This window comes from Bactrocera oleae, chromosome 6 (genome assembly GCF_042242935.1).
Source record: "Bactrocera oleae isolate idBacOlea1 chromosome 6, idBacOlea1, whole genome shotgun sequence".
Taxonomy (NCBI): domain Eukaryota; kingdom Metazoa; phylum Arthropoda; class Insecta; order Diptera; family Tephritidae; genus Bactrocera; species Bactrocera oleae.
In genome coordinates this window covers 48,320,144-48,442,039 of record NC_091540.1, presented here as the reverse complement: position 1 = coordinate 48,442,039, position 121,896 = coordinate 48,320,144, and the positions used below count along the sequence as shown (strand labels likewise).

The 121,896-nt window shown below is 33.9% G+C and overlaps 1 protein-coding gene across 2 annotated transcripts; it reads right to left on the bottom strand.

The window, feature by feature from the left end:
• Positions 1-1,243: 1,243 nt before the first annotated feature.
• Positions 1,244-104,485, bottom strand: LOC106623625 (Glutamate receptor IB). 2 transcript variants are annotated; one of them, XM_036362452.2, is made up of 16 exons: positions 104,296-104,485; positions 91,894-92,930; positions 81,049-81,201; positions 80,396-80,523; positions 75,308-75,437; positions 45,401-45,654; positions 44,582-44,746; positions 41,187-41,555; positions 38,576-38,918; positions 37,190-37,284; positions 36,657-36,824; positions 23,684-23,780; positions 20,512-20,972; positions 12,698-12,942; positions 9,793-10,168; positions 1,244-5,127 (listed from the first exon to the last, which is right to left on the bottom strand). In XM_036362452.2, exons 2-16 carry the CDS (start codon positions 92,009-92,011, stop codon positions 5,029-5,031), a joined length of 3,201 nt encoding a protein of 1,066 aa, XP_036218345.1. In that variant the 5' UTR covers positions 92,012-92,930; positions 104,296-104,485; the 3' UTR covers positions 1,244-5,028. The 2 variants fall into 2 exon arrangements, with proteins under 2 accessions (XP_036218345.1, XP_036218354.1); XM_036362461.2 differs by having other exon boundaries at positions 1,244-5,103.
• Between the last annotated feature and the right edge of the window lie 17,411 nt (positions 104,486-121,896).

Below are 121,896 nucleotides of genomic sequence, written 5' to 3'. Positions count from 1 at the left end.
TAAAAGGCAATGACTTGCTAAGCGCCACGGCTAATCCGCCTAAAAATATTCGACAAAAAAGTATTGATTTGCAGAGTATAAGTTCAGAAAGGCCATACGACTTGGAACGCCAGCAAACAACAACATGTGATAAACGCTTCGCTAAAATGAGGAGAACAATTTCCTTCTTGTTAAATACCCATTTTAAAGCCTTCGAAGCTTCACACTATTGAACCGGTATCGAAATGATGGAGGACCATTACACTTTGCTTTTTAATACAAATATAAATAAAAGAACATATTAAACTCATAATGCGGCTCAAAAATTGTATCTCTGACTTGCCTCATAAGGAGGCATAGTGAACATTAGTTAAAGGAGTTCAATAATGTTCAGTGAAGCTATTATGCAATATTTTTATGAAAGTTGATAATTGAACTATAGACAGTGGTCTTTATTTAGTTATCAAAAACTCGGCTAAACTTAGTGAATTTCGTTGAAATGGTTGATGTGAAATAAGCATATTCTATTTAATCTTCTTACTAAGTTATTTTGTTAAATTTTAGACTCTTTTCGTCACATTTTAATTTCGTCAATTTCAATTTTAAAATTACGACTCCCAACTCTTAGTTTTAACTATCAGGTTTTTTATATTTTACACTTTGAAGAATATATCTGATCCTGAACGGGTGTTTGACTCCAAATTTATACTATTTTTAATAAAACAACTTGAAGAATTTTCTGACTTAATTTAAAGGCTATCTTTTCACTCATGCTTATTATTGAAATTATATTAAAAGCTTTGGGCTTGAGCTTTTAGAAGTCTGTGGAATCATGAAATGTGATGTGGTGGACGGTGAATGAGTATAATCCGCTCCAGAATATTCTAAATATATATTTTTCACATTAATTATTTCACCACACTAAAATTTTAAATCGATATTTCGTACAGTTTTTGAGTTACAGCCTTCTAAAGTGTAGCCGCTCAGAACTGATTGCTCCACCAAGTTATCTTTAATCGGATTTTTCGGAAACAAATTATCTGATTACTATCGTATGTTCTGTATATCGTTCTAAATACAATGACTTTCCAGTTTTTAGATTTGATTAAGCGGGCCAACAAAGAACAAAATTTTGGATTACATTTTTTTGTTTTTTTAAACGCCGCCATGTAGTCAATTTTTAATTCTACAGACAATATATTTTAGGATAGGGCTTTTTTAGGTTTCCTCTATGTATAAATATACAATTAAACATTTAAAATATTAATACAATAGTGTTTGATTATCCCAAATATCGCCTTGCCTTTAATATGGCTTCATAAGTACTCAGTACTCTTTGGGCCTGATCTAGTGGCATGTCATTACGGAAAATGGTTTTAAATCCCAATATAATATGTTGACAATTGCTCTTAAAGAGCCCAGAGCTTAAGCCAATAAAGAGTTACTGGGCAATTGTTTAAACAAAACTAATAAAGACCTAACAAGCTGTAACAAACGAAAGGCGAAACGTAACCAAAGACTTCAGTAAAGTTTCGATTATTCGCCCCTAAAAAGCCAAACAATTTTTTATTTAAATTCGTATGATTCTATATGTAAACTTTAACTTGTGTAAATATTTTTGAAATTAAATAGCAAATGTAAATTTTATAACGACTAATTTTTTCATGCACATACTTACCTATAAGCTGTCATTATCGAATGCTACCAGGCCACAATATACCAGGAATATTATTCATAATGAAATAACTAATTGCGGAGGTCATTTGCCGTTTTTCCAGGCATTGCAAATAAATCAGTTATATCGATCAATGGGCTTTTAAACGCATCATATACGCTTTCAGTCGAAATAAATATTTTATGCTAATTGCATAAATCAAGGTAAATTACTTACAAAAAGTGCGTATAAAATCATTAAAATTAAATAATACACTTGTGTAATAATAAATTCACAAAAAACTATTTATGACATGGTGTGTGATTGCATAATAAAGAGTGAGCAGCTGTCACTAAAAGTTATCATGCGGTCGACAAGCCTAGGAAATGCATGTGTTTGTTAATATATTTTCTTTCATATACCTATGTATATATATGTGTTTGTGTGTATGTATGCAAATATGTATTGTATATGCATTTGTTTAAGTTTCACTTTTTCATTGCTTTAGCAAGGATTTTGCATTTACATATATATCTATTTATTAATACTTATACTACGAATTTTTATATTAATTTATTTGCTTAATTTTGTTTTCATATAATAATTAAAAATGTTTAGTGATCAGTCATTTCAATGCAATTAATTGCAGTTTTCATTTAACCTAAGTTTATGCGTATGTAAATATGTATGCCAACATATTCGTATTGTTTGTGAGTAGTTTTTGTATTTCACTTTTGTTGAGTTAACTTATTTCTTTATGAACATGCTCATGCAAATTGGATGTATATGTATACGTATGCACACACATATGAATGTACTGTTGTCCTTTGTGTACTATATGCTTGTGCGTTTGTTTGCGTGTGTGTGTTCTGCAGTAGCATATAAGTATTTAATTATTGTGGTCAAGAATTCACAAGGAAACACACATACTCATGCAAGCACTTTTACGCTCACGCACATCATTTCAACTATGCAAATACGTATATGTATGAGTTTCTACATAAATGCAGCTGTGTTGCTAGTTAAAATGTTGCCACTTTTTTTGGCGTACAATTAGTTACATTCAGGTTTCTTTACAGCTATATGTCGCTTTCCGTTTGTGATACACACATACAAACATACATCTATATATATTATATCTATTTTTTTTTATGAATGCGTGCTTTTAGCATTTAATTTATTGTTGTCGTAGTTGCCTTTAGCTTCCTTTACAGCGTTTTTTGTTGTATTTCTTGTTATTCTTTAACTTAAGAGCCAATGCTCTGCTTAAATTTAAATTACTCTACAAGATTTAATTATACCGTTATTTGACTTTTTGTAGCCTTTAATAATTTACCTCTTTGTTTACTTTGTTTATCAATGTTTGATTTTACTTTCAGATTTGATTTAATAGATTATATCTACTGATACTACCAAGCCTAAGATAATTTACTTCTAAATTACTGCATGTGTACGCAGGTATGTATTTGTATGTTTGTATGTACATAAAATATTTTATTGAGTTTACTTAGTTCAATTAGGCTGTGTAGAATTTCTATATGTGTTAGTGAAACAATTTGCATTTACGCATGCCGCAAGCTTTTGTAGTCACTGCTATTTGTAGAGGCTTTAGGCTGCAGTGACTTTCTAACATTTCAAATGTTTACAAATGCTTATAATTGTTGAAAATGGTCTCATATACATATTAGCAATTTAAATTAAATGGTTTTCTACTTTCAGTCAAAAGCAAGGAAAACTTGGTTGTCATCACACTTGCTCTGGGAACCAAAGCAATAAGTGTGCAATGAAAGAATTAAAGTTAAATTAATTTAAAAAATTTTCAATAAGACGCTTTTCTTATTTTCTGTTTGATTTGAAATTCAACATCTACCGTCCAAAACATCAAAGATTTGGTGTTTGAAAAGCGACGGATTGAAAATCAGGACTCAGCCCAATTTGAAGAATGTTTGGTGTCTCAAACGCGCCAAGTCTTTATTGGTGCCAAAAGTGCCCAAAAGCAACATGTCATACTGCATTAGTTTGTCGCGACTTTTTTGCCAAAAACTCGACTCACATCACAGAGAAAATTTTGAACGCCAACATGTACATATGTACATGATTTCGGTCGCATGATGCCAGGAAAGATGAAATGTCTTTTCCCGATGTTTTATGTGTTTTTTGCTTAAACTGCAATTTAGCAAAGTAATATTCAAAACATAAATTTTTTATAAACGGTTTAAGAGCCTAAACGTGCGCTATATCAGCTCGAACATACCTACCCGACGCCATTTCGAGAATGATTATTTCATGATAGCAAATGCCCATAACAAAACATTGCCAAGTTCAATGGCATCACATGCGAGCCATATGTTATTATTAACACACGTGATACATGTGGAAAGTAGGCGGAGAGAGACGCTGGAGCTCCTCTGCCTCTGTCCGGTCTTAACTAAAACCCGGCTTAGTCATTTAGGAGCTTCGCAAGTCAAGGGGCTGGATGAAGTATCAGCATTAGTTATAAAGTCTCTATTAAACTTATGGGTCTATGTATGGCGTTAAAGCCAGCCAGGAGGAAAAAGTTCTTCTATTATAAAAATACTCTTAGTATCCAATAGGTAAGTAATCGGCGGTGGCATGTTCCGTGGCGCACGAGCCCTGAATTATTGATTGGTATATTATATGTTGTCCAGTTATTTTCATGATTCTAAATTCTATATTTAGAAAAATTTTTTACCACTCGGTATTTAAAATAAGCGTCAAATTGGGGCATATTAGGTAAAAATCGGGTAGGCGAAAAAAGAAAAAACGGGTAGAAATAAGATATTAATTGAAAAAGTAGTTATTTGTCCAAATTTATAATACAAGTAAAATTTTTTATTTGCACTGCCTTATTGTTTCACTTTCGGGTATTCTGCATGTAACTGCATGTTTGCAAAGAGTTTTTTATTACTTGACTAATTTCAAACTAAAAATGTGTTGTGTGTATGATTTTGTTTATGTTTTTACTTATATAATAACACATTTATTATTTATTTTCACTCTTAGTAATATTTATATACGCTCCTGGTTTATTTTGTTTAGTTGTTATTTTTGATACTTTCACACGCTTAATTCCACTTTTTTGAATGTTGTTTCAGTATATATATATATTTTTTTTTTGTTTTTCTCTTTGTTATCTGTATTTAAGTTAGTATATATGTATGTATATATATTTATATATATATTTATTTGGCGTAGGGATGATTTACATCGGGATTTCGCATGAGCGTACTATTCTGGCTGCCCGGCATTGTTGTTGCGTTTTGATCATGATTGCTCAACATCTTCTCCGTTTCCTGCCGGCTGTTGGCCATTATGCGGCGTATTGTTGGTGCGCAGGGTGTACGTCAAAGGCGCGATTCCTGCGCATGTTCATGTCAAACCTGACTGTGCGCATTCATGTGCATTGTTTCGGCCTCAGATGCGGCACTTAATTGTCCGGCTGGATAATACTGCAAAGAGGCACAATTGAGGTACTGTTTGAACATTAATAATAGTTGTGACCACAACAAAGTTCAATATAAGTTTATGAATTTGTATAGAAATAGGTATGTGTGAAAGTGTAGTATGATATAGTGCGCAGGATTTTATCTTTTTATCCATAGTAGTTTAAATTTGGCTTTGACTTAAAATTTAATAAACTTGTCGAAATTAATTCATCGTGTAAGACACTATGTGAATACGGAAGCAGTTTAAGAAATTTATTTAATTGAAAAATGTGCACCTCTATTTAAAGCAGATTGATATATATATCGTTTTGTACCAAAGTAAATACACAAAAACCTTCCTTCCAAACCAAATTTATATAGTTGTGATGCCGTGGCATATTGTCGAATCACCTTCGACCTGTCAAAAATTTGTTGATACGGCAAATATCGATTACAGCCAATTCACCTGGTTCTAAGAAGGTATTGGTACCGAGCTGCATCTACCTTAATCTAACGAAAGCTGGACAGTGGAGCAGATCACCTTCCTCAATGCAGCTTTAATGATTTTCTGCATCCAAAAACTTTAGCTTCAAAGCATGTGTACCAATAGGACAGTGTACATTTAGAAGGACAAGTAATTCAAGTTAATGGAGCACTATCAACAGAAAACTTTCCTTCAACCTTCCCCTCCTCTTCAACTCATCCGTGGAAAAGCGACTTCGCCCTTTCTTCCCTTGAGTGTACGTAAGAAAAAAACACATGTCAGAGGTTTTTCTTTTTCAAATATTTGGAAATGCGAATATGGATTATCGAACGAGTTGTTTCGATATCACATCAAAGTATTCGATTACTGGAACACACATATTTGTATTCAAATCGAATCACTTCGTATTTATGTGAAAATAAGTGCAGAACATATGTAGCTGAATATTTATTTCGTTTAATTGGACATTTTTTTAACCATATACGAGCACATTGCCTATTGATGGGTTGTCATATCAACATATATAGTAAATAGTTATAATAATTTTAACCAAGATCTACAATATTTTAGTGCTTTTCAAGCTTTGTAAAATAATTTATTACTATTAAGTTCAGTCGCTGATACATTTCATGCATAGGAATATATTACTATCTCGACGAGCATGGAAATTAATTTAAATCTCGCTAAGTAATTCCTTTCAATTCGTTTTAAATTATTTTCAATTTATTTTTGTGTCAATTTATGAATTCTTGCTCAAATTTTAAACAGTACAGCCTTAAAATGTAAACCATGGGGTTGTCGGCGTTTCTAATCTAATAAGATCAGTAGCCATACGCAATACAAAATTCTTCTACAATACAATACTAGGGTCTAGTAGACCGATAACTAAACACCGGTTGCATTATGTAATCGGAATGAATTTTTTGTCGGAGGTAGATTTAATTCCTTTGAGCTTCATGAGATTCTTGTTATTACTCTAAGGCATATATTTATTTATAGCTAAAGTACATATAAATATATTTAAGTTTAAAAAATAATCAATATAAAAATTCATATTGCGCTAGCAAGTATACTTTTGATCCCTACAAACAGATATGTATATCTCTTCTCTAAAACCTATTCTTAACTCAAACAAGTGCAAATATCATATGACGCTCAGAGCCGTTTGACGTTTGCTAATTCTTTTTAATGGTTAGCTTAAACAAAAATTTCCAAACTAATAAAATTGAGCACTAACAAATGGGTACAAATGCATGCATAACATAGGCTGCCACTACAAATTCGACTAAGTAAAATGGTTTACTCCTCGGCGTCCTAGATTTTACATGAGTAATCAGGAAGCAATCAACACCAACCCAGCTACCAAATGCTGTTACTTGCATCAAACATATTATGACAAGCCACTAAATACATACATCATTACAAAATACCTGCTGTTCTAACATTTAATTACAACTCAAACATGCACCGAAAATTGCTAGCTAGCTGGCTTGTTGTATACGAAAATTGTATGCACAGCGCTGCATTACCACCACAAGCACACGTACACTGACTCATGTATAGAAAATGAGGTAGATGCGGTGTGATGGTGTAGACGTCACTGGCGTGCAGTTAACATAAGAGAAACTGATACATCAGACCAAACAAATATGTATGCGGAGGCATATGAGTGCATACACTAACACATATGCTAAATGTATACAGTACTCGCTGACTGCCAGTCTAACTAAGTAGTAGCTATGTTATCTAACCTCCTCGCCTTACTTAAGCAGACATTATTTGCTGTTGCTGTTGCATTGGTGTAAATTCATATTAATTTCAGAAACATAAAACAGTTTGCTTTATAAGAGACCTTGCCCAACACACCCGTTCAGCAGAGAATATGTGCAGAATTTTAAGCCAAGCAGTAGCGTAGTGGTAACTGCTGAACAGCGTTGCGGTTGCAAACACACATACGTATGTAGACGTGTGCGTTGTACTCGTTGTAGACCAGTGTGGTCACTCAGCGACAGATATGCCCGTGTCAGTCATTAGTTGAACGTTTCGTCCGACACAGCTGACGACGACGGCGACCTGATCGCTGTTACGCGCCTGCAAGGCTTGTATTAATGAACGCGATGATTATTCAGCCATGCGGAGTACGAAAGCAAACAAGTGCACGGGTTACAAGTGCAAATACATATTCACAGCGCACACAAGCATGCAACGAGTTGGCTACGTTGCAGCGGTGCCTTCGGGCCAACTTTTACTGTAGGCTGGCAAATAGATATGCACACACATAGACATATTTGCACAGAGTAATGTGTACGTTGTGCATGGCTTAGGCTTAACTCATTCTCGCCGAGCATTCTCTGTATCGTCAAAGACGTATTGCATAAGTATATGTGTGTGAGCTTAAATAGCTAGTCCACGGCTGTTGGTTGCTGATTTGTTTCTATTTGTCTGTTGCTCAGCTGCCTGTCAGCCGTTTCGTACGGACGTACGGATGTACAATGCTAGACGGTCAGGCACCCAAGCAGCAGCAGGCAAGCGAGCAGTCGAGCACATTTTGCCAACAGCCAAATGAACGCTCAGTGGATTCCATGCTCGTATCTCCCTTATGGCGACTGATTAAATGCCCACTGCATTGTTCGTCTCTATATGTGGGGGGTAGGGGGGCGGGGTCTGTGTGTGTGTGCTATGCTTTTGTATATTTATGCATATTAAGCTCAGCAGTTGCGTTTAGTTGAACGCACAAATAACGTTAACGCGTTCGCCAGTGGAAAATGTGTAGATATTATGCTTTGAATAGTATGCAGATGCGTGTGTAAATTGTACGTAGGTCCATGTACTTTGTTAACTGCCTGGTTATTATAGTCATAACGCAGCGAAAGCCTGATATGTTGCATAGTTCCACTAGTTTTATCTGTCCATATTCGATAGCTGCTACAGCAATTGTAACGGGCCGGATGCACTATTTGGATTGCTTTATATCCGCCTTAACAGTGGCTCTTATGGATTTTGTGTAAAACAATGATATGTAGAAGCATAACAGTTTTATACAAATGTGCACACGTCTACTAATGTAGAGATTTCAAAGCATCTATATTCTATGCTCTAAAATCGAGCTCGTTATAAAATTTTCATGGAACTAGAGCCAAAACCAGAGCCAAATGCAATGAAAAAAGGAAGAAACGTTGACTTCGACTGCAGGGAAGCGGTAATCCCCTTCATAGTTTCAAGTTTTCATACAAGAACTTGATCGGTCAGTTATATAGGTTGGATTTGAAAAAGTTTTCCATACAAAAACTTGAATTTGGTTCGGTCAGTTTTTATTTCAGCTATATGCTATGGTTGCCCGATCTGAACAATTTCTTTGTAGATTGTTTTGTTACCTAAGATATCTTGGAAAATAATAAAAGTTTTCCACACAAGGACCTCATTTTAATTCTTCAATTTGTACGGCAGCTATATACTATAGCTGTTCGATTTAAAAAATTTATTTGGAGATTGTGGCATTGCTTTGGATAATAATTCGTGCCAATTTTCAAGGCTTTATTTTGTTTGCTCAGTTTGTATGGCAGCTTTATAGATATATATATATATATCTGATATGATATATCAGTATGCGATATCGGCGGTTTCGACAAATGTGCAGCTTCTTCGAGTAAAAAGGATGAGTACAAATTTTCAGATTGATATCTCAAAAACTAAAGGTCATATATACAGGGTATTATGATGACTATCCACACTATTCCCTAAACATGGCGCTATGTATTACATATTTTCGTAAATATAGCACGTTTCGCAATAAAGTAACTGCAGCAAGCCGCGCACTAGCTGAAGACTAATAAAGCACCAGGCTCGGATGGAGTTCTCACAGAAATACTGAAAATAAATTTTATTTAACATGTAATACTACTAGACATGTATAGTCACCAATATTGGCAATTTAGTAGCCAGTCACTCTATAAGTATAAAAGATTTAATAAGATAAAAAGGTATTCGTCACATAATATTTTCTACATTTCATACTTTTATTTTTTGTGAATTATTTTTTTAAGAACTAACGATATGCAAGCAGGTGACTATGTTTTCAATTTCTTTCGGCTCGATTTTAAAATATTTTTAATTCCTTTTAATTTTTAAATTCATACAATACATTGACATAAAATATATTGGTATTCAGATTAAATGTTCATGTGTGTGTAAATTTTAATGGCGACCAATACAATACATTTTTAACTTACCCCAACACGACCATTATCATATTCTCTGCTCGCTTGAATAGTCAATTTCGCTTTAGAATGCATGGCATCTGTTAGAGAATTCCTTTGATGTGAGCCACCACCGGACGCTGAACTCAGCATGGAGCCGTTCGCTTTTTGTGCGGACGCTTTACTGCGAAAGCAAAACTCAATGATAGCCACAAAGACAGCCACCAAGAGGCCACCAATCAATATATAAAATATACCAGCCACATTACTCAATGACAATTCACTGCGTGATGTCTCCTGATTGTCCTTGTTGAGGTTGCATTCAGTTTTGTCATACCACCATTTATTGCGCAATTTGATCAATTCACCATTCTCCTTCAGCGATAGCACAGCCAAATTAATCGGATCTCTGTGTGGCGACGGCCAAATTAGTTCATGTGTATATGAGGAGTATTGGAGCAAATAAATTGGTGCGGAATACATTTATATGCCGAAAGTTGCCCAATAGATATTTAAATAGTTCGGTTTGGTTTCGGATTTATGGGGTTAGTGGGTCATGTGGTTTGCAAAAGTTTGTCGTTGCATGAGATTAGTCGGATCAAAAGCATTGGAGGATTGGTAGTTTAGTTGGTTGTTTTTATGTTTGTGTGTTTAGTCGTTTTTAATGTATGTCCGTTAAGTTGTGAAGTTTTTTATTTTGCCAAACAGCATGTGGTATTTTAATGTTGTTGTTGTTGATGGTTGCATGTCCATATTATTCCATTTGGTGGCATGAAATGAAAAAAGGTAGAAAATAGCACAATGAATAACTAGAATAACCAAACAGACAACAATTAATTGTATTGAAAACGAGCAGGAGTCGGTGAAAAAAAGCCTTGTACGAAAGGATAAGAGATTTCATTGAAAGTTCGGAAGGTTAAAAGTAGGTCTGAGTATAGCTATAACGTGTATAGGGTATATACATATGTATCTACAGAAGTATTTTACATTATGTAGTTTCAATCAAGCATATCCTCTATGTCTACACATTACATACTCGTACATATATACCAAATTATGGAATACATATGCATACAAAAGTATGTTAAAGGAGAAATTTTTAATAAAGAAATTCCACTGGCATACATTATACAACATTTTGCTTGCCTGCACAGCTGACTGCTTTGGTTCCTGTTGCTGTTGGCAGCAGTCAGCCTTTGATGTTGCTACCAGCCATTCAGCGAAGAATGCATAGAGCTGTGGCAAGACAAGACGCGTTCGTTAGCTGTGCACTGGCGTGTGCATACGTGCGTTGCTATGTTGGTGTAATTTCGTACACGTAGTAGGCATATAAGTTGTATGAAAAATGATGTAAAGTTATTTCGCAAAATTTCGGAAGTACAGCAAAAAAATTAATCTCACTTTTGCCTTAAAAAAAAATAGTTCAGTAGTTCTCAGATTCGAGGGATATTGAAGTAAATTGTATGACAACTCATTTCTTTATATAGTATATGCCATATGTAGGTACATGCATATACACGTACATACATAGCTCATTTATGTACATATTCTCTTATTTGGCTGAAAATTACCGGGCCTCACACCTAGATGGCTTGAATGAAGAGGTTATTACTAAAACTGAGGCCTATTTTGAGGAAAAAGACAAATCGTACTACAAAAGTGGTATTAAAATGTTAGGGCCATGTGTTATTGTTGTCATCAAAATAACTCACACTTATTTGCTCGCTCACAACATTTAATACGTAATCCTTTGTTAAGTGATTCAAGAAAAGACATTAAATTGCTGATATTTCAGAAAGAGCAACAGCTACAAATGCTTGCTTCGATTTAGAATTATCTGCATGATATCTCTATGAGCCTAGATTCGAATCTCATGAGAATGATTTAGAACCGGACCGAATTTTTTGTCAAGACGAAAATCGCTCGGAAAAATCTATCACTGGTACTAGGGAAGCTGTTTTTTCTCCATGTATGTTGTATGTATTTTTATTCAATTGCATGTTACATAATGAATGTTGCAGATAAATTATAACGAGGTGCAAATAATTTAACAATTTTATACTCTCGCAACATAATGTTACATGTTATTATAGTTTTGTTGAATCGAGTTAGATATGGAGTTATGTATATAACAAGTAAGGAAGAGCTAGGTTCGGGTGTAACCGAATATTTCATACTCTTATAACTTGCCAGGATCAAAGTCGGATATATACCTTCGAAATTTTAGATACCGAATATATTTATCCCAGTTCCTATTGCGACCTTTTTGTTGAAAATGCCGGTCAAATTGTAAAATATATTTTTGAAACTCAGAAACAGTATTTTCCTGATAATAGTATGCCTCTCTCTCCAAATTTGGTAGAATGGGATCAATACTTTCTTTAGTTCTCATATACCTAATAGAAAGATTTTCAGACTTCCAGTTAAATTTATACCGCTTATATCGTTCAATACATGTTTTATATTAATGAAACTCGGAGAGAATTTCTTTCCAATAACAGTGTGTCTTTGTGCTTAAAATAATTATTTTGTGTGAAAATTAGTCCTAGCATCCATATACCTATGAAAAGAATTTTAAATTTCCGGTTGATTTTATATCGCACGAATCAATCAATGTGTAAAGTATCTTAATGAATGAAATGAAAATATGACACTGGGTATACCATAGTTTAATGCCGAAAATGTGTGAAATCAGTTCACGAATTACGCCAACTCCCATATGCTACCTATAATGATTTTCGACTTTCGTAATGCGTATACTTAAAACCATCTCTATTAGCTAATCTCTTAGCTTTCAGGTTTTACAATATTTTATCAAAGATGCTATTGAGGTATGCTCAGGTTGCTCGCTGGTATGCGCATTTCGACAATGCTTTTTCAACTTACCTCTTACTTATATAATCGAAATTTATATAAATATGCAATCTCGCATACTCACCTCAAAGGCGATCCAATCGGTGTTGCTATGCCAAATCCTTTCGTATCCAGATTACGTCCGACTTTCATTGTATCACAGGGTTCTCTGGCATTTACGTACTCATTCTTTGGCGATTCCATCAGCAGGGCGTATTTGCCTTTTGATGTGCGCACCCGACGTATGCCTTCATCGTATGTGCCCACAAAGACATGCTTCCGCGAATTCATATACTCCCACATCTTATTATGTAAGCCGATTTGGGATCGCTGAAATACACAAACAAAACAGCACAACAAATGATTTACATACATAATAAATTTGTATGTGCATATATCTATAGTGATTCATTATAAATACATTATTTGCAAAAACATTCTTGTGTATGTGTGCACAATAATTTAAATATTTAAGAAAGCACAAACACCGCGAATGCGCTCCTATTAAGCTTACACAACGAAGTGCCCGCACTCCCACGCCATGAATATGCACGAGTGTGTGTGTTTCTCCCACATACAATGCATCACCGGTATGCCAACATTTACACATACATAGGTGGACATGTAGCAGCGGGTTGCTGAAAATTGTTTTCGCGACGCCATTGCTTTGCCTAAAAGAGCTGCCGGGATAAAGAATTTCAGAGTGAATCTTAAAAACTTCCGGTTGGCCAAATAGCGAGCGCCCAATGAGAGGCTGCAAATATTAATAAAAAGCTAAAAGAATTTGTAGAATTTTATTAAATCGCTTAATAATTGTGTGCGTCAGCCGGTAAAATTTCCCGCTACCTTTATGGGTACGTTAGATACGTATGTACGAGTACGTGCATATATTAGTGGCGACGTTCGAGTGAGGCAGCAAATTCAATTAAATTAATAAATTTTTCCCTGCCATGAAATATACGAAATCTTTCCAAATAGTTTCCATTGCCTAGATCCAAAGTCATTTGCGTCTATGTATGTGGTTTTACTATAAGTCAATGTTCAAAGAGAGCATTCGTGGGGAATTTAAAGTGCAATATTTAATACCTATAATTTGAAAAATTTTCCACTATACCCTTTGTAAATATTTATTAGAATATCAAAATTTTGTAGACAACTAAATTGAAAATTATGTGACTTATTTTTGAAATGTTTTTAAGATTCGAAGTCACAAAAAAAGTTATTACTCAAATTCGACACAGGAAATCGTAGTAGGTATATGAAATTGAGGATAACCTTTAAAAAATATACATTTCTCACAAGCTGCTAACGCCATATTAATAAAACTTAGTGACAACGTTCATTTATGTAATTTTTTTTATGATTTATTTATAAAATGTAAAAACTAAAATCAGAACATACTCATGCCCACGCAGCATTTGACAAAAGTACCAAAAGTGTAAAAATATATGCTATATAATATAGTGAGATTATGGAGATTTACTCCACTAAAATTCAACAAAATTTTGTACTAAGGTTACCATATATTTACAACTCAGTATGAATATGGGCAAAATTGGATTACAACTACGTCACCTTCTTCTCCTATAACACTTTTTAAAATTTAATGAGATTCTTTTGATTTACAAATATAAACCTAGGAACAAATATGGTTAACGGAACTTTAACAAGTAAATATGACACTCACAGGCTAAAAATTCTCGAAATCCGAGCATAACTTTTCAAGCCTAAAACGCTAACTCCGGCTACACCGAAGCTATAATACACAGGTGAGTTTCTCATAGCATATATACGAGTCTGTATAACTACATTTTACCGGTCAATGCCATCTTGTTTTTGATCGGTCAGTTTGAAATGCAGTTATATTCTATAGGGGTCCGAGATTCTAGCGTTGCCTTAAAGAGCTATGCCAATATTGTGTGAAGTTATCTTGTCAAATAAAAAAAGTTTCCATACTTAGACATTATTTTGATCACTTTGGGGTAAGGCAGAAATTACAGAATAGTTTGCAAAATAAGCAGGCGCTATGCCCAAACAAATATTGGTTACTTTATTCTTTTTTATTTATTTTTTTATATTTTATATGAGTTAAAAGTTTCCAATAAATGAAGTGAATGGTGTGTTCTGGTCTTTTTTAAGAGATAAGTGTCGATTAGATTTTAATGGCATCGGATCAGTTAAAATTCGATAGTTTAATCCAATATTAAATTTAATACTAAGCTGGATTAAAGCGATTAAAGCAAGTAAATTTATACTTTACGACTTATTTCAGTTGAACTTCAACAATTCTGCTGCGCTTCCTTCACACATTACTACCAGCATATGTTGCGAATGAAATGGTGAATTGAATTTGACATTTTCGCTGGAGTGATTTAGTCGGCATGTTGCCCATACTACGTGCAAATGGTATGTATATGTCGTATACGAATGCACATTGTATTGATGCTTTTGCACTCCCTTATTGCCAGAAAAGGAATATAATTCTATGTAACGTCATTGCTCTGACGAGTTGCAGCAAAAAGCTGTTGACTGCTGAATGACGTGCTGTGCAATTATTTTTGACAGTCTACTACTGCTACTGTAACCAAGAGCATCACTGCAATTGCAAAAATTTTTTATCTGCGTTGATAACCGCATACACTGCCATAAGTAGTAATCTTCTTTTGTATTGGCTCGTATATGGTAAGTCTGCTTAAAGCTTAGTTGAGACGAAGTCTTTAAGAGGATAGTCGAAGAACGCGATGATGCACAGCAAGTTTAATTTTTTTCATTATAGCAGAATATCTTGAATAAGGTTTATATATTGAGTTTGCCACGAACTTTGTAACACCCTGAAGGAAACATTATAGATTCTATAAAGTATATATATGTATAATTGATCAGGATGACGAGCTGAGTCGATCTAGCCTTGTCCGTCTATCTGTCTATCCATACGTCAGTCTGTATATACTCGAGCCTCTCTCCCAGTTTTGGAAATGTTGTTTTGATGTGTGGCACACGTCTTTTTCTCCCCAAAAAGCTGCTTATTTGTCAGATTCGCTAATATCCAATATCACAATCCAGTTCTTGTATCGAAAACTTTTTTATTTGACAAAGTATCTTCACGAATTATAGCTTCCGTTCGACAAAAGGAGTATAATAAAATATTTGAACCCTAGTGGTTCGAAGAATGATTCATAAAAAAAAGTTTTGCTTCACTTGAAAAGTTATTTCAACTTCGCATACTTTGTTCTGATCTGCAAATTCTAAGAATTCAATATACCCCCATGTTGCTTTGTGATTTCGTTCAAATATTGCACAATCGAATCTCTCATCGAATTGTTAAGAACCACTTCTGCCATTCATTAATTTTTACCTACATATATATATATTTGTATCAATACTTCGATGCCCCAATATCTGCAACTAAACTTCCATCCCACATTCAAAAATTACCGATATGAGTACACTTCTTCTATAAATGGATCCTACCCGCGTGGGCCGTTCGAATTCACTCACCACTGCCTGTCTATCGAACTGGGCTTGTCTGGCATTGTCACTTGTACTGACAGCGTGGCGCAGCTCACTTTCGGCGAGTTTTATATTCTATATTTTTTGTTCGCACCGATATTGATTTCAGGCAATTACACCCCATGACAGCGTAAATCAATCAAAGAAAAATTTTATTACAGGATTTTCCAAAGTGAATAGCTGCAAGATTGACTGGGCTGAAAATGTTTGACAACTTGAGCAGATATTTGAATTTTTATTCATTAAAAACTCAGTTACCATGAAAATACAAGCCACCTCATCGCATGTAACATACATACAGGGCGTAATGTTGTCATGTGCAAGCAGATTCGAAAGAAAAACATGACCCACGTGGCGAAATCACATCACAAATTGCTCAAATATGTCGAAATATCAAAGCCAAGTGTAGCAAAAACCGGTCGAATGTGTACAAATATCTATCAAATTAAATTTTACAAGCACTGCATGTGTACATACATATATATTTGTGCTCATACTGGTATGCATATATATGCGTATATCGTGAAATGTCCATTAATGGACGTGTGAGTATGTATTCAGGGCTTGCATAAGCTCTTAATGCATTTCAGTGCGCATTTGTAGGAAAAGCATGAGATAAACTTACATAAATAATAAGTATATGTTTATGTACGTATTTAGAGTTTTAAAGGTTGAAGTTTCGGAAAATAATTGAATGAATTTAAAGGTTATTCGAGCTCGGCTTCAATCAACAGTCAATTACATTAAACATTAAAAGTTTAATTTTCAATAATACTCGTGTAAATACATATAAATACTTGGTTGTGAGGAGTCTTTATTTCCATTGAATGTTGAAAGTTTACCCAACTAACATATCTGCCGAATTAATGCTTTTAGCACTAGATTTAGTGATTTTCAAAAATTAAAACGCTAAAGATAGGGCTCAGAACCAAGTACACGTTTAGTGCCTTTTTATACTCTTACAATATGTTGCTAAAGAGTATAATAGTTTTGTTCACATAATGATATATTAATAAATGCGCCACAAGCATGAAATTTCACAACCGTAATAGTAAGGAAGGGTTTTATAGTAGCAGTCGTAAAAATTTCACAATGGACGTGGCATCGCCCACCTTTAGCTGAAATCCTATAGCTACCTCAGGAACTAGTTGACCGATTTCAGCCAAATTCGGTGAGTAAGATTAACTAAATAGGCATTGTCAAAATGGTCGAGATCGGATGACAACCACGCCTACTTTCCTTATAACAAACTTTTAAATTCCATCTGATTCTATCACTTTACAGTATACAAATCAAATATCAATGAAGTTATCAGAATAAAACTTTGCACAATTAGTGTCCTGAAGGTATGTCATCTTACGTTCAAAAATTGTCAAAATCGAAATATAACTTGTGTCAAAAAGAGCTGAACAATTTTCTTAGTCCCCATATACCTAAAATAAATATTTTCGAGCAACCGCTTTAGTTATACCGCATCTATCGGCCAATATGTAAGAAATATTAATGAAGTTCAGAAATAATCTCTTTTTCTTGCCTTACATGGACGAAATCATGGTGGTACTTTCCTTAATATAAAGTTTCGTCAACACCTGAAGGTTTTCCCAGGCTTTGATCCTTGCAAGTTGAGAGAGTATGAAATGTTCAGTGGCAACCGAATTTAGCTCTTCCCTACTTATTGTCCAACTGTCTATTTTGATAAAATAGAGACCATCTACATTGAAATCCTGTTAACCCAATAGAAAGTTGATATGCTGCTTTTGGCGGAAAAGATTATTACAGATTCTGATACTTTGGCGAGTTTTGATCTTGGATGGGGAATTATTCATTTGAATGGCATTATACGGAATCTGTTTTATAATTCTGGATTCAGATTAAGACGTGTAAAGACTCAGTTGTTTTAAATTATAGTGTCTATTATTGAATAATATTAGTCTCTTGTTTTCACCAAATTCTAACGCAGAGATTAAATGAGTGTTCAATTTTGAAATGTTAAAGTTGTTGAAATAAATCAGTAAGAAGTGTTTAACAAAAGGTTCAGCCAATAAAGATTGATATAGGTTGTGATTTCTATATGATTTGCACATTATATATACGTTTTTATGCTACGTTTATCATGAAGTTTAGAATACGCAAAAGAAAACGTCGGAGACTCTCTAATATAAGTAAATGTAAATGATCAGTGTGACGAGCTGAGTCGATTTAGCAATGTCAGTCGGAATGTCCGTCTATCTGCATAGTACAATATATTATATATAGCGAACTAGTCCCGCAGTTTTCCAGATATCGATGTGAAATTTTGCACAAGTCCTTTTTCCAGCAGAATAATATATATATTTTTAAAAAAGTTTGGCACGCCATATTTAGTGCAATTTGGAATTTAAGAGTTGGCTGCTATGGTAATGAAGAGTAATTAAAAATACTATTAGCCAAATACTTTTATTAGTGAAATTTAAGTGTTGCAACCAAAATTTGTGGTGTATCTTTTCATGATCTAAAAAAAACAGCTCTCATTCAATAAAGTTTTTTTTATTGCACAACGAAAATTGTTCGTAGAACCTCCATCTAAAATTGTTTATTTTAATATATAATAATATGTGATTTTGGCTAGAGCTATACATATAAAGGGCAAATTAAACTAATTCTACTACTAATCACATAGTTAATATTTAATTTCGTTCTGTATGCTCCAATAGTCAGGCATACAAACATACATATGTCTAAAACTACAAAGATGGAGACCGAAGGCTTTCTATTCTGAGCTGACTAATCTTATCGCTGATATAATCTTATATTCTTATGACAAAATGCACAAACAATTTTTTGTCTCTCACTAAAGGTAAATTACAGAGGCTTAATTTTAGGCTCAACACTACTCGAAGGAAGCTACCACAGTTGCTATGGCGGGTAAATGACTAGCAGATAAATCTTAAATCTATAAGATAAGTATATTGTGATATGCATATGTATACAATAACACAACTATGCTGGAGTAACTTGGGTCTCGAGAATCTCCCTTACATCTGTCTGAAAACAGTTAACCAAACTGCAAAGGTTTACATATGTATCAGACAATATGACTTGAACCAACTACCTCTTCGGAGGAGATTTTATATATTTTTAAACGTATCAATTCGAGTATATGACCAGTAGGAAATATGGTAAGAAAAAACGGCATGCCTTCACCTGCAAGGAGATACCGTTGCTTCCAATAGGTTAGGCGATAGCTCGGGAGCAGCAGACGGAATTGGTAGGATTGTAAGATCTAGAATCAAGCTTTTATTTTACTAGCGCAGTTTGTCGAAACTATTTCAAGCTGGCTTCTTTCCATAAAGAAGGTGTGCAGATTTGTCACAAAATAACTATTACAAGGAGCGTAACTCATACTTACTGATAGTTAAATTCAGAAATAATACTGGAGTGCACAGAAAAGCCTAAAAAGGCGGTGGCCACCATATTTCATTTTTGCAGAGGTTTTTCATCTTATTTCAGAAATGTACCGAAAAGAGGAAAAATTCGGAGGACTTAGTAATTTGGATTTTTTGTAGCGATGTACGCTGGCCTGTGCAGATTGAGATGTTACATGCACAAAACGAACACTTGGTTGATGAAAAATTATTGATTCTGCGACCATGTGTTGGAAGCACCGGAACATTTATTGCTTGAGTGCGCTCTGATTGCAAGGAGCGTTGCTAGGCTGCCTTATTGCATTGGATTTAAAAGAAGAAAAGTGAGTGAAAGAAGAGTTTGAGCATATGTTCTACGAATACTAATTTCTCAACGCTACCGTTGCTAATTGAGTATCAAATCAATTTTCTCCTTTGATTTTACGGTACCTGAAAAGTATTTTCTTTTCTCATTAGTTCTTGTTTATATTCAAACTGATTGTAATAAAATCTCAAGAATTCAGTTTTCTCTTATACACTCTTGCATTGTGAAATATCTTTCTGATATATTTTTATTGGATCCTAAGTCACTTAAGTTGTAATGTCTACATCACAACCTTCAACTAATTCTCTCGGATGTTAAATAGTGACAGTGAAAAGTTGTTGTTGTCAAAAATTTCAAAAATATATAAACCGATCTAGTATTTATTCGTGCAAATCTGTTTAATATGCGTTAATTATTACTATAACTCACTTATTTATATAAATTTAATAAACAAATACTAGAAAACGCTAATATTATCCAAAATACTTTTCATACAATTTCAAGATATATCGATTTTGGGATTTTCGAATCTTGCGAGTAAAAGAAATGTCGAGTTTCTCAACAACGTCATCAGAGTACACATGAACCTTGACATCTACAACTGTTGCCTACATGCAGATGGCATGCATAACATGCGTAGGCAAATTTGGTATGTCTAACCATGCATTGCATTGTACTTACCCGGAAAAAGTCCCAGGTGGAGCCATGTAAGAGTGTACCATACTGCACTTCCGTTTGCATAGCTAAGTCTTCGGGTGAATTGATTGGTGTCACCATCCGCTCGACGGTGAGAAATGCTGCCAAATTGGCTGTATACGATGAAATTAGAATGAGCGTGAAAAACCACCAAGCGGCGCCAACTATGCGACCGGAGATGGAACGCGGTGATATGTCGCAGCCCTGTTGCATAAAAGCGGCCAAGGCAAACCAAAATGAATTCAAAATGCTAAACTCGTTGACCGCTACATTGCCGGATGAGCCGAGGCCAACGCTTCCGGCCACACCACCAGTACTGACTACACCAATATTTGCCGGGCTGGCCGTGGCACTGGTCGCACCCGTCATTGGACCGGGCACAGGTACACCGCCAATGATGCCAGGTGGCTGTTGATTAGCCATTTGATCGTGATGTGCATGCGAATCTGCCGGAAAAGAGAAAACCTAAAGTATGACAAGATGTGGGCAAGTAATAATAGAGAATGATGGAATGATAAAGCAACTTTGTATGTAGTTATGCGCCATACAGATACCATATATCAAAGGAGTCACAAATGTGTGAATGCATGTATATATGTGTTTGTATGTGTTTTTGAGTCTGCCTGTGTGTTTGGGGCATGCCGGCATTATCAGTAGATTGTAGATATTTGCATACAACTTGAAAATGACAGGCGTTCATTCACATTGTTTATTATACTACGTGTGTGTGTGTGTGCCTGTTTTGGTCATTGTGTCTGCTTCATTGATTATACTCGTACATATGTGTGTCTGTAGATATGTATGCGAAAGTTGTGCAAGTGCTAACGAAAAGGCCGTCTACAACTATTAAATTGGACGCCTGTGAATGCCGCATATCGCACTTTGAATGCCGCATAAAGTCAGGCGCTGCCAGGCACATGGCACATACCAAGTCTACTCGGAAGCCTACGTGCGCTGAATGCCACATGTGCCAAGGAATGTTGGCTGCCACACATTCACTTCGCTTTTATATCTGCTGGAATTTTCACCATTTATTTCATATCATCATTCTTTATCTGCTATTCTTTTTTGGGTGCTCTCACATGATGTTTTCCTCTTTTTTGGCTGCTATGCCGCTCTGGGGCATGCTGGTATTCTGCTTTTAGTTTTTATCTACTAAGCCCCAAACACATAACAAATATTTACATGCCTCCGTTTCACAGGCTCACAGTCCTGTTGGGAATGTGTCGGCTTGCAAGTTTCGTTACTGTTGAGCTTCATGTGTGTATTTTTGCGTCAAACTTTCGAAGCTTGAGCTACTTTGATCGTTTGAAACAACAATTTTGCTTTAGGCTTATCAGTTTCTGAAGAGCAAATAGATTTAAGACTAAAGAACCTCCGAGCAGAAATAAACTCGAATGATTGACATTAATATTCTACAACAAATCAAGTGAGAAGATAAGTTCACTCAATTTTGACTATCTTTAAATCAGACACTCTTTGGATTCAGTTTTGCGAGAAATTTACAGCCAATTAAAATAATATGAGCAAGAAATTAATGCAGAACAAAGGCTGGTTGGTTTATATTTTTCTTTCCCAATAAGTTAAAGAACATTAGCCGAGTTTAAAAGACTACGCCAAGCATGTATTTCTTCACTTAACACATTACCTCAAAGAAATACTTGACTTTTTTATAGAAAACTTTAATCTCAAAATTAAGAGATTACTAAATTTTTTTTCTCGCGAAAAGTAAAAGGTGAGGCCGTAACATACAAGTAAATGCTCACACATTAGAGAACATATGTGGTAAGCGCAAGCGTTGTCGTTTGTTTGATAGGTATAATTTCTTCGATTTCCTACTCTCCAACGTCTGGTGAATAGAAGACCGCAGTTTTTAACATAATCCGGACAACAGTGGAGCTCATAACTAAACTGTGTATTGATATCGAAGCTTTTTTGCTCATTCCATGCCTTCTTAACTCTTTAACGGGAAACTCATCAACAAACTAAAGATTGCAAGAAACTTGTCTATAGAAATGAAACGAAACATAACTATCGAGAAGTAATTTAATATTAATAATTTTTTAAATATGCCGACCATAAACAGTGAGCTTTCCTAGAGGACCTATTTGTACATATGTACACATATTATTTGTGACGGATGCGGCTGTTGAGTGAATGCAGAGGCTGTCGCCTTGCTGCTACACCAAATACACATATGAATATGTGCAGCTATGTGTCGAATTCCGTTATTCCGAAATTCCGTTAGCAGCATAGTTATTTTGGTTGGCTATTTTTATATGTTTGACGTTGAAATTCGTCTCTACACATATGAACACACAGACTTTCACATGAATATGCACAAGCTTTTAGCAATTAAATTAAGGCGCAGCCGTCGTCTAATAGATGTGCAGTTGTGCTGCTGTAGCTTTCGGTCCCACAGTAACATGGAACTATTATGGAAGTTAGGCAACTCGTTGATATTTGCATGACGAGAGGTTTGTACACATACACATATACATATATATGTTATACATGTGTTGGTAATGTTACAATTTCAATGACTCCTTGACTGTCCGCCACCCAACGTGGCATGTCACTGTAATTTGTGACTTTGATGTGGAGCAAGATTAGAACGAGTGAATTAAATGAACGCATCCTAATTGAAAGGATTTGTGATTTGTGGCCAGGATTGCTACTAAATTGCCAATCGAATTGACAGCACATATATAACATATATGTATGTGTGTGAACATGCTGCTAGGAGCACTTTGAGTGCTCTGGTGCGGTAAAATCAAAGGACAGCTTGAAAGAGGAATTGATTGGCAAACGGTAAAAGTGGGTGTATTAAATGAATTTTGGGAAATTTAAGTGAAGTATTAAGCTTATTATAGGGAATATTAAAATTTTAGGATTTTAATTAATTTAGTGTTCGGTAAAAGAGTATTTACATTTACAGTTTTTCGACTGTTTGAGTTCAGAAAAGTGTTTAGCAAAGCTTAAAAAAAAAAATCAGAAAATCAGAAAATTTCTTCAAATGTTATTTTTAAGTTTTCCTTCTGATTTTGTATGCGTGTTTTTTATATATTTTGTTTCTGTCTTCAATATGGTTTTCGCGTCTATTGTACACTATTTAAATTTTTGACAAGTCCGTTTACGAATATTATGCACCACTTACCTGCCTGATACTGCACAATGCGCCACTCGTACGGTGAGAAGCGGGAAACAAAGAACAGTACGATGCTTACTCCAATGTAGCTGAAAATGACACTCATCTGTTGAAACACATGGCAGAAAAGAGACAGGAAGCAGCGACGAGGAAACAGGTAATAGCGTGAAAAGAGAAAAAATGCAGTTTTCGTTGCTAAAGTCTTATATTTTATGCAAATAATATTTCAGAAAGCGGCTTTCAAGAATATAAGTATACAAGTAAAAAGCTACAATACTCAAAAATAGTTTTCCAGTTCTTGTAATGGTGGCTGAGTGCTAAGCGGCTGTGTAAATAGTGGCAAACAAAAAACTGAAAATTTAAAAAAAAAAATTACATAAGTACTACTGTGATCAAGAGGTAAGGTGATTTTGTTTATAATATGTAAATTCCTTATTTATTCTTCTTAATCAATTTCGTCTCTTTTAAATTAGTCCTCGAACGATAAAAATGCGTCTCCGAATTGGTTTGCTGAATAGCCAGACATCACACGAGCCAAGTCAGGCGAATACGTTGGTTACAGAACGATATGAGTCCAATTTTAGGCAAACAAGTCGCGAAAAATCAATGTGGTGGTGCATTATTGTGGTTTTGAGACCAATCTAGACTTGTCGCGTTTGAGACAAAAAAATTGTTTCAAAATGGTTTGTGCTGAGCCAAATGGTCCAAAACTATCAAGTAGGTCTCTAATTGTCAATCGAAGATCTTATTTTTTACGTAGGCCTCTTTTGGACGTAGGCCTCGTCGGCAGAGGTTGATGGTCGTTTAGAGTATGGTTCGTCGTTAACGCAATCGCGGCCCGCTTTGAACTCGTTGCACCACTTAGGTATAAACGTCTTAATTTAATTACCAAAAGCCTTCCGCTATATTTTCAACATGTCCGCACAAAATATTTGTTTCGCAAACAAAATTTGATGCAAGCACCTTCCTCAACAAAATCAACTATTGTATAAATCGAAAAATTCACTTTTGGTTGTTTCTAGAAACACATTTAACTCGTAGATAATACAATAGACCTTTTGACAAACAGAAGCTTCTGATGCCCGAGAGTTTTACATCAAAATTCCACCTTACTTTTTGTATTTACGATTTACGCTAGTCATTTACAAAATGTTTAGAAGAAGTTGTATATCTTTAAAGCCTTAAGGGAAATATGCTAATAATATTTGAAGTTAAATCCTATAAAACTTCTTTGTAATTGAAATCCAAATATAAATAGTACATATGTATATGAATTTAATTTCATGAGTCCCTTTTACAAACTATATTTTTTCTTCATTTGAACTTGAATTGAATATTTTAAATATTCATCCTTTTCATTTAGTCTTATTACACCGAATATATTTAAATAAATAATTTATTATTTATTATTATAATCATGTATTCCATAATTTCTAAAGTAACCTATTGTACACAGGGTCAATTGAGAACAGACCTGTGTTTGCGAAGAAATTTAGAAGAGTATCAATTGCTTACATATATGTATGTACCTTTCTTCAATATGATTTCTATTTTGTATGTATTATCAACTAATATGGCTTTTGTTTTGGTTTACCAAACAATTTACAGTCCAATAATATATAAATATAACATATACAAGTATGTATATATCGTGTGGGATGACTTTACCTCGCATACGGAGATCGACGGCAATCGTAAGTATTCGATTTCGATCAATGAAAACAAAAACCGACATCGAAACTTATGGAAACTAAACATATTTAAGTTTTCAGAAGGTATTTCTGAGCACAATCAGCATATATAGTCAGATGAATACGCTAATTCGATCTTTTAGTCACCTAAAGAACCTTCTGCCAATGCTAGAAATATTGTATTTCATATAGCAAAATAATGGTAGAGTTAATGCTCTCCAAGTGAATGGTTTTATAATATTATAACTACAGTAAACCTCAATAAAATTATTGAATAAAAAAATCGCAGCTACAGCTAGCATTGGCAGTATTATGAGAGCTACACGTTTTAAGAGTTTCGTGCTAGAAAAATTATCCATTCTTAGCTGATTCACAAAATTCCTTCATGCGAAATGACCACCAAACGAATAGTGAAGGAGATCGAAAAGCGCTAGCCGAGAAGACTAAGCGCACCATTGACCAAAAGAACAAATAATTTATGATAATGAGCAGTTTTTGGACTTATTCACTCGTTACAAGGCCATAATTTCTCGTCAATATCTGACAATGGAAAAAAACATCTCCTAATCAATTCACTATAAAATTTATCGACGGCTATTCGAATGGATGTGAGACGATGAGCCGTATCCGAAACGAAGGATTATTCAATCAATTGCTGCCTATATTTAGAGATGTGCATGTTATAATATATATTTTCCTCAAAGGAAACCAGTTTTATTTTACAATTGTGGTATAATTTTAAAGCAGTTTTTATTGAGGAATTTCCAATTTAAAGAATATATATTAAGATATTGCATACGCTGGAAATTTATATGACCTGGGTTTCGACCGATTCCTAATTCTTCATATTTTTTTGATATGGCTTCCAGCGAATTGTCTCTGCCCAAATAGACAATCTGCGACAATTATATCTTAAAGTTGTATTACTCCTTTTTAGGGGCATTTCTAGTTCGACATTATTAAATATTTATTTAATCTCATGCGAGCTTAGACGGGCGCTAAAAAAGAGGACCTCACTCTCCTCTAGAGGATATTGTACTTAACATAATCTGGTCAGGGTACAAATACCTTATTTAAAAAATTCACACTCGATTTGCCCCTTTATAAATATATTCCCAGCAACAATATTGAATACAAAAATTAAATTTTCAGAAAACTATAATTTTCTTTACAACGATCTTCCTGATATTAAGAACGAAAACCTGCAGCTTTCAAACAAATACTCCCACTTCATTACTGTGTAAGCAGTTCCACTGACAATTTGTTACAGAATAAAATATTTAATTTAGCTTTCGGTTTAATTCTGTTCCACTGCGCTTGCTTCCTTTGCTCGAGGCTGAGGCCTAATTTGATTTGTGACGAACAACCTAAATTCCTTTTCTTAACTGATTACGTATTTCACTTTCACTCTCTCTTAACTTGTTAGCTTTGCTGTCATTTGATTTTCGTTATTATTAAAGCGACACACTTTTTATTAGCTTCACAACTTTTGGCATCTGCGAAACTTTGGAAATGAACAGAGCCACACGGCGGCAAGTGTGTGCAAGCTTGCCTGCCTGTAAATTCTTGTATGCAAACTAACGCGAGTGTTTATATGTATGTTCTACTTTTAGGTATATATGCATTTGCATGACTCTGCATGGGCGCACTTGTTTGTGTAAGGATTTTAATTTAATGCAAAGCTTTTCACACATTAATACATACATGCAAAGGAATACTGTGTGCGCATGAGTTTGTATTCATTCCTTGTTTAAATAAGCGTGGAGGATTAAGGGGGTTGGACTTTGGTTGTAAAAATCTTACAAAAAAATAAATAACATTTAGTATATGCAAAAAATTGTGAGTTTAATGTAATAACTTAATTTAAAATGTAACAAAAATTCTAGGTAAAACTTAAGAAAAAAATTGATTTTCAACTTTAAATGGAATGATTTAAGAAATGTGTACACACTGTTCCAGTGAAAAAATAATACAATAATTAATAATAATATGACAATAAAAGCGATAAGAATTAAAAGCATAAATTATTGACGAAAATCCCCAAAAATGACTACAATTTTTAGCAGCAAGCCCTAGCCTTTCCTCTTGTATCAACTATAAAAACATAATAACATTACTCCTTTATAAAAATTAATTAATATTTTTGTAATAAATAACCATATTAATATTTTAATATAATAATTAAATAAATAATAATTTATTTGAACATTTTTTTATATTTTATTGTGAAATCTCATGGTCATACCCCTGGTTTGAACGTTATAAGTATGTAGGTATGTGCTGTATGTATAGCGTTTAAAACCGTAGCACAGTGGGAGAAGTGGCCAATTCGGCGGCACTTTAAAAACTTCGAAAAAAATAACAAGATGTAATATTATTTATAAAATTAATTATTATTAATAAATACTCTGTCAATTAATTTCGATATTTTTCTTATTTTTCTGAAATGTTTTTCTATATTTTTTGATACAAACAAATCATATGAACAATATAAGAAAGTAACTAACATTTGTTACTTTTACTAATTCTTCGTTCCAGCAAACAAATGTTACAGTTTCAGGAACACTAAAGCATTATCGGCAAGTAGAGTGGCTACCGCTAGCCCTTTGTTGTACGAGTACGTGCAACAGTGTGGTCAACAACATCTTACAAAATGACTTCATTTGAGCATTCAGTTACGCGTCTGTCATTAGGTTAACACTCGCTTTTACTTTCAACCTAAACAACGAAGCACGGATAAATATCTCCATCTGCAAAGGGAGCCTAAGATTTCTAAACATCTGAATATTTTCTCGTTTTTGAAGCTATTGCAGATTCTGAGATCAACATTGAAACAACTTGCGAAGCATTCCTTTTTCCAGCCTTGTAAAGACTTACGTGTACTGCTACCATTAACTCTTCGTACGGGGTTTTCACAATGACAGATGACATTCTTTTTCTTAGAGTCTTAGTTGCACACTCTGAAAATATTTGTGTTTAAGTTGACCAATGGCTGCTTCAGGGAAAATTAGATCTCCGTCTAACCATTTCTTATTTCGCTCTTCAAACCATGTCATAATCCTGCGACTTGTTTTACACATGTCCACCAATTTACTAAAAAATTTTTGATTGCTTTTGAATTTGTCGGCATTGCTCTTCGTTAAATTTTGAGAGTTCAATCACATTTGAAAACACATGATTTTCAAGTGCCAAAACTGCGTTTAAGCACTAAAACGTATAAGCATAGATCACAAACAAATTTTTTAAATGTAATACGTGCCTAATAATTTCAATTAAACCACTAAGCCAAATAAAAAATTATAAAAATAAATTTGTTTTTTGTGAACAAACTTTGTACTGTAAAAGAGCGCGGAAATAATTAGTGCACTTGCTGAAACATATATATGTATGTATGCAAGATAAGTTTGAAAGCTCGCAGGTGGGCGAATATTGAGGGCAAAACATAAAAAAAACAGAAAAATAGTCCATTGATTTGTTAGTTATCAAACACACAAAGCAATTTCGCGAGATTTGAAAATTTATGCCATTTCTTCCACTGTGCGTAGGTACGTATGTGTACTAGCATGTGAGAACAGAGTTGGGATATTTACATTGCTGCATTAATGTGCGTGTAATCTGCCAACAGTATTTTGGTGGCTTTTAATTTTGCCTAGTCTGACAGGCAAACTTTTCACCTTTTACGAGGTCATGAGTGAGCAACAACCACACGTCAGCATTTGTACAAGCAATAACGTAAAATACGTGAAATAACAAAAACAAAGTAGCAAAAATTTTCTATAATCTCAGTTTGGCAACTGCGATTAGCCTGAAAGCGTGTAATCTGTCGTTGCGCATTTTTAGGCGTTGAGCCTGTGTCTTTGTGTAGAAAATCCCATGAGTTGTGATTGCGACGTGCAACATGCTTAACAACAAAAAAAAAATGCATAGCTACATCTATGAATATATATGTATTCATTTGTGTATTTTTATAAGTGTGCTGTTGTGTCAATACTCTGCTGGTTACAATTATCAACAGTCGAGCACGAAAGTATGTATACATTCCCCATTTGTAGTCATACTTAGCTACTTTAAACATTTAAATTTGCACTTGGAAATGAGACTTAATTTGCGTTATTGCGCTAAAATGTTCTAGTTTACTGCACACACACAAGTGCACGTAATCAAATTATTTTATTTTGTTTTACTTTTTTTCAGTTGCAAATAAAATGTGTTCCAATATTAGTGTGCGCGTTTACTATGCGCACATATGGCAGCCGCGAGTGTGTTTCTAATTCGCCTGCTATCAAGCTAACAATTTAATTTTACTAATGCAATTCGAAATACTTTGGCCTCATTTTTTAACTCATGCACACATTTAAGCCAACACTCACATATCGCCACGTGCAATGGCATACATATGAGTTAAATTATAAAGTGGAGTTAGCGAAAAATGGTAAAATTTTATATGCTTGCATATATCTACAAACTGCTAAACAGACATATATACATACATATATAGATATGTAAATATACTGCTATATTGGCGCGACGTGCGAATTGCTCATGCCTAGGATGAAAAAGTTTGCTATGCTCCTAAAAGCATGCCATGTGTGTGTGTTCATTCGTTTTTGGTTATGGCTATCTGGATTACTACTTCTCGTATGAGTAATTTGGTGTGTTTGCAATTGTAATGAAAATTTATGGCAGCAAGTTCTTTATGCCACACATTTCAAATGGCACTTAAAATTTTAATACCTTCATGTGTTCGTACATAGAGTTTATTAAGGTTTTAGCACTCCAATTCATATGGTTTCTCTTTTCTTTTATATGTTTGCCAATTTCATTTCTTTATTTCTTTTATTTAATTGATGCTTCACAGAAGCAAATTTGTTCTACTTTAGTTTTCAATTTCTTCAACTAATAAAGTGCTTTCACTTGAGAATTGTTAAAATTGATATTTATATGTGAGAACTTAACTACAAGTAAAACCATAATGGGTATCGGTTAGACTTAGATTGGTTTTATAACTTAAATTTTAATACGTTTCACATATACAAGCTTCCAGTAATTTAATTTGTGCAGCAAGTAAAATGCGTCCTCAGGTTTTATGGCCTCTGAGTTCAACTTTGGATAAAAACATCATAAAATGGAATGAAATAATGTATAGTAGTTTTCACTCCATAGAAGGTCTTACCAAAACATAATAGAACATAATTAAACTCAGCTATGAAGCAGAGATTAAAAAAGAATTTTTATTCAACAAGACCAGGTTATAAATATCACATGAACTAATAGGAAACTATCTTAAAAGTGGAAAAAGAAAAGTAAAACACTTTAAAGAAGCATTTTCACATTATAAAGTCTTTAGAACGAAACTAATACCAGAAAGATAAATCTTAAATGTAGTTAACTGTATAATATCGTAGCAGTAACTCATAAAACTTCAAATATTTCAGATTGAAATTTTGAGAGAAATGGCAAATATTACTCACTGATAAATTATATCTACTCTCTCATCTACAATAGATATCTATCTTTTCATGGCCTCTCTACATGACAGATCTCAAAAAGGAGGTTTTAATAATGCTTACTGTAAATTGATACTTTTCTCACTTTTTCTGATATTTCAAAAAGATAAATGTATAAATCGTACGCTTTAAGGAAACATTTTCGAAACTATATAAATCGCATGCTTTAAGGAAATATCTTCGATACAAACAGAAATTTATCGAATGGGTCTAAAGTAAATAAAATGCTTCTGAACCTTCAAAACATTAGAGTACTTAATGTTGTTGTTTTTAGTATCAAAATAAATTACACAAATTTAGTCATTCCGTTAAAGAGACCAAAAATTAAAAAGCCCAAATTATAGGGATCATTAAATTCTATTAAAAAATTGCTATTTACCACATTAGTTAGAACGACTTTTGAATACAGTAGAATTGAATCTAAATATTAGACCTGATAGAAATGCAATTGATTGTTTGTCCATTAGGAAACCTACGTTGAAGTTCACCTTAAAGCATTACAAAATTTTATAACATTTGTACTATTACATTCACTCAGCATATCAAATCACCACTGTCTTCCTATCTTGCATAATTTTAAATTTCACTAATTTTCTATATCTTTTCGCTTTTCAACATTAAGAAAATCTGTTCTCTCAATAACTGTCTTTTATGAGTTTTGAGCGCACCAAATTATTTACTTTGTAACCATCTAATAAAGTGAGTTTTGTAATACAACTTTTCAGATATCCACACACAACAGATTCTTGTTTATTTTTAACCTAACTGGTGCAAAATAAATCTATATACTGTACATTATGTGCCTCTTGTCCTTCTTGCGAATGGGTCTCACCCAACCTGATCTTGACAACCTTTAAGCCCAATTATAATTTAAGAGTTTTTCATCAAAATTATTTCGTTGCCGTAGAGAAAAGTCTATATAGCTTCTTATCATCTTATCAGACTTTGTCTTATCGTATTACATCTTAAGTCATCTTATCTTAATAGATCTGATCTAAACTTCACATATTTTATATAACCTTATCTTATTTTAACTTATCGCAATTTATCTTAACTCAAATTATCTTAGACAAGTTAAAATTAACATACGATAACTTATTTTGTCTTTACTTACGTTATAATATTTTTAACCTCGTTTTACCTTATCGACATTGTAAAAGTGGAGTACAGTTACTACGGAAAGTCCTATTGACTTTGACAATTGTAAGCATTTTCGATTAAGTGTTATACTGAGTCTATCTTTTTCCTTGGGGCTTATATTTCAGCTTCTGCTTGTCCATTGTTAAATAATGTAAATGAGAAGCCTTGCATTTTGGGCCAAATGCCTGCTGTTAACTTAAGTCTAATGGAATTTGTTCTTAAAATATTAATATTCGTGTTTCATGCCTTTTTTGCTCTCAAACACTGTGCAGCTTTGCTGCGAAACTCCTCGACTATGCAAAGCTGCAACTCATTAGTATGCAGAAGTGGCCACGCAACAGCGCAATGTTGAAGTCGAGGACAGCCTGCTGCTGGGACATTTTAATTTCGTACAAAATTACTTAGCGCACTTACTAAGAAATGCAAGAAATGCAATAAAAAAATTTACGAACACTATTTGAGTTTGCAGACAGATTTGGCAAATCTTTACAGCAATTTGCCCACTCACTGGAGTGCAAACGAAGTTTTTGCGCTCAACAAAGAAATCCTTTCTCACTGCTGCAATGCAAAGCTGAAGCTTTTCAAACAGTTTTCTTCGAGCGTATTTGCTTAGTCTAATGTCACTATTTTGAGGGGTTCAAAAAAGTTTGATGAACTCAGTTGGAAGCAACAAAAACAACACACAAAAACCAAAAAAAAAAAAACACACAAAAAAACTAAACTACTAGATTGCATAAGTAGCAAAGGAAATAAACTGAGACGCAGTTGGCGTTGAAGTCGAGAGTACAAATACGGGCATAGCATTGAATAGAAGTCGGACAGGAAGAGTGTGGGCGAAGTCAAATTGCAAGAGTTTCAATGCCTCCTTGTAGTTTATGACAGTTAATGGCTTACCGGTGGGGCTGGCTGGTTGAACGAACGCTTTGCCATATTTAGCATATAACTTCAATTTTCTAACAACAAAACTTTTCGCGCTGCTTTACTGCATTAAACTTTATAAGCTTTCTACATTTTGGCCAAATAGAAAACTTGCCAAATAACCGAAATGAGGGAACGAACAAACCATAAGCATCGATGCCGTGGTTATTTTCCTTCCTGTTGTTTTTGTTGTTGTTATTGCAGCTGCGATTGCTACTGTTTCCATGTGCTCTTGCCGTTGTTTAATGTTGATGGGGTGGAAAACTTTAAAATTCACAAAATGCAAAGTTTAACCATACAAGTGTTTGCATATACAAACATACACAGGCCACATACAACAACATGCCAACGACAATGGCCAAAATACCGAAAAAGGAAATCAAATCATGTAGAAGTAAGTTTTTTCAAAGTTTTCTCATTTACATGCAGCGCAATTTATGGTACATTAATTTTTTACAAAAATGTTGGAGAAATTCTCCGCAAAACTTGTTTGTGATTTGGGCCAACGGAAATTGAAACAATAACAACAAGTTCATGCATGTGCTCGCAAAGGTCCCGCAGCAAACAATTGGCTTCAGCGGGTGTAACAACTGTGGCTGACTACAGACGTTGGCTGCTGTAAAGAAGAATCATTCCGTGCAGCGACAAAATGAATTGCGAGAGTAAGCGTTTATTACGAGCGAAAAAATGCATAGCGTGATTTAGAAAGCTTGGCACATTGTTCTTGCTTATTATGATATATGCAAATCTGTTAAATATTAAAGATTTATTTATGGATTTTATACTATTGTTAAAATATGCGTGGAACAGATGAAGAAAAAATGATTATCAGAATCTCAAATACAGTCGCTCACGGAAGTGTGCACTACTGCGTATCATATACACATGTCAAAGCTTTTACGCATTCAATATTTGAATGAATTTATTTCAGGACGTTAACGACCAAAACATCTGGCAGGCAAAGTTAAGCTCAGGATACTCTTAAATTGCAAACAACACTTAACACCCTACTAAGCCGCTGACCTACATCTTATGGAAAATCTTTAGTGTTTCCATGAGAATAAAGTTCAATAGCATTATATTTCATTAAAAGCTGACATAAAAGAAGTTTTTCTACGATAATAGATAAAAATAACATAACAATTCTGTTGAAAATTTATAGAAATTCATGTTAAAATTCTTGGAAGGTATTAACGGGTCTTATATCTCTACTAAATAAATGCAAAATATGTTTCTTAATATTTATTTTTTATTATTTACTTCTGCATTTTACTATTATGAACCACTGTATGTAGAAATTAATAAATAATGTGTTGCTCACTTTGTGTGATTCGCCAAATAAATTGAACATTGTGCTGAAAAGGTGTTTTTGTGGATCATTATATTAATATGAAGAAAACCTCCACTGAAAGTCATGGAATCGCAAATATGCTCTAGCTAAAAGAATGTGCACAAAAGTGGTTTACACAATTTAAAAGTGGTGGTTTTAGTTCGAAAGAGGAAGTACGTCCTGGGCGGCCAAAAAAGTTTAACGATGACAAACTGAAAGCATTAATCAATTAAGATTATTGTCAAACATTGTCATAACGTAATTGTAATAACGTTTAAAAGCAACCGGATACGCACATAAAATACAAGAAAAATTGTAGCCATATAAATTGAAGTTAAGTGAAGATGAAACACGATTTTACTTGTCAGTATTGCATTCGGTTAAAAACCATTTGGAAAACGGCGGTCGGAAAATATTGCCTCACTCGTCTTGAAGCTCAGACCTTGCCTTCTGTTGCATTTGGAAAAAAAATGCACGAAAATATCTATAGACCTGTTATATTCTTATTATTATATATATAAATGTATGCTCCTGCTTATGATTCTTATTTTGTTTTGACAGCTTAAAACTGCCCTTCGTTAATTGGAAAAGATGCAAGTATCCATATTAATAAGTCTATTTACTTTTCTTAAGTTTATTTTCAGTTAAGTGACAAATAAAACAAGTAAAAACGTTAGCATCAGTTGCACCGAAGCTATAATATCCTTCACAAATACAAAGGCTCCGTACAAGAACTTGATTCCGATGGTTTAATTTGTATTGCAGCTATATGCTATAGTGGTCCGATATCGGCCGTTCCGACAAATGAGCAACTTTTTGGCTCATATACATGTTCAGGGTATAACCAGCTTCTTGGGACATAAACATTGTGAATTGCCCAACTATTTTGAAATTGTGGTGGAATATTGTTTGTAAACTATTTTGTTTTTTATTATGCTTAAAATTTGTTGCCACGACAGTCGGGTCTACATAGCCGGAACGGACCCAAATTTTTATCCGGCCAAGGACTGTCAACTCGGCAGAATTCTTCCGCTGCAACAACAACATTAACATTTTAACGTTTACGCAAATTTTTGATGTAGTGCTACAGCATTTCGGCTATAGTGCACTGAATGTTGTTTTCGGGCTCCTCGACCGTTGATGGTTGATTGGTGTAAGTATTTGATTTAACATACTCGTTGATGGAATATGCTTTTTGTAGGTGTAAAAATAAACACGAATATATCAGTTTCACTAAAGAGAAAAGAGGACGCCTGTTGGAGCTCATTGTTAGTTCATAAAAATAAAGAACTGCGCGGGTAAATTTTAGTATAGAATCCTCCAAATTCGGGGTTAAAATAGGTATGTACGGACAGAGGAGGCTCTTCAGATGAAGAAAATATATACATTTAGTTTTCGATTTTTATTGACTTTTACACTTATATTTTTTATTTTATAGCCGCTAACACTTCATTAATTTGTTTCTACACATTTATTTAATATTAAATGGTGCAAAGATAACTTTAATTCAATATTTAACTTTTGTTTAATTCTTTTGATTTACACAAAAACAAAAGGGTTGCATTCCTATTTGTTGGAGTGTTTGTCAGTGTTACCTTATCTACATATTTTACAAATGAACCCATAGAAATAAAAAAAAACAGATGATACCCCAATGCAGGAAATAAGTAACACATTATTAGTTTTTCGCGTGGAATTCATGTCCGCATTGGCAGCCTTCGACCGCGCTTCAATGAAATAATCCTGGTTGGTCCAACACCGGGATTTAGAAAGAGGAGGATTTGAAGGAGTTTTGAATTTTATACTGACGGTATGTATAATCCTTCTTTGTTATATATTTTCATTCGTTTGCAAAATATGGTAACGGCAATTTTTTGTTTGCATGCAACCATTTTGTTATTATATGAATAAATGGACTTGAACCAAAGTTAAATATTATATTAAAGTTAGTTTTGCACTATTTAACACAAAACAAATGTGCAGAAACCAACTAGTGAAGTATTAGTGGATATAAAAGTTAAAAATATAAGTGCAAGATTCAATATAAATCAAGGGAACACGCACTTTAATTAGTTGAATTTTTAAAATTTAAACGCAAATATCTCAAAAACTTTAAGTCAGCGGCAACTAAATGTATATTATATATTTTCTTAATCTACAGAACCTTTCTTTTTATATACCTACATACCCATTTTAATCCCAAATTTGGGGAAAGTTATTCTAAATCTCAGCTAAATGCGCTATTGTCAATATACTTGTATATTAAGCTTTACTATAACTAAATTTTATTTTTAGACTACCTGGAAATGAATATTCCAAATCATTATAAGTTTTCGGCAATAATGCAACCCTACCAGTTATAGTTGCAAAATTAAGACCAACACTCATGTACTCACCCAAATTTCCTGGGATAATGGATCCATGAAACTGAATACACCAGGCGTTTGCTTCACCGGTTTCTTAATCATTATTGAAATGCCCAACGACATGAATGGCTTGCTGAAATCGATGACGCGCTCCCGTTCGGCGGTAATGGTCATGGCAGCGATTGCAATATCCGCTTCCTGTGTGGCCAAATATACGCAATAAAATGCCACGCCAATGGTAGGCACATCAATGGAGCCGTTTTATTTCGTTTGGGTGTTTTTTGTTTGCGGTCGTAGGCGCGTCGCGAAATTCGGTATGCAATAAAATCGTCCAACGATGGCAAAAGATAATCGTTACCGAGATATAAAGGCACCAGTCGACGTTTAAAAAGCGTTGTGCGATGGGCGACAGCAGCATACGTGAACGAAGATTGGAAAGAGAAAGAGAAATATAAAGAAAATATTTTCAATGCGTTGCGGAACAAAAGTGTTCATGCAATTGGAATAAATTCGTGTGCAACCAATATGACAGCGAACACGAGCGCACACGCTTGTTTACTTACCCGCCGTACCAGTTCACCGACCATGCCATCCCAGCCGCCGCGGACTGTGGGATTCTCTGAACCGTACGTACCATCCTTGACCAGTCGTAATTCATCTGCATATACGGGGTAATGTCGAATCGGCGGTAAATGATGACAAGCAAGAAGAGAGAAAGAATAACACAAGCAGAAATATGAAAACTCGAATAGCAAAATAGACGAAATATTTATTACAGCATTAGGATATAATTAAAAAAATACTTATAATAACAAAATCAAGACCCCGTAGTTTAATATTGCCATTACTCAAAGCATTCTTTACTTATCTGTAATGGCAAAGAGGAAATATATAGTACATGATTACATCTTCTAATGGAGTTACTTTTGTATCCATATTTGTACCACAGGTTTTTGGTAATTGAAAAGTGGCTAACATATAAGCGTCTGGATATAAAAGCTTTATGTAATGAAGGTTAATAAACTTTTGAAATTCTGAAGGATTATATAATTTCAAAATTGTTTTCGTTGTCAAGCGCGATCACATCGCATTACGTCAGACGTTCTCAGAAGCAGAATGGCAGTAAATATAGTGGCTGCCGAAAAGCGGCTGCATATACTTGTATACTAATATATAATATAATTATAATATTTTTTTTTTTTATAACTAATAGTGCACCAAAGAAAATTCTGACTCTACTATTATGATTTCAGGAACATCTGTTCTTTTGAAAGTGCTTAAAAGGGTGGACTAAAATGTGGAGAATGACCGAATGTATTATACAACCGTAATCTCCTGTTCTTGACAGATAAAATATATTGATTTATTGTGTTGTACATACTCGTAAATCGGCTATTTCGATTTTTGATTAACCACAACTTATCGACTGACTTCGTTGTGTTCCCCAACAACAAGAAAAATATGCTTGGTCATTGATTTTTATGCTAGAAGCAGAGGCCTATGCTAAACCAATTCGTTTATGTATCTGTGTTATAAGGTATGATATAGTATACAAGTATATTGAAGATAGACGCTCTTCTGGCAGCAAGTGTATTCTTTAGAAAATTTTACTTATTAAAATCTTTAACCGCCAACAATTTCAGAGCTGAATTTGCTTTTGAATAGCCCTCATTTTTTCCGACAATTATATTTTCCTAAAGCTGGCTTTCGAATGCCATAAAGTGAATGTAGTTAAGCTTTTATAGAATGAAATGAACATGGAACTTATCGTCAGCACAATGGAAATATTTATGTTTCTTAACTTGAACGCAATACTCCTGGTAAGTGAGTCAATAAAATTTTGATTGCAAATCTATTATAAAGCACACAATCACGTGTGTGGGTGTACACATAAATCACTGCAAACGTATGCACTTTTCATGCATCGCCAAATACACTTGAATACTCACAATTGATGCCCAACTTCTTGGCCAATAAATCAGCTAAGTCCTTGCAGTAACCCTCAAAGCGGTCATTGCCATCCAATTGCTCACCAATGCCGGGGCGCTTCAACATCATGTACGGCTCCTCGAGCAATGTGGTAACGATGTATGTGCGATTCTTTTCGATTTCTACATGTGGCCGTAGACGCACATACTTGGCTGAGAGCGGTTGAAGGCCAGCATCATCACTCCATTCAGCCACTTTCACCATGGCGCTGTTGACAGTCATTTCGACAACGTGCAGCGTGTAGTTCACCCTCCGACCGTCGTCGTTAAATTTAATGTCGCCTGTGAGACCTTCGATTTCCACCTGTCGATGAATGAGTGTGCAGTAGCGCAACACATAAAACCGAGAAGAAAAAGAAGAAGAAGAAGAAGGTATGAGGGAAGGCAAATAATGAGTTTTCAACTAGAACAAAGTGAGAATAGCTATGGCTGGTTGTGTGACCTGTGCACGTAGTTCGTTGTCTGTGTGGGTGGCAGGTGAGTGCTGCTCACATAGACTCATGTACATACTTACATATGTCTATACTATGTATATATATGCCACAGTGGCACGGTATGCCAGCATCTTTGTTGATAACGGTTTAATGATGCGGAGTGTAATGGTTGATTTAAATTGCGCAGCTGTAGAAAATTTAATTGCATCGACGACGTGACGTATACGTAATTTTATATGTGAAAGTTTCGTGTTGTAAGCGCTTGTTATGTAATACATGACGACGTGTGCCCACGAAAATGTGATATCCAATTAAATGTTGTTTTTGTTGCCAATTACTCGCAGCTTATTCATTACACCATGACTTGACGGTGAGCTTCCTTCAACAAGTGCGGCCGTTGCACACATACATACTTACTTGCCACATACCTATGCACATATGCTTGAATTTTATTGGTTTTATACGGTGTTTTTTGCTGAAATCCAATAAATGCATGAGTGTGCGCTGAGCAAACGATTTTCCACTGATGTGCTACTCATTTTGGCTCATTATTCAGGTATACATCAGCGCAGTAATAAACAATTGCGATAAGTAATTCATTTCTACCAAGTAGATAGGCAATTTTTAAGAGACAATAATAATGAGTTAAACGAACCGCACCTAATTGAGGGCATATATGTATGTTGCAGTGTACATTTATATTACAAATTGAAACTCAAAGACTACGTGTCTCGTTGGTGATAAGTTAACGAATGCAAGAAATGCTCTCGTCATATTTAACACTGAGTTCACCTTTTTTAAATTTATTATCCAATCAACTGAATGGCAATAAAGTAGCAAAATGGTCGAAATTCTTCTTTGCGATTTAAAAAGCTGCAGAATTATGTACTTAAAATTGATCAAAATGACGAAAATTAATTATCGGGTGGCTTTCTATTAGCCAGTCTGTTTGGTCCAGATTATATTGAAAGCATTCCTACAATAACGAAATATGGTTGATACCCAAAACATTGCTACAATATCTGAATAAATTGTTCAGATTAGACCATGATATTATATAGCAGCCTACAGACTGATCGATCAAAATCAAGTTCTTGCATGGAAATTTTTCTATGCGTTAAGGGTATTCTAGCTTCGATGCAATCGAAATTAACTTTTTTCTTGTTTTACGTTAAATTTAAAGCAATGAAGAATGTATCAAGATACGTCACATGTTTGCTGAGTATAGCCGATTGAAATGACTGTAACGCTGTTATTTTGTTATACTCTCACATCATGTTGCTACAGAGTATAATAGTTTTGTTCTCCTAACGGTTGTTTGTATCATCTAAAACCAAATGAGTTAGCTAATATTCACTAAATTCAAATTTTTTAGCACCTCCATCGACAGTGTGAAAATGGGTGAAATCGGATGACAACCCGCCCACTCCCCATATAACGTTACTGTTAAAAACAATTAAAGCGCGAGTTTATAGGAACCGCGTTAAAAATTGGACAGTAGGCGTGGCACCGCCCACTTTTAGTTTGTATTCAGTTAACCGTAAAAAAAATGTTATCCGTCATCTTAAAAATCTAAAAATATGATTTAACGAGCCACTTTAATTAGCAGTTCTAATATAGAAATGCGTTTGGTCTCTTTACCGTCTTAAAAATATGCTCATCACAGCGACTAATGAATTTCGGATGTACACCTCAGTAGTCTGCTACTCAGTTCATGAATTTTTACCCCAGTATTTCATCACATATGGACCCTCATTCATTATTTTACAATGTGACCTTTCCCACTGTTTGTGTATGTAGGTATAATTCCACTTTCAGTGAAAGTCCCACGTCGCCATTATTTTCAATTCACTAAGTTCGTAAACATTTCTATCCAGCACTCATCCACTCCACCACTGACTGCATTAGGTTTCCAACCACGAATACATCGAAACCCACAAAGGTCTTACAGTTTTTAAACTGTTAGGTGACCCTTTGCCACCGCTGCTCTAAATAAATATTAACTGACTTCACTTGTACCTTTGTTTGTTGCCCATCGGTGTTGGCTTCTAGTATGTGCACATATCTGCTAACCCCTCCCCACCCACAAATGGTGCCACAGCAACGCCATAACATAGGTTGCTTTTCCACTCGCTTACCTTTCTCAAATAGCGCGAAATTTTATCACCATGTTCCCATGGGTTCACCCAACCTTTCGACGTGTTGCAGTCGAGTGCCCGAGGCGTGTTCCCGCCGCCACCACCATTGCCACCACCGCTACCAATGCCAGTGCCACCGCCTCCACCTCCGCTACCACCGCTGCCACCGATTCCACTGCCAATGCCGCCAACGCTGCCGCCAGCTGCCATACCCATTGTACCGTTAATGGATGTGGATGCCGCTGCCATTAGTGTTTGTTGACCTCGTCGCTGAATGTTGTTGCGGAATTGATCGGGTTTCTTGCGCAGTATTTTGTTGAAGGCTTCGACCAACACGAAAACAGCATCGTACATGAGGGCTGCCTGTGCCTGTGGGAGGTGAAAGAATGATTGGGTAAATAAAGGTAAGTGCACAGAATATTTGTTGTTTTTGTATTTGTTGGTTTCATTGTTGTTGTTGTTTTTATACCGATTGGTTGATGTACCGGAAACGGAAGAATTTGTTAACTTATAATGAGCGCATTGCTTCACGCTTTTGTTTTGTCGGACAACAAGGGTGTAAATACATAAGTATGCCGGAAAGTTAGAACATGGGTACTTACGGATACTTAGGTGTATGCACTTATAAATGCATATGTATGTGATTTATTTGCCATTATTGGTCAGCTTGTAGTGGTGATAAATCAAATGATTTGCTTCTAAGTAATTTCTTGTGTAAGCTATATATATTTATTTTAACATGTATTCAAGTGCAAGCAGAATAAATATTTATTTGCCTCTTGTAGTACTATTTACACTGACTTTACTTGTGTTCTAGTTAGTATGAGTGCGCTGAATAAATACCTTTATTACGTATCTATAATAGCGCGAGTATAGTTGCCGATGGACAACAGTATGCCCAAACTAACATTACGAGTACAAGTAGATATCGACTACCTAACACAGGCAAATGAGTTGGCAGCCGCCACTTCGTTTATATAATATTATCGATTGCTATTAACCTTTGTTATATTAAGATATATAGAAATGTCAAAATCAGACAATCCGAAAAAAAATATTGTTATAGTATTTCGTGCAGGTATTTTGGCAACTATAATTCAGTAGCCCTCCGCAATAGGGGGTATAGTTTGAGATTTGCATTGTTGGTATAGATTAGTTCAGTACGCTTAAAAATATTCACTCGATCGAAACGTCTTGAACAAAATTTAATATTATTCCCTCAATAATGTTGTACGCATATAAAAGTCTAAAGCCATTAGAGAACATATAATATTAGTTGAGTATAAAAATTTATTTGAGTAACTGGATATAAACGAATAATATTGTAAAGGACTGTGTTAGAGAAAATTTAGATTTCGTAATGTACCTTCTTACATGAGCGAAAATCCTCGACAGGTATATTTTTCAAACTAAATAATAGCAAGTTGTACCAGGCTGAATCGATAATTTTATTTTTAATTCGATACATTTCTTTTCTAATGTTCTTGAAATCTAATTGGCTTTGAAACTCAAAAATGTAATGTGTGCTGGATTCCCAAGCAAAATACAGAATATTTAAAGTTATCAATCAGTCAATAATTTAAAATTAAAATGCTTACAAACCATGAAACCTCGAATTGCCACATAATTTTAAATAATGGTTTTCAGAAAAATTGCACCAAATATTTGAGTTTAAATTAAATTGTATGGAGTTATCTATATGTAAAATATAACAAAGCGTGCTCACACAGTTCAATTGGAAATACGAAAACTCCGATTTATTTTTAAAATCCCCATTTTATTGAATTGTTTTCCGCACACGCTTTTATTATTATTATGGCTTGTGGAGTGAGATTAATATGCAGATCCAATGCGACTTAAATATTGTTAGGTATGTTATCAAAATATCCTGTTATGCTGTAAGCGAAAAAGGAGGGAATGGCAGCCGAAACACGTACGAAAACGTTAACACTTCTCATAATTTTTTATATTGTTGTAATTTTTATTGTGCTTTTGTTGTGCTTCTTGTTTACAACTTACACCCTTTTTAGCATTTGACGTTAAGAGCACATGCACAATTCGGTTAGTGTGTGGGTGGGGGTAGGCCTTGCTATCAGTGTGTCATATCGGCATTATCGCCACATTTACTCTGCCAAAACGTACAAATAACAAAATAATAATAAGAGTACAACGTTGACAGGAATAAACAAAGCACACAAAAAATGTTGAGAGCAAATATAAACAAGAAAGTACAAGTTGAACATACATACAACACACTCTCTGTTTTGTTCCGTATATATGTTTGTGGACATGCGCCTAGAAAACATAGCGAACGGTAAATGTGAATGGTTTGGTTGGCTGCGCTGACTGTGTCATGTGATATGCGTTATGAATCTAAACAAGTAATGTTGTCAAAAAGTTGTGTATTTACGGGCGTTTCGTATTTACATACAAGTATAAGTATTGTACATATGTATGTATATGAAGTTTCCCTGTAGTGATTAAAACGTACCAGGAAGTGGGTGAGTAAAAGGCTCATAATAATGTTGGCACATCTGTATTTCTTCAATAAATATACAAAGAACTCGAAAAATTAAATAGCTTATGAGAATATCACTGTACAACGTGACTGTTTTGTACTGGGGCCATTTATTTATTAGAACTTATACAGAAGTCTTATAAAATCTAATAAATAATTGGCTCATTTGGGGTTAAGTCAGTGTGGAATTTGAAAAAAATCGAAATTTATTTTGATTTAAACTACATTTAATGGTAAAATAACATTAATTTAGAAGAATAAAGACAGAAAATGATATTCCCAGCTTTACTGTTGGAGCGTTTTGTTGAGTCATGCAAGACTTTCCGATCAAGCGGCGATGGTGCTGGGAGATTATCGACCATATCTGCTTGAAATATTAATTGCAGCTCTGCGCACCGGAAATTCAATTCCCTTTCATTACTACCAAAATAAATTGTTAGTGGTAATACCTATTTTAGCGTACTAAACAGGTCAAACCCCTGAAAAACACTAAATACTTGAATGGAAAAACCTAATTGGCCGACCAGTTGGGTCTGCGTTTGATAGTACTTTTGAACTAGTTATCAATTATTTGATTTCACTGACAGGTTGTTATAATCATATTTCCGTAAAGTATGCATACATGACTCAAAGCTTGCTTACAAACTTATTAATATATATATATATGTGTTTACATACTTATGTATTTGTGTACATAAGTTAACAAACAACTACTAGATGAAACGCTTGTGGTTAAACGAGTCAATAGCATTGTTTTGCATGCTTCTACACTTGTCAGCATATAAAAGTTTGTGTAAGAGTAGCTTTATGCCGCACTTCTATATAGATTTTGATATAGATATTTACATTATGTACTTGTTTGTATTATATTACGTACCGAAATTGATTCCCTGCCGGCGCCAATCGATGTAGCCGGATCCAAGCGCTTCCAACTGTCAAAGAAATCACGTACGAATCGACGATTAGTGTCAACAATACGAAATCCGGTTATATTGATGGCACCAAATTCGATGATTTCGCTCTCCCAACGATCGTCCATTACCTGAAACGGATCAAATCAATGCCGGTATATGAATGGGCAATGCAAAAAGTCTCTGAAACAAAAACGTACGATAAGCCAAACCCAAAAGCAACTAAAAAAAAAAAGTCTACAAATCGGATAAATGTTCGCCACAAGTATTTCCCGAATCAGCATGACTTTTGGCATTGCACTAAGTGAAAATTGGCACGTAGCCTCAGATTCAATGGCAACACGTACAACATGGATAATTGGTTATTAATGTGGTTTCAAACATTGAAACCGCCGAACAAACCGAAAAAGCCACATAAATCGCTTTGCGGGTGCCCGCACAAATAAAACTGTGCCATAAAAACAGACAAAACTATATACTTGTATGTACGTCGTGTATAGCACCGATATATGAGCAAAAGCCAAAACGTGCTTACGGTGTGTACATTTTGTGTTAGTCACCATATTTGTTTACATTCACCTTTGCTCATTTGTGGCTTGGCAGTCATGCAAACGATTTATTTACTTGGCTTTTATGCAGGAGCGTGCTACCGCAGCTATATGTATTTGTGGGAGTGTGTGTACAAAGATATTAGTACACAAATGAACATACAAAACAATAATATAGTTTTTTTTACATGTAATGTACAATGTAGGTGTGTATATGTATGAAAAAGTTGCTCTTACCAAACCGCTTAGCAAATAGTGATATGTCCTTCTTCCGAGCGATATATCGCGCACATGTTGAATGAGTATCTGTTTGGCCATTTCCGTTGGGCAATCCAGCACAATGTATTTGTTATTGAAACGTCCCAAATCCTCGAGCGTATGCAGGAAGTCAATGGCCATTGTTACATTTGCAATACGCTTAACCATTTCCACTTGAAATGACTCGTTGCCGGGTTTGAGCCCTTGGTAAATCTGTTGCAATCGCAAGAGTCCTGCAAGAGAAGAGATTATGGATAAGGTAAAATTGTACGTACTAGGCTTATGGTATGTGGTCATAATGATATTGTCGCTAGGGTCAGGGTTGCTAAATATCAGTGCTAATAAATATTAGTGACAGCAAGATGCCTTCAAGTCATTATTGTTAACTGAGCTAAATTTTTTGAAGGATTTGAAAATAGATCATCACGAAATTTTTAATACTGATTGATTATATGTCTTCTTTGATATATTTTTGTAATTGTTTTGTCCAAAGTTCGAGTCAATATGGAATTTGCGATATAAACGGTAACATTTTAGAAAAAAAAAAAGATTTTAGAGAGAGACTCTCAACTGACCTCGTATTTAAGACCATCACTGGGTTCTATAAATATTTTGTTGTAAAAATAATGTCTAATTTGCTTGTTAACATATTTCAATAGTATTTGAAAAAAGAAAAATGGGAAAAAATTAAGTATTTTTTTGATTTATTACTCACTTCAATTGAACGGAACATCATAACAATTGTAAGAAATTCGTAGTAGGTTGAAAAACATTTTAAACAAAAGCTAAATTAACAAAGCTGAAAGGAAAAATAATTTACGGAAGATCTGATGTCGGGTAGAAGGAGGAAAAAGGTATTGTTGAATTTTTAAGATTTAGAAACGTTTATTAGATTACACATTTTATTTTAAATTTTGAATCCGGTATATGGGCTTAAAATTTCAGCGTATTTGGGATTACAAAAAAAAAAAAAAAAAAATTCAAATGTCAACTCAATTATTTTTTTAATTCATTATTTACAACTGTAATGGTGAAACTGTAGCTCACTAAATAATTTTAAAGAAAACAGCTGATCTTGACATCACTCTTCTTTATAATAACAGTTACAAGTGCATGTGAAAGACAAAACCGCTCAGACAGCACATAGAGATCATTAGGCTGCCGACACCTGCATTAGTACACAAGGTTACATTCTATCAGAACTTCAGATTTATTGCTCGTTTTTTCGGCCAGCTTTTCTGTTCAAAAAAGCTCTTTCGAGAGATGCTGGAGAACAAATAAAGTATCGCTCCACTTAATTACGTAGATAGAGTCCTTACCTCCTTACCAGTGCTAACGTATAGAAGACATGTATGAGAGAAATCTCTTGTGTATGAAACAATGCTAAAGGATGGAAAATTTGCAATCCGATTTCCTACAGTAGTAATTATTTGAATATATTTCTAGCTATAATATTTTTATCTGAAAAGCATTTACAGCCGTTCAAATGTAAATACATAAATACCAAGTAATAACAAAAGCTCTTTATGGAACTTTAAGTATTATCCTCCCGCCATTAAACATGCCATTCACTCCCATAAATATATGCATCATCGATTTTCTTGAAGCCCGACAGCACTAAAGTCGTGGTAAGAGTAAAGAAATAAATAAATAAAATAAAAGAAAAAGCAATAAAAATTCAAAGCCAAAAATCATACCATCAATCGCATATTTATCACAAATCTCGCCCTTGCACATCATATTTTGTCGAATCATCTTTTTCACATATTTCCAACGCCATTAAATTTGACGCACAAGGTCAATAACTAGCAAATAGAAAATGTGATATATATGTATACTTGCACAGCCAGCAAATATAACGAATCATCAGTTATCATACTCTAGTAGAAGATTTCATAAAATGGGATTTGCGAAATATAAAGTAATAAAATAAAGTGAAATGAAATAAAATAAAATAAGCATTTGTGCATATGAATCTGCTGTGCACACCATAGCGTATACGTAACCAGCTGAAGCTGATGAGGAAATTAATAACACACTTTTATGTGTTCACCATACACACGCATCGATCTGCTCAGCATAAAAATTACAATTTTACTTGCGTGTTGTGGTGATACAGAGCCGGGGGTGTGGCCAGGTGTTCCATTAAATCTCTTTTGATTCCCAGTCAAGTGCTCGTTGACGCGTATGCTGAAGCATACATAGGTACTCGTATATATGTATGTATGTACAATTATCGGGAATCAGTTCAAAGGCAAAAGTCAAGGCAAAACAAATGAGCAGGTGGGAGGCATAAAAATTTGTTTAGAGGAGAGTAACAAGCACGTGTCTGGCGCCTAGCTGTTTGAAAATTGTTGCATGTAAGTCTGATAGCTTAATCGATAAGAGTTTACCCGCCGCAAACCATGCGAGAGAGACAAAATAAAACTTAAAGACTAGTAAGTCTTTCGTGTATGCTATAGTAGTCATCCAGAAAAAGTTTATAGGAAATTTGTATGTGGAGTTGATATTAAAGTTCACTTCTTATACGCTTTTTATCGTCAATTTTATACAGAAATAAATCTGTTTATTGCAGATATATATAGAATTAAATTTAAAATTTAAAATGAAAAAATAATATTAAAAATTTGTATAAATACTTTTCACAAAAATATCTTACATTTCTGGCAAAAAATTTCTCACCACAGCAAACCGATAAAAAATAATACATGAAATAAAAGCATAAAATCCATCCAAAACGACACAAAAACCGATTTGTATCGATTGGTTAAGTGCGGCAGCTAAGGGTGAGCTTGTTTGACTCCGATTTGTTAGTTTGCTTGTGATCGTGTGACGCTTGAATCGTTTCGCTTTCGAATGCGAAATATCATACGCACACAACTGCATACAAATGTGTGTCTGTATGACAGTTTCTGTTTGTATTTGTCAATGCGTATAAATACGAAAAGCCTTTTGGGACTTAACCATAAATTGTGGCTTAGATTGAAATGGAAATTGGAGTAAAAATAACAAAAAAATGTGTCATCAAAAAACCGGAGGCAATATAACGCTAACATGTATGATAGTTGTAACAGTGACGCAAAACATATTCATGCTTTCGTATATTTAAGTTATATGCTTTTGTAGCATATCTGGTATACGCATGTGTGAGCATTGTCGTAATATAAAAACCGGCATACAACTTTGACGCACTCGACGTCACTAACATAGCCAAATAGTCAGCCAACACATGTACAATTCAACTTATACATATTTGGAATTCTACTTATATGTATATGTATATCGTAGCGTATTTCTATCATTTCGTTGAACAAATCTGTGCAGTCGATTGTTAATACGTAACGTTATTGTATTGGTATCACAAGAAATTCGATGATGAATTTGCATTTTGTAAGCCTTCAACTGTCACTCAATTTGGCTGGCCTTTCGGGCATGAAATGGCAAAAAGTATGTACATATAATCAATCGTTGAAGTCTACAATGCCAATTTTAGCATGTACAATACAACTTGTATAATTTGTTAGTTAACTATTGAGAGAGAGTTTCTTAATAGTTTTTGCCAACTACATGATTTTTTGTTTTATTTTTTTATCTAGAAGCCTTTGCAACATATATAAGTATATATAGCTAAAGTATCCACAGCACACATATACATATGCGTTCTTGCTGCCGAGAAGACTTTGGTCTAAGCTACAACTCGCACGAACCAATATAATCCCATTTATACTGTTGCCAAAAATAGAGCAAGTGCAATGATATACTGATATAACATCAGTTGAAATATTTAGTAATAGATATATTATAAAAGATGCGATAACTAAACATTAACTAAATTAAATCTCAAATTTAAGTTTTAATAAAGAGAAATCAGATAAAGTCTTTGACTATTCAAAACACTTTTTTTTTAATCAAAAAATTAGAAGAAGTTTTATGGACTCGGTAGGGAAATCGAGACAGCTGTCTTAAAAAATTTACCTCTAACTAATCTGAGACAAATTTCAGTTTATTCAATTAAATCTGCAAATTGAAGCATAGAACATGGAACATTATTTATTTTATTTCACGGACTTATGCATACCAGTATAACAGAAACAAATAATTATTTAGTCTTCTCCAGGCTTTACACTATTTTTGAAATGTTACGACTTAGGGCTTATATATTTTCTTATCTAATTTTTGATCCTTTCATGTGAAATTTATTTTCATTCCAGAATAACATATTTCTCTTGTATAGCACTCCAATTAAAGTGAACTTTTATACTTTTACTAAAAATTTATCGCAATTGGGATTTTCGAAGGTTTGCGAGCAGGCGCTGGTAGTTATGGCACTTATAGCAATATTTATACAGGGTGTATTAAATTTTCTACGAAGTTATGTATACATAAATTATTATCGTGTTGTTCTCAGTCTATTTAACCATGCTCATCTATTCATCGGCTCATCTGTTTATATCGATTCAAAATTGCACGAGTTCTTTTCACCTCAGGAAGTTACTCATTTATCGGAATCATCTATATCAGACCACTATAGCATATAGCTGCTAAAAAATGTGATCGATCGAAATTAAGTTTATGTATGGACAACGTTTGTATATGCCAAAATATCTTCACAAAGTTTTACACAGATTATTGCCTAAAGCAGCGCGACGATCTCCTAACATATTGTTCACATCGGAACACTATAGTATATAACTGCCATACAAACTTATATAACAAAATCAAGATAAAGATGCATTTTATGTTATAGCAAATGTACTTCTGAAGAGCATAATAGCTTCGGTGCAGCAACTGTTAATGTTTTTTCTTGTTTTATCTGCCAGTAATAGCTTTTGGTTACAATATAACGAAATTTTGGTAGAAAAAAGATATAATAAAATATTTTCAAAAAAATTATATATACGTTGCGTCATTATTTAACAATGATATTCGTTGAAGCAGTTCCTATGCAGGTAAAATAAATATGAACATTGCACGTCTGATATATTTTTCAGTAATTTTCTTGAACATTGCTACAAGTGAAACCATTTATCAAGTTTGTCGTAACTCTGGGCTACTCACCAAAGATTCTCCACATGCAAATTTGTGTACATTTATAATTAATATACCTATATTACACTAACATTAGGGCGAGTCACTTTACGGCTGACCTCCCTTGTCTTCTTTTAATAAGTAAACTGGGAATAAGTGATAAAAATTTGTCACAATTTGAACGTATTTATTATTTATTCTTTTGATGAATGCAATTTCTTTAAGTTTTACTGAATAAATATAACCTATGTTCATTGGTTCGTCTGCTGATAATAGCTTAAAAAATCACCAAAAATCGCTCTAAAAAATGTGGGTTGGGAAAAAAGTTTCGAAAGCCCTAAAACGGTTTAAGCTTACCGCGTTTGTAGCGCTGATCTGATCTGTAAGTTCTAACACACCACCTACCAGAGAAACTTGATATTGAGCTTCAAGCAAACTTTATCCAATTAACTCCCACTCTTCGCTTATAATTAATAATATTCATAACCATCAAAAGTTTCTCGTTAACCTATTAAAAAATCTATCCACACAGCTATAAAATCTTAATTGACTTTTTGTTACGCTCCCTGTAATTCGTAAGTACGAGAAATTTAAGCGCGCATTCAAGGCGCTGTCTGGCATATTGTCCTTGTGCACAACATTTTAAAAATTTTTAGTGTCAAGATGTTCGACTATAAGTATGCATTCGATAGTTCCATTGTAATTGACTTCTGTAAAAAGTCGTTTTTTCTTTTGTTTGTTTGCATCTGTTTTATCTTCATAAAAGCATTGCTTTTATATTCTTGTTGCTCGACTTTTATTTTAATCTTTCCTTCCTTGGTCGCTGGTAAATTGTAAATGGAAAATTTTTGCTGCCCGAACAATTCGTTTTCATTCTGCTCTTTTCTGCTTCTGTCTTTTCGATCAACCAAAGCAGCGATTTATTCGATTTATTCAATGTAGCTACGATTATGTGGTTGCTGGATCCCCAGCAACCGCTATGGCACTCATTTCAAACCCATTTTGCGATTTGTGCTTCAGCGGCTGCAGTAACAATAGCAATAATATCAACTGTTATACAGCCGTGCAGACGTACCTAAAGCAGCAATTTATACTCTAACACACATACGCGTGTAAACAAACACATATGGATCTCATTCTTTCCGTTGCTAGTCCCAAAACACTTAAAAGCTGCTATCTCTGACTGCTACCAATAGCCAGTGCAATTCTATTTCTTAACCCAGCGTCCTGGTTGCGGTTGTCTTCATCCCCTATCCTCTGTCGTCGAAACTTACTATCCCATGTTTTGTTGAATTTTTTCCCATTACTCTATTTGGTTTAGTTGTGCTATTGTTGCTTACTCAATATACAACAACAACCATTATTGTTGTGCTTTTATTTCCTATTTGATTGTACAACGTCTGTGAGTCTGTTGTTTGTCTATGCCTGTTTCTGCTCAGTTGCTATGTACTGCTTATGGCGACCTCCTCTCTTTAGATCTGTTGTTTTTGTTGGCTTCGTACTTGTGTTTTGTTGTTTTTTGAGTGTTGATGGTTATAGTGTTGAGGCTGCAACTGTTGTCAATGTTGTTATTCATGTTGATGCGTTTTGTGGCACTCCCAGTGCTGGTCGTGTTGCTTCAATTATTCTGTTCCTCATGCCACAATTTCTCCTATTCGATTTAGTATTGCCTCAAGTGCTGCAACTCGCCGCTTTTGTTGTTACTCTATGATGTGCTTGATGAGATTTATGTTGACTGTACAGATTTGTTTTCCCCATTGCACTTCGCTGTTCCAGTCAACTTTATTCGATCTATTGCTGCTGCTGTGCCATAATCTTTCTGTGTTATGTACTTTTATTCATTGATTTCTCTATTTTTATGTTTACCATGATACTAAAAGCCAGAGCTTTTAAGACTGTGGGCATTACTATGGGACAGCATAGTATATTTCAAAATTTAAAATCTCTGACACATATTTGTACTTACTGATTAATATAATATTAACACCCGTACATAATAACTTTAAAATTATATTATAATATTTCACGGCGATGTTGAACTTAAGGCCGCATTCAAAACGAATTAAGGTCAGATTTCATGTTCAAAAAATAAAGAAATCTAAATATTTTCTCATTACAAAAATGTAAGGCTAGTAATCACCTGAAGTTTTTAACTTATTTATTTGGAGAAACTAACACTAAAATTAAAATCCATACTAATATATTTTTGAGATCGCAAAGCTTGGAAACAGTTGTATTTAAATTTTTCAAGTTAAAAGTTGGGCTTCTCTTTGTCTGAGTTGATACAAATATAACATGTTTGTTGAGTATAGACTCCAACGGCTTTGAAATTGATACCAGAACTTCTTTTGCTAACAGAATCACTTCTAAAATTGACTGCATGGCCGTTATTGACATATATAGAAATGTAGCATTCTGCTGAGGGACAGGCAGCGTTCTATTAAAAGAGCGGAAAGAGCGAACAAGCTGAAAATTTTAACATGCTGGTTTTAACAATTACTATTAATGAAGTATAAAGATTGAAAAAACATTCCTAATGATATGTTTCTTAAAATTTTTGCTGTCGGTTTCTTAGTAAGCCAAATTTTAGATAATTTTTCACTACCGATACTTTTTAAGGAAGATACACATATCATAGTACCTTAGCCTCCTTTATAAGTGCTGAGATCAGTGTTTACTTCATTTGTGGAAGCACTTATACATATGTATGTATAATACACACATGACACAGAATAAACTATGAGTATGTTCTAACTACTCTTGCAAAACACCGAAACTGTTTTCACCAAATCAGAATCATATGGCATACGGGTCCTTCCCACCATAATGTTATTATTACAGTCTCTTATGTAAACAAACACTACTAAATAGTCGGAATAAAAGGCACACATGCCTGTTAGTATGTATGAAGTCTGTATGTACCAATTGCGACTCCATCAACCGGATGATGTAAGTATTTACGTATATTGACCCAATTAAGTGGCATGACTGTATATAAACTAAAGCTCCCATATGCATGCAAGTGTAAAGTTGTATGAGTGCGTGCGCAAAACGAGACGAAAATTCAGGCTTATCGTATTCAATTAAAACGGACAAACGACAAATGACAGTATGGAATTTCAACACTCACACTATATTTGCCACAACATACATGACGGCAATAAATGACATAATAACTAGTGATTAGTACTTCCAACCAGAAGTGGAATTAATGCACAAGCAGCTACCTTTTGAAGCCTATTATGTTAACAAATAGCAAGGCCTTGCTTTGTTTACCTTGAATTAAATTTAATATAATGCCAATAGCAAAGTTAAGTCTTAAAAAGACGGAAAATAAAATGTTCAAAAATTTGTATTTGGAATTTAAATTCATTAAATTTAGTTAAAACCCATTACTATGGATTTTAATTAAGTTTTAGTGTGAACATTTTAATTCTTGTTTCAATTTCTGGTTTAATTTAATTTATTATGATTTAAGACTTTGACTCGACTGACGTTGAAAGAAAATATTTTAAACGCAAACAGTGCGTGAAAACTGTAGGATAATTTATTCTGTAAATTGCCGGAAAACAAATGCCGATCTTTCATTGATTACGATATTTCGATAATCTCTTGATGGTAAAGTGATTTCGTTTATCGATTAAAATTTTCCTGTTCAAAAAAGTGTAAATATATAAAAGTAAACTTTGGTCTTCGTAGTTTCGTATTTTGAAGCAAAAAACCAACTTACTAAAAAAATGTTATCGAAAAGTTTGGAGATCGTAATGAAGGGTTTATTGCTATGAAAGGTATACGGCAACTATATTAAATAATAAAATCAAAATGTGGCATAAAAAATTGCATTCCTCTTAAAGAATGCGTAATTTTCAGCCTGCCATTTATACGTTTGAATTTTCTATTTAATTACCAAATTAAATTAACTTTGATTTCTGTTGCGGTGGCGGATATTAATAGAAAATGTGAAATGGTGAATAAATAAAGCTCAACTACCTTATTTGACTTTCATTTGACTCCCTCTCCAGTTTCTAGCTGTTATTTTTGTTTAATTTGCTGTTGAATTTATTGTGGATTATTTTCATTCTACAAACTTTGATATTACTCCTACTTTCAAATTGAACAGCAGTCAAAGTCGGTTATTGAATGAGGCAAACCGGTTGGGATGAGAGTTTGAGAGCTGTGTAAACTTATACTTTGTATTGTGTATATATGTAATTGTGGTAGGCCAAAATTACTTAGGCTATAGCCATCATCTGTGTATATAAGTATAAATGTGTTTGCTGTTTTATTTTATCGTGAAATGATTGACAATGTCAAAGTAGGAATACATAACTATTTGCCTGCAACAAATAAAACGAAAAAGCAAAGTAATGCTTCAGCATTGGAGAATATTTCATGTAAAAAGCGACACAACCCTTACAACAAATATCGGTTGGTAAACAAAGGAAAGTAGTTCATGAAAAGTAATCATAACTTTTGTTAACGATTTTTTCTTATTTGCAATACTTTTATTACTGTCTGCTTTGACTATGGTGTTCTGTTCTATGTGTTTGTATTGCATCTGATTGGATGTTTTTATGTTTATAAATATATTATATATAGCTATGAAGAATATTTGTGTTTTAATACTTTAATTTAAGAATAATAAGGAAATTTGTTTTTACGTTTGAAAAAAACGAAAAAATATTGTCCGGAGCAAAATTTGGAGAATGCGCTAGATTCACCAGCAATAATGTGGAGGTTTGAGCCAATGCGTTTTCTTGGTGGAAGAACCCTCTTTTCCTCGCCATAGCGGAAGGTTTGCCTATAAAATTTATTGTTTCGGATTTTCTTTGGACTCTATGTGTATGTACCAATGCATCAAAGTTTTATCGTCGGTGACGAAATGATACAAAACTCCTTCGGATTCCTCGTAAATAGCGTTACACATTGTTGTGAACTTGTCGCACGGTTTCTCATGTTATCCGAAATGAACAAACATGGCAGCCATAACGCAGACAATTTTCTCATGCCAAATATTTCATACCGTATATAAAAGGCGAGGTTTTTTTGAAATGCATCTGATATATCGCACGCACTAAATTGTCAATGGTAGCCATTTTCGAGACACCTGCACGCGGCTCATGAAGCCTCGACGTACGACCATGTTGAAACTAGTTAAACCAACTTTTAACAGTCGTTATCATAGTAAAATAGTCAGCATATTATCTTTTAAGGCCAATTACATTTTAATGTTGCTAAAAACTCACACTTCCGCGGGGTTTAAGGGGCGCTGTTCAAAAAGGACAAATGTTTACAAGCAATTATTGTATAGAGTTGTAATATTATTTAGCAAAAAGTGAGAGAAAGTAAAATTGCTTGTTATTAACGATTAAGATATTTTTAAGGGAGCTCTTTTGTACCAGTAACATTACAACATTGTCAAACGCTAAAATTTTAGCTACGAATAGCCTTAGACCCTAACTTTTTGATTGCAAGCTATATACTTAAAGCATTTAAAAAATTATAGTAGACGCCTCAAATATTAAAAGCGAAATTCCACCTCCTACCTCAAAATCAGTAGGTATTTAATTTTTTGTTTGGAAATATCACCACGGAAGTGAACACAAATTTATTGCGCTAAATGTATTGTAAATGATGGTGTGAAAAATAATTTCCGGCATTGATACTCAGCTACACAAGCGACTACAACGAGGGTAAAAAAGAAAACAATAAGCAGTGTAAACAATGCAACCGACAAACGTGGCGGCAACTACCATAAAGGACATAAATAACCGTACAACAAAAGGAGCCACCAACTACGCGGTTGAAAACACGCGGCTGTAAAATCATTGGCGCCAAAAACGCCCAAATAGCAGCACATGTATGGGTATTCGGGTATACACTATATATATACATTAAATATGCATTTCTGGTATGTAAAGGCTGAAAGCTAACTGGGTGGGTGGACAGAATACTGGAGACGCTACTGACATACATTCGCTTATAGACAATACAAAAGAAACGCTCTTTTGTAGGTGAAATCGTGTAGATATCACACACGCGTACACGCCAAGGGGTGCCAATAAAATATATATATAAGATATTGCCAGACATAACGCACGTGATAACAATACAATCAACAGCCGATAAAAAATTGCAGACGCTTTTTTAGTATTCAATAAAAAATCGAAAAAAACTTACGTGAACACAGAGGAGGGGAGGGGTAACGACAAAACTTCGTGAAATACCTATACTGCATGTATGCAAATATAAATATACGAATGTATGTGTTGCTGATATATGCTAACAGGAAAGTAGTCAATTGGGGCCATTGTGACGCGGGCACGAACGGAAAGAGTGTCATCATCATTGCCACCGTCGTCGTGGTGCAAATCATTTTTAAATGAGCTTTCACGCGCACAGATAATTGTGCATAAATGCTTTCCGTTGCGGTGTCGCTCTTATACGCGCACAAACACACAAATTCATATGCATATTTACACACATATACATGTGGTATGTGTGTGTGCGTGCATATGCCTGGCTGAGTGCCTTTAACGGCACGACGTGAGTGAGCAACAACATTTTTATAATGTGAAAAATTATTGCTTTATCACACTTAGCTCTTTCTCTGCCTTTCCCCCCAACTATATTTTTATCGCTATGCTCGGGTGTTGTTAAATCGGCGGTGTTGCTGTTAAGCATGTGCAGCAGTGTGTAGTTTATTGGTTGAAAGTTGGTCGTGCCGCTGCGTGTATTGTTGTTGCTTGCTTTCAATAGCTTTCAGACTTAAATTTGCCGTTGAGCATGTGTGCGTGTTTATGGAAGCGGAGCGAAAGCTTACGGTGCTTTTAACAACACTTCATGCGTTTCATTTATAAACGAAGCTAATATTGCATTATTATGCTCTGTTAGTTCAGCGCTTCTTTTGCACTTTTCGCATTTTCCAGTTAAGAATTTCCAAGATTTCTTTCTTCTTGTTAACTTTTGGTAAAAAGAATTAATACATATTTAATACGCATAAGTGCTTTAAATGCGTTTCCACTTATGGCAGATTGTTTAGTTGGGAGTCACTTAAGAAGTTTAGATTTTATTTTTTGATTTATTCACTCATTTGCTTTCAAGGCGGTTAAAATATGAAAAGTATAGAAATATATTTAAATATAAAAAACAAAACTAAGCCTGTTAACCAGGTTGAAAGGGGAATTCAAAAGAATTGCTGCTAGAATGGGGAATAAGGCCTTATTCAATAATAGTATTAGGATTAATAATTTGAATTTTGCTCAGTAGATTTCGACGTTTATTGAAGCTATGAAATATTTCAATTGATCCGTGCTTTATTTAAATAAATTTAACTCCATATAGAATAATTTAATTTATCTATGAATATTTATTTCAGCTATTTGAACAATTTTATTTAATTATAAGCAGAACACTTCAATGGAACAAACCTGAACTGTTTGCCGGCCATAAATATAAATTTCAAAATTTCTAAAACTCACTTTAATATAATCATTATTATTATGAATTAGTTATCGCGACCTCCTTTCGCTTACGTCGGGCCTTATCTAGAACTCGGCTTAGATATCTAGGATTTTCGATGTTAAAAGGTCTGGATGAAGTATCATAACTAGATATCAAGTCTCTATTAAGCTTCGCAACTTCGTAAACTTCTTCTTGTATTAATAATAAACCTCCATCTGGAAATACAAAGAACTTGTAGGTCTATGTATGGCGTGACAGCCAGCCAGTGTAACCTAACCTAACCTACCTACTTGTATAATAAAAATTTCTCACTTTTAGGCACTTAAAAATTTGTTTTGAGTACTAACCAACACCCATGAACATTTTTCTAGTGATGGTCAAAAATTACAAATTCCCAGACGCGTTTACGCCAGGCCGCGGTGGACCAGCGTGCTTAACACCGCTTCAAAAAACAGCTGATAACTTTCGTAATTTAAGAGATTTCAACTTGAGAGTGTATTCTTGTAGCATGTATTTATCTGAATCCGGGACATGTATTTATACCCGCCTTAAACTATAGTATATCCAACTTTATACGCGCAGTTAATTTTGGTAATTGGTAGAGCAGGTCATACAGCAGAGTATGGGTTGGCAGTGTCAAGTCCGTTGTCCAATTTGAAAATCGATTTCTATAAAATCCTTTTTATACTCTCGCAACCTGTTGCTACAGAGTATAATAGTTTTGTTCACCTAACGGTTGTTTGTATCACCTAAAACTAATCGAGTTAGATATAGGGTTATGTATATATAAATGATCAGGATGAAGAGATGAGTTGAAATCTGGGTGACTGTCTGTCCGTCTGTCCGTGCAAGCTCTAACTTGAGTAAAAGTTGAGATATCTTTATGAAACTTGGTAGACATGTTTATTGGTACCGGGAGACGGTTAGTATTGCAGATAGGCGTAATCGGACCACTGCCAAGCCCACAAAACTCCATTAATCAAAAACAAATAAATTTCTATAACTAAACTACGCAATAAGATACAAGACTGTTATTTGGTACACAGGATTATATTAAGGAGGGGCATCTGCAGTTAATAGGTTTAATGTGCATATCTTCTAAACCGCTAATGGTACAATAACAAAATTCACTGGAAGCAAACCTCTATTGATGGTGTGAAAATAGTTGAAATCGGGTGGCAACTCCGCCCACTCCCCATATAACGGTACTGTTAGAAACTACTAAAAGCGCGATAAATCAAGCACTAAATACGCCAGAGACATTAAATTTTATCCTAGGGTGGTATGGGATGACTTTTTAGGAACCGCGTTCAAAATTACTTGATTTCAACAAAATTCTGTGCATAACGTTCTTTTTATATTTCTATGTCATAGTGCGAAAATGGTCGAAATCGGACTACAACCACACCTATTTCCCACATAACACCATTTTCAATTCCATCTGATTCTTTCACTTTCCACTATGCATATCAAGCAACATTGGCTTTATCAGAGTAAAACTTTGCGTGAATAATACGTTTAAGGTATGCCACCTTGTGACCAAAAATTGTCTAAATAAAACCAAAACTGTTCTAGCCCCTAAGTACTAAATATGTGGACCCCAGTGCCTATAGTTGACCTTCTACCGAAAATATCAGTCAATCCACAAAGAAATCTCAAACGAGTATACCGTTTGACTTTGCGAGAGTATAAAATGTTCGGTTACATCCAAACTTAGCCCTTTCTTACTTGTTTATATTATCTTTAGCTCAAAATTTAGTGTGTCTGACGCTTTCGTTTATTGACTTATCGCATTTTTAGTAGTTTTCAATTTAACCGTTATATGGGGTTATAATCTGATTTTAATAATTTTTACAATTTCGAAAGAAATGCTAAGCATATTTGTTCTGAGCTAATTTGGTTGATTTAGCTTAAGTGGTTTGGGAGTACAAAATTAAACCTATTAATTACAGTGGTAACATATTCTTCCACCATTAGTAATATAGTCTGCCGAGCTGTTGCAATTAGACTTTGCATTCTTGCTTGGTTAAAATACTTTCAAAGAACTCATAATTTACGTATCAGTAGTACATTAGTGACGTCATAGCTACCTTCGCTGGGCTTAGTAGCTCTCGATTTAATGTAAGGGACCTTTAATATTCAACCAAAATATCAACTTTGGTAAAATACATACAGTCTGCCATCGACTGGCTTTTAAACTATTACCAAATAAGCTTGTTAAGTAAGAGAAGAAAAATTAAATATTGACGAGCAAAAAGTCGCCTTTTAAATTTTTTGGCTTTTTGGGTTATTACCCTGTAGAAGCTGCCCAAGATATTTAAAAATAACAGAAAATTTAAGCGAAGCCAATAATTTTAAATTTCCTAAATTGCCCTCCAACATCCAGCTGTTTTATTTACTATTATTGTCATACGAATGTATAACTTTATAATGAAAATGGCCACTGCAACTTTATAAATCATCTTAGGAATTATTTTCTATCTCTACGCCATTTGCTTTGGCAGACAAACTTGCAACATCATAAATATAGGAAACCAACACCATATATTTTGTATACAATTTCATAAATAGAAAATTCAAGCTATCTGCTATTTATGGCATTTCAGCACACAACGAAACCGACATGCAACCCCAGTCGAGCGGTCTCGAAACGGTTGCGGATGTGCGTGCAAAGTAATAACAAATACACTCAAGCGAAGATACATTAAGCGAATGCATGCTATCACACCCTATATTAAGATGTCAAAATATTTTATACATATAACTGAGACTATCAGTAAGTTTTACTTCCGGAGTTACTGCAACAATTAAGTATTTAGTATAGCGCATGCTATGGGTAACTGTACCAAATGCAACTAGTTCATATAATAAACTTTTTAATAGTTCTAGTCTTCTTAGCGAACTAATGCCTTATTTTCGAAAATTGCAATATGGAAAGTGCTTATTCAATTGTTATCGATTCAATTGAGTTGTTCGGTGTCATAGGTGAGATTTCTAAAAGATTAGCTATATTAATAATAATTATATAAGTAATGATATTTTAATACCTGGAACACTTAAATATATACCTTAATCATCTTGAAATGATATGTATGTGACAGAAACACAACATATGAAGTTAAATTTAATATATTGAGTTGATGTGAAAAACGTCAACCAGCGGATCGGTATTTATTATGTTAGGGATATGAGGCTTAGACCAAGGTCCATTCATATTCCAAGCTAAACTATTAATATTATTTTATTATTTTTAAGAAAACTTGTCCATTCTATTTCATTAAAGTATCACTTACTTTAACCAACCTAAACAGTTTAAAATCAATTGGAACGCGGAAATCACTTTACAGAGTATATTAGATCTGGGCTTGTTGCAGTGACCATGAACATTGCTCAATTATACTCGAGAACATATTTTCAAGCAATTATATAAACAAATCATATAACTCACACACTGACCCACATATGTGGCGGGAAAATCATTATGTGTGGTGACTATAATATAATTCAGATATTTTCGGCATTGAACTATAGAATATGCAGTATTATAATTTCACTTAATTTAGCTAAGATATTTTATATATTGACCGATATAGCTGGTATAAGGCAATCGGAAGTTTGAAAATCTTATATTAGGTATATGGGAGATGGAGCAATATTTAGACGATTTTATTTATTAGTAATGCCAACTAAATATTATTGAGAGAAAAACATGCTCTCTATTTCATTAAGCTACCTCACATACCATCACTAATATTATATAATAGGAGTAAAGTCAACCGGATGCTGGAACATGCTGATATTAGTTATATGGGGCTAGAACAAGTTTTCAACCTATTACATGCCTCTAAAGAGTAAACTAGAAGTTCGAAAATCTTTGTATTAGATATTTGGGGGCTGAGGGAAGTATTGACCCAATGCAACTAATTTTTGACACAAAGGTATATTATTAAAGAATAGACATTTTACTTGAATTTTAATAATTTGTACGGACGGACAGATATATATATATATATATATATATTTATATAAATATTTAACTCTATATCTATCTCGTATAGTTTTAGGTAATACAAGCAACCGTTAGGTGAACAAAACTATTATACTTTGTAGCAAAAGATTTGAATTATATTAAAGTTCTTCATATAAAGCTGTAAGACAACAAAAAATAGTATTTCTCCATTAAAGAAAGAAGCGAAAGACAGTTCTGCATTCATTACATGCTACTGGAATCATTTGTTCGATTCGCTACACATATGCATATTAATTTTCCGACTAAGTGGATTAATTTAGAAACAATCGAAATGTAACTAACCAAAAAAATCAATTATTTATCCTTTATACTGATTAAAATTCCAATTGCATGCAGCAACGTGGATTCATATATATTTTTTTCAATATTTTAAGATAATAACAATAATAGTTTTTATTAAAATAAGTAAGGTCGTTATTGCACCAATATTTTGTTCATAGGCACCAATACACTTTCAAATACCCTATTTAGACCAGTTGATAAACAATTTGTAGTTTCGTGAGTTCAACTACTTGTGAAAATGGAAATACGAACCAAGCTGGGTGCAGTAAACCGCACAAGGTTGCTTTTATATAAACTGAGTAGTGTAAAACGGAAATTTAATACTCTCTTCTGCTGAAGCTGAAATGTCGTAAATTTCGAAAAATAAAATGGGAACACTTCACAGTATCCAGAAATGAAGGTTAGGGCGCAAGCAAAAATACTTATGTGGCATAAGCCGAGTGCTAACGCCAACAAGGAGTGAGTAAGGCGGCGATAATAGTGCTACTTGTAAAGAAGAAATAAAAAGGCCATAAAATATCGCACATAAAACTGTAATGTGAGAGCACTAGCATCACGCAAGCCCACACACACACACATATATATATAACGTATATACACACATATACATGCATGCGGGAAAGGTACTTTTGCATGTTTTTTATATATTATCCAAAACAACATTAAACATGCACCAACGAGCGGCAATGAGAAGTTTCATGTTAATGCCAGTGTAAGGAGCAGCAGACGCGACTGCACGTTGTATTGTACTTATACATATGTGTGCTTGCCGTAGCTTTTGCATTGCAACTACGGGCTGTAAAGGTGTATGTATGTGTGTAAGCGTTGCGGCTGCTATGTTTTGCCAGATATTTCAACGCTTTTGCCGTGGCATTTGCGCTTGTTGCTGCACTCAGTGGGCGTGAAGCAGTTTGCGAGACGTTGAAATTGGTGAAAGTGTTCAAACTTCATGCTCCGTTGCCATCAACATTAAACACAAACATATACACACACTTACATGTGCATTTAAATACAAGTATTCCCGTTAAAAATACGGTATATAACGAAACAGCAACTATGTATGCGAATTGTAAAATCTTTCCGTTTGCCAAATGGCTCAAGCTCAACACTGTTATATATGAACATATTTATGGGTTTGTGTAAATACTTCCGGTCGGGCGCACAACTAGTTCGGTGCTGCCAACATTGAAAACTGCAAAGCTGCGTTGAGCTCACAGCTGATTCCGGCACGGTAGGAGTTACTAAACGTGCCGCTTCACACTAAAATTGTCACACTATATTATAATGCAAATTGATATGAAATTACAAGTGCACTTAGAGGCATTCAAGCGTGAAGATGCCTCGCTGTTTTCGAATGTGAATCGAATGTACTGAGTCTGTTGGTGGGGTACATAATTGTAGCTAATAAAAAATAATATAAAACTGGTTGAATTATACAGTAGTTAAAGTTGCCAAGTAATTAATTGTACAACTTCCAATGCTTGAAGATCAGAACATATTTTTAAAGCCAAAAGTAATGAAGGAAAATGACCAGTTCCAGCGACATTCGGGTCTATGTAGCCAAAATAGATTTATATTCGACCAAGGTCTGACAATTCAGCGATATCCGTTTACTCAGAATTATTTAGGTAATGCTTGTTTGGTACAGCTCGTGGTATAAGTTGATCTGTGTGTGATATTTTTGCGTTAAATTAAGGTTTTATATTGCATGGTTAGAGTGACAAAAAATTTATCAAAAATCACGAAAATCATTCGCCATCGACAGAAGCAGGTAGTAATGGCGCAAAGTTCGAACTATAAGATACATGCTTTAGAAGCTCTTAACTAAGGTCCCGGAGCTTGTGGCGAGTCACTATCAATGCGTATGACCAGACGTTGGCTTGATGGTGCACAATTCCTCTTCTATTGACCAAAACAAGCCGGTTTCGGGCAATTGCTTCCTTCAGACGGTCCAACTGTTGCCAATACAGATCCGAGTTAAAGCCTTAGCAGTAGGAGAGCTGCTTTTCGATAGATTATTGACTCTCAATCCCACTAAAAACAAAGAAAAATCTTTCTGTCCTTCAACCCTGGTTGGATCACCGTTTGCGCTTTCTTACCGTGTTTCGACCGTGACCATTTTTTGTTAACGTTGTCGTAAGCCACCCAGTTTTCATCACCAGTTACCTTGCGCTTCAGAAATGGTTCTACTTTGTTGTGGATTAGCAGCGATTCGTAGATGGAAATTCAGTTCATGAGGCATTTTGAGTTAACTCGTGTGGCGCCCATACATCGAGCTTCTGGCTATATCCATACCTATTTAAATAGTTCTAAGCCTTTTGTTGTGCAATATTTAGTCAAGGAAAGATGAGACTAGTTGGCTTTTGCAGACAATAACAAAATGGATAAATTTTTGAAAGCCTAGCTAAATCATATTGCTACCAAAAGATCCGAAAAAAGTAATTTTTAGGAATTTAGAAAAAATGGCCTTCTTCATCCATACAATGGCCTTCGTACAATATATTTCGGCCAAAAAAAAAAAAAAAATCAAAAGCGTTATGTTTTTAAAAAACTGGTTAGTCATTGTATGCCCCAAAATGATGATCGTATCTTTGTGTCCGCAAATTTTTTCTAACTCAAGCAAATTTAAAAATGTATTTAGAAAAACGCGTTTCAAGATAAAGTATTGGAGGTGACTGAACTGCGCAGCTACAATTTTAGATGCTGTAACTCAAAAACTATTTACGATATCGATTTAAATTTTTAATATTTTATTTCTAAAGGTACAGTCGTTGGAAATATGAAAATACTTTTACTTTTACACGAGGTGTGCCAGTTGAAGTCAGACATTTCAGCTGTCATGGTTAGGTTACAGAATAGGACCATATGCCGTGCGATCAAAAAAAAAAATAAAAAATAAGTCCTAGAATTTATTGTTATATAAGAATATATTTGCAAATATCTATGAGTATACCTATGATAAATTAAATTACAATTTCGCTAAGCTACCTCTCCATATACAATATTTAACGAAAATATGATGTCGTAAGCAGACGTCATTCGCATTTGGCACACGCAGAACCCACATGTAGGTACGCTAACACCAACGTGATGCTTCATATTTGTTTGGCTGCGGTAGAGCACAGCGATATGTAGCATGTAGGTTTATTGTTTTCATGATACTCAGGAAACAGTATAAAACTTTCACGCTTGACAGTTGACACATACAGTAAGCCAACCAGCAAACTATACAACTAAGCAGTCAACCAGTCAGCTGGCTAGCAAGCAGAAGCAAGTGAGCACATGAAAAACAGAATTCTAAAAGAAATGAGGTTGGTATTTCCGCTTGCATTCATTCGAAGAAAGAATGACTGCGCATTGTAGTGGTAGTGAATGCAGGTTGAATTGCATGGCGGCGCTCACAAAAAACACACCTACCTACTAAAACAAAAACATACTAATATATACTTTTGTATATATGCATATATACACATTCGCATAAGTAAAGGACAATTGTACCAGCATGCAAATAAGTCACATGCAGTTGCGAGCAGTCATCGAGCTAGAGCCGCGGGTGGAAATAGACAAATAGTCGGACGTGAACGGTTGAGCGCATAGTTGGCATAAAATGCCCGCATCGTAGCTGCAGAGATATTCTTTGTAGAATTCTTTGCTGTTTTTTCTCTCTTCTCTTTTTTGAGGTGTGCAAAGTGTTTGATTGTGGGAAATGTGTGTGTGTCTGTTTATTTACGAGTGTTTACATACATACATGCATGCATACTTGAGCAGATGTGCATTTTATAAGAGTTGAAGTAATTACTTCTAAAAATTACATATTAATTTTTTCATTAGCTTGATAGCAGTTGTAGTTGAGCATTACTGCGTTTATTTTGAAAAAATATTGATAGAAAATAGAAAATGGGTACAAAACTATTTTTATACTCTTGCAAAATGTTGCTCCAAATTATAGGAAATTGCCTTATATTTTTATATGGTATATAAATGATCAGGATGACGGGACGAGTTGAAATACGGGTGGTTGTATGTCCGTCCGTGAAGGCTGTAACTTGGGTATAACTCAAAATATCTTGATGGAACCTTGTACACGATTACATTGGGGAGGGGCATCTATGGCTCACAAAATTTTGAAAAAATGGTTTAAAGTATATAAATTTATACAGAAGAAATCTTTTTGATTATAAATCCGCCCAATATAACGGATTTGTTAAAAACTTTTAAAAAGGCAATACAATTTACATCCGGAGTGGCACAAGGGGATTTTATAGGAGCTGATATCAAAATTTGACTATAAATAGTGAAATCACATATCTCCGAAACTACTTGATCAATTTAGGTAAATAACATTACTCTGACGATCCTATGTTACAATGTGAAAATTGGTGAAATCGAACTACAACTACGCCTACTTCCATATAACACAACTTTAAATTCCACATGATTCTTACACTTTCCAGTATATAAATCAAGCACCAAAGACTGTATGGGGACAAAACTTTGCACAAATAGTGCCTTTGATACCATCGCAAGTCTAAACATTGTCACATATGTCAGCCAATGAACTAGTTATTTTAACGGAATTAAGGGAGCATTATTTTCTAAAAACGTTGTATCTTTGTGCCTAACACGAATAAAACTTGCCTTATCTCCCAAAACATTGATATTCAAGATTGTGAAACGTCCAGCTGACTTGACTCGATATATATGTTTATAAAATGGCTTGAAAATAAGTTCTCAAGTATATCTGAGCAATGTCAAAAACTAATGAAATCAGCCATTCCATTTCATTGTCCCAATATATCCTATATAAATATTTCCGACTTTCCACCTAACTTTTAGGTTAGTCAAAATGCGTAATATTTTAATGAAATTAAGTATACACGTTTTCACAGAAGTAAAAAAAATTATATTTATGGTTTGGCGCTCAATATAAATGTATTAGTCATGGTCTAAACCTTATATCCCCAATTTAATGAATTCCGATCCTCTGGTTAACGTTTTTATCTCATTTGGAAATGAATATAGTTTTATTTTCGCTGACGGGGTGTGAAATATTGTAATAAACCTTACGGAGACTATGACCTTCAAAATAGGTTGATATGATATCAAGTTTGATTGTAATCTATTCACGATTTCGTCGAAGATGAAGTTGCACCCTTTGTAACACGCTACCCTTTGTAATACCAAGTTTTGGCAGCACCTGGAGATATATAGACGGCTTTGATCGTTGCAATTTATTTATTTTTCAGCTGTTTAATTATCGGTCCAGTCTTCATTTTTAGGTTGGCATTACCAATGACACTTCTACTGAAAATAGTTGAAGTTCGTTATACCAAAAAAAAGTTCGATTGTTGGATAATAAATAATAAAATGTTGGTAATTAATAATAATCGTGGTCATTAATAACACTGGCTGACTATATGTTTAATATACTTCAGAATCAGATACGGGGCAGAAATAAGTTAAAAACGAGTTTATTCAATACCATGTACATATATATGTTAAATAATTTGTTATGCTCTGTATATTACAAATTATTCGTATGTTATGTATGTATGTTTACAGTATTAACAATATTTTCAGAAACATCTATTGGATTGTTCAAATCTATACAAATAACCAATAAAAATACGCATATCAGAAAAATATTTAATACTCTTTTCACCTGTGTAAATTGAGATAATATGGTAAAAGGTTGGTACTACAAATCATTCAACCGGAAAAAACAAGTTCTTCAACCAACTGAGGTACAAAACGCAAATTTGGTTCGGAGGGTAACAGAAAAGAGGACCTCACTTTATAATCGGTTTAATATAGTATGTATAAATATATATATATCTCGTAAATGATTTAAGTTTTTCTATCCAAACTTGATGAGCATATTTTGTTTTCCGCCATTTATTAGTGCATTTTGTTAAAATGCCCACACCCTTTCGAAAAATATTCATGATTTAGAGTACTTGTCGGATTTATGATAAATTTGATTCTTTACAATATGGTTCAAAATGGAATTGGTTGTATTTAATCAAGAAGGACGTCAACTTTTTCTATAACATCATCATCAGATTATGTTTCTTTGCAATACAAAGACATACATGTCAATGAAAATTGTTTCGATATCTTGATAGAAATGTGGCATGTGACATACTCTCAGGATCAAATTTGATTCGAAGTGGTCCATATAAATTACTTGCGGAAACCAAATTAAAAAAAAAAAAACTATGTAGACTGGTAAACATTTTTTTTTACGTTCGAGTGAAGCTTGATCTCCAAGTGTCAGTTTTTGATGTTTGTTTGCATCGCCAAAAGTTTGTCTGACAAATGGATTCACGGCAGGAGTGGCGGACTCTTTTTTTGGTGCCGTGGTAGAGTACGTGCAACTCGAACAAATTTCCATTTTTTTATTAAAATTTTACTCTGTATTTTTCTGTGAATTCTTTAATTATTTATAAATACAACCTATAAATTTTACTACAAAATGGCTTTTAAAATAGCAACTATCAAGCTAAACCGTGAATACTTCAGCTTAGTGCAAAAGTGGATAGGTGATGTCAGAATACCAAAAATTTTTCAAAAACAACGGTATGTACAGATCAGCGTATAATATAAATAAATAACTATATTTTCTGATCAGTAAATACAAATTTTCTCCATTATCCCTCCAGCAATCAACTTCTACTAAGACTATATTCATACTAAATAAAGTTTTCTAACTTAATAACCGTGACATAAATTATTTAAATGTACATAATTTTTACTCAATTTGCTTTAATTCAATACTCTCGTATTTAAATCTATAGTCATAGATATTTGCAAATTTTGTGCTAGTGTTTGTGGTCGTGATTGTAGGCGTAAACCACAAACCCACAAATGTATTGTATGACACTTATTCGAGCATTAAATGTATGCAAACCGATGAACTCGCACACATAACATACCTATATACGCGCATTTATGTAGGTGTGCACACACCCGCAGCGCTTGAATGTGTCATGTGCTCGAGTGTAATAAAAAGTAACAGCACAACTTTCCTGACATGAACTTCTCCACTATTAAACTGTATATTGTACTGCAAGCTATAACATTTCACATTTCCGATATGCTAGAACAGCGAAAAACAAAAAGAAAAAAAAGTGAAGAGAAGAAAATAATAATAATAACACGTATATGCAGAATGGTAATAGTGGTAACTACAATTTTCTACATTACAAGCACTTTGTTGTCGGACATGGAGTATGGTAAGTGAGTAAATATGTATGTGTCTGTGTTTGTGTAGGTAAATATATTTTCGATAAAGTAGTTATACACATATAGTATTGTACATAATAGTTATACATTTATATATATATATATATATATATATGCGAGTATATATATATTCGAAAGATACTTACATATATATTCATTGTTGGCATAGTTTTACGTTTATATGTGTATATATATGTATGTTTACTTATACTAGAGTTCTATGCAGATATGTATATGTGTGCGTATAAAAATTTGCTTGCTCGCATCTGCAACAATTCTACAAACCCGAAATTTAGCCTATAAATTATGCTGCAAATTTTATTGGCATGAAAAGTTGCTAGCGAGGATAAAGCTTCAACCTACTAGTTGCCAAATATGCACCATATACCATATGTACCTTATATATGTAACAATATTGTGTATACATATATGCTGATGATGTATGTGAACTATGTACGTGTTGGTGCAAAACACTGCAAGCTATGCTGTTTTGTCTTTGCTACAAATAATGGTTGTCTGTGATTCTCAAATGCCTTCGCATCCTGGCAGTTACAAACATACGCACATACATATGCTCAGATATAATATATGCAGATGTATAAATTCGCATGCATATTTGAGCATTTACATACATATATGAACAATTAATATACATATAAGTTTGTGTCAGCAGGCAGATAGTTGAGATCTTACTACACAAAAGTACGAAATTTGACTTAACCTCTACATGTAAATGTGTTTGTGTATTCTAATAAACAATTATATCTTAGTTTTAGTTTTGGCTTGCATACAACAGTGTACATCGTAATTGGAGTAGCAGTCTGCTATATCTGATGTGTTTCTGTTAATTTCAAACTTGCAACATGCAATTTTTGTGAAATATCTGTGATATGAGTATGAGTGTTTACTCGCTGCAGGCATAGAAAAATCATTTTATTTTCGTTTGCAATTTGTGTTTGTTATTTGCACACATATGTAAATATTATTTTTCATTTTAAAATAATTCGTTCTTTAAATAAGATTTTTTTTTTGTTATTAAAATATGGAAGCAATAGCATTTGGGAGAAATTTGGAAACTTGACTAAACTGCCTAAAAGTTAGACATATGCTTTATTGGCTTAAAGAAAATTTTATCGTCTTTAAAATTGTATTCAGTTGGGAAAATAGTTTAAAAAAAGTTCTTTGTTCAATCCGCTGTAGTGTCGAGGTAGTGGAGGACAGTCAGCTTGGGCGCTTAAAATTGTACTTGACTTTCTTTCAAACTGTTGCTTTTTCGTTTTAAATCAGGGGAATAGTATTCGCAGCTTATCGCACTTAACTTATAGCTTCATAGTTACATTATATATTTTTAAAAACACTTTGTTGATCATATTTTCGGTAAAAATTTCAACCTATTTTTTACAAGTCCACCAACTTGAGAAGAAAAGCCAAACACAACCATTCTTTGATAGTAAGTTGTATATTAATAAAAGAAAATTTAAATTATATACATTTACATGTTTAATTAAGCATAAGAGAAGGAAATTCGATTTCGTTTTCCTTACTCCAGAATTCATCGTAAAAATTAAGACTCTTTTGTACTCTAGACTGTTCTAACCTCAACAAGTTCTTTTCGCTTTTTCCGCTATATCAGTACATGAAAAGAGAGTTCGATAACGAGCTTTTAAAACTTTTATTAAATATTAATTGGAACATCAAAAGGTTTTAAAACATGCTTGAAGTTAGAGTAAATGGAAGGGAGACTAAGGAAACTCATATTCAGCACCTGCTGAATCGAGATTGTAGTGTAGAAAGTCTGTATTTATTCGATAAACAATGGGAAAAGTAGATTTAAGAGATTTTAATAACAAGAGAACGGTAGGTATGCGTTAACAACTTCAAAATATACCATAATAAAAGTAAAAATAAATATCAGCTATTAGCAGCAACAAAGGGAAACCGACTTGTATGGCATTTTGACAACTCAACCAACTTCCATTTGAAATAATATTACAAACAAGTATACACACAGTTAGGTTATAAGAACAACTGACGACTACAAAATTAATTGCAATTTATTTCTGATGTTATGTATAACAACCATATTTATTTTATGTACATACATGTATCCATAAATGTGTACTTATGTGATGTTCTTCTGAAACAAACAGCAATTTCATTGATTGCTTTTGCCACCGTTATCAGGAGAACGACCACCCCGTAGGCAATTTGGGTTGCGGTCAAAATTTTGCTTCCCAAAATTTCTAACAGCACACCCTCAAATGGTGGAAATATTACACGCCTATATAATATTATATTCCAACTTCGATATATGCACAGAATATACAAGGTTATATACAAGAATATATATACCTACATATCTTGCGCACAATCTCTTACTCGGTTTTCCTCTTCAGTGCTCCAATGGCTGCGGGCATGTATGACAAATGTTTTCACAGTGAATTTTTTCTTACTTGGCAAATTTGTTAGTTTTCTTAATAAAAATATATTTGTTAAAATAATCAAACTTTTATTTACATAAAATGTAAGTCAAATAAGAATATGGAATATTTAATTTTGTTCTTGAAATGTTGCGGAATTTTGGAAAGTCAATTTATAGTGGTTATTTAAATTAAATATGACAGATTTAATAAATTTTTAATTTAATCAAAAGAATTCTGCATCAATCCTTTGAATTCATTAATAGTGGTAATTAATATTGTATTTATTTAGCTTTATTTATGAGAAAGCAATCGGAGAAAAAATAACAGTGGTTAGAAAGAAAAGTTCGAGTTTTGAGAATGTAAAGGGAATAAAATAATGACATGAAACATAAATTGTTGCTTTGACTTTTACAACTAAGCATTTGATATTTCTGGATATAAAGTTTCAAACACTAGTTTGGTATATGTATATGTATGTATTTGCTTTTGTTAAGGGGTTATATACAGTAAGAAGGCCGAATGAAAGTGAATTTTCCAGAAGTTTTTCGGAGAAAACTTTAAAATGTATTGATCTAAAAAGTTAAACACATATTATGGTATCTTTAAACTTTATTTTAATGCTAAGTTTAAATTATCCTAATACAAACATAGTTGTTAGATTATGCATGAACTAAAAATTACACTTTCAAACTCGTAATAAATGACAATAGAGGTATATAGTTTATCACTGGTTAAGAACCAAACAAGGATAAGCTGCGCTGACTCTAGAAATAAATTGAAGCTTCCGATTCTAAGACTCTAACTATGTACTGTTGATCATCGGTAAATTTCCCAGAATTTTGGTAGCACTTATCTGTTAGTAAACACAACTTAAAAGGCGATACTAGAGTCAGTTTCAAGAACTCTGTTATTTGGATAATCCAAAGTATATGGTATGTATTTTTGAGCTGTACCAGGTCTGTTAAATAATTAAGGTGAACTTTAATTTTTCTCAAACGATATTTTTTTCTTCATCAAATTTTATTTTGAGACAAGTGTGCCTACATAACAAAATAAAAATCGATAATCGAAAGTACGCAGCCGGTGGAATTTGAAAATTCACCTTATGTTTGAACAGACCTCGTATACACCAAACTAAAACCAATGCCTAAATGTATCGCCTTCTTACAGTAAAATGTTTATTGATAAGAAATTCACAAAAAGCTTAGGAATTATAACTTCACTTATTAAAATATTTTATCAAAAAATAACTATTTTAAGTTGCATTCTGATACTACTACCCATACGATGGGGTATTGTATTGACTTTTATAATATTTTGTGCATTGCATTTAAATTTTTAACTTCTGCTTTGGTTATACCTATATCTAGCATTGAAAACAAAGTAAGATATTTCCTCTCTTTAATGTGACCATTGCAAACAGCAATCCATGTTTTATTTATCGATTCTAAAGAATACACTTTTATATAAAAATGAACAAAAAGTGCTAGTAGAAGTTTAGAGTAATCATCTGCATATGAATTTTCGGTGCAAATGGCCAAATGTAAACTTTTACTCAACAATGCCCGAACAAGTCGGTTAAGTTTTGTTTAAAATAAGATACAAAATAAACCCACAACAATGGCATAGAACGTATGATTTCATATCTATTAGTGACAATTATTATCCCTATTACGGGTTTCAAATCGAATCAGTTGAATTGAAGGATTGTGTAATTCAACTTTAGATCAATCAACGTTTTTTTGGTATTACGAACTGTAATTATTTTCAGTTGAAACTTCATAGGTTTTACCAACCTAAAAAGTGCAGATTGTGCCGATAATTAAACAGCTAAAAATATTGGTGCCAAAACAGATTTGCTGCGTATAAGAGGAAACCTTCGTTATCACTCAAAAAGTTTGGATCCTCCTTACTCCAAGCAAGCCAACGTTTTATTGACAATTGAATGGGTTTTAAAATTGTTGCATATTCATTATATATTTTCCTTTAAATAATGAATCAATTTGTTTTCTACTAAATGAGATTAAGGAACCTTACTACACAGTTTCCGTTTTCTTGCTGACGGTAGTTACCAAATTGCAGATTCAATAATTTTAACTTTAGGCAGGCGCAGACTACGATGTCTGCTGTTGCTAAATAGGTTTTAAATATGATGAACACCGAAGAGAGCACAGCGTCTAAAAATTTAATTTTACTCGAGAAGTATATTCTTAATATATTGTAATGACTATTTTTGTTCGAAGCACACGGTCCTTATTGTTATTTTTACTGTTTCCAAATTGTAGCTTGCCTCGTTTACTTTCGTTTTTTCTCCTAAGGCTCAACAATTTTTTCAACTTTCTATGTATGTAAGTATTTGTACAAAATAATTGATTAAAATAGTTTAAAACTATATATCAAATACTTTATTTAGCCGTTATACATTTTCTGTTAGTATTTATCTAACATAAACACAGTAATGTCCAACTACAACTGCTACCAAGCAGTTAAAGTGTTTTGATATTCAACGCCACTGGCGCAGAGTTGAAAACTCTAATACCATAAAAAAGTTGAAATTTGACAACACTTCAACCCAAACTTTTTTTGACGGATTGCGCTGATATCGATAATAATTAATTTTAAAACTTCAAAACAAAACAAAATGCAGTTGCCTGAAAGACCGCAATAGAAGCTTTTATTTCGAAACCTGGTCCTTATGTTTACTTCTTAATGAACGAAATTTTTGTTATTTGTATTCTCACAACAGAAACAGAAAATTATGAAATAAAAAGCTGATCAAAGATCTGACTTTGCAAAGCATAGAAAAGATTCAGTACTGGCACCTAAATTATTTCAAAAATTGATTCAATGTACTTGATGTTACATAAGATTAAATTCATAGCTGAGTTTACAGAATTGTGATATGTAGGACTATGCGTATAAGTAACATTTTCTTAACAAAGTTCACGAACGTGACTCAACAGATTTGCATCATTTTAGTTGTAAGCAATAAAAGTACATACAATAAATTGTCTAAAGCACACACTTCTACTCATACAGTAAAAGCATTTTATTTATCGAACTGTGTATATGTGTGTAGAACATTTATGTCACCACAGCGCTGCATTATGAAGCTTGATGATGGTTTAATGTTTACTCAACAATAAAGGTTCATTTACATTAATACATAAATTTAGCGATGCATAAGCAAATTTATGTTCGCTGTAACAGCAGACTTGACAAATTACTGTCTATCATAAATATACAGTTCACGCATTTGGTATGAACAAACTGAGTGAACAATGTCAGTGGGTTAACGGCTTGTGAAAAATTATTTCGTACTTGCGACTATGTAACTGTTAATATACGTATCAACAATTTATGTACATTTTTTATATTTTACGTAATTTTTTTATTAAAGCATTTCGTACTTACCATCATGTGAGTCGTAGAGATAAATTATTTTACGCCATCCATAAAACTGTATTGTATCGATAATCGCCTGATGATAATCCGGGCGCATACTTATGGCATAGTCCAGGAAACCGGATGAGGGCGTCAGCACCTAGCAGCCGCGTGCAAGCGTATCCGAAATGACGGCACAGTAAAATTAGGTATGGAAAAAAAGAAACAAAAGTAAATTGTAGTGTGAATTGAAATCGTGACGGTGGCGGGTGGCGAGTGTGCGCAAAAACGGCAATTGGCGGCGCATAAAAGTTGTGGCAGCAGAGTGAGTAAGTGCCGTAGCCGGAGGTGGGAGTCATCAAAGAGTATATCTGCCTCCGTGAAACTACAGCGCGATTACGCACACACACTTATAAAATGTAATTTTTTGCGGATATTGTATACACATTTATTTATCTTGTTTCATGTAAAAAAAAATATATTTTTTTTATGTTTCAGTTGCCTCATTGCTTTGCTTTTGTTGAATGATTTATGGTGATTGTAATAACAGCGGCTTAGGGCCAACTTCTACACTGCAGTGTGTTTGTGCTGTAGTGACGAAATTTCATGGTTCGAAATGTGATGAGCACTGTGCTGCTAAGAAATATGAAAGATTAAGGAATTAGCTAATGCAAATGTCAGTTGTCTTTCAGCGTGACGAATTTCTCTGAATAAGATTTCGTCAACAGAAATTTCTCTTATAAACAAAGCTGTATTTGTGAAGATATGCAGATCTCCCATCACAAATTCGAAAGCATTCTATTAAATCTGTGTATGTAGTGGAGTATACAGTAGACTGTTAGTAAATATTTATGTAATTTCTATAAGCATAGTAACTGCCCACAGCTGTTCCAAAGACCCGTCATGCCATAGCCCACAGGGCCGACAGACCACTATTACTTTAGCAGTTTAAGCAGCCGTTGGTGTTGATGTTGTTGTACTCATATAACTGAGGTTTTCGACACGACGGAATATTATATGCTCTTTAAACATGTTACTGGTTCGTTAGGTTACGGGATTTTCAGTATGGGTGTTTTGGGGTGTTGTCTTTATGCTTGTATGAAACGAAATAAAAGCTGAATTTATTATGATTTGTATGCTGCGTACAGTTTTGGACATTTATAACTTTATTAAGCATTTCATAAATTTTCGGAAACGGTTTACTGTTATCGCAGGCCTTTGTCCACAGTTTTTTGTCGCTTCCAACATAGTTGCAGGCGCTTTGTGTGCTGTTCTTTTTCAATACAGATAGCGTACGCTCCATCAAATCGCGACATCTTTATTGTTTTAGTTAAAATCTGCTTTATTACCACTGAGGCGTATGATTAACATTTAATAAAAATATGATTAAATAAAATTTATGTGCACAACATAAATTTAATGTAATAAAGATTTTTCGCTTTGATCGAAGAAAAATTGTAAAATATAGCGAATTTTCTCTTTGTTGGTGTCCATCTTTGACGAGCGCTCACAACGTACTGAGTCAATCAATCGAAAAACTGTCAAAGATAAACTTTTAGCGCGAATAAACACGTTTTCAGCGCCGTATAGTATGACATGACAGTAACGCCATCTCTTAGATAAAAACCGAACGAACTTTTTACTGGATAATATATGGTATAACTAGAAGTGCGAATATATTTGTATATATTTGGTACATATATGGAGCTAGGGGAAGTAGTGCACCAATTCAACCCATTTTTGCCACAAGGGTATACTATTATCAATTAAAGATTATCCCTGTCATCTAAGTACGGAGATATGTGATTTCACCTAAACGTGGGCGGTGCGTCCGATTTGAACCCCGGCTCCTATAAAACCCTCATGTATCATCTTGCGGATAAAATTTAACGTTCATGACCCTTTTAGTTGTGATTAATCGCACTTTTAGTAAATAGTTTTTAGCGAACTCGGTTTATTATTCGGTTTTATTCATTTTCACACTGTCTGCAAGAGTTCTTAAACAAAGTTGTCCTTCGTTGTTGCTATAAGAATTGCGCAATCATTAAACAAATTTTGTGAATGCTAGGAAGAGTACCAGGGAATTATTTTTTTAAGACTGTCTTCACTACAAATGTTTCAACTATAATTTTTCATACATCTCAACGCAAAATGGTGCCAAATCGCTGAACTGAAGCGCTCTGTGCGTTTGCTGGAACAATTTTGATTTTATACTGAGCAGAATCGACAGCTGTTCCTTAAAAAAAGTATACACCTCTGAGATAATGAATATATGAAGAAAGATATCGATACTAAGTAGTTAGATGCCTTAATTTAAATAATTATAAAAGCCTTTGTTTCTACTCGCATTATAAATTTTTCAGGCATGTCTAAAATTAAATTTTAAAAATGTTTAGTCTTCGGACAAAGAGGGCCCAACATAGATATTGAAGAAGCTATCGATACACATTTTGAACTGAGACACTCTATACATTTCTTTATTAATCTGGGTGTCAACAAAACTGACTATCTGAAGCTGCGCTTAATGTAATAATGACTTAAGAGTTCAAGTTATGAACGAAAATCGAAAAAAATTTTCTCTGAGTGGAACATTAGTTAAACATCTGCTCTTTTTATCTCGCCTTAAATACAATATATTTAACAATGTTCTTCTAGTTATAAAAGGGTCATGAACGTTAAATTTTATCCGCAAGATGATACATGAGGGTTTTATAGGAGCCGGGGTTCAAATCGGACGCACCGCCCACGTTTAGGTGAAATCACATATCTCCGTACTTAGATGACAGGGATAATCTTTAATTGATAATAGTATACCCTTGTGGCAAAAATGGGTTGAATTGGTGCACTACTTCCCCTAGCTCCATATATGTACCAAATATATACAAATATATTCGCACTTCTAGTTATACCATATATTATCCAGTAAAAAGTTCGTTCGGTTTTTATCTAAGAGATGGCGTTACTGTCATGTCATACTATACGGCGCTGAAAACGTGTTTATTCGCGCTAAAAGTTTATCTTTGACAGTTTTTCGATTGATTGACTCAGTACGTTGTGAGCGCTCGTCAAAGATGGACACCAACAAAGAGAAAATTCGCTATATTTTACAATTTTTCTTCGATCAAAGCGAAAAAGCAGCCAAAGCGGCTGAAAACATTAATTTAGTTTATGGGCCCGATACTGTAAATGAACGTGTAGCACAAAAGTGATTTGCTAGGTTCCGTTCCGGTAATTTCGGTGTCAAAGATGAACCACGCTTCGGGAGGCCTGTCGTCGAAAATTGCGATAAAATCATGGAAATAGTGGAAACAGACCGTCACGTGAGCACTTATTTAATTGCTGAGGAACTAAAGATAAGCCAGAAAACCGTTTGGAACCATTTGCATAACCTTTGATTCAAAAAGGTGCTCGATGTTTGGGTGCCACAGAAACTAACGCAAAAAAACATAATGGACCGAATTTCCTTCTGCGAATCGCCGCTGAATCACAACAAAATCGACCTTTTCCTGAAGATGATTGTGACTAGCGATGAAAAATGGGTCACTTATGACAACATCGAGCGCAAACGGTCGTGGTTAAAGCTCGGGGAAGCAGCCCAGACGGTGGCCAAGACCGGAAGGTTTTGCTGTGTGTTTGGTGGGATTGGCAAGGAATCATCTACTACGAGCTGCTTCCTTATGGCCAAACGCTCAATTCGGCCCTCTACTGCCAACAACTGGACCGCTTGCAGGCAGCACTCATCCAGAAGAGGCCATCTTTTATCAACAGAGGCCGAATTGTGTTCCATCAGGACAACGCCAGGTCACACACGTCTTTGGTGGCTCGCCAGAAGCTCCTGGAGCTCGGATGGGAGGTTCTACTGCACCCACCTTATAGTCCGGACCGGGCACCAAGTGATTACCATCTTTTCCTGTCCATGGCGAGCGCGCTTAGTGGTGAGAAGTTAACCTCAAGAGAGGCCTGTGAAAATTGGCTCTCCGAGTTTTTTGTCAATAGGGACGCAGCCTTCCACGAGAGGGGTATAATGAAGTTGGCATCTCGTTGGCAACAAGTTTACGAACAAAACGGCGCATATTTGACTTAAATCGGACAAATGTATACAAAGTTATCATCTTTTGAAAAATCAATAAAAACCCGAACGAACCTTTTACTTTTCCTAATATATACATTTTGTACGGTTTCCGATGTTTCCTTCTGGTTGTTAGAAATTTTGTAACAAACTAAAGGTACCCTGCTCATGGTATAATAAAACGGTAAAAACCATGTAAAGTAATAAAAGCATACTTTATTTTATTGTTTTTTGTTATTTTTGCGTATTTAATTTTTTTTGTTCCATATGCTTCTAAACGTATCTCAATTAAATGCATTGTAGTGTGAAAATAGTGTGCTTTGTATTTATTTTAAATTGTTTAGAGGGACATTGATATGAATGTGCTTTTGTTGAGTTAAAACGAGTGAGAAACTGATTTTAAATCTAAATCGTAAAAGCCTTTGTTATAGTGGCACTTGTTATTTCAACGCCATGAGTGGAAAATTCGGGTTTGCAGAATATACATATATATATGGCTGAATATATAACGGTTCATATATAAATATATATTCGTATTTCTGCTACTAGTTTTTGTTGCACTCAACCACTCGAGCAACTGCACACTTAACACATTTCGGTAGAGACAATATGCCGCAAAAAATCCGCTTCGCATATAAAGTTGCAACAAATACAAAACCCTCAACACAAAGCCACGCGAAAAGTGAAAAACGACAGAAAAAACAATGGCAGCAAGTCAAGTGCGTTGGTAAAAATGGCACAACGGCAGCTGCAGTGCTTGACTATCGATATTTTCATGAAAATACCACGTTTATTATTTATCTGTGTGCACACACATATATGTATGTGAGTGTGCAAATGTGTTAGTGTTTGTTTAAGTGTTAAAAAAGTTAGTTTGCACAGTGCTGTCACACTTTTTTGCCATTTCAAATATTCGCGTTGCCACATACTTTTTTGCTTTGCATATTTGCATTGTTTATGTGTTTTTATGTATTTTTATAGTTAAATTTTTTTTTTGTAAATTTTTTGTTGATTTTATGTAATATAACTAGTGTGGAATTCCGGCTTACTTTCTCTGGAAACCATGGCGTCACGAAAGGCATTTGAAACGTATTGCTGTACGAGTGCAATGTATCAAATGAATCCGGTGATACAGCGCCCAACATGGAATAAACGCCACGCGAAAATTGATTGCATACTGTGAGGCGCAAACGCGTGCATAGGAAAAAGTGTTGATGCGAATGTTGAGTCACGATATGTTGCAGCATTAAATATGAGAATAGAAGAGAAACAAAAGCAAATAATTAAAAATTGTTTATGTATTGTAACTGAAATGTGTGTAAATGTATGCGTGTATGACTGTGAATTTTGTTGAGGATGTTGCGTAAATTTATGTGAATGGGGGATTTTGCTGTTTAAATCGGGAAAATGTGCATAATTAATCAGCAGCATGGTGACAGCAACAGCAACAGCAACAGCAGCAGCAGCAGTAGCAAGAGCAGTAGTAGCAGCATCAATAGCATTGACAGCCGCAGCGCGCTTGCGGCAATCAACGAGCGTATGACACACATTCGCACGCGCGTGCGCTTGCCACATCCACAGTTGCCGCACAAGGCCACCATGCTGCAGTCACGTGTTCTGCTCAAATACGTATTAAACATTGATAAGTGTGTTTTTGTGCATGCATATGAATATGTAGGGTATACTTTTCGCTTCGACGTACTTAAGCGTGACAATTTAAATGCATCCGCCGTATTGATGACATCCACGTATGCCTGCAGCTCGAAACGGCGTGACGATACGTTGAGATTGTGATTGAGCATTGCGTATTTAAACGCAGATTGCACCTCATCGGTGCCCTGCTCAAATATGGCGCCTGAAAAAGAGAGAAAAATAAAGTTGAATATTTTGCTATAAATATATCCTAAATTTTAAAGGTATTATGTATGGATAATTAAAAATTATGACTTTATTTCGATTCTTGAATTAAAAATGGTTACTTTATGATACATGTATGACCCATATGCTAGTATGGATCGTTTTAAGCTGTTCCAGGTTGGTTTATGATTAGGCAAGTACGTAAATTCACTCAAAGAATGGAATTTTCATAGAAAGGGATAAACTAAATTGTCAAAATAAATAAGTACAAGCCGCAGTAACACTAGAAAACATCGTGAAATTTCGATAAACTTTGTTGGGTGACCGTTAGATCAAATTTTGTGCCATGTGTTATGAACATTGATTAACAAGACATCGATTCAAGGGACAATCTGAAACGGTGTTACTCTCAAATTCTAAAATTTCATATTATTTTAGGATATTGGACTTTGCCGAAAATAATAAGTACGAAAACAATACAGTTACAAAGCTTTCGAAAGTATATACATTCATAAATGCATTGCTTATTTGTCGAAATTGAATGTAACCTTCCTTCCTTATTACATAAGCACTCTGAGCTATACTAATTTTACTTAATTTTAATACACATTAATATTACCAGATATCGACATTAGAAAATATGATGTTTTAAAAAAACTAATATCTCCAGCACACATTTTACATTAGCAGTAAAAAATAGGGGCATACACTGCGTATAATGAACAAAATAAATCTCCACATGCAAAAAACTTTTCACATTTTAAATAACAAGTGGAAGTATAAGTTCATGCTATAACTCAGTTCTTTTTTATGTACATAAATCATAATTCAAATTTTCACCACATCTGAATATTTGACTCCAAAGTTTTTAACATGCCCATTGTTGCAAATGGAAGAAATTAAATTAACACTTATGCCGCTCGTTAAAATGAAATATGACAGGGCATTACGGTTTGTGACTGTAACTAAAAATAGCAATATGTATATACTTATTTACAAGTATGTAAAATGGGGAGATAAAATCCTTGTATATTTTAGTCTGTGAAGTCCATCCGATTTTGCAAAAGGCTCTTTAAGAGAAAAATTAAAACTAAAACAAGTAAGGAAGGGCTAAGTTCGGATGTAGCCGAACATTTTATATTCTCGCAAAGTCAAATGGTATACTCGTTTGAGATTTCTTTGTGGATTTTTGTGGATTGGCTGATATTTTCGGTAGAAGGTCAACTATAGGCAGTGGCGTCCACATATTTAGTACTTAGGGGCTTGAACAGTTTTGCTTCGATTTAGACAATTTTCGTCACAAGGTGGCATACTTTAAACGTATTATTCACGCTAAGTTTTACCCCGATATAATCATTGTTGCTTGATATGCATAGTGGAAAGTGAAAGAATCAGATGGAATTGAAAATGGTGTTATATGGGAAATCGGTGTGGTTGTAGTCCGATTTCGACCATTTTCGCACTATGATATAGAAATATAAAAGAACGTTATGCACCGAATTTTGTTGAAATCGGTTAAGCAAATCCCAAGTAATTTTGAACGCGGTTCCTAAAAAGTCATCCCATACCATCCCAGAGATAAAATTGAATGTCTCTGGCGTGTTTAGTGCTTGATTTATCGCGCTTTTAGTAGTTTTTAACAGAACCGTTATATATGGAGTGGGCAGAGTTGCCACCCGATTTCAACTATTTTCACACCGTCAATGGAAGTGCTAAAAACATTTGTTTCCAGTGAATTTTGTTAGTATAGCATTAGCGGTTTAGGAGATATGTACATTAAACCTATTAGGGGCGGGACCACGGCCACTTTTTATTTTAACTGCAGATGCCCCTCCCTAACTATATATTATAATATACCAAATAACAGTCTTGTATCTTATTGCGGAGCTTAGTTATGGCAATTTATTTGTTTTTGATTAATGGCGTTTTCTGGGCGTGGCAGTGGTCCGATTACGCCCATCTGCAACACCAACCGTCTCATGGTACCAAGAAACATGTCTACTAAGTTTCATAAAGATATCTCAATTTTTACTCAAGTTACAGCTTGCACGGACGGACAGACAGTCACCTGGATTTCAACTCGGCTCTTCATCCTGATCATTTATATATATATAACCCTATATATATATATATATACAAACAACCGTTAGGTGAACAAACCTATTATACTCTGTAGCAAGAGGTTGCGAGAGTATAAAAATGTTTCTGTTCATTACCTCACAATATATATAGCGTTTCAAGAAGTATTTTATCCCTAAACACTTCTTACTTCATTACGTTTGGGAGTAGATCAGGCACTTATCAGCCATGACTTATTATCACCAAAAACTTAATATAGTGTTGTTTTTTCTGTTCCAACATGCTATCCGTGGATTATATTTTTTTAACATGCTCATCTTTTGGGGGGATGTTAAGAAAAAATCAGGAATCAGAGAAGGACCTGCGCAAGTTCAGATCGATATCTCAGAATCTGAGGGACTAGTTTGCGAATATACAGATAGACGGATATGACCAAATCGACTCAGCTCGTGGGTGTTACAAACTTCGTGTCAAACTAAATATACTCTCTTCAATGTATAAATATGGAGTTGTGTCAAGATTGCAATTTGAGTAATGGAATAATTTTTGATGGCATGAACCAATATATTATATTAAATAATAATATTAAACATTGTATCTTTGTCATATAAATAATGGCTATTTTATTTCGTTAAAGTCAAGATATCAGATTAACTTACTCATCTTCATAAGTCTACTTATATCTAAAAGCAGCTTTAAAAATATAAAGCTTTGTAATGCCAGCGCGTGTGTATAATGCCGCATTTTGTGGTAGTTTAAAGAATTTATGTATCATAAAAAATAGGTAATTTAATGACAACAGCAGCCAAGCTGAATTTTAACAAATGCACACTCCATAAATCCGTATCGCGCACAAGCAAACGCACACAAGTGCATTCGGGCAAACCGCTGGTGCACAGCAGTGGCATGACAGTGGCAACGCCTGTTGTGGCTGGAAAAGAGTTTGTGACAGCAAAAGCAGCGAAGTGAGCGAAACAGCAAAACAGCAAAACAATTTAGTGAAATCTTCCTGCCGCGTTTGCAGTCAGTTGGTGGCTGTGAATGGCAGCTTCCGCAAGCAATGGTGGCAGCATTTGTCGGCCGATAACAAAACTTGCGCAACAACACAAACAAACATTTCACATAAAAACAAAGAAATATGTGCTATTTGTATTAAATGCAGGAAAAAATAAATAAAACTGAGAAAGGCAAAGAATAACACAAACAAAACAATATCCACCGTAATGAGTTGAAAGTAAATATGAAAACATTTTCCAGGAACGATTTGAGCCCGCACATACATACATATGTACCTATGCTGTCGCATGTAATCACGCACGAATACGTACGATCGTGTATCAACATTGCGCTGACTGCTCTTGTTTACAATTTACAGTTAAACGGTAGTGGAAGCAACTTCTTGTACCTATTGGCTAAAAAAATATCTTATAAGTATAGCGCTTGCTGGAAAACTAAGAGCATTAGCTCATAAATGCCACCACAATTTATTATGTTAACTTTAAAGAAAGTAAAATAGTAGGTAATATCTCGCTCTCTTTCCACTACGGATATTTGCAACAAAGTGCTCCAAATATTTTCTAACTTTAACATTTTTATTCTACTTAAGTGTATTTAAAATCATGTCAAGAGCATTTCTTTAGACATATGGAAAAATTATATGCATATAAGTTAACGTTATGGCCAAGAATTTAGCTTTACTCTAAAAATGATACGGGCAAGTGGCCCGGCTCGAATAAATTTCAACCGAGAGGCTCAATTTTCGACCACTTTTCGCGGCAATCGAGGTCGTGTGTCCATAATAACGTGCCGAATATTCTCTTCTAAAACATCAATCCTCTTCTGAAGTCCACGACCCAGGCCTATGATGCGAGATAATCCGCTCTCTAAAAGTTTCCTTCACATTCATAATATACTTGTGAAAATCGTTATCGGTAGCTTTAGGCCCATTTATCGAACGTCCGATGCGCTTATTCCGGAATAAGCCTTTTCATTATAAAATGGCAAACTAAACGAAGTGTAGATAAAGTAACAGATGTCAAAAAAATAATAAAAAACAGAAACTGGAAAGTGGATTTTGTTTATGCAAAATTTAATATACATAGTTTGTTTATAAATATTGTATTTTTCGTATCGAAAATTTTTAAAAATTCTCATTCGCGGGTGCTGTTAGACTTATTTTGAGCAGGGCTTAAAAATTAAAAAAAAGTTTAGTTTCAAAATGTTTGTCATTACTAACAAAAACTGAATCAGTAAAAGTACAATAGTACCGGAAGTATATTATTTGTATACTTCACATTCCCTTCATTTAGAGATTAGTTTTTTTTTTGATAATTATCTAAAAATTTTCCTATGTGTAAAGACCAGCCGGAAATATATGAGTAATGGATCATTGTACTGCTATTAAAATATATTTCATGCACTATATACTATATCATATTGTATATACGTTTACTGAAACTTATTTCTAAGCTTAATGTTTTTGTTAACAAAGTTATCAACACTGACTTGCCAGTCTACTTCCAAAAACATTCGCCAACGTTTCTCTTGAAATAAAATTATACTAATTTTATGCATTGGGATACAGAATTCATATTTTCATTTGGGAAAAGCTTTGAAAACAAAATGAGGATCTATATATGAAAGCACTTGGTTTATAGTAAAATAAATATTTTAATTTAATTAAACCCTGAACAGGGTATATTAGTTTGTAACATTCATAAAGGAAACATCGCATATCCTATAACATTTATATAAGTATATGATTAGCTTGACTAGCTGCGTCCGTCTGATCCGTATCGATCTGAAATTTTGCACACGTCCTTTTCTCGCCAAGAAACTGCAATATATCTCGGAAATATGATATTGTAATGCTCTAATTGCGAGAAGTTTGTTATGTCCAAGCTTGATTAATATTTTAGAAAGTTTTGTTAATGCTACAATACTTATAATTTTTATAAAACAATTCACACCTTATAAACATATTATCTAGGATTGGTGTAAGTGTTACAAATGTTGTAAATTAAGTATGATATTGAGGGTTTGGTAAAAAGGTGTTAAATCTACTCGAGAGAAATCGTGCATATTTATATATTATATACAGATGAGATATATTTATTAAGCTTGCGCCTAATCTAAGGCAATCTCCATGTATATAAACATTAGGGTGTCGGTTACTTCCCAAGTAATTTTTTTTTGCAAAGGGCCTGAAACTTAAGTTTCAGTTTTTGCCTAACAACAAGTAACCAACATTAACAAGCTCTTTATAATCAATTTCATTTAGGCACAATAGAATACAAAATTTTCTCTGCAAAACAGATGTAATTATTTTTTTCCTTAGAGGCATTCCTTTTAAAGTTATACGCAGTTAGCATTATATATAACATTACTGAGCAATTTATACATACATTCTGTGTTGCTCATACGACATGGTGTACTATATGAATACATTACATTTGAAGCATAACCTTAACTTAGTTTAACTTTTAAAGGTACATTTGTATGAAAAAAATCAAGATCAAGATTTTTCTGATCGGGAAGTCATACAAAGTGCCAACTCCATCTATTTGGTTTTTCAAAGTTTTTCAAAGCATATGCCATATGAAAATTCAATGCATATTTTGAGTGCAAATGAAACAATGTTGAATTTATGTAATACCTACATTTGTAACAGTATACGTATAACAAACATGAATATTTCCATTGAAGAAGAAAATTCAACCAAAAATCTTTCCGGTACTTTTAGACTCTTTTTAAGGGGTTGATTTACTTTTTAGTATTCCTCTTCTCCCTCTTGAACAGGTTATTGGCATTTAGCAGCAAACTCTGCATTTTTCTGTTCAACATGTATGTACATATATATGAAACAATCTCCATTATATCAGTAATCCTCTTAATTTGCACATTAAAAGAAATGGGGTTAAGTTTAAATAAGAAGTAGTCAAAACATGTACCTATATGCACAAATTACATATTATACAAGTTACATACCTACATATATTGTTGCTACGTTACAAGCTAAACAACAAAACATGCTGGTATAGAAAACATCCTTTCCTCTGACCGGCGCGATAATTTCTATACAAAAATAAATGGAACAACCGGAAACGTAGTGAAAAGAGCTTTTGTGTTGATTTTTACGACTCAAATTTCTACTAACAAAAAACACACAAACACACAGACACATATGCATGTATTGTAATGCTTGTAGCACTAAAGCGCAACTACCGTCTTTTGTGAACTAAATGGCAGCCGAGGTAATGCAACCACTAACAACACGGCAGACAAACTGCCACAGACGACAGGTGAGCGCGTTCTTTCAAAACACGCCGGAGGCTGGCTATGGCAAACTATTCTCCGCAGTCAACCAGCGCAGTCAACCCCAAGTGCAGCACATCAGCAAATTTCGCTCTGCAGCTCATGCCAATGCGACCGTTTTGCAGCTAATGTCGTTTGCATAAAAAAGTGTTAATGCTGCAATTGTTATGGGACAGCCTTTCACCAGCGCCAAACAACCATGGCAGAGAGCATGGTTAGCTTAGTTGCCACTGCAGTTGGAAGGTAAGTACATACGTTGGAGATGCATAAAGCTACTGCAGTGGTGGTTTTTACTGCTGCTTGGCTAACGACCATCGTTGTGGCGGTGCATAAAAATTTGTTTCGGCGGTATTGCACACACATTTCAATGTGCATATGCTGGACTATGTATTACAAAATGAATACACTTACTACAGTGGCTAGAGACAAATGTGTTGCAAGGTGGCAGAAAAAGGCAGAGTCGGCACATATGTATAATATATATGTATACACAATATACGTATATGTATGGTATATAGAAATATATGGAAGAACTTTCACTATATCTACGTGGAACATAAAGTATGGGTGTGTTTGTCTAAAGTGAATAAACTCATGGAAGCATGCATTGCTTGTGGTTTCTGTGTACCTTTGTACATGCGGATGGAATTGCTGAGTGAGTAGAGTGCCATTAGCGCTACCAAAGTGTATACGTTTGTGCACTGCCCTATTTTTAAGCCCGACACAGTGTGCTCAAACCTCCAACCGTCCCCACCCTATGTCATGGTAATTTGTATTTTCGCTTGAAAGCGTCTCTGGTGTGGACAGGCTACACAAAGCCAGAAAATTCTTGGCTTATTAGCTAAACATTGACACAAATCTGATTGGTTTAAAAAAAGTATCCACGGCTTTTGAGAAATTAGTAAATCTTATTATAAATATACAAAATTATAAAAAAAAAAAAATCTGCTGCTATTTGCTTTTCTTGACTGTAATTATCGGATAATATAAACTGAAAACATTTCCATAAATGAATTTTTTGTTGAAAAAGGGATGATATTGCTTTAAAATAGCTTATAAATTAAATGGAAATTCCAACTCCACAGCTCTTTTATATGTATATGGATTAAGAATTCAAAGCTAGTAAAACTAATATGCATTATCAAACCAAATAATTTAGTCTCCAATACAAACCTCAAAAATACAATTAGCTATTAATTAGTCCCACTTAAATATAGGATAAAATCAAAATATGATTTGTCCGTAAAAGTTTTGAAAACGATTAGTTTCAGTTTTGTTTTACTCAATGACAATCTCGGTTACGAATCAAAGTTAACCCGCATGTACTACTCAGAAATGCCAATTCCCAGAAATCGATACAGATACTAATAGTTGTGAATGGGAGGGAAGCATCTACTCCAACATTATTTTCTCAAAATGAACTCAGTGATTTAATACATTTTAAAGTCAGTAATTTGATACATTTTTCAAAGCATCGGACGTGTAGCGATATTATTTTAATTACATTTTTAGAAAATTTTCGAAGTTGATTATACGTTGAAAGTTGGAATATTTGATGGTCCCCAAATACAAGAATTAGAGATTATAACAAAGTTCAGCCTGGCCGGAAAGTGAAGCTGGAAAAAATTTAGTGTTGTAATTGAAAATTTACTTGGTAACCATAAAACACTAAATTATTACGAAATTGGGCAAAATAAGCTGAAAAATTTGTATACTGGAGGCAAAATATGAGTATCAAGTCAGACTATCTTCGCAATTATCTGGATACATTTTAAGATAATATATAAAATTATAGTGAGGAGAAAGGAGTGCGGTTCCAACAGGACCTTTAAGTGATGAAAAAATGGTATTGAGGTTGATGCGGTTCACACATGTTGGCATATTACTGCTGATCCTTAAAATAAGATCGTTGACTGGAAATTTTATTGAAATATAAATAACATATGGTATAGACATTTGTCGCTCAGTTGACTTTGATGTATCCTTAAACAATAGCATTTTAAATACATTTGTAATTTTTTCATGTTTTCTGGAACGAGAGCAAATCTTAAAAAATCATTGACAATCACACGAGCCGTGGGCATAAATATATTTAAAATCGTTCTTATATTTAGGGCAACAAAACTAGCCTTATTCTTATGAACTTTAATGTGTGTTAAATTTAATATAGGTTTATACAATAGGAAGAACTCTATCAGTTACCTAATATTTTCTATTTAGGTATACATGTAGAAAAACCCAACATTTTCAATATGATCGCAAAACAGTGTAGGGCTATTGGCTTTCGGTAGCTATGATATAAAATTCTTAGTGCTAGCTACAAATTGAATAAATTATTAACTGGAAAACACATGGCATAAAGGTAAGCTACTTATGTCTATATACATACTTATATATGAATAACATTATATGCGTGTACATCAAACGATTCAAAAGCTCGACGTAAACTTATGGAGACTGAAAACAAATAAAAAGAAAAACGAAAAACCAAACATAACACGAGTTAAAGAAACTTTTACGAAACAAGTAAGGATCTGCTAAGTTCAGATGCAGCCAATTATAAGGTACTTTAACAATTTGTAAGGATTGAAGTTATTTGAAATATGTCGAGTTTCCGTCACAATAAACAACGATGCTGTTGTTTCCTTGAAATCGTTCGATGTTATGCAGCTTAATTGGAGCACATTGTTATTCAGCTTCAATAAAACATCTTAACTGGTATCGGAAATAACTACTATAAAGTAAACATATTATAATTAGCAGAAATTTTTTATTTATCAAATTATTTTTGATCAATATTTTGACCGATATTCATAAATTTTGTGCCAAATCGCAATATTGTCGTTTAATACTAATAAGAGTTGAATCACTTTGACTCTCATGTGAGGTAAAAAATAAACCGGTTAGTCAAATAACTAGATTGAGTATATGTGTGATAAGGGAGTGTGTGAACTGATTTATTTTCTTTCGTTTTTTGGCAATAAACCACATGCTTCCTGCTAATTTCTCATGAAGTTTTACAGTGGTAACCCACTCATTAATTTAAATGTTCCGCATAAGTTTAGCCATTCTTTTAATTTTATTATATTGGCCATAAGTGAACTCTAAAAATTTGTCTACCCATTTCTGGAACATTTGCTCACTTAATTTTATTGATATAGGTACATACCTCTTTCGCACTATATCCGATATGTATGTTATAAAGTCGAATTAAGCCAAGAAAATCGTTATACTGAATATATAATATGTCAGTGTGATAAGACTAATTTAATGTATTTTCTAAATTTTTGAGATTATTATTTCATTGATATTGATGACATATACCTTATAGACCCAACTAAACTTACAGAGACTTTCAAATTCACTATACAGAGTAGGAAGGCTGCAATATATCAGAGGCACTACTTTTGACAAAGCCTTTTTCAGTATTTCTTTACTGGAGGCGCATAGTTATATATATTCGAGGCACATAAGCTGATTTCATTTAAAAACATATTCTTTCGGAAATCTCGTGGTTAGACTCGGACTTTTTCACCCTTCAAACTATGCTTTGAAAATGTAATATAATTTAAATTTTTTTTGAAATCTCATCTCACAAAGGCTAAATTTTTGCTAAGTTTAACATTTTCACGGACAGATAAATAAATGAACGAACATTCGAATTACATCTCATCGAGATTTAAATAAATCCAGTGGCTTTATGTATTGCAACTATAAGTGTAATAAAACTATTATACTCTGAACAACATGCTGCTAGAGTATAAACATTTAAACGGCAAAGAGAAAACACTAACATAATAATATACAACACGTATGTATATGTTGTCAACTGTATATGAGTGAAGCTAGCTGCACTTGTCTGTTCACTTCATCACTATCTTTAAATGCGTGGCAGCGAACTGTCACATGTATAAAAGCGCAAGCAAAGTAAAATGGACGAAGGAGAAACCAACATTTCTGACTGTCGCTTTTTGTATACCCCACATGAAATTAACTTTGTTATAATTTGAAAAAGACTATATATTGTATTATTTTCTAGAGATATGCGGAAATTCGCGCAAATAGTATTATAAGTGAAATTGTGTTTGCGATATGAAAGTTGTATTTTGCTGCAGAAAATAGCAAAAGATATGAAATGTGTAATTTTAATTTAGTTTTCATTATTTTACCCTTTTACCGTATTATGTTGGCAAGCTTAATTTGCTATATATTTTAAGTTTTCGTATAAGACATAAACATACTGAACTACATTGCACATGCTTTCACAGAAAGCGCAGCGTGCACTCATTCGACTCACCTAATGGGATTTTCTCGGTTAATGATGACGGTTGTGCTTGAACGCCGGTGAAATTCAGCCAAGTGCTCGCCGCATGCGTCAGCCATAAAAATGTGAAAACTTTTAATCCTTTAAGCATTTTGAATGCACATTCACTGCACTGCTCCTGCACTTTTCGCTTCACATACACTGCACACACAAATACGCTGGGCTAACATGCACAAGCGCCTTACTTGGCAAGCACACACACATACACTGAGGACAGAAGCAGTCGCACAGTCGTCTTCCAGCCTTACAGCGACAGTGCTTATGGTGACACGTACTGTTTGTTGTTATTTTTTGTAGCTTTTTGATGACGTTGCCGTACAATGTTGCAAAATATGTTGCTTGCATGTATATACTTTAATGAAGAAATGTAAATAACGGTCTCACTACTTTTAGCGTTATTTTTTACACTGTGTTTCTTGAATTTTTTAGTTATCTAATTTTTTGCACAAAACTTTTCAATTGATTTTCACATTACACCTTTTTGTTGCACTATCTTTTGTCGGTTCTCACTGGCAACATAATATATTGTTTGACTTTTTCGCCATGTTGTTGCTGAGCACAGCACTTGTGATTTTGTTAATTACTTTTTATAACGTTTCACCGGAAACACTTCGGTATGGATGTATGTATGTATTGCAGTGCACACACACTTTCACACTTTTGTGTATTTTAACTTTTCTTTTGTGTATCAAATTACACTTGAAAAAAATAAAATAAAATAAACGCGCTAAACCAACAATAAAGCTAATTGGTCATCCTGCCAGTGTGGCGTTGATTTTGATCCGGCATATAATGAGCGGTTGTGTGGTGCTAATCTGTAAAGTTGTGCTTTTTTGCTGAATTAAACTTCGTTTACGCTCTTTTTGTCGTTACACGAGTGCTTTTGTTAGTATAAAAGCTTATTGTTATTTCTTTTATTGTTGCTCCTTTAATATTTAATTGAAAAGCAGCTTAGATTTGATCTGCATTTATTCGGAAAATTTTGTTGGTGGTATTGTAGCGCCTGTAAACTGATGAAAATAGATACTATATTATTTTTTTATTAACTTTTCAGAGAACACTGTTGGAGATTTCAGAGCAATCTATTGTAAAGAAATACAAATAATAAATATCAACGAGAAAATAATGTCAATAATCAGCAAAAAATTTAGAGTAATAATACTCAAAATTGGGTTAAAATATAATTTAAATATTTTTCTGCTTAATAAAAAAATTCGATACGAAGAGCATTTTATATTAAAACCATTCAAGAGGCGGAAAGTCAGTTGTTCATGTACTAGTTGTTTTCGCTTTGAAAAAGAATACGTTATATTTTATAGTAAATTATTTTAATTATATTCGAAAATTTATTTTATTTACATTCGAAAAAAATTATAGCAATTATTGCTATTTTGTTTTTTATTAGTCTAAGTAAAAGGATATAATATTGAATCCCATGTCGAAAACAGATAGCTACATGAAACTCAATTAGTATTTTTGAGAAAAATCTCCTCGAAAATATTTGTGCTTGAGTTAGGGTTAGAAACTATTAGAATAAGGAATACAAGATAATCACAATGTCGTTCTAATAATTTGCTAAAGTCATCTAGTTACTTACTAGTTTATATCAAAAAATTTTTTCTCAAATGGTGCAACTAAAATAAATAATAAATCATGATTTATTAATAACCGTATGGTTATGTAACATATACTCGACAGCGCGAAAGATGTCAAGTTTATTAAAATATTAATTTTTAAAAAAATGTTAAAAAATTCTTATTAACTAACAATTTAAAATAATGCAGAATTTAGGCAAAATTAGTACCACTACCCTTATTCGTTTCATTCTAGCTCAGTTGACTTTGTTGGCTCATACAATTTTTTTTTTCAACAAAAAAAGTATGAATGGATTTCATTGATTATTTAAAAAATAAGTTTTCCTACTAAAGTATTCAGAGGATAAAGTTTTCTTTAAGATCACTTTTCGTAAATTACGCAAATAGAAGTCTTTGTAAATAAAACAAAAATCTATATACATATATATATTAATATACACATATATATAATATATATATATAAATATCATCTGTAAAGACAGCCGAATTAATATTTATCCAAAACTTGCATACTATGTTACTGTATACAAGTCGTATTAAGCAGTTCGTTGAATTGCTTTTAACTCTCCATAATGTAAAAATGTATGGAAATGTTACATAAAAAATGTCGCCTCGTAATTCCGTATCTTTGTCGGTTGTCGTGCATTATACAAATTTTGGGTGACCAGTGGCTACCATACCCGCGTTAGCGACGAAGGGAGTATTAGCCTTGGCGTAGTTATAATGTTATTTGGCCTAACACTTTTATAGGCTTTTCCGAATCGGTCTTCGTTTTTACATAACAATTTATGTGCAAAACTTTCTTACCGACAGGGTTGCAAATTTTTTAAGTCACATTTTTTTTTTATTAATTTTTAAAAATTAAATTTTGATCTATCCCAAGCAGTGGAATTAAAAATTTTTAAATTCTATTTTTTAATTTAAAAATGTAAGTTTTTCGAGCAGTAGTCTAGAGTATTGTAGATGATGGCTCTGTGAGAGCAGTAGCATAAATTAGCAGAAGTGTGCTGAGGATTAAATTTTTTTTATTTTTCAGTCCGGTATTTGTGATTAAAAATTAAAACTAAATTTGAAATAAGGTTTTTGGGATTACCAATTTTTTTTCAATCCCGTGTTTGGGTTTAAAGTCTTATATTTTTATATTTAAATCCGGTACTTGGGATTACATTTCCCGCATTTGAGATTACAAAATAAAAAAATTTAAATTCAGATGTTAATTCAATTACTTTCTTAATGCATTATTTGCAATCTTGGTTACCGAACGTCTTTTCACAATCAAGAATTCACCACACTTTAATAATTGAAATTTTTCCACATTAATTATTGAACTTTTCGAAATTTCTTTTTATATTTTTGATAGTTGTCCAATTGTCCCATTAGTCCCGAAAGTTGCTTAAATTGTTTGAAATAATACTTGTATATATTTTTTGATTTGATTTTTGTATTATTCAATTCACTTTGTGTTTTTACTAAAAAAAAATTTAAAAGTTTTCGATCACCACTTTTATTTTAATTTAATCTATTGTGCACTTAACATTTAACAGCACTGTCAATAAACTACAATTTATCCAGGTATTACTGCAGGAATTTGTTCCTCTAACATGCCTTAGCTTTATAAATGTTATGCAAAATAATAATTCTTTCCCTTAGCTAATATAAGTATTATTATGTACGTTTATATGTTGTTCGTTTATTTAAGACTTTTCCTCATTATTACCAACTGCTGATTTCGTTTTTGCACCCCACTTATCAGCACGGCTGTTTTAAGATCATTAGCAACACTTCAAGCTTAATTTAGCATGCAAATTAATAACTATGTAGTCATTGCTGGTTCGCCTACTCAATTACCTAGCAGTTTATGCCGCAGCATACACACCTACTTATATAAGCGAACGCACGCCTCTTTACATAAAGCTCTGAAGACAAGAGTTGCCATACACATGCGGCGTACAAATACATATACAAACTCATGTTTATAATATCAAATATGTACATAATCAAGCTGAAGTATGCTGCCAGGTTAGCACGTGCAAATCGCCTCACGTTTGTGCTAACTCATCATTCCGCCGAGACAGACACACTTTCGTTACGCCTCATTGCAGCACGCCCATTGATCTGCTGCGTGCTCGCTTTGATGAACTGCCCACATTTATAAACACACGATTAGACATTTTGTTTTGCTTTGTTTGAAGCTGATATTACCGTTGACGATATAACATACATATGTATATGTAAGTGCGTTCAGGTGTTGTTTCTGCATTTATTGTATTTTTAGTACACACACTACACTCTACTCTAATATCAGACGTATTACGCATACTTGTGTAACCGTTATAATTTTTTGCACTTTTGTGATCTGTTGCTTTATTGCTTCGTCATTGTGTCGCTGCTGGTCGCTTCTATGGCACGCACGTGTCGCTCACACCTGTTTTCACTGAGAATTTTACAGTTTGTTGCTTATGCATGCACGTGTATAAAAGCTTTAATATACACGCTTAAAGGTTGCATGTAAGCGTGTGTGTGAATATTACACACACTATCAACTTTGGAAAGTTCGCATTAGCCTTTCACTCTCAGTTGCACGCTCCGCTTGAGTGGTTCTGTCGTCAACTCGACACCCCAAGGGTACGCCACTTATGTATTTCTCTTCACTTTACATACAATGCCTACATGTCATATAAACATACTTTTAATGTGTGCGGGTATATATGTTTCTAAATTGTACCCTTTTCTAATATTTCCCTGTTGGCGCCACTTTTTCGCTTTGTTTTGAGAATTTGTTGTTTGTGTTTTTGTCACTACGGCACATGCTTGTTATTTATTCAGAGTCCATTGGACTTGGCCCAACAAGCACAAAATATGAGAGTCAGTGTCAGCTTTGTCCTGTTGTCCTGTTGCGTTGGCCTGCGGCATGTTTTTGTTGGTCATTGCTTACATAACTGCAACAATACATTTGCTCAGTGTTATCATAGGCATACTGGAATACAATTCTCATAGCGTTTGGTTTTTTTCACTGAAACCTATGTCGAGTTGTTGTTACTTTTTGTCGGTGTAAGTTTATTCTGAAACACTGGCTGGCAGTTTTACTTTTTGTATGATTTTGCTTTTAGAATTTTCTGTGTCAGTTCGCAATTATTTTAGCCTGCTTTTAGGCTTTCACTTTTTTGTCATCATTTGGACAATGCTTGCAAATTTTTTACACATCTTCAATTCCTTTGTTTATCTTTATGATTTACCACTTTTTACTTGTGATACTCGCATATGAACTTTGTTGCAGTTCGTTTGTTGATAAAAAATACTTCACCTTGCCACATTTAGTAACTTGGCACTTATGGTGCACTAGTTTAATGGATTAAATGCGGAACGAGGTATAAAATGTTTTGGAAAAATATATAAAAATATTAACGTTATTTATGTAAGTAAAAAAATTTTGTTGTTACGTTTTGCTTTACTATCAACACTACCAACATAGTTACTAATATGCATTTTTGTACACAAGAGTTTAATAAGTACCGATCTTATTATATTTATACCCTGAATAGGATTTATTAAGTTTGCCACAATTCTTGATTCACACCTAGAAGGAATTGCCGGAGACCCTTTAAATATATATCCAAATGAACGGCGTCACGAGCTGAGTCGATTTAGCTATGTCTATTTGTCTGTCCGTCTATCAATCTATCCGTCTGTCTGTTTGTACCTCAGTGTTTGAAAAATCGATCAAACATTTTTCATATGTTCTTTTCTCTTCAAGAAACTGCTCATTTTTCGGAAGCACCGATATCGGACCACTATAACATATAACTGTCATACAAACTGAACGATCGGAGTAAAGTCCTTGTATGGAAAACTCTTTTATTTCACAAGATATCTGCACGAAATTATGGGAGGATTATTGCCTGAAGCAATAATGTAATCTCCGAAGAAATTGTTCAGATCGGACAACTATGGCATATAGCTGCCATACAAACCGATCAATCGAAATAAAGTTTTTTATTTGTGTACTGTTATGTTAATTAACTATACCTCAAACTTCAACTACTGCAAAGCATTTGTGAGGTGTCGAAAATTTTCTAATAATTACCACTGAATATACGATCTTGAAGACAATCTTCTCTGTCGACATTAAATGACTTAAATGAGTTGTTACTTTGTCCCCAATAAGCAAATGATAATTTCTTTACAACCACTCCGCGTAATGAGAAGATTTTTATGTACATATATACACCCACTAAAATAAACTTTTCTTAATTTTCTTATTAAATCTGCTGCTATACATAAATAAACACTTCGAACTATGCACCATTAAACACTTGGCTAACAACCTGTGTGCACTTGATATTCTTAAGGCCGTTTGCTGCGGGTGCGCTCATAAAGTACTGAGTTTGAGTGAAATCCCCATTTAATTAATTTAAAATTGCACGCGCTTATAGCGAATCCAATGCAAATTGCTAAACGCCTTCAACCTTTCGAGCTGTAACAGCGACCTCTTTGATAAGGCAGGCGGTTCTCGTAGGTGTAACGAAGTAAAGGGGGCGGATGTCAGCAAAGAGGCACTTGACAACTTGACGTTGCCAGAGTGGAAAAGTGCAAAAGTGTTTGACTGCAAAGAGGGGGCAAGTTAAAGCTCAGAATGCGAAAGTTTAAGAGTGTATATACAAAGTTCCCCCGTATATGCCGTATACTGTAGGTACATACACAATGACGTAGGTAGCATAAAGGTGAAGAGGTGAGGTAATGCGAATGTGTCGACATTCGTAATTAAGCAATTATTTTCTGCTATACTCATCTAGTCATCCTCATTCACCGAAAAGACGATTCTGGTATTTTGCACATATCTTCGCTTTCACTTTTATGGGAATTTTACTTATTTCTCAATTATGCTCATAGCAAGAGACTAGTGTCTTCATCAAAATAGACCCTTAACATTCTTTGTCGCTTTGCACACCATTTAAGAGGTGGCTTCCGCTAGGGTTTTTTTCTACTCTGCTTTATTGCTTCATTCAATTAGTAGATTATAAAATGTTGCACAAAAAAAAGAATTACTAAATACTATGAAAAAACCCTGCACAATCAACTGCTCCACACCATTGACGGTGGCGTAAGTAGGCGGTGAGGGTAATGGGCACATTACTAGGGCAGCAAGAAGAAGAATAGTATAATAAAAGAAAAGATGAAGAAGATGCACAAAACACCAGTAGAAAAGCCAAGGAAACCAGCTGCTGCCGGAACAATGAAAGGAAACCTAGAAACAATTCATTGACCGTTGCCCTGTTGGCGCTCACAAATACCTCTGATGAGCAATGAAGCTCTTGACACTCTGTGTCGGCAGGCGTTAATGAGCGGTGACAGAGCGACGCAAGGCGTAATGCTGCCATCATTGCTTCTCCCTTGAAAGTGGACCATCGCAGTTAAGTAGGATTTCCTTGCTTCACACTAAAATGTTTCCCTAGTTTTAGCATTTTATTTTCTACGAAATTTGTCCTACACTTTCTTTAAGGATCATTCCTTGCGCGTATTCCCATTGCCTTCAGCATTGTATTCTCGGAATGGGCAAAGTAAAGAGCAAACACTCTGACCAGCGTGCACAGTTTCTAAAGACGTGACCTTGATAAGATGCGACAATTGCAAGTTTCTTAAATGTAGTTGCTGGAGTTTGAAGAAAAAGTAGGGATCAGAAAATGTTGGCAAATTTTAAGTGAAGTGTGGAAATTAGTGGCAATTGTGGCCTGTGGTAAAGTTTGACCCCAGAATTGCAATTGAGGAATTCAGCGTACAAGAATGTCAATGTCACAGAATTTTTTTCTCATTTGTCTCAACGAATATACTATAAACTTGTTTTATGTGAATAAAAAAAGTTTTTATGAATTTAATAAAAAAATTAAGTTATTCTATATCTATTCGTGAACTTTGTTTGAAGGCATGAAAGATCATACAATTAATGCTCTTATATTAAATAACCATTTCTTTCTATTTTTGGTAATTTGTGAAAAGAATTTTTGGTTTTATATTGTGTCGGGTCGACATTCTCCAGTCATTCGAACTATACTTATGTACTCCAAAAATACTTCACTGTGACAATTATCTTTAACCTTAACCTTATAGTCATTCAACAAACGACATCATATTTTTTCATTGTGTTGAAAATTTCAAATTTTGTACCGGAAAATTTGTTTCCATTTGTAGAAAAGTGCTGCAGAGTCGCATCTAATGCTCGTCAAGACATATGGTGATCATACTCTATTAGAAGCAACATGCAAAAAATGGTTTCAACAGTTCGGTTCAGATATAATAAGAGCCAAACGCAAATGGCAGCAAGGTTAAATATTGCACAACAAACAATATCAGACCGTTTGAAAGCTATGATCAAAGATCAAACAGTGTGGAAAATGGGTGCCACAAGAATTGAATGAAAAACAAATGGAAAACCAAAAAAACACGTTTGCTTCAAAGACACGAAAGAAAATCAGTTTTTTATCGAATTGACACGGGTGGTATCAGAAGGGTGTGGTATATCATGAGTTTCTCAAACCTGGTGAAACTATTAATACTAATCGCTACAGACAACAAATTGTGAATTTGAACCATGCACTGATCGAAAATCGAGCAGAATTGGTCAGAAGATACGTCAAAGTAAATTTGTTACACGACAATGCACCTGTATACAAAGCAAAATCAATTCAGGATACAATCAAAGTACTTAGCTGTGAGCTTCTACCCCACCCGCCGTATTCACCAGACTTGGTCCCTTCCGATTAATATTTATTTTCATCGATGGGACACGCATTGACTGAGCAGCACTTCTATTCTTACGTAGAAGTCGAAAATGGAGTGTCTGATTGGTTTGCTTCAAAAGACGAACATTTATATTGGCATGGTATCCCCAAATTGCCAGAAAGGTGGCCAAAATGTGTAAAAAGCAATGATCAATACTTTGAATAATTTTTTTTTCACATTCTAAATTATTGTAGTATTTCATTTCAACAAAAAAAAAAAAATCATTTATACCGGAGCACCTGATATATATTGTATTTTTTCTATATATTAAAAATAACTAAAAAGATGAATAGTATGCTTTTTGCTAAGTACGTAGCTACCAATTATTGTTCATTTAGCACGTCATATACGTTCACAACACTCCTGGAATAATAGTTAAACAATTTCATTCTTAATCCCTAAAATCTTCTTAATATCAATCATTACTTTTGTAAAAATTTCACTTTGAAGTAAATTAACTTTTTCACACACTTTTTATAGTTTTCACAGATCGGTATACACTGTTTCCCGAAACACTTTATACGCATTCTTTTGCAGCTATCCGTGCGCACCATCAAAGTGAACAAGTCCACGATATTGGCCGACCTCAATTCTTTGTCCGTAGGCGTCGCAAACGACGTGACAAAATTACCATTCAATACATATTCATGAGCGTATACACAAGAGAAGTCTGATGATGTGTTGATGTCGCTATATTTACCATTGTTATTGTTATTATTGTGCTTTATTTATATCATGCCATTGTGTTTAGGTAATAAAGAAAATTTAGGAAGCTTTCGCTGTCGTTGCGTGTGTAGCGAATATTTACAGATACCACCTAACAATGGTCAAACATTTTAAGGTTGATTGCTTAACGCTAAATTGCTGTTATTTAGTTGGTAATGACATATTTACAGTGTAATAGTTTCACGCCTTGGCCTACAGCCACTTTAAGATCGCATCTGCCGTGGCGCTGATAAAGTTTTTGCTTTTATAACTTTTCATCTACTTTCGGGGGGGGGGAGATTTCAGGTTTTAGATTAAAAAACTTTAAATTTTTTTCAACAGTTATTTCTTTTTGTTTGTCATTTTCTTTTTATAGCGTCTATGGCGCTTTTAATTTATTTTTCGTTGTTTGAATGTGTTTTCATTTCCTGTTTTGGTATTCCCAGTTTTGTCAGCTGACACTGATTTATTGCTGTGTTGAAGCCGAAATGTTGCTATGCCAGCATTTTTACGCTAATTTACACTATCTTGCAGTAGACCACAGTCTGCAGTGCCATGACGCTGATGAATAATGTTATACCAGTGTGGGAGAAGTGTGATGAGTTTTTGCCTAGAAAATTATTCTTAGGCTCTTTTGTAACTTTCTTTAAGTTTTTGTATTAAAAATATAAAAGTTACAGGCGGCTGGGATTTTGCTTAGTTGTCATAAGAATTGGCATCATCCAGTTGCATATCTCTGCATGCTCGTTGGTAAATGGTGTAGCAGAACCATACTCATTTCACTGTGCAACTAGATAAATAACGTTATTCAGGAACATTTTGTAAAAAAATTAAGAACTGTATATGTTTTGCATGATCAATTACTTAAGTTGGCTTAGAGTAGTCCTTAGGCTTCTAACAACATTATTTATTATTTTTCCCTGTAAAATCCGCTGTAATAATGACAGACACGTTTCTGTTATAATTCCATCATCATTATTGCCGTTTTGCTTAAAATTTTATAAAGCTAAAAATGTACGCACTTTAATATCGATGCTGTTTTGAAAAACTTGAATCACAATATCGACTCTTTGGATTTTGCTAATTTTCTTTAAAGAATGGTATTGAAATTTTCTTTGTTCTAAATATTTGAAAACCAATAATGGGAATAGAAAATTAAAAAATAGTTATTCGTTTATATTTTATTAATATATAAAAAAACTTTTGCTAAACAATACCAAATCTTCGCCTATTGGATGGTCAACACCTTAATTTCTGTTGTCGGCAAAAACTATTTCTCACTGATATAATATTCTCAAAAATAATTGAGATTACTACTTACAGTCGTGAAAGTGTCAGAAAATCATTTTGATGTTTCATTGGAGATTATTATACTCTGTTAGTTTGTATTGTGTGATAGTATTGGATTTTCTTTTGAAATTTAAATTTAGCATTATGAGAATAATGCAAATATGTCTGATATGATAAAAGTGCTTCTCCGACTATAGAAAGAAATGTAATGATTTTTAAGAGCTGCCTGCATGGTGTCATAAACTTGAGTTGTTTCGTTTCTGAGGTAGTTCTTCACCCATAACGATGCGATCTTAGCTGTTATTGGTTTTCTAGCTCCGTAATCGAAACACAACATTTGTTTAAGGGAGATATAGGAGAAAGTTGTTTAACTATGCACATAGGCTGAATGACATTAGTGTTGATCTAGACACTGAAAGTAATCTATGGAATTGAATTATAAATAAACCTCAATTGTATTATACATTCTTATTTCTAAAATTTTAGTGTAATATCAAAATGTTACTGTTTTAATTTTCTTTTTCAAATGTTTATACACACGGTTACTCGCATATGGTTACGATGTTATTCAATTTTGTTGCTACAAGTTATAATGTAGTTGACAACAAGAAGCTCATACTAGATTTATTGAATAATTCAGTATGAACTGAAATCGAAACAAAACTTTGCAGATTCGAAAATATATTACGATATGTTTGCAGCTCGAATCATTTGATCTATGCTGTAAGCACTACTTCTTCAATGGTTAGCCGTATGCAACCATGTTTCAAAAGAACAACGGTATATGCTCATGCTGTAATGCTGATGTCGTACTATTTTTCGGCGAACGAAAGCGCGTTAGTCAATTTGATTGATATGGGCTAAACAAATTGCAGACATTAAGAAAACGTATGCATATATTTAAAGCGGAAGAAGTTAATAATATTTTTGCCGTGATCTACTATATTAACCCACAAATTAGTGGTTAGTTGACGGTACATTTTTTATAATTTTTGTGTTCAATTTAATTTGTTTAGTTCTGCTTTCTAACTTCTTCCGATAATTTTTTTAGACTTAGTTTTAATTTTTAATGATTTTTTTTTTAACATTATTACTACAACCTTCACTAAATATCTTGCGATTAAGATCTTTTTATTAATTTCCATAATTTTTTTGTGTGTTGTTATTATACAAAACTTCCTGAGTTTAATAATTTTTTAGCACTTAAATTAAATTTCTTAATGCCATGTATTTTTTGTTTTTAAACTATATTGTTGTAAACTTCACTAAATATCTAGTGATTGTTTATAATAAATTACACTGCTGTCATCTCACTACGTCACAGTTATATTTACATGAACACCCTTGTTTTTGTTCTTTTTGTATTTTTATCTATGTATATCAATTGTTAAACTTTTGTCGTATTATCATTTCACTTTTGCTAAACAAACCATATTAGTATTCAAGGTGACACTTATTTATGCAAGAACTTGAATTAATCTTAAACCTTGCTCCCAACACTCTCTACAACTCCTTACTACGCTTTTTGTAATCTTTGAAAATCCTATTTTATTTTAGTAGCATGTTCTTAATGACTGCCATTCTGTGTTACTAGCGCTGCCTCCACATTTACCACACATAGGTATAGCCTCAAAGCTTTAGCTTACGGGACCAACACTTGCTTCTTTCGTGCTTCTTTACATGTTTCTACGTGTGTATGCACGCACGTGTTTATCTCTCGGCGGATTTCACTTTCAGTCGATTCACTTAAGTGCGAAGATTGTGCACACATTTGGTAGCCATAAGCCGCTTACCATTCATTGCATTGCATTTACATAATTTGCGCGTAATAAAGGATTAGCACACGAAAAAAATACAAATAAGAAATTGAGTGGAAATAAGTATAAGTAGTAGAGCGAAGTGACACACTCGTTTGTGCAAATAAATAAAATTAAACAAAACGCTATTGGTTTTGGGAAAACAACACTGCATACTCGCTTCCATGTACACCACCTACACTTTCACTCACATTGCGTTAATTTCGCTGCGTAACGATTTCCACGTCACATTTGTTTACACTTTGCAATCGTGTGGCACTCTAATGCGATTCAGTATAGATGAAGTGAATGCATTAATACACACTGTGAATTGTAATGATTATTGTAGGTACTTTAACTGTGCGTACGAGTCGCACTTCTTCCGCTTGCTCATCCGTTACAGTACGCGTTCTAATAAGTACTAAAAGTACCTTAGAAACTCATCGTAGCTTAAACCCCGAAAAACTTGCATTCATACGATGCTTATTAGTTAAGGCTGTGTTTGTACGTGTGTGTGTGTGTGTGTGTGGTTGCTAGCCAATATTTGCTCGTCAATTGGATGCTGTGTTTGAATGCTGCACTACACCAGTTATGCTGGTTGTCATCAGGACCCAGTGTGCGGAAAGCAGTTGAGTGTTGAAACATTGTCGTGCTAACGAGCCTAATACTCGGCTCAACTCGGCACATTTTCATGTAAGTACGAACTTCAGCACTCTCTCGCAGAAAGGCATTAACACACACTCACATGTGCTAAGCTATATAAATTTTGCTTCGTCTGTTTTGTAATAACCAATCGCTAGACGCTTCCTGTAAACACGAAGTAGTGGAATTTATTTTTAATGTGCTCGCACCCTTCACTTTATGCTCCTTTACAACGCTTACTTTTTAGTACTTTAAGTCAGTGATTACTTGACTGAAACTGCGTGTAGGCTCTCTAAAATGAGAGAGAGAACACTCAAGATTTACAGGAACTCCCCTAGTATAGTAAAATTCAGCACTTTGAATACGTTCCTCAAATGAATTCTTTGAAAGGCGCCAAATATACCATAAATATTTGAGTTATCCTACATAGCACATGTGAAATTTATGAAAAGGGCTGTATGAGAGCGAGAATCCGCTGACATATTTTTAAAATGTATGGTTGTGTACTTCGTAAGTCTACAGCATCCACAGGATGCCTTTTTAGGTCATTTACTTTTGAAGACATTGAAAACATTTATAGATATCACAATTTAGTGAATAAGGCAGTAATGGAAAAGCGCGGGAATGTCCCCTAGACAATTCTTTTACTATACCTATTTATGTTTTAAAACAATAAAATCATTTACTAACGCACAGAAAGCCAGTTAGTTATTTATAAAGAGTTGAGTAAAGTGCAGTTTTTAGTTATATTGAGTTAGGCACAGTGTATATTTTTACATTTTAGCACTTTGATAGCATTTACCCACAGTGCGAACTGAGTGAAATGACGGAAAGAGAGGGGAACTTGTATTTGGGTAGTTGTACAGCGTCCACTGAATGTTTTTCTTTCACGAAAACCAACATTTAGGACATTGAAGGCAATAACTAATTAATAAACCTGCGATAAGTGGTGCTAAAGTCCTAGTCTGAATCTGAGTAATAAGAGTTTAAGAGAACGAGAACAAACATTTGAAATATATATAGTTACACAGCATCCACATCATGTCTTCTGCGTCACTTTCGTTTTAGTGCATTGACTGAGAGTAGGTTACTAAAAATACAGTATCGTAAGAGAAATGGCGGGAACGTACATAACTTAAAGTTATCGTTAACAGTTGCTCAGTATTTGTAGGATCTGTTTTACTGGGGCCGGCTTTTTAGCACTTAACCATCATTCATGAAAATAATAGGAGAGTATGAGCGTGATACTGTCAATTAAAGTTGTCCTAGATAGAATTACACATCACAGAAGTTCTTTCACTCGATTTACCTTATAGCACATTGAAATTATTGAGGATTAACATTTGCACAGCATCCAAATGATCTCCATTCCTAAATCAGCCTTGAAATACGTTGCAATCCCTTACTATTTGCTGAACTCACTAAAAACAGCAGACATTTCAGTTATTTTAAATTCTATAACGTTTGCATTCAGAGAAAGTCTTCTTATGACCTTTATCTTTTAGCACATTAATATTGTAATTTAAGAGAAATAGCACGAACACTTGTGTCCGAATTATCCTCAACAGCTCTCAGCATCCACAGCATGTACTTAACTGCCACATGTTTTCTATCACTTTGCAGTGTAAAGAGTGCGATAAAGTCTATAATATAATACAATATGTTAGTTGTCTTAGGAAAAACTAAACAGAATCCCTTCACGACATTCAACTTTTAGAACATTGAAATCATTGCGCGAAAGTGTAGGTCGATGGAAAGAGTAGTAATATGAGAGAAATAATGTACATTAAAAAGCACATTGTAATCGGTCACTAATAGTTTAAGTCTGTAGAAAACGCAGAGAAGTAGAAAGATGTCGTAAATTGTTCTTGTTTTAGATAGTATTGCACAGCATCCACAGCAAGCTCTTATATGACTTATGAACTAATTTAGAGAGAATGGAAATTATGTTATATGAAAGGTAGTGAGTGAGAATGGAATTTGAATTATTTTGAAAAGTTAAATAGCTTCCAAAGGGATTTCATTCACAACTTTTGAGTTTTAGCAAATTAAAATCCTTCCTCCAAAAAAGAGACCCGGGACGTATATTAAAAATTTACTTAAAAGTTGCTTCCACAGAATCTCATTTTTTTACACTTCTCTTGAAGCACATTGCAATGTTCAATAATATCGTATGCACATTAAAAAGGCAGAAAAGGAAAACGAGATCGTAAGTTTAAATTATTCTCGACAGAATTACACAGCATCCACAGTAAAGTGTTCTCATTTAGCTCATTGAACTCATTCAGCCGCAATAGAAACTTCAGTTATATGAGAGGTAGTTAACGAGAACGGATTTTGAAATATTTTGAAGAGTTAACATACACAGCTTCCAAAAGGATTATTTCTGCAACGTTTGCATTTTAGAACATTGAGAGCCTTCATTATGGCTAATTCACATAGAACTTTGGCTTCGCTTTGCGTCAGACATATGTTTTGACAAAAAAGTTCGATGTACGCTTTTGTACGAGTACGTTCACATAAAAAGTTTTCGACGCGAAGCTCTTCTTTTTTCGCTTTTCCAAGCAGCACTCGCCATTTTTATTTAAAAGATACACTGAAAGCAAAGCGTTCACTGTAACATACCCTTTGTTTTCATCGCTTCGTTGTTTCAGTCTGAACTGTCACACAAAGCGAGGAAAGTTTTGAATAGGCCTTTAACTAGTTCGTGTGCCGTAATGTCAGAGAAAACCCGCGAGAGCATGGTTTACTTTAACAGTTACACACGATACAAGCAATAACGTACTATAGTCAAATTATCCGGGAGAATAATTGTACAGCATCCACAAAATATTCCGGTACTTTCATTTTTATTTGAGAGAAAGAAGAAGAACAGCAGGATGAGTGCAGAAAATTTGGTTATTTTGAGTAGATTTGCACAGCATCCACATAACGTATTTTCACGACATTTGTTTTACGGGCATTGAAATCATTTAGAGACCAACAGCAAGTCGTAATATGCTAGTAGTGAGAGAGCGTAAATTTAGAAGGTAATATGTGAGAGATGGTGCAGTACCGCGCATTTGAGAAGTTGCACAGCATCCACAGGAGGTTGCTAACGGAGAATGAGTTTAAGCCTATCGAAGATGTTCAGCTAACGAGAGTTTTTCCAAACATTGTAATTTGATATAACGTATATTTTGGTCAGAGGATCCACATAAGAAGTATGGGAGGAAACAATTAAATTTTAAAATTGTATTATCTTAAACAATTTTATAAGCAGTATTTGTAAAAAAAAAATTCAAACGGTGTTTCCTAAATCTAACTGGACTCATTTCGTGGAAAATATATTATTTAGCTGTTTATTCCTAATAGCAATTTTTATATGTACAATATAAAAATAAAAGTGTTAAACATGGTTTCGGCTTAAAATTTGCTAACACTGCTCATTGAATTTTCGACGCTTTCGAGATGTTTAATCTGATGGTAAAATTGTTAATTAATATTTACGTTTCTCTCGATTTCATATAATATAAATGTGCCCTTCTATTAAATTATTCTGATCTGTTGCTAAATTATCTAACATTCATGCTTTCTAATTTCTGCAATTGATGAAAATTTCTGTTAACATCATCTACTTGTAGCAATGGAATCTGAGAAAAATTTTATATTTTATGAAAAAATATTGGGATATTTTGACATTTACGTTATAAGATGGTATTTACTTGAAAAGTAGCAATGAAATCGCTTGTATGGAAATACAAATATCAACCAGAGAGTATGTTACTGTTATTTAGATTTCAGTATCAAATAAAGTACCCAATGCTATCTAATAGCATCCTCTGTTATTTGAATTAACATCACCATTAAGTCATACTTCTGTATAAATTTCTTAAATACGCTGGCATTATTTATAATAGAATTATAAAAGTGGAAAATGTAAACCGAATAGCAAAGTGATTGACTCAGTGAAGGTTAGGGAAGAGTAAATGTATATGGTAACGTTCTGTCTATGTTATGTGTGTTTAAGGCATAACAAAAGCTGTTGCTTCACATTAATGGGGTTTGTTTAATTTTTTGTTTGCTTATAAATAAATTTTAATACTTTTGCAATATCGTGTGACTACATATGTCCGACATATTTTTTTAGTGAGAATGTTTAGTCCACAAACAAAACAGTTTCTTTCATGTCACTTCTTTCGTTTATTATATTAAAAACTGTGCACTGTGTAAAATCTTGTGGGAATTTTGTTGAAACTGCTTGGCATTCAAAATTGTTCAATTTTCAAAAGCTTTAAAAGGATGTATTTACCAACGAAGCACTTTTTTTTAGAAGTTTTCTTGTATCTAGCCTCAATATATCAAAGTTGCATACCTCAAATTGGGAGCACTTCAACGTTTTGTATATTTGCAATTTGTCTAAAAGAGTAACGATTTGTTCCTGGCAAACTTAGCAATTCCTAAGTTTTTATTTAATACTACAGAAATCTTCAAATATATGGTACACATCGTATACTTATATTCTGTCCAAAGTAATATATAATATAACATTATTGCAATTACATGCAACAGAAATGTTTAGTGGGCACTGCAGAAGTCTTTTAGATGTACTATGAGTAGAAGAAGTGTTGTACTGATGTATGGAATGTATAATATAATTATTAATAAAAATCCCAAATTGTTTTATCAGTATTCTTGATATAATAGTATAATCAGTCGAAAGTTTCGCCTTGTAAGTAATGCTATGGTCAAAATAATACCGAAATCTAAAGTTTCCACCCAATTTACTTCAGATATGAATCTTACATTAATTTCCCCCCTCAACGAAAACTCTAAAGTATGGGCTGATTTTCTTTACTGGAGGAATGTCATAGTTTATTCGAGATTGTGGTAATGATATAGTTAGTACTCTAATATAATAAAATACAATAATATTGTCAAATCTCTAATAGAGAAAGGGTTTGAATTTGCCTCTCGAGTGCTTCCGAAATGCGTGCGTAAACTAGTTTTCTTGCTCTCTTGTCAATGATCAAATTTCTAAGATCAAATGAAAAATTGAATATCGGATGAACATTTTTCCTTCCATAATAAGACTGACAATAAATATATTCGATAACGTTACAGTCGAAATACTTTTCAATTTTAATTGTGCCTCATTTGTCTACACTTTGACAAGTACGTTTTAAGTTTTGTTGCTAAAAAACGTTCTCACTTTAATTAGATATCATTGTATTTAAGCGAAATTTTATATAATGTATGATAAATAAAAATAGTATAGTTATATTATATTATAGTTGATATAAGAAGACTTTTAGCTGATAAACACATCGCAGGAGTATTATATTCTTACTTGTTGTATGGAATACTTGTAGTTCTCCCTAGGTATATAAAATATTTGTATACACATTAGGGTGGTATAAATACTTCCTGGCACCCAAGTAGGGTTGATGTTGCAGATGGACTGAATCCCCCGCCAACATAATGCCGTTGATTGCAAACTTATAAATTGCTATATCTAAGCTTTAAAATAAAACTCCAAACTGTAAATTGGTGCAGGGACTAGAAGTAGTGGCATCTGTGGGCTGAAGATTTTAAGGAGTTGGAGAGGTCCCAAAATTAGGTTTACTTTACATAGCTCATAAACGACTCGACTTATATAAACTAAACTGGGTGAAAACGTATGAAAACCACGCTCCATCTCCCTATAACGGTAATCCTTAAAATGTTTGAAAATACGATAAATAAGTCAGAAGCTTTACATTTTACAGCTAAGATGGTATTTAAGAGTTTCAAATGAAGTGCTGTAAAAATTAAATTCCTGTTGACTATTTCACCTTACAATATATGAGTTAAGCATCAATTAAATTATCGCAATAAAGTTTTGCACAAATAGTACCTTAAGGTTATGCCATCTCAAGTCCAAAACTTTTTAAAGTCGGATAACAACTTTTTAAGCGCCATATACTGGGCCAGCGCCCATGAATAACTTCTTACCGAAAAGGTTGGTCAATATGTCAGGTATCTTAAGGAAACTCAGAGCTATAAAACTCGACAATAGAAATTAAATTAAATGAAATCTTGATTTCAAAATATTTTAAATTCAATAAATTCAAAATGTACTGAATTGCATCTATTATGCTTTTCGCGCCAAAAAACCAAACTCTTCCAAAATAATACTTTTTTCACGCTGTTTTCCATTTCTATATAGGAAAACCTTTTTACCTTCTCGCTTTCTTCCCTTCTAAATAAAAAAGACTGCATCCTCTATTTCATTGAAATAGAGTACGGTAAGGAAGTAAGTTGAAAATAATTTTTCCAATAAACTTTTTAAATTTGCGTAAAACGTTAATAATCTACATATAAGTATATATTTGGGTATTTGTTTGTGTGTTTGTTTTGCAACACAAAACGTATTTAAAATAAAACGGCAGAAAGGAAAATGTACTTTTGAAACTTTTTGACAGTTTAAAATTTCAATTTCGTTCATTTATTGATTTCAAATAAATTGTGCGTAGGCACTAACTCATAGCACTGGTTTTGTGAAAAATTTATCGGCAACATACGCCAGAACTCTAAGTAATGAAAGGCAAGGTGGATGTTATATTGGTGCGGTGTTTTTTTTTTTTTTATTTTAATTTTCCATTTTAGTACGCTGGAAACCAAAACTTTTAAGGTAAAATAAATTTGACGCATTTACGACGAAAATTCAATTTGGTGTACAAGAGCGAAAGTATGTCACACACATGTGTTGTAAATATGTTTCAAATATGTGTATAGATATGCATATACATATGTGGTTGTGATTTGTGTGTTTGCATGAATATAAGTGCACATGTATGTTTTGGAAGTTTCGAAGCGAAATGGCTGCATAGCGGCTTTTATGCTCTATTGTATTTCATTTTACTTTCCACACTTACCAACTTTGAGTTTTAACTTAATTTGGCAGCGCAATGTTTGGCATTAACTTTTTCACGCAACGGGAGTTGTTCGTTTTTGCCACTTTGCGGTGCTCGATTTGGCAAAAATTGCATTTTTTTTGCACATAAATATATATGTGCATAGATACACGAAGCAGCTTCTGACATTTTTATGCACAGAAAGCGCAAATCCATCAAGTGACATTAGGTGTTTTTGCAACAACAAAAAGTAGTATGAAAGTATGGAAAATGCGCGCAAACCTGTCAAAGTTTTTATCCTCAGAATAGAAATATGAAAAGTGTGTGTAGCACAAAACCTAACGGAAAGGTTTTTATAGGTCAGAAAAAAATGAGCAAAATAAGAAATTTTTAGTATAATAGACTAGCTCATAGATATATGTTGATAGCATGAAATATGCTAGCATTCAGCTTGAAATACTTTCTGCATATAAATCTACTTTCAAACATTCATATATAAGTGTTGACATATTGTTGTAGTGGTGTAAACATTTTTTGGTACAATGTTTGAAAAGTTGTGACATGTTGCTCAGTCAATTTATACTTTGTTGAACTTCGGTGTTATGTGCCACCTGCTGTTGTCATTTATGTGCGGGTTTCTTGTAAAATGTAACAAATAGCAAAACACCCAAAATACTTCTTGTACAAGTTTATAAGTGCTTCAGGTTCTGTTTAATGGGCGAGCATAATTTGCATTAGAATTTTGAAACTCAAAAAATAATATTCATAATTTGAAGTTTTAAGAGAATATTTTAAAAATACTATAGAAATATTTTCGTAACAAAAAATTACTTAAGTATTGATATCCAATGCATTAACGTTTTCGATTTGTTAGAAAATAAACATGTACTTGCTTTATCAATCCACAGCATCTATTTTTATATTATTTGGCAAGATATTTTAACGAAATTTGGCATGGTTGCTACTATTGCACAAGACAATGCTGTAATCTCCAGCTCAGACCACTATTGCATACTAGCATATTAAAGGGTTTGGTGTAGTTTAAATATAAAAAATTACAAATTAAAATTTTTTTTTCGCAGTAAATTATTATGTTTTATAAAAGCAAAACCATGGAGTTATTAAATAAGGTTTCCTCTTGAGTTGACAGAAATTGGAAAAAATAAAAAATAATTTTAAAAGTAATGGCTGTGTGTGTTGATCCAGTTCCAATCGCAGCTCCTTGCAGTGACCCTCACTAATTCTTGTAGATACATCTAAAATCAATCCGATAAAAAAAATTATTTTTATTAATAGATAATATAGTGAATAATCGAAGCTTTTTAATACCCTGCACAAAGTGTATTAAGTATGCCACGAAGTTTGTAACCCAGCAGGAAATGTCGGAGACCCTATAAAATATAAAGTATATACTCGTAAATAAATGACCAGCATAATTAGCTGAGCCGATTTAGCCATGTCCGTTTGTCTGTCCATCTGTCTGTATATATGTACTTGAACTACTCCCTCATTTCTTGAGATATCGTTATTTTGCACACGTTCTTTTATCTCATAAAGACTGCTCATTTGCCGGAATCAGCTATATCTGACAACGATAGCATATACATAACTGCCATACAAACTCATGATTGGAATGAAGCGCTTGTATGGAAAACTTTTTCATTTGATCAGATATCTTCCCGACAGAATCTGTTGGACAAGTACCCGTTTCTCGTGTTTTCAAAAAAAGTCTTTATCAATTTTTTTGAAATCTACCGAGCGGATTTTGTTCTACAGTTTTAAGAAAAACGCATTTGAAGTTTAACACGAACGTTCCAGAGCGCCCGAGAACTCTTTGCGAATTATCGAATAACTCGAAAAGTATTTGTCTGATTGACTTTAAATTTCCAGAAAATATTTCTAAGAATAACAATGGATTTTTTTTGGAAATTTTGACAACGCCTAATCGCTTAGAATCTTCCTAAAAAAAACTATCAGAACGTTTTCGGTTGGATGCAAACCATTTGCCGGTTACGTTTTCAGACTTAGTTCTATATATATTTGCTATAAGAAATACACCTGTGAAGGGTATTATACCTTCAGTGCAGCCGAATTTAATGTTTATTTCTGTTTGTTTTTTAACCAATTAAGACTAATTAATCTCTGAGATCGTAAAATTAAATTAGTGTTAATTGAGAGGGAAGAATTAAAAAATCGGTTGAACTACAGTAATTAACATAAATCATATGTTAGTTTGTAGGTCTGTTGACGTATGGGTATGTCTGTGAGCTAGTTGTATAAAACTATAACAGATTATAAAATATGGTTAAAAAAAAGAAATAATGATATATGGTTTACACTAAAGGAGTAGCATTTATTAAAAGCGCCAGATTTTTTAATTTCTAGAATGAAGTTGGAGATGCTCGGACAATCATTATACTACGTAGGTGTAAACACCATTTGTATACACACTTATTTATTTGCGTGTGTCACATGTATATGCCTCATCTTTTGTATTACATACCTTGCAGGTTTCCGCTGCAGCAATATCAATAGAGTCGGTCTAATGAGTACATAGCTTCACCAATTACACTGTTCATGTATACAACTCGCTGCAATAAGTCATTGTTTGCAGAAATGCGTATACATACATATAGGTACATGTAAAACACACATACAGTTCCACATATGAGTGAACTCATTGATGAACTGCAATTGTGCATTAGTCACTGCAGCTCGTATACGCTTCGCTAACTTTTATTTGCTTTCACACTTGCTTGGCGGAATAGATGTGTACGCTTGTGTTAGCTTTAAGGTCGGCACAAACACCTTCATGGATTTCTATCCTTACTATACAGTTGTGGTCAGTTAAGCAAAATCAACTATGGAGGCTGCAAATAAGAGAAGTTCTGGAAGAGGGAATGAATTATATATGAAAAACGTAATTAACACTCACTACAGTTAAAATATATAAAATATGTAGAGCAGATGAAGGCACAAGTATCAGCTAATCAATAATTAAGACGTATGGAATATATGGACTTATCCTTGTAATACCGTTTACTTAGCTTTAAAATTCCTATAGCAAAATTAACACTCATACGCCATGTTGTCTAAATATTTAAATTTACTCAATTTACGCATCATGTGTGATTAATTAGAGTATTTTGTATGAATTGATTTATGAACCATTATATTTTTAGAAAAATTTTGTTAGTAAGTACTATGTAACCACCACTGTAGATGCCGTTGCTTACATATTTGCAGTTGATATTTGCTGATTCCGATAGCAGTAACAGCGGAAGCATAGAATCTTTGCACATTGTTCGGTGTACGCCATTCATCTTTGTCTGCTTCCGTTTACCGTTTGCCTGCTTACTCCAAACTTGCAATGGCAATTCGCAAGAATAGTATATACTCGTACGAGTAGCAGCAGTTGTACTTGTCATTTCTGAGCCACCTCCGCCTCAGCGTGAATTCCCATTAACACCTTGCTTTAGTCATTGAAAACATGTAACTTTGTAACTTTGAAACTACTGCTGTTCATCCGCTAGCGTTTGGAGTATTGACTGTGGCAGCGCTTCCACCGCCACTGACCCCGCTGATACTGCTGACGCCGCTGGTGCTACTGGTGATGCTGCTATAGTTGAGCCCTTTGTGTTGAGGTGAAGGTTGCCTTTTTGCAGCCTTTGATTTAGAACGAATGAAGGCAGGGAATAGTGTTTTATTGCAATCAGCGTTTTTACGCTTTCATATGCACATACTATTGCAAACATATATGTATATATTAGCATATGTGCTTTGAGTAGTGGAAAAATAAAAGAAAAGTTGTATAAAGTTAAGTCACTAGACGATTGCATACCGAACTTGTTGCAGCATGAAGCTGAATGTCAAAGCATTGTATAAAGAGAATTTTCTATGCAATATGGATTAGAGCAACGCTGTTCGAAGTGTGGAGCTAACAGACTCGTCAATAGCAAACTTCATTCAATGGAAATGAAAATATAAATAATATTATAATTTTATATATGCAAGTACTCATTTTGTGGAGGTGTGATAAATTCCTTGTGGATACAAATTTAAAGACAATAGAAGGAGAAATTATGTACCATACCGAAACAATCTTGATTAAAAAATTAAATTTAGTTGGCTAGATTTTAAAAATGTATACTAATCTATAAGGTTTTTAGCAAACGATGGTAGTAATACATTTCTCGATGCGTCACATTGTTTCGCGTGTTCCAGCTATAATTTCGTTTCGAAAAAAAAACCTCTAGGCTAAGGTGCAATACTGAAATAAAAAAGGGAGATGTGGAAATATGGGAGAGTGAATAGCTCGAACTATTAATAGGAAGGAATAATAGTATATAATTATATTAAAAGCCGTCGTAATTTATAAAAGATTTTAATAACATGATAAGTCAATGTATCGGAATAAGGATATACCTGAGTTAAGGATAGGGCATATCTTCAACATGCTTAAGATGCTTGCGCTGAAACAAAATCGAAGTGACATGATGAAATGACAAACCTTACTAAACACACTGACAAAAATCAGTTAGGAAACTTAGCAGTCACGAGACAAACACATTTAACAAGAATAGTGGAATTTTCTTTGTAAGAAACTACTGAATTTATTTGAAAAAGTGTAATAAAACAAGAAAAAACGTTAACTTCGGTTGCATCCAAGCTATAAGACCCTTCAAAAAAACAAAAGGATCCTTAAGTTGAATTGGAGTTTGAATGGCAGCTAGGTACATGTTGTAGTGGCTTGATCTGAACAATTTCTTAACTTCAGACAATAACCACTGCCTTAGACAATGACCCATGATAAATCTCGTAAAGATAAATATATCGTCAAACGAAAAAAATTCTATGCAAACACTTGATTCCGATCGTTCAATTTGTGTGACAGCTATGAGCTACAGTGATTCGCTATCAGCGGTTCTAGCAAACGAGCAGCTTTTTGGGGAGAAAAGAACGTGTGCAAAAAACCGGTATTACTAAAACTCAGGGACCTAACTGCAGACAGACAAACATGGCTTAACCGACTCAGCTCGTCATGTTACAAACTTCGTGGAAAACTTAATATATCATGTTCAGGGTATAAAAACACAAGACTTATTCATAACTGTGAAAATCGTTATTTATGAACTTACATCTAAATACAAATACAACAATTATTTGGTAATAGAATTTAGTAAATTTATTTAAGAAACAAAAACACATACGATTTATTCATCAACAAAAATGCAATGCCATGAATCGAAATAAATAAAAAATAGCCAATAATTTAGAATTCAGTCGATAAGCAATAATAAGTAAAATTGGATTGGGAGATATTTAAAATAAATATCTGTCTGCAAGGCCATATGTACTTCTAAGCGCATGAGGGAATTTGCAAAAGCCAGTAAATAAAGCTTGACATTATTTCTTTGCTTGCAACAATATAAAATTACTTCTGTTACCATAAAATTAACAACAACAACATTTTTATTGCCCAAAGAAAATATATTGCAATAAATACGAAAACTTATACATAGTATAATAAATAGATGAAAAAGTACAATCGAACATGTGAATGCAGCTGTAATTGCACAACTTTTGACACATATGCAATTATTTATGACTACATGCACACACACATATATTTAACCGAATGGAAATGGCAAATAAAGAAAATACAAATAAATTTTAAATTACACACACAAGCTATTAAAATGCTTGTGTTGCATTGTTTATCATTTGTATAATATTAAATCATAGGCGCTATGCACACATACAAATAATTCCAAAAAGAAGTTTCCACTGAGCAATTTGGCGTTTTAGATGCACAGGAAAAACTGGCAAATCCTGAATTTACGTTTATTACAAATTTTAGTGTGATTTTATGCAGTGCAAACGGAGAATATTCTCCCAGTTGACCTGTTAGTTTGACTTTTTGTTCATTTATATATACACATATGTGTGTATTTTGAGAAATAAAAAGTCATCATGCATAATTCATTGGACACACGAAAACAATGCTAGACAAATTTTCGCGCTCTTTTTCCACGACGAGCTCATACAAATGCACATATTTTATATGCGATGCTGCAACAGATCAACTATACATAACATAGGTTAGAGAATCTTTAGAATTGTATTTTTATGCAAATAGGATAATATAATATTATCCTGAAGCAAAAAAAAATTCTGCTGCATCACGGCAACAATGGTCAAATTAAGCCAGTGTTGATCAAAAACAATAGAATGTTGATGTGTTTATCTTCTCTATGGCTGTGTTTACCGTTTTTAAAGTTTAGAAAAAAAAAAAAATAAGGAAAACTAAAATCTAACGAAACCATATGTTGTATCCTGACGCAAGTTTTTAAATTTTATATTACATTATACCAACTATTCACACAGATAGTTGTACTGAAAAAATAATGCCGGGATATATAGAGTGATCCATTTCGATGTTCCCTACATTTTTAAAGAAAACAAATACAGAAAATTCAAATTTAATGGGCATTTGTTTTTTGAAGATTATCTCTTTCAAATGTTGGCCGGGACTATCAGATGGTCCATCTGTTGAGTCAAATTTTCAATCACTCGTTCGAGCGTTTCGACTGGTAACTGGTGAATGACAGGCATGATGTTTTGCTAAAAGGCCTGAATCGAGGTGGGATTGTCCGCATAGACTTTAGACTTTGCATATCCCCACAGGAAAATGTCTAAAGGTGTGATATCACACGATCGTGGTGGCCAATCGACCGGACCAAAACGTTAAATTATGTGGCACCGTCTTGTTGAAACCAAATGTCGCCGAGATCACGAGCTTCAACTTCAGGCAATTAAAAGTCGGTTATCATGGCGCTATAAGCCAAGCTGTATTTTATATGCTTTCAATTTAAGATCTCGATGTAAAATGCGCCAGGTTGTTCCATTTGTCAGTCTGAGTCTGAGTCTGAGTCTGAGTTTCACGGTCTTCGTGTACACTCTCAGCTACGGGCGCTATATTTTATTCACTGCATGCTGGAGGTGGTCTATTTGGTCGAATATTATCCAATAATGAATGCTGCGTCTCAAGGTGATGGTGTTGCGAATTCTTTACAGAAGTGAATTTTCTTAAAAAAGTTGAACGATTTGTAAACGTTTTTCAGGCGTAAGTCTTTCCATTATGAAATGCCAAACAATACTGAACAAAAATAACATAACAGCTTGACACGACTCACGCGGGATCTATCAAAAAAAAAACTATTGCAAAAAGTATCTTTATTGGATCACCCGTTACATGTACCATTTATTTTGCCACTTTAGGGCAATTGTTTGGATACACACAGCTATTTGATTTTGACAACAAACAAAAGAAAAGTAATACTGAATTTAATTCAGAAAGCGCAGTTTTGTGATCAAAAAGGGAGCGCAAATGGACAATGACCGAAATTTTTGTTTGCTAAGAAGTATTTTTTTATAAAATTGGTCTTAATACCGAAACATTATTTCCCTCTATAAAAGCTACTATAAGTTTTAAATTTTTTTTTTTTTTAATTTCAGTCACTTAAAATAGTAACTTGTGTCTAAAATCTGCAAAACAAACATTCGCATACTCTCTTGTTTTAACTTGTAGCTGTTGTTGTTGTTGTACCGACAGAAAATATTCCTGCAATAATTTTGAATAAAATGTTTACCGTATCCACTACAATTGGATCTACATAACCGAAACGGGACCGGATTTTTAACCAGCTACGGTCTGTCAACTCGGCAGTATTCTTCAAAACTATTTTAGGAATGTTTTCTGCCGCTACAACAACAGATTTTTTGACAAGAGAGCAGCGCACAGAGATAGAGTGTTAGGAAATAGGGAACCGATGACGGCTGTTGTCTCAAAAAAGAAAATAATTGTACCTATTTTACTTGGTTTCATTATAGGCATATCACCATATTTGTTTGTCGCCTTTAAATGGGCGAAACTTTCTACTTACAAGTATACATAATGACTCATTTTATTTAACATATGTATATGTGGACCAAACCCTTCGAATTTTATTCATTGCTATTTGGCGGTAGATATAAAAATGTATGTGTAAATTTTTCCTCGTGGAAGGAACCCATATGAGGTTATGTGATTATAATAAGTTAAGAAGAAAAAAATTCTTACTGTTATTCTAAAATACGTTTGCTTTGTACTTTCCACCATTACGTATGTATGTATCGTGTTGGCTCAACTATGTTACTTCTTACTCTGTACTTAATATTATACATGATTTGCGCTTAACATAATATGCTGCTGGAAGAGACGAATATTGGAATACATACAATTCTCTATGTTCAATTTTTTCTAGATAAACCCAGCTTTATAAAAAGAACGTGCACTTCATTAAGAGGATATACTAAACGTTTAGTGTTACCAATTTTATTTAGCTGAATATTTACAATCAATATAATCTTTAATTAATATTTGTTACAGATGAATTATGTGTACCCATATAGCTTTAGAAGAATCAACTGTTAAATGCCCATCGAAATAAAGCGTTATATTCACCAGCACTTTTATTGTTTCTAACCGTCCATAAAGAGAAATGAAAGTTCAGAAATAAAACACTGAGAAACCAAAATAATGAAAATATACGTACAAGGTAGAAAAGTAGCATGAAAGTGACTTCCATGAAAGCTTTGAACGCTTAGAAAGTGCAAAAGGAAATTAGATTTAGCCAAACAATAATCTGAGTTTAAGTGGCTTCTTTATTTTCACGCTTTTGCTTTGTGTCTATATTGTTTCGTAATGTATGTATATATATATATACATGTGCATCTAAGTGATATTTGCTGTTGGCTCTCCCATCGTATTGTATTACGTTTGGTGTGAAAATTGTTAAAGCAAGTATTATTTCACGCTAGTTCAGCTTTGAGCGCTTTTGGCACCTTCTTATTGCTTGCTTTTGTATTTTATGATTTGATTTCGTATCGCAAATGGTTGCCAGCGGCTATCTGCAATACTATAGATATTGCCTTGCCATTCCGTTTTGAAAATACAAGTATTTATCGAAAGAAAATAAAGTTTCACTGCAAGTACAACTGGAGAAGGAAAATAAGGAAAGGTTTTATTTTTCTAAGAATGAGGGCAAAACTATAAAGTATAAAAAAAGTTTTGGCTTCACAAGTTTTATTATTGAAGTATTTTTAAATTGCAAAATAAACCGGATATATTGCGCTTTACGCATATAGTTTATATTAATATTGAACTTAAATTTAAATTATCTTTATATGTGACATTTCAAGTTATGAATATTATGGCTTACATATTCAGAGAATTATTTTTATTGGCTAAAATAGGATACATTTTTGAAAGAATTAAAATACTACGGCTAAATTTCATTACGATTTTCATACTGAGCCACGCGTAGCTACAATAAGTACTTAGCCTACAAAAGTTAAACGAAGCTCCAACTTCTTTAACGTGTAAGATGAGTACATGCGTTTTCTGAAGGTCTACCAAGATCCATGTAGAAGTATGAAAACAAAAAGAACTTCTTTGGAGCCAAATCTCTAGAATGGGGTGGATGGGGCAGCGGTTTGTTATCTAATTGAACCAATTTACTCATGATCAACGGCGGAGGTGGTAAAGTGAGTGCAGATCTCAATTTATGAATCCCAGAAAATGGTGGCCATCAGCTTTCCGGGCGATAAAGCAGCCTTCACCTTTGGATTCAGATAAATTTGATAATATTAAGCGTGAAGATTCCCATACACAAAGCTCATAAATGGATGGTTTTATGCAAAAAAAAAAAAGTTTTCGAGTTTATTCCCACTTCTTTGCTGGCTGGATGTAAAAAATTCTAAAATTTTCTACGGAGCTGCCTTAGCGTAATCATAATACATACTTCTAAGCACATGTGTACCAAGTTTCGCTTGCACAGACGGACGGACAGACAACCGTATTTAAACACGTCTCTTCATCCTAATAGCCTTTCTTTGGCAGATCACGCATGAGTCGTGTCAAGCTGTCATGTTATTTTTGTTCAGTGTTGTTTGGCATGTTAGCGTGGAAAGACTAAGGCCTGAAAAACGTTTACAAGTCGTTCAACTTTATTACGAAAATTCAAGTTCTGTACAGAATGTGTTTCGCGCACTTTGCTCAAGTTATGGTCAACATAATCGGACTATTGCGCGTACTATTTGCAACACCATGGCCCATTTCGAGACCCAGCATTCATTATTGGATAATTTTCGACCGAATAGACCACGTTCAGAGCGCAGTGAAGAAAATATATCGGCCGTAGCTGAAAGTGTAAATTGAAGCGTAAGCCACATCGCTTGGCTCTATGGGTTCTT

Excerpts from the sequence above, each read along its gene's own strand:
- LOC106623625 (XM_036362452.2), bottom strand. The coding sequence starts at position 92,011 with ATGCTTAAAGGATTAAAAGTTTTCACATTTTTATGGCTGACGCATGCG. Across the intron at positions 75,438-80,395 it reads CGCCATGGTTTCCAGAGAAA|GTGCTGACGCCCTCATCCGG; the intron begins GTAAGCCGGAAT and ends CGCGGCTGCTAG. Across the intron at positions 38,919-41,186 it reads TTTCGCGCTATTTGAGAAAG|GTGGAAATCGAAGGTCTCAC; the intron begins GTAAGCGAGTGG and ends ATTCATCGACAG.